General features: G+C 35.3%; 7 protein-coding genes, 1 long non-coding RNA gene and 1 pseudogene across 14 annotated transcripts in view; 8 read left to right on the top strand and 1 right to left on the bottom strand.

Annotated features, from left to right (window-relative positions):
- The window catches only part of dis3l2 (DIS3 like 3'-5' exoribonuclease 2), a 55,010-nt gene extending 54,504 nt beyond the window's left edge, over positions 1 to 506 (top strand). For both annotated transcript variants that reach the window (XM_056472549.1, XM_056472555.1), the window contains exon 21: positions 1 to 506. This exon is cut by the window's left edge and continues 2,389 nt beyond it. The gene's annotated coding sequence lies outside the window, so the exon portion shown is untranslated.
- A 10,832-nt stretch (positions 507 to 11,338) lies between these two features.
- On the top strand, positions 11,339 to 21,138 carry prdx1 (peroxiredoxin 1). 2 transcript variants are annotated; one of them, XM_056472538.1, is made up of 6 exons: positions 11,339 to 11,428; positions 16,534 to 16,642; positions 16,896 to 17,049; positions 19,059 to 19,181; positions 20,449 to 20,579; positions 20,764 to 21,138. In XM_056472538.1, exons 2-6 carry the CDS (start codon positions 16,537 to 16,539, stop codon positions 20,847 to 20,849), a joined length of 600 nt encoding a protein of 199 aa, XP_056328513.1. In that variant the 5' UTR covers positions 11,339 to 11,428; positions 16,534 to 16,536; the 3' UTR covers positions 20,850 to 21,138. The 2 variants fall into 2 exon arrangements, with proteins under 2 accessions (XP_056328513.1, XP_056328506.1); XM_056472531.1 differs by lacking the exon at positions 11,339 to 11,428 and adding an exon at positions 11,469 to 11,490.
- A 3,610-nt stretch (positions 21,139 to 24,748) lies between these two features.
- On the top strand, positions 24,749 to 36,747 carry zte38 (zebrafish testis-expressed 38). The gene is made up of 12 exons (XM_056472509.1): positions 24,749 to 24,953; positions 26,833 to 26,956; positions 27,233 to 27,296; positions 27,400 to 27,436; positions 27,525 to 27,545; positions 27,655 to 27,681; positions 28,994 to 29,061; positions 29,405 to 29,553; positions 32,258 to 32,484; positions 36,182 to 36,221; positions 36,304 to 36,347; positions 36,455 to 36,747. The coding sequence occupies exons 1-12, from the start codon at positions 24,903 to 24,905 to the stop codon at positions 36,506 to 36,508; spliced, it is 906 nt and encodes a 301-aa protein (XP_056328484.1). The 5' UTR covers positions 24,749 to 24,902; the 3' UTR covers positions 36,509 to 36,747.
- A 40-nt stretch (positions 36,748 to 36,787) lies between these two features.
- aldh9a1b (aldehyde dehydrogenase 9 family, member A1b) lies at positions 36,788 to 60,351 on the bottom strand. Of its 3 annotated transcripts, none has more exons than XM_056472469.1 (12): positions 60,253 to 60,351; positions 57,327 to 57,538; positions 54,733 to 54,878; positions 52,062 to 52,191; positions 51,823 to 51,957; positions 51,521 to 51,717; positions 47,294 to 47,434; positions 45,367 to 45,555; positions 42,411 to 42,498; positions 39,536 to 39,677; positions 39,136 to 39,248; positions 36,788 to 37,239 (listed from the first exon to the last, which is right to left on the bottom strand). In XM_056472469.1, the coding sequence occupies exons 1-12, from the start codon at positions 60,318 to 60,320 to the stop codon at positions 37,145 to 37,147; spliced, it is 1,656 nt and encodes a 551-aa protein (XP_056328444.1). In that variant the 5' UTR covers positions 60,321 to 60,351; the 3' UTR covers positions 36,788 to 37,144. The 3 variants fall into 3 exon arrangements, with proteins under 3 accessions (XP_056328444.1, XP_056328459.1, XP_056328453.1); XM_056472484.1 differs by lacking the exon at positions 60,253 to 60,351 and adding an exon at positions 57,849 to 57,896; XM_056472478.1 differs by lacking the exon at positions 60,253 to 60,351 and adding an exon at positions 57,633 to 57,836.
- On the top strand, positions 59,219 to 72,118 carry uck2b (uridine-cytidine kinase 2b). Its single transcript, XM_056472498.1, has 7 exons — positions 59,219 to 59,363; positions 65,341 to 65,500; positions 68,792 to 68,888; positions 68,966 to 69,108; positions 70,177 to 70,274; positions 70,387 to 70,435; positions 71,040 to 72,118. The coding sequence occupies exons 1-7, from the start codon at positions 59,259 to 59,261 to the stop codon at positions 71,171 to 71,173; spliced, it is 786 nt and encodes a 261-aa protein (XP_056328473.1). The 5' UTR covers positions 59,219 to 59,258; the 3' UTR covers positions 71,174 to 72,118.
- Positions 61,283 to 63,314, top strand: LOC130240856 (uncharacterized). Of its 3 annotated transcripts, none has more exons than XR_008838802.1 (7): positions 61,283 to 61,394; positions 61,562 to 61,691; positions 62,090 to 62,148; positions 62,242 to 62,301; positions 62,529 to 62,617; positions 62,695 to 62,759; positions 63,196 to 63,314. It is a non-coding gene; the product is annotated as an uncharacterized LOC130240856 (long non-coding RNA). The 3 variants fall into 3 exon arrangements; XR_008838801.1 differs by having other exon boundaries at positions 61,284 to 61,394; positions 62,507 to 62,617; XR_008838803.1 differs by lacking the exon at positions 62,090 to 62,148 and having other exon boundaries at positions 61,286 to 61,394; positions 62,507 to 62,617.
- Positions 72,119 to 72,198: 80 nt separating the features above from the next.
- Positions 72,199 to 83,078, top strand: czib (CXXC motif containing zinc binding protein). The gene is made up of 8 exons (XM_056466028.1): positions 72,199 to 72,265; positions 72,345 to 72,428; positions 74,294 to 74,350; positions 76,169 to 76,250; positions 79,408 to 79,439; positions 80,744 to 80,821; positions 82,711 to 82,776; positions 82,851 to 83,078. The coding sequence occupies exons 1-8, from the start codon at positions 72,260 to 72,262 to the stop codon at positions 82,926 to 82,928; spliced, it is 483 nt and encodes a 160-aa protein (XP_056322003.1). The 5' UTR covers positions 72,199 to 72,259; the 3' UTR covers positions 82,929 to 83,078.
- Positions 83,079 to 85,967: 2,889 nt separating this feature from the next.
- Positions 85,968 to 120,055, top strand: LOC130240808 (sterol carrier protein 2-like). The gene is given in 16 exon segments (XM_056472459.1): positions 85,968 to 86,148; positions 94,366 to 94,420; positions 94,515 to 94,586; positions 94,718 to 94,849; positions 96,930 to 96,994; positions 97,072 to 97,198; positions 97,286 to 97,349; positions 97,496 to 97,582; positions 101,082 to 101,232; positions 102,992 to 103,139; positions 107,546 to 107,653; positions 113,443 to 113,596; positions 115,421 to 115,517; positions 116,166 to 116,218; positions 116,220 to 116,293; positions 119,907 to 120,055. Coding segments are annotated over 16 exon segments (1,572 nt in total). The 5' UTR covers positions 85,968 to 86,097; the 3' UTR covers positions 120,041 to 120,055.
- A 7,585-nt stretch (positions 120,056 to 127,640) lies between these two features.
- Positions 127,641 to 133,030, top strand: part of LOC130234563 (sterol carrier protein 2-like) — a 26,152-nt pseudogene continuing 20,762 nt past the window's right edge.

Here is a 133,030-nt window from a genome sequence, read left to right as displayed (position 1 = left end):
TACTTCATTTACTCACCCTCAATTAGTTGCAAACATTTAGGAGATTGTTTCTATGGTTAAACACTAAGGAAGATATTTTGAAGAAAGCTGAAAACATGTAACCATTGACTTACATACAAATACTATGGAAGTCAATGGTTACAGGTTTCCAGCTTTCCTTTAAAGTATCTTCTATTGTGTTGAACTGAAAAAAAACTCGAATAGGTCTGAAATGAATAAATGGGTGAGTAAATGATGACAAAATTAACATTTTTGGGTGAACTGTCCCTTTAAGAGAGTTTTGTTGACCAGTTAGGTTAGAACCAACCAATATCACTGTCAGTTTTAAGTCTGTTTCTATCATTAGACGCTAGTGTTATCACTGCTCTGTTAAATTTGACGTCATAAAGCCTAAAATCCATGTATTTTTAAATAATGTGTGTAACTGGGAAAAAGGAACATGGTTAATTGTGACACTCTGTGCAGCAAATTAAAAATACACCTTAACCAAAATAAACTGTTGTGCAATGTGTATTTATATAGTGCATTTATCATGTACATACTTTTATTCATACACCCAAAGTGCTTCATAATCATAAAAGGGGTCTCACCACACCACCACCAGTGTGCAGCATCCATATGGATGATGCGACGGCAGCCACAGGACAACGGCGCCAGTGCACTCACCACACACAAGTTATTGTTGGAGTGGAGAGACAGTTATACAGCCAATTTGGTGGATGGGGATGATTGGGAGGCCATAATGGGTAAGGGGAGACGGAGGGAATTTGGCCAGGACACTGGGGTTACACCCCTACTCTTTACGAGAAGTGGGATTTTTAATGAGAGAGAGAGAGAGAATCTCTCATCTGAAAGACTGCGCCCACTGACAGTATGGTGTCCCCTTCACTATACTGGGGCATCAGGACTCACACAGACCGCAAGTTGAGTGCCCTCTGTTGGCCTCACGAACACCACTTCCAACAGCAACCTAGTTTTCTCATGTGGTCTCCCATCCTGATACTGACCAGGCTCAGCCCTGCTTAGCTTCAGTGAGTAACCCGTATTGGGCTGCAGGGTGATATGGCTGTGGCTGTTCGTCCTCTCATTCTCATTCAATTTGATCAACTGGTTGATTTTTAGATTTATGAATTTGGTTAAATATAAGAAAACACCAAAGTTTTAATGTAAGAATAACAAACTATATTCATGTTCAATTTGTGTGCACCGGTCATTGTGTTGAAGTTCTGCTGGATAATATTCTCTAGTTTATTCTGGTTTACATTGTTGAAATGTTGCTTCTGTAGTAGAGTTTTAGATTGAATTTTCTTATTGAGTTTTAAATTATTATTATTAGGGCTGAACAATATATTGTTTGAGCATTGATATTGCAATGTGTGTATTGATGTGGTTTCTGGCTTTTCTCTTAATGAATCGAGCTCAGACTGGGGTTATGAATATCAGAAGAATATACTTTATTGGAATATTTCCCAAAAAAGCAGACAGCCTGGAGCAGACCCATCTCAGTCTCTCCCCAGGACAAATCCAATGTCCCTCAAATTTGCTATCCCCTTTATCCTTGCTTCCTCCCACCTTTGTGTTTTCACAGCTGTTTACTGGTTCAACAGGCCTCTCCCAGCTCCTACTCCTTTACGACCCCTATTTAAAGACCCCTCTTCTTGTTGGCCCTTATGATGTACATATCTAATATAATCATCACCGTTTTTCCACATATAGTTCACATTTGGTAATCATGACTAGTATCTATGTTTCAAACATCTAAACTGGACTCTTCTCTCCCATACAGTATCTTTTCAAATATACAGGACAGTTTCAACGTATTGTATACATTTCATGCCTTTCTGACACAGATGGTTCTCAATTCATCCCCAAGTCCCCTCTCATGCTCTATTATGACCCCTTTGCCTTAACCTATCACCAGTTTTCAAAGATTTATAATGGCAGATTCGTAGGGCCCTCCGCTCACCCAATTAAATGTGTCTTCATATAGGTTTAGTAAATAAAAATCTTCTTCGGTATTTGCAATAGGCACATTGCAGGATTATATTATTTATTAAAGATTAAAATCTGATCAATTGAATTATTTATACAGTAATGACCATGTTAGTTCCTAGTTAGTTACTGTGTATTTATTAATTTTTGCTTGTAATTTATTATAATTATATAAAAGTCTTCAGATCATTCCAGTCGATCTAAATAAATGAAATCTTTCCAAACAGAGCTCTTGAGGTCATCTGCTGAAATTATATCCCAATGATGCTCTATTGGACTGAAATCTGGTGACTGTGGAGGCCAGTTGAGTACAGTGAACTCATTGTCATGTTCAGGAAACCAGTCTGAGATGATTCGCGCTTTATGACATGGCGAGTTATACTGCTGGAGGTAGCCATCAGAAGATGGACTTAAATCTTCTTTCTTCTCCATTCTGATGCTCGGTTTGAACTGCAGCGAATTGTCTTGATCATGTCTACATGCCTAAATGCATTGAGTTGCTTTCATGTGATTGGCAGATTAGAATTCGCGTTAACAAGCAGTTGGACAGGTGTACCTAATAAAGTGGCCGGTGAGTGTAAATATACGAATATATATTGTAATATTGCAAATCTCTGTGTAGATCATTGACTGCTGTCAGACTGTCCAAAATCTCAATGGATTATTACAATTAGAGGAGCAAAAATAATGTTCAGGAATGTAAACTAATATTTCCTACTGACACAACAGCAAATGATAGAAATACCTGACTTAAAACCATTGGTAACACTTTACAATCAGTTTGAATTAGTTCATGTTAGTTATTGTATTTACCAACACGAACAACAAAGAACAAGTGTGTTAGTTAACATTAGTTCATGGAAATACAGTTGTTCATTGTTAGTTTAACTCAAAGTGCATTATTAACTAATGTTAACACTGATGAATTTGAATGTTAACAACGCAGTAAGTGCCAAACTATGATGAACAGATTCTGCACAAGTATTGTTATGTATTCTGTCAAATGTACAATCAAATGTAACAGAATACATAACAATACTTGCACATGTTCTGTACAAGTATTGTTATAGTTCATTTGCACATCAATAACTGTGTGGTTTAGCTCAGCTACTAAATATGACCTCCAAAGACTACGTCGAATAGTTCGGACTGCTGAGCGAATCACTGGTACAACCTTCCTACTCCCCAAGAGCTGTACTTATCCAGAGCGAGCAGAAGGGCTGCCAAAATCACTCTGGACCCCTCACACCCAGCACACTGCCTCTTTGAACTTTTACCTTCTGGTCGACGCTACAGAGCACTGCGCACCAGAACAGCCCGATACAGAAACAGTTTCTTCCCTCAGGCAATCCATCTCATGAACACTTGATGATAATAATTGCGAAACCAACATCACTTTTATTCACGTATACACTTAACAACACACTTTACATGCCAATTTGCACATAACAGCTGCACATATAACGTTGTATATAGTAATAAACATGTATATACACTTGTCAATCTGTATATTTGCACTCACTACTTCTATTTTTTTTAAAATATATTTATTATCTGTTTTTTTTGTCCTGCCTCTGTAATCCTGTTGCACTGTAGAAGCTCTGTCACGAAAACAAATTCCTCGTATGTGTGAACATACCTGGCAATAAAGCTCTTTCTGATTTCTGATTTTGATGTTAGCCAATACATGAACCTATTGAAACCTTACTTTAAAGTGGGACTTTAAACCATTTTTAGCAGCTGAAATTCTTTTCTAATAATTTGGGCTACACAATAAACATTCACAGTCAAAGTCATAAGCTGTCATGTACTTGATCAGCATGCTGCACTCATTACTCAGCCACCTGTTGCTTTACCCGATTAGCGCCATGTTAGCACATCCACACACTTCTAGGTAAACAAGTCCAGGCATGTCATATAGGTATCATACTGAGTTTAACAGGACATGATGGCATGAGGGAAAAACAGAAGTTGTCCATCACAGCAGGCAATGACAGCATGAGCTCCTCAACACGAATACTAACAAATCTAGAATAATCCCAGATGAACAGCACGTATGCTGGTCCACAGTCAAGAGCTGTTTTGCAGTTCGGAGCTCAGGGGGGAACATATGAACAACAGTTTTGTTGCGTCATTCCAAATATATCCCTGAATTTTAATTTTTCTTGTAATTAGCAAATAAATAAACGTTTATAAATTCAGTAAGCACTTTTGAATTCATTTATATTCACAATTAAAGGCTTTTTAAACTATAATAGAGACATTTTAAATTTACAGGGGCGTAGAAAACGGGGGGGGTCTCTACTTTTAGAGACAGACCTTTTAGAAACGTGAATAATAATTGTATGAACATATGGTCTCATACAGCCCCCAACATTTTTAAATGTCCGCTACGCCCCTGTAAATTTATGACATGAAGCTGTTGATAAGTACAAAGTAGATTTTTGTCTATTTTGAAAACTGTTTCTGACCAGCTCAGCTACATATTAACACAGGTGGCATGGTGGCTCAGTGGTTAGCACTGTCGCTTTACAGGAAAAAAGTCGCTGATTCGAGTCCCGGCTGGGTCAGTTGGCATTTCTGTGTGGAGATTGCATGTTCTCCCCATGTTGGCGTGGGCTTCTCTGGGTGCTCCGGTTTCCCTACAGTCCAAAGACATGCGCTCTTGGTAAATTGGCTGTAGTGTTTGAGTGTGTCTGATTGGGTGTTTCCCAGTACTGGGATGCAGCAGGAAGGGCATCCGCTGAGTAAAATATATGCTGCATAAGTTGGAATAGTTTTTGTTTGATTCAACACCAAATAAATAGGTAGTTTCTCATAATTCTCACTTTTTTTCCTCACAAAATCTCAAAATTATTCACAAAAATGATTTCACATCTTATATTTCTGAGAAAAAAGTTGTGTTGCTCAGAATCACCAATAAAAGGTCACAATTCTGCAATAAATGGAAAAAAAAATAGCAATAGCGTCTCAGTTTCTCTGGATATACAATTTATACCCTCAAAAACAAATGATCAAAAAGTCATAACATATTTTTTATGATAACTGTTTCAACTTGAGTTTACAAGCTGTTTCAATGTTAGTTAAATTGACTCATAAGAGGCCCACACGGAATCTGTGTGCAGATTTTCAGCCCATCGAGTCTATTTATTAACTTGTGTGTAAATGTATTTTTATTCAGTTTTTTGAATAATTTCAGTAATATAATTGACTAATATGAAAACGTTCATATGATTTACTTACAATACAGTTTGTAAAGTAATAATTTCTTTTATTAGCTATATTGTAATTTTATAAGAGATTTGCTGTGTTTACCAAGTGGATCTCGATGGATTTGCATTGTAAACATTAAATAAAAGTTAAAAATGTATTATTTTTTATTTCATATATTAAGTTCGTAGTTACGAAACTCCTAAAATCATTCCGCATAAATCCACAGATTTTTCACAATATTCTATGCAGAAATAGCAAAAATGTCTGCCGATTCTGTCTGGCCCGATAGAAGGTTAATTTTGATTGAACTTTAGAAAATCTAAGGCAACCATGTAATTATTTACAGTGTAGTTATGTTTGAGTTAAACACTTTTATTTGTTTAGTTTTTTCTGCAAAGTACTGGTGACATTTGTTTTACATTTAAAATAAAACCATTTTAGAGCATAAAATTACAATTGGTAAAATAACAAAAAAGTTGTCATGCTTGACTTATTGTCATTTTCCAGGGTGGGTGGAAGACTCTTTATTAAATAATTGTTTATGGAATAATACAAATAATAACACTTTGCTCAAACAAAAACACTCAAAAAAATTGTTTTTGCTTGTTCAAACTCCTTTTTTAATATGAGTTGAATCAACACAATTCTTACCATTTTGGGGGGGACAACTTAATTGTTTTATGTTCAATCCACTTGTAAAAACAAATAAGTTAACTTAAGCAATTTGTGTTGGGACAACATGAATGAGTTGCGTGGAAACCCGCATTTTTTGCTGCTTTCAGTAGAGAAACTGAAAAATGTTAAGTGATAACAAATTAAACAAATATATTTATTTATCCAAGACTGTTTATGGAAAACTGTTTGCTGTGTGACATGACATATGAATTCATGAGTCAATAAATTGACAAAATTTAAATGACGTCAGTTTCACATGAAAGAATGCTCATTTAGATTTACTGTTTTTAACGACAGCAGAGATCAAATAACTATATGATATTATTTATGACTATATCCTGATGTTATATTGCTCTTATCAGCGCTAAACGTCCAACTTTTCAGATTGACTCACTCCGTAGGCCTGTTTAGATATGTAATCCTGCTAGAACATACCTTGTCTGATTTAACACACTGAACTCACTTTCATGTGGGCGAAACCTGCATTACAGACATTAGTTATACATGTTCTAAAAAGCGAGCTTTAGAGGCGCCCATTGCTAATGAAAGATATGCAAATTACGCCCATGTTTTTTGGTTGAAAGAAGCTCCTTTTAAAACGTGTTTGAGGCATTATTTGATCTGAAGCCCGCAGCTGTGTTTTAATATGATCTCTTTGTGTCCGACGGCCTCTTATCAGACCCTTCAGTTTGTGCCCATGGAAACCGGCTTGAGAGATGGGACGCTGAAAGAGAAGGGGAGGGGGGGTAAAAGATGAAGTCTGGAAACGACAGCTACACCCCTCAAAATAAAGAGCATGTCCGTGCTGAGAAACCATCACAGATGTTCGTATGGTTTTCTCTACAAATACCTTCGATAATATTAAAAACCATCACAATATTAAAGGGATATGTTCACCCTGAAAAATCGGTCATCATTTACGTTATTTTCTTCTGTTGAATGCAAAAGAAGATATTTAGAAAAATGCTGAAAACCTTTAACCATTGACTTCCAATGTATTTGTTTTTCATATTATGGAAGTCAGTGGTTATAGGTTGCTAACGTTTTTCAGAATATATTCTTTTGTGTACAAGAAAAGAAAGAAGCCCATAAAGGTTTTGAACCATTTGAGATAGCACAAATAATGAGTAAATTGTCCTTTTTTTGGATGAACTATACCTTTAACCATTAAAGCAAACACATTTGAATGGTTTCTAATGTGCGTGTGACATATTCCATTAGGATTTATTGGTTAAAAGGATAATTCACTTAAAAATTTAAATTCTGTCATCATCAACTGAGTTAATGTGTATTTTGAAGTATCGCATAAGAAAGGAGTAAAAGAAACAACAAATTTCAAATAAAAAAATCCATTAATTTCACAAAAAAATCTTTTATGATAGATGGAAATGCATTTGGCAAATAAACTCTGATGCAGCGAACACTACACCCACATGACTCCATTTTACTTGCCTTGTTTACTGTTGGTGACTAGGTTACCAATACTACAGTCAGCCATTTTAAAGCAGGTCACAGTGGTGAAAAAAGGTTGTGGCTAGATCAGATACCGTTGTGGCCAGAAGTTAACGAAATTGAATTAATTGTTTATTAAATTTCACATTAATTGAATTTTGTTCATGTCTATCGCCACCCCAACCCTAAATCCAACTGTCACAGTAATGTAAAAACAGTAGTTGTACAGTTATGTTCTTTATTAAATTACTCAATAAATTGTATTTTTTAACACGTCTACCCCTACCCTAACTCAAACCCAACCGTCAGTATTAATAAGTGTCACAAAAATGATGCTATATTGATGTGCATATCCGCAGTGCTGCTATCTAGACTTTGCGAACAACCAACGCTGCGTCCGAAACAAGCATACTTCCATACAAAATAGTACGCTAAAATCAGTATGCGAGAAGTACCCGGATGGCCTACCTTCAACGAGATTCTGAAGAGCGCTATCCCATCCCTATCGCCAGAAATAGTAAGTCATCTGGATACTCCTTGCATACTGATTTTCGAATTCTGTGAATTCAGACATACTACTCGGCTCGCATACTGATTTTAGCGTACTGCATAGAATGGAAGTATGCGGTGTTGGATGCAGCCATGGTGAATGGTCTGCAAATAGAAAACAATTTTTACAATTCTAAAAGTCGCGGTGTGGTGTGACATGGCCATCACAACCAACTTAAAGCCTTATTCACACTAGCAGCGACTTTGTAGCTTGTCGCCCTGGGTGGTGATTGAAGTTGCTAGTGATATGCTGCTGAAATAAACATTGTTCAGGGAAAACCAAACACTAATGTTGCATTAATGTTGCTCAGTTCTGAGTGTCAAACACAGCGCTTCCACTGACAACCAGACCTGGTGGAGTGCAATCTGCACCCCTACCCCTCACTGTGACATCACTCGCTCCATTGAGTGCATTGTCTGACATTGCATCGCTGAGGGATGCAATCCCAGCTTGCATCATAAAGGCTGCATCCAGATACTATTGTCATTTTCAGTGCCTATAGACACGTGCCCTAACAACTTGATGGAAACGCACCTAATTTACTTTTGAGCAAACTTTGAAAATATTCACTTTAGGTTCCCTACTGAAAAGACCAGCTTAAACCAGTCTAGGCTGGTTGGCTGGTTTTACCTGGTTGACCAGCCTGGTTTTAGAGGGGTTTTGGCCATTTCCAGGCTGGTTTCCAGCCATTTTCAGCCTGGTCTTAGCTGGTCAGGCTGGGTGATGATGTCAGGCTGGAAACCAGCCTGGAAATGGCCAAAACCCCTCTAAAAGGGGCTAAAACCAGCCAACCAGCCTAGGCTGGTTTAAGCTGGATTTTTCTGTAGGGTTAGGATGGAAAGCCTGATATTTACTTTACGTCCAAATGTTTCAAACCAGTTAGATTTTTTCTTTTGTTGAACACAAAAGAAGGTATTTTGAAGATTGGTTTCTGTTTAATTTATTTATTTTTTCCTATTATGGATGTCAGTGGCTGCTGGCTTTCAACAATCTTTAGAAAATCTAGTTTTGTGTCCAACAGAAAGGAAAAAAAAATCAAGTTTAGATTCACTTCAGTGTGAGTAAATGATGAGGAAATGTTCATTTTTGGATGAACTTTTTCCTAAACTTGCCACTAATAGAAGTAAAAAATGACCAGTAGACACCAAAAAGACCTTTTTTATTTAATTATTTTTTCAATGTTTTCACCTTTAATGTTTAGGACAGCAGAGATTATTAACAGGAAAGCAGAGAGAGAGGGAGGATCGGCATAGGACCACAAGGCGAGAATCGAACTCAGGTCGACGCACTAACCCCTACACCACTGGCGCCGACCAAAAAGACCTTTTTAATTCCCATTAACCCTTCAACATGCGTTTGTAGAAACATAAATTCGTAAATTGTGTTTCTGAGTACATTTTTTTGTTTTAGATTTAATGATAACCTATAGACAAAAGGTCTACAATATAAAGGGTTAAGAAATATATTTCTATTTTAACCACTAAAATCATTACAAATTCTGTGACTTTTACATTTTTTTTACAGGGAAGAAAGCTGAAACATGGAGGAAATATTCAGAAGGCCAAGCCATTGTGTTTAGCGAACAATGATTGATGAGTGTTTGGATAAGAGCAAAGATTTAGTCGCTGGGAACTGAGGCAGATAACAGGGAAGAGGAAATTAATTTGAAATATGAGTAAACACTGGCAGAGGAATGTTCAAGTGTCGGCCTGATCCAAAGCAGCAGGGAAAAATTCCATGAAGCATGTTTCCTCCTTCACATATATGCATCACACCCATGACTTAGCGATTTCATTAAGATTATGAAAATGTATGAAGTGTGAGGGTCTGCTATTACATAATGTCATGAAGCTTAATAGAATAAACCGAGAGACAAAACCAGTGGCTTAAAAGTCACATGCTAGAAGCCCCATGACCTGAAACTAACGGTTGATTATTGTTTGAGGAACTGCTTCAGGCAGAAATAAATACCTCACAAAAATTAAACATCTTTTTACTTGTGTAGAAACCATGGTGTTCTGGCACATTTGTCATTGTATAATCAGTTTTACAGTTGGTTAAACTATGTAGGCCTAAAAGCCTGGCTGCATTTGTCATGGTTTAACAACAATAACTATGTGCTACTCCAGTAAAAAATATATATATATTATTTAATCTGTAGTAATGGAACATTTTAGAACATAATATTTAAAATGTATTAAGTTTAAAATGGATCTCTAAGGGCAGCACACATTAAAATACTATAATTTATATATAAATACCAGTGTTTTTAAACCATTCTATAGCCTACAATATGTTGTGGTGATGCTATGCTAACACAACAACTATAGTAATATAAACAAATGTCAAAATAGACAAATGACTGTAGTTTTCTACAACTATGTATTTTATACTCCAAACCCTGCTGAAAAATCCAGCTTAAACCAGCCTAGACTGATTAGCTGGTTGACCAGCCTGGTTTTAGAGGGGTTTTGGCCATTTCCAGGCTGGTTTTCAGCCATTTCCAGCCTGGTCTTAGCTGGTCAGACTGGAAAATGACCAGCTAAAACCAGCTTGACCAGCTAAGCCAGGCTGGTAGCCCAGCCAAAACCAGCTATGTCCAGCTTAAACCAGACTGGTCATGCTGGTTTTAGCTGGATTTAGCTGGTCATTTTCCAGCCTGACCAGCTAAGACCAGGCTGGAAATGGCTGAAAACCAGCCTAGAAATGGCCAAAACCCCTCTAAAACCAGGCTGGTTGGCTGGTTTTAGCTGGTCGACCAGCCTGGTTTTAGAGGGGTTTTGGCCATTTCCAGGCTGGTTTTCAGCCATTTCCAGCCTGGTCTTTGGCTGGTTTAAGCTGGATTTTTCAGCACTTTACTGTCGTCACAATGAAGTATAATTTTTTATTAGTTTATCAGTTCACTATAAGACAGTATGCTGTTCCATTTAGTAACAAAGTGTTGTAGGTTCGATATATACAGTAAACTTTACTGTAGTATGATTAAAAAAAACCACTAGTATTTACTATAGTATTTCTTCTTGTGGCAGTTATAGAGTATAATACACTTTACTGTAGTATGGTTCAAAAACACTAGTGTTTACTATAGTAATTTTTGTGTGGGAGTTTATATACTACATACTGTAGTATGGTTCAAAAAACACTAGTATTTACTATAGTATTTTTTCCTGTGGGAGTTTATATACAGTATAACATACTTTATTGTAGTGTGGTTCAAAAACACTAACTTGACTGTGATATGACAGAAATAGACCAAAAAGATGCAGTTTATGATACGTGAACTACTTCTACGGCTATTTGGGTCATTTACATAACAATTAGTTTGGAAAACCGCACCTCTCCGCCTGTGTTCGGGGAGGAAAATGTGCAAAGTCATGCTGCCATAAACACTTCTCTGTAATTTGGTCTTTCCACGGAGCATTTACTCCACGGAGCAGCGGATCTCGCGGAGTATCGCGAGACTTGAGTAGGACCTATTTAAACATCGGCCAATGTCCGTGAGTTCACTATCATTCATTCACTCTCGGATTGTGGAGACAGTTCAAGGTAAGGAAGACTTTGTGAAAGCGTTTCTTCTTCTTTACTTGTTTTCTCCTCACCGAAACCAAGTAAATATACACACTTTACTGTTCTTCTTTATCATGGAAATTTCTTTGTGAACTCGCGGCTGCTTTTGGAGGGAGAGTTTCAGTTTTGGTAATGGTTTATTTACATTTAGGATGTTTTCCTACTCATTATATACGTTTGATTAATAGTGCGTTGTAAAATGTTAAGTATGAAAACTTTTTTTTAAAAGATTCATACATTTTGCACTTCAATATATGCTTTATTTGTACATATTTTATGTAAATTATTCTGTTGTGCAACGAACACATCTTAAGATTTAACCCTTTAAAGGGCACTTGTTGAATCTTATGAATAGAAATTAGATTGTAATCGATGTCACCATACAGGATCTTTAAATTACCATTTTATTTCCATAAAGTCCATATATAGATCTTTACTCAAAAGATTAAGTAATTTCTTTCTAATACGTTTATTATTATAATAGATTGTATACCATGCTTCATACTATGGTGCTGTATTGACATGAAAGCCAGCGGCTATTAGCCTATTACTACATGTTTTGCAAACTGAGAAAATTTTATATATTATAAAATAAAAAATATATTATATATATATATATATATATATATATATATATATATATATATATATATATATATATATATATATATATATATATATATATATATATATATATATATAATGTGTATGTATATGTGTGTGTGTGTGTGTATATATATATATATGTATATGTGTGTGTGTGTATGTATGTATGTATGTATGTATGTGTGTGTGTATATATATATATATATATATATATATATATATATATATATATATATATATGTATGTATATATGTGTGTATATATATATATATGTGTATGTATATATATGTGTATGTATATATATGTGTATGTATATATATGTGTATATGTATATATGTGTGTGTCTGTATGTATGTATGTATGTGTGTGTGTGTGTATGAGCAATTATGCAAATTAAAGCAAATTATGTTTTCACCAAAATCAAAATAGAGAAACCGTTTCTACATATTTTGTGTAAGCAAGTACTTTAAAAATACTCATAAATGTATCTGTCAGTGTTTCAAACTATTATATTTAATTTACCAAAATCACACAAGTGGCAATTTCACATCTGTCACATACATTACGACACTTTTTTTTTTCTCATAAATGCAAAAATGTCAAATAAAATAAAATCAACCATTTTTGTTCTATAGTGAGCCGATTCATATCTGTTTGATTAGCATTGTTTCTTTTGGGTTGTGCAGTTTAATTCACAGATTTTCTACAAAGTATGTTGTATACTGTAAACTCACAAACTTTTTTGTCACATCCATAACGCATGTTTATTTTGATTAAGTACAAAACATGTTTACAGTTTGATATTTTTATTATCCCATAACTTTGTGGTCAGTTGTTTTGGAAAATATGTACAGATGTGTCAATATAATGTTACTTTCTATGTGAATTTATATTTTGAGTTTTTACTGCAAATGTCACATCCATAACGCTGGAATTGCTCACATACATACATACATACATACATACATACATACATACATGCATACATACATTTATACTTTTACATAATAGGGTGTTTCTAGCTGTTAAATATGAGAAATTTTATTTTGAAGGCGCATACTTGTTGCTCTTCAGTGCTTTATTTTTCTTTTCAGTGTATTTCTTCTAGTAAAGTTATGAAACGAACACATTTTTTAACCCTTTATAGGGCACTCATCGAAACCCTGAAGTGTTACAGATAGTTATTATAAAAGTTTTGAACTTTAAAAAAAAAATTACAAATTATATTGTAAATCAATATCACTGAAATTACTATACAAGGATCTTCGCTCAATAAAGGATTAAGTAATCTACATTCTAATAAATTTGTTATTGTAATAGATTATATATCCTACTTGTATGCTATGATGCTGTATTAACATAAATGTCTGTGGTTATGTGTTGCAAACTAAGGACATTTTGACATGATGAAAGAAAGCGAATACTGACTGGCGTATTCAACTTTAATTTGCATTTTGTAAATGTAATTTTAATTATGTTAATTTGATTAAGTTTTTTTTATTAATCTAATTATTTTGTTCATTTAAATTTCATATTCATAAGTGTTTTTCAACAAAAAGAAACTGTTTTACTGTGTTTTATAAGGAACGGAAAAAATACTTCTGTACTTTTCAACATAGTACTAATAGAAAGGCCAGTAAAACTGTTCATTTGTGTTCAATTTTCCAAATGTTTGATTAATATAAAGTGCTTAATGATTTGATTGATGTAAACTACTTGTAATGTAATTGTAAGAGTTTTATTTAATTATTTATACACTTATTTATTTATTTATTATTTCCTTTGTATTGTTTTGCTTTCTATTGCCCTGGCATTATTTTCTTTGTTCTAGTCATGTACCTGTTGTTTAAAGTAGGGCTGGGCGATTAATCGAAATTGACATTCAGAACCTATAATCAATCAAATTTTTCCAGAACGATTTTTTCAATTATTTTCCCTATTGCATGTGGAGTCACGTGACCCAGCTATGTAAAAGGCTGAGGCTGATTCATACTTCTGCGGCCACTTTACTGCAACATCTGATCTCTGGTCAAGTAGGATGATGGACCCATTCTTGAGCCTTACTTTACTCTACATTGGTGATGATTGGAAGCTACGCCATAGATGCCATGAGACGGCATATTTTCCATTACAAAACAAATTATTATTTACATTAAAATATTTGTTTACAGAGGATGCAAGAAGTGCTCTGTTTAATATAGTATTTAGTGGATATAAAAGTTATTTTATTTAGAAAACGATACTGCTTATTTTCTACTTTTAATATGAAAAATAATTAATTTTGTTTCCAAAAGTGTAAGTTATTTATTTAATCTTTTTTTTTTATAAAAAGTGACTGTTGGTTTTAGCCAATGTGTGTTCTAGTTTCAGTTGTTCAGCAATGATGTTCAGTAAATAATCATAGATAGTGTGTGTTTTCTTCAATTATTTTGAAATCATGTAATGCACCCTTCAGTCAGAAATCTCTGCTGTGTTTACTGTATAAAACTGTCAGTAAACTCTGGGGGCAAAACAACAATAATAAATAAATTAAATAATCATTCATTAATTGTAATTGAGTTTAAAAATGGTCAATTAATCCAGATTTAGATTTTAGGCCAAATCGGCCAGCCCTAGTTTAAAGCATTATAACTAAATTACTCAAGGGGCGCCTGCAGAATTTTATTCCAAAGTACGCACAAATCCTGCACCGCCCTGCCCCCTTCCAGAAACACTGATGGATCCTGTCAAAGGCTACATTATTTAAGGGCATTTGTTACGATGTAATTCGTTTCCTTTTTAATTTTAATATTTAGTTGAAATCTAATTGTAATAAAAGTACATCAGCACCAAGGAAAATCAGACGCTCGACATAATCATTAAAAATTATCACATATTAAAAAAATTGCAAATATATGACAGAAGATTGTGATGCAATACAATTAGTGAAGCATTAATTAAATCCTTAGTTTCTATTGACCGAAAATCATCCACCCGCACAGTTGAGTAGTCGACGGGCTCAAATAAAAATATAATTCGTATATTTTTCTTGGAAAAAAATATCTTTTTAAAACTAATTTCGTAAATAGTGTGTTTCTTTGTTTAAATATATATTTTTTTGGTCAGTTATCTTGTAAATAAAATAGCCTTGAATGGTAGCTGTTCCATGCGAGGAGGCTGTGCAGCAGCTGATCTGATCTATCTGATGAAAGAGAGAGTTTCCCCGTGCTGATGAGACTGTGGTCTCCACTCCGTGTGGGAGATCAGTATTTGTCTCATTAGTTTTAGGCTTTTGGCAAATGTCTCAATTGCGGTTATCTGTTTTAAAGAGCGTTTACTCATTTTGAACCTTGTTTTAAACAATAGCTATCTGAATTCAAATTTTTAGAGTGCAGAAAAACTAAAGCCAATAGATTTCTTTACCCATCTCCCACCATGCAAGTACATACACGCTTTAAAACACACAAACGCGCACCTTTATTTGTTGTCATTCTCTCTTGATTTGTCAATATATCGTAGTGTATACTATTTAATAATCAATTTAAATAATGTAATAAATAAATAAAAAGGGGCATATTCTGACTGGCATATTCTGTTTTATTCTATGCTTTTCTCTTCATGTCCTATTAGAAAAAAAATAAATAAAGATTGTATCATGTCCTCTGAAATGTAGCATTAATGTCTTGTTTTGATGTATTTTATTTAATTTTTTTGTCTTTAATACACAGTGCTCAGCAAATATGAGTACACCATATTTTAAAAATGAACATTTTTATTAATTTCCCGGTGAATACAGGTAATGTATTTTGGTGCATTTAAACAAAACAGATTTATTAAACAGATATATTTATTAAATAATATTTTAGGTCACCAAACATATTTTGAAATTGAAAGATAATACAATTATATTCAAGCAATAAAAATTGCAAGCTACAAAATTTCAACTAAATTTTTTCCTCTTTTTATTTTTTTTATTTATTTATTTTTTATTTGTGTTTAATATTTTTCTGTAACATATAAATATGGGTGCCTCTGGGTGTTGGTGTTGGTGTGGGTTTCTTCCAGGTGCTCCAGTTTCCCCCACAAGTCCAAAAACAAGTGGTATAGGTGAATTTGGTAGGCTAAATTGTCTGTAGTGTATGAGTGTGAGTGAGTGTGTATGGGTGTTTCCCAGTGTTGGGCTGCAGCTGGAAGGGCATCCGCTGCGTAAAACATATGCTGGATAAGTTGGTGGTTCATTTCACTGTGGCAACCCCTAATTAATAAAGGGACTAAGTGGAAAAGAAAATGAATGAATGAATAAATTTGGGTGTACTAGTTTTTGGACCGTTATCTTCAGTACTGACTAATCTAATGTGTATGCACAAATATAATATTGTATAGCTTCCTATTAAAAATATGAATTTTAAAAAAGAGAAGGGGTGTACTCCTAGCACTGTTTATAATTTAATTAATTAATATTTTGAGACTCACGAGATGCATCATCTTCTCCTGAACAGAAAATGGCAGCTGGAAATGCACACATTGGGAAACCTGCTCCAGATTTCACAGCCAAAGCGGTGATGCCTGATGGACAGTTTGGAGATGTCCGTTTGTCAGACTACAAAGGTATGAAGATGCGGAGAAAAAAGCTTCCAAAATGGATATCCTGTAATATGTACAGTAATACACTGTGATTATATTTAACTGTAAATGTTATGCATCTTTTTAATAGTGTACAAAAAAACAATCTCTGCAATGAAGTATTGCAGGAAATTCAAGGGTGTGGCTTTCTATCACACAAATATTTTATTAAAGACACAGCACCCATTGTGTGAGTGTCACTGTGCAGTTGTGACAAATTCCCTGCTGTTGTTTATAGGGAAGTATGTGGTGCTGTTCTTCTATCCACTGGATTTCACCTTTGTGTGTCCCACCGAGATCATCGCATTCAGTGATGCTGCTGAGGAGTTCAGGAAGATCAACTGCGAGATCATTGGTGCTTCTGTTGATTCTCACTTCTGCCATCTTGCCTGGTGAGCAAAACATTGAGAGGGTTGCTAGATCACACTCTCCATGCCAGATAAAGATAAGATCTAGCCCCCAACGCCAAATCCTGTTAGAAATTGTCTGGAAAATTACTGCTTTGTAGTTTCCAGAGACAATATAGACCTTGAAATGGAGACATTCTCTTATCTCTTATGCTTGAAAGCAAGTGTGCTTGAATCCACACAGTCATAATATCATAACAACATGGAAAAGGAAATAAGAATAAAGCAATAAATATAATAAAATTATAAAAACATAATAAAATGATCAATAATAATCAAATCATTAACTAACGATCAACAAAATATTTACATGAAGAATAATTTAATCTATGCCAAATGAAAATAAAACACAACACAAATTTTATGTCAAGTTATGTTGTATAATATTTGACCCTTCATGGATCACAAAACTAGTCTTCACCAAATATATAGCCAAAACTACAATGAAACAAGTCAAAATGATTTTTTTTGGCCAAAAAAACATTAGAATATCAAGTAACCATAATCTAGTTTAACCATAAATCTAATATGTGTTGCTAAAAATGGAATTAGCATCTAAAGGTAATTTTATTTTATATATTTATTTATTTATTTATATATATATATATATATATATATATATATATATATATATATATATATATATATATATATATATATATATTCTTTTTATTTGTATTTAATTCATTTATATTTATTTGTATTTATTCATTTATCTTTATTCATTTATTTCTATTTGTATTTATTCATTTACTTATACATTTTTATTTATTTATACATTTATTTTTATTAGTTTATTTATTTATTTTTATTTTTATTTGATTTTATTTAATTTATTTTAATTAATTTTTATTTGATTTTATTAATTAATTTTTATTTCTTTTATTTTTATTTAGTTTTATTCATTCATTTTATTTACTTATTTATTCATTTATTTTATTTATTTACTCATTTATTTTTATTTATTCATTTATTTATTTATAAAAAAATAATTTATTAATGAGAATTTTTTTTAATTCATTTTTTATTTATTAATTTATTTTTATATATTTTTATGTGTATTTTTTTATTTATTTATACATTTTGTATTTGTTTTTTATTAATTTATTTTTATTTGTATTTATTTATTTATTTAATAATTTATTTATTAATTTAATTTTATTATTATTATTATTATTATTATTATTATTATTATTATTATTATTATTATTATTATTATTATTATTATTATTATTATTATCATTATTATTATTGAACCCTCATATTCCATAATTTTTGAATGTTTGTATCTTGGCTAAATGTGAAGAGCTTATTTATACCAAAAATTGACACTTATGACTGGTATTGAGATTCGGTGTCAAATATATTCTACACCAAAACTGCTAAGTTACTAACTAACAAAAGGTAAATAAAGACAAGAAGAAAAATAGCATTTAGGTATCTGGTTCCCGGAGGAAGTTTTAAGTTCAACCAATTAAGGATAATGTGTTCCTCATGACTTATTTAATGTTTCAAGAGTTCACACTTAGATATTGTTTGACAACTGTTAGCAAGTTTGGCATGCTGTCCCGGGAGAGAACCCTGAGCTCGGAGATAGGTGAGCCCAGGGTTCCCGCCTGGTCCATAGAGCATATGAGGGGAGTACAAGATCAGGTGGTTCTCGAGAGCTCCCCGTGGTAAAAGAAAAAAGGAGGAGAAGGGGTGGATGGGGGGTTTCTTCGGAAAACGAAGATAAGAGAGTAGTACTAGCTAGGCTACTTATAGTGAGTTGGGGTTAATCTGATTGGCTAACTAGTGAATGTAGATGAGTGCCAGCTGCAGTCAATCATATCACATGCTCTTCTCGAAACTAGTTTGAAAACTTCACTTATGTCCTCTGCTTTTTTTATAGTGACAGTTAATCTGTGTTTTAATACTGAGCTAGTGGAGTTATTCAATATTTATGTACCCACCAATGAATAACAATGTTTTATGTGTGTGCATGATCACAACAGGACAAAAACACCTCGGAAACAAGGTGGCTTAGGACCAATGAATGTCCCTCTGGTGGCAGATACTCTCCGCTCCATTTCTAAAGACTACGGTGTACTTAAAGAAGATGAGGGTATTGCATACAGGTATGGATGGTCTACTCGAAAAAATCAAATACACCACTATTTATACAACTACTAGGAAGAGTCCTGGTGGTTATAAACATCTTCCACTTATGGATGATGGAGGCCACTGTACTCATTGGAACTTTCAGAGTAGCAGAAGTTTTGCCTTGTGCCTTGAGACAATCCTGTCTCTGAGGTCTACAGACAATTCTTTTGTCTTCATGCTTGGTTTGTGCTTTGACATGCACTGTCAACCCTGGGACCTTATATAGACAGGTGTATGCCTTTTCAAATCATGTCTAATGTGTGTAGAATTTTGAGGAAATAAATGAATTTAATCCATTTTGGAAAAAGGCTGTAACATATACAAATGTGGAAAAAGTGAAGCGCCATCAATACTTCCCAGATGCACCCTATTACCCATTTTTTAACACCTAGTTACTTTCCACCCACCCTCTTTACTAGCTTTGGCATAAAAAGAATGTTACAGTTTGTAATACTCTACCGTAAGTTTAAGTTGTACTAATATTTTACAGCATTGTGTTTTGCTGTATAAATGAAGCCTTACACTGTGTCCTAACTACAAGTGACACAACACATGATAAAAGGTATCTTTTCAATGTTAAAATGTGTTTTTTCCTAACATCTGCGTCACTGATGCGCAACATTTCTATTTTAAAAATGGTTTCTATTTCCGTGACAGTATAACAGTATAGACTGCTATGACAATTATCAACTCGGGGACAGAATATGTGCTTTTTCAGTGTTAAATGCTACCAATCTGAGTTTGAATAACATTTTACATGACATTTAATGACATACTACTGAAAGCAGCAGCAGATAGTACACCTCAAATCTTGTAAATAAAATAACTAGCAAGTGGTTTGAAAATACAAGTCAGAAATGTGACTGTGCAAACCAACATCAGTCACTCAGCCTATGTACTTTTTAATAATGTTAAATATTTATTAATTATATTATATTATAACCCTTACCATTTCATTATGAGTGCAGTTGCTGATATTTAACTGAATGGCTGGTATTTTTTTTTTCTCTGTCGTGTGGCGTTTGGTGCAGACAGGCAAATTCCTTGTCGCTGGAATCTTGTTGCTTATAGTTAGTATTGTTCGTGAGCACAAGAGACAACATGTAAAAGTTTTACCTACCCCAAACTTTTGACCAGTCATTCTGCTCCTTGAGAGTTTTGGCACACAACTATTATAATAAATCCACTCATTTAATAAAACAACTGAAATGACTTATGCTTTTTTTTTATTTTTTATCCCAGAGGTCTTTTCATCATTGACGATAAAGGCATTCTGCGGCAGATTACTATCAACGATCTGCCAGTCGGTCGCTCCATTGATGAAACCCTGCGCTTGGTGCAGGCCTTTCAGTTCACCGATAAACATGGAGAAGGTACAACACTTTCTCATCTCTGACCTGATGTTATGTAATATTCTTTTTTTCATACAGTAGTGTCTACAATCAGAGGTAAAGAGGAATGGGATTACATACCAGAGTATTTATAATGAATAATTCAGTTCATAACAGTAATATTACATATAAATTTGTTTTTGTTGTCACTTGCTTTTTTTTCTAGTTTGCCCTGCCGGATGGAAGCCCGGAAAGGACACGATTAAGCCCGATGTCAATCAGAGCAAAGACTTCTTCTCCAAGCAAAACTAAAAAAGGCACTAGACTGTGCAGCGTAGTATAATAAACAGGCGTAATGTGAATTAATGCTACTGTACGTCCATTTACAAGTCATTATTATTATTATTATTATATAGTGTTATATATATTGTGAGAAGTTGTAGGACCAAAGTGCGTCAGACTTGTTGAAGTGTATTGAAACATTTGAGTTGGTTTGTTGAACATGTTACCTTTTGTGAAAAGAGATGTTATATAGTGATGACCTTTTGACTGTATCGTCAACAGTTGCATTTCAAACAATAAACGCATATTTTTAAAAAAACTATTTAGGTTTATTTGTTTAAACACTGTTTTATTGTAAACTTTTATAAATCTTCAGTACTACATAAATATGTAAAACATGTGAATGTCTGTTATCATCGACCAAACAAACAGCCTGAACACCAACATTTAGAACAGGGGTGTCCAAACCTTATGAAGGGCCAAAAACCAGACTTGATTGAGGGGGTTGGGCTGAAGGTTATTATACCAAACTGTTACATTAAAGCTGCTATTGTAATTTCCTAATTAATTAATATTGAAAAATAAATTGAAGTATTTTTTTCATCATATTAATAATTATACTTTATTATTATTATTATTATTATTATTACTTTTTTTTTTTTTACATTTTATAATGAACTTCTTACAATAAAAACAAACACATTCAAGAGTTCACACTTAGCTGATGATTGATTTTAAGCTTGTTTGTCATGCTGTACCAGGAGAGAGCCATGAGCTCATAAGATCCTGGAGCCCTTGGCTATCACCCGTTTGCAGGGCAAGAGGGGAGATTGACCACAGATAGACCCCTGCTTATTTGTGGCTAATGACGAACTGCTTTATGAGGGGAAAATACTGTTGGCTAGGAACTTAACTATGGTGCCATTTACTTATGACGCATGTCTGTGGACGGTGGGAGGAAACCGGAGAACCCAGGGGAAACCCACGCCAGCACGAGGAGAACATGTAAACTCCACACAGAAACGTTGACTGGCCTGGTAAGGATTAGAACCAGTGACGTTCTTGCTGTGAGGCAACAGTGCTAACCACTGGGCCCATGTCCCACCCAATCTAGGAAGAAGATGGGATTCTTCAAGATGAAGATGACTGGTATGAAGACTATGGTTATTTATACAGACTTTGGAATCGTCTGATTGGAGAATTATGTATTAGCTAATGCAGGACCAGCTGTGGTCCAACATAAGCACATGAGCATCACCAAATTAGTTTGGTGTTCAATGATGAATACATGAGTCAAGTTGAACCTGCCTTTGCCTTGATTTGCTTGTTGATGTCTTCTGTATTGTTCTCTATCTTCAACTGACCGTATTTACATGTAAAAAAAAAAATTGTTTAACTTCACGCACATTTAATTGAAACATTTCAGTTTGCTTTTTTGTAGGTCAACAATTAAACAAACAAACAAACAAACAAAAGGTTACGTTAAATCAGAAACGACAATCTCTGTTGAAGGCATTTGCTGTAACCTTCACAATAAATCTCCTCTCAGATAGAATGGCAGGCCATAGTTTGGGCATCTCTGGTTTAGAACTTAAATATTATCATAATATACATTCAAATATTAAATGTATATACTCATCGGCCACTTTATAAGGTACACCTTTTTAACTGCTCGTTAACGCAAATTTCTGATCAGCCAGTCGTATGGCAGCAACTCAATGCATTTAGGCATGTAGACATGGTCAAGACGATCTGCTGCAGTTCAAACAGAGCATAAGAATGGAGAAGAAAGGTGATTTAAGTGACTTTGAAGGTGGTATGGTTGTTGGTGCTTGTTATGAGCTTGTTAAAGTATTTCAGAAACTGGTCCAAAAAAGAGATAATATCCAGTGAGCGGCAGATCTGTGGGCGCAAATGCCTTGTTGATGCCAGAGGAGAACGGCCGAACTGGTTCCAGGTGATGGAAAAGCAACAGTAACTGAAATAACCACTCGTTACAAGTGAGGTTTGCAGAAGAGCATCTCTGAACACACAACACATCCAACCTTGAGGCGGATAGGCTACAGCAGCAGAAGACTACACTTGGTGCCACTCCTGTTAGCTAAGAACAAGAAACGGGCTTACAATTTGCTCACCAAAATTGGACAAAAGAAGATGGGAAAAACGTTGCCTGGTATGATAAGTCTCAATTTCTGTTGCAACATTCGGATGGTAGGGACAGAATTTGGCGTCAACAACATGAACGGATGGATCCATCCTGGCTCGTACCAATGGTTTATGCTGGTGGTGGTGGTGTAATGGTGTGGGGGATATTTTCTTGGCACACTTTGGGCCCATTAGTACCAATTGAGCATCGTGTCAACACCACAGCCTACCTGAGTATTGTTGCTGATCATGTCGATCCCTTTATGATTACAGTGTACCCATCTTCTGATGGCTACTTCCAGCAGGATAAAGCACCATGTCATAAAGCGCGAATCATCTCATACTCAAATGGCCTCAACAGTCACCAGATCCTAATCCAATAGAGCACCTTTAGGATGTGGTGGAATGGGAGACTCGCATCATGGATGTGCAGCCGACAAATCTGCGTGATGCTATAATATGGACCAAAATCTGAGAAATATTTCCAGTACCTTGTTAAATCTATGCCACGATGGATTAAAGCAGTTCTAAAGGCATATGCAGTCAAGTCATGAAGTTATGCTAGTGGTTAGACTAACACGCTAATATTTAAGTGGTTGATATATATACATATGTGACTCTGGACCAACTATACATTGTATGGGTAAAATTATCTTTTTGTAATGCCAAAAAAACATTAGAACAAAGTAAATATTATGTTTCATGAAGATATTGTATTTTGTACTGTAAATATGTAAACTTTTGATTAGTAATGCACTTGTATTTTAAAGGAATTTTTTCTCTATTTTTTTGAACCCTCAGATTGTAGATTTTTTTAAACAGTTGTATGTCTGTCTGAAAAATATTGTTCTAACAAAGTGTACACCAGTGAAAAGCTTATTTATTCAGATTTCAGTTGATGGTTAAATCTAAATTTACAAAAATTTATGATACTTATGACGGAATTATGATGGTTCACATATTCCCTACTGAAAAATCCAGCTTAAACCAGCCTAGGCTGGTTGGCTGGTTTTAGCTGGTTGACCAGCCTGGTTTTAGAGGGGTTTTGGCCATTTCCAGGCTGGTTTCCAGCCATTTCCAGCCTGGTCTTAGCTGGTCAGGCTGGAAAATGACCAGCTAAAACCAGCTTGACCACCTAGCCAGGCTGGGAGCCCAGCTAAAACCAGCTATGTCCATCTTAAACCAGGCTGGTCAAGCTGGTTTTAGCTGGATTTAGCTGGTCATTTTCCAGCCTGACCAGCTAAGACCAGGCTGGAAAAGGCTGGTAACCCGCCTGGAAATAGCCAAAACCCCTCTAAAACCAGGCTGGTCAACCAGCTAAAACCAGCCAACCAGCTGGTTTAAGCTGGATTTTTCAGCAGGGTTATAATTAAAGTGTAGGCTGAGAACCACCTGAAATGTATTCAAGCATTTGAATTAGTATGTTAACTTGTGTCTCATTTATTTTGCGAGAAGGATTTAATATTTAGGAAAATCTGGCTATATTGCCAACAAAATTTCAAACTATACATTTACACTGATCCTCATTGTGTAAATGAACATTAATTTATCGTAAAATATAATATAACTAGTCTATTAAAAAAATTTAGACTAAATAAATTTGCTGTAGTACTACATAATCAAAATATCTTCATCAGAGAATTTTCTATGGATCAATCAATAGTTATCATACGTCTCCCCCTTCAAGACTTTACCGCCAAATGCCCGTGACAGACACCGACAGGGTTACGCGCTTCATTCAATTTGTGACGGGCAGCGGTTTTTTTTATTTGCGCGGTACTTAACAATAAACGATAATATTTGTCAAAAAACACTTTACCCTGTGTAAATATCGATGTATTTATTTAATTAAAAGTTTGTTGGTTTATTTAGTATTGCCATAACAGTCTTGAGGGGTCGTTTTAGTGTGAGGAGGCTAACGGTAAAGTTAGCTTAAGAATGACAACCTTACAGAAGAAACTGACTAAGGACAAACAGGTGCTCGCTGAGGTGAGATACTAACTTAAGTTAATGATATTTACACTGCGAACGTATATAAAACAAAATGTGCCATGCTATTAAATGAGTTTAATTGAACTGTCAGTTATTATATTACCGTATAATTCATTTAAAAAGCTAATGTTGCTGAGAATGAACGTTACCACAGTTTTTCCTTAACGTTTACTTTAAACAACCCTTCAAGCAGTTAACTGGGATTTTAGCGGAGACAAAATGTTTAATATCGTGGTAAATATCAAATGTTAATTTCATGATGTACATTTAAAAACTATTGTAATATTGTCTGAAGATATTGATTTAATTTAATATGACATTGTAGTGTTTTAAGGCTCATTATTGACCGTTTTTTCCACTAGGATCGCTTGTGTTGAAATTGAAATGATTGTAATTCCGTATGTAACGTTAACTTACAGGCCTATAGCCAGCCTGGTGAAAGGGGTGGTTCTTTTTTTATCTCAAAATATGGACCTTTTTGCAGTTATTCGCCTCATTTTCTATTTAAATATTAAATTTAAATACTTCATTTTAGTGACATTTTAAGCACATTTTTTTTGCTGGATTAGCTTGTCGGATGGTCATCATAACCACAGTTTTTAATGTACCAAAATATTTCCTAAAGATTAAGAATATAAATATAAATAAATACTTTTTTTTTTAATACAAAATTAGCCTGTTGTAATTTATTAGGCAAAAAACAATCTGACCAGCACATTCAACTTTCCCCAATCAGAATTTGGCTTTTTGAATATTAAAAAATTTAAACATAATAATAATGATAATAATAATAATAAAAGAGCTTCTTGATTTTTTTCTTGCCTCTCTTGTAAAAAAAGGACATTTGATTGAAAATTCATGGATAACAACAGTAGCCAAGTTAGTATTCAAATTAATTTAATATGGTCCACTTTTAGTGCTTCACAACTTGTATGTTTTCTCTTTTAAAAAACAATACAGTAGCGAAAGATTACTTCACTTACATCTTATTGTATGTTTTCTTGCACAGCTGGATGTTTTACTCATCAAAAATACTAGTTTGCATAGGTCAAAACTGATTCGGCTTGGCCTTAAAGCCTTTTTCAATGGGTTATTTTCACAATTTACGATGGTGTAGCAGTCAAAATAGAACAAATGAGCTCATGTATAGGACAAATTCTGGACCTTCATTGAGGGGTGAGTCTTTCGAACCCGAACCCCCCTTGGCTACGGGCCTGATCTACATAAATAATTAAAGTTTTTTGTCCAAATTATTTCAGTTTTGTTGTAAAACTGAGCCACGTGTGATTGGCAGTAAATTGAAAGGAAAATTAAATCTTTTGTTGTCGTCACAAATACACAGACATTTACAGAATATTCAATTAAAATTGTCTGAAAATAGCTTGAGTAAATTTTTTTGTCATTTTTTTTAGTTAAGACAGATTAAGTATTTCTTTCAGACACATTGTTAATCATTCTCTTGAAAAAAACAACATTTGAAATATTTAACCACTGATCTATAAAGTGTGGTTTTAACATTTTTTTTTAACAAAAAATTGCTTAAAAATAAAAGCATTTCAATTAAAACCTAGTTGAATATTAAACCATAATATTGTGATTATTTTATTTAATATTGACAAAGCTATGCACAAATAATGTTCTTTTCCACCAGTTTATAAGCTAAGGTGTGTAATGTCAGCTCAACGAGGTCTGCAGTCAATCCTAAAAAGTGCAAAAGTTATCCATTATGGGTTTTTGTTATATCCTCTGTGAACAAAGTGACCAAATGCAGCATTATCATGCATCTGATTATGAATAGACTGTATGTCTATTGCTGTTTTTTAAGCTGCTTTGGGAACGTTATTGTGAATTATATCGAATCTGTGTTTGTCATCAGGCTCTGGACACCGAGGCTCAGTCGTTGGTGTTTCTCAAACGCATGGTGGTTATTGCTGTATCCTCCATCACGTACCTGCGTGGGATATTTCCAGAGAACTCCTACAGATCCAGATACCTGGAGGGTACAATTATATTCAATAGTATCTGGATGCAGACTTCGATTTGCAAGCTGAGACTGCATATTTCAGAGATGCAATGTCAGACACAGTGCACTCAATGGAGCTAGTGACGTCACTGTGAGGGGTAGGGTGTGGGCGTTAAAAGCATTGCATGCAGCTCAGCTTGCAAATGCACCAAGTCTGCATCCAGACTCCTTTCTTTATATTACACACACAGGTTTATTAATGGCTGAACATCAGACTATTTTTAATCAGGCTGCACGTTGAATGTTGTTCTAGATTTGTGTATCAAAGTCCTCAAACAAGACTGTTCCTCTCCTGGAGCCCACAAACTCATCAAATGGTAAGTGTGTGTTTTATTATTGTAATAAATCTGACTTTACATTTGTAATAGTGCACAATAAAAACAAAATGATGGTATAAAAAGTCTTTATTTGTCCTTCAAGGCTGATGGGATGTTTTGATGCTTTGGAGAAGAGATATGTGAGTTTAAATAAATATGTACAAATTTTAATATCTATATTCTTGTATTTATTTTTTTATCATTGAATAAATGGTTAAATTTTTTCAGCTTCAGATGCTGGTAATTGGGGTAAGTATGCATAAGTTTGTGTGTTTTTTAAAATATTTATATAAGACTTTTTAAAAACAATGTACATATAAAAACATATTACATAAATTCTTACATATTTTTTCCACAGGTGCACACAAGCCCAGATGACAGTAATGTAAGTTTATTAGTTTAGGGGGTTTAACGCTCTTTGCTTGCAACGCAATTTGATGATAACCTCAGAATACATTAATTTGGCCAATTTATATTTTAAGTATTCAAAACTACTTTTAATGTTTGTTTGTTTTAAAACCATATATTTGTAAAATGGTAAAGTAATAAAAAATGCCTAAAGTATTCTTATCATTATTTTTTCAGTAATATTAATTATTATAATAATTATGATTTAATTATTATTAAATATTAACAATTTAATTATATATATATATATATATATATATATATATATATATATATATATATATATATATATATATATATATATATATATATATATATATATATATATATATAAATAAATACATTATTATAATTATTTAATTATTATTAAATAATAATAATTTAATACATTTTTATTAAGTTAAGTTGTAAGATTACTTGTTTTCATGCTCTGCAATAAGAATAAAATTAGTTGTATAATAAATCAGGGAAAAACTATTTTATATTTCACAATAAATATTTAAAACAAAATGAATGTAAACAGAAATTCAGACAGGTTTCATTTCTGTATATGTTGTTTTGCAAGGAAAGAGAAAATACACTGTATGACACTGCATATGAATAGTATATACTATTATATGCAGATTTATTATTATTTTACTTTAAAACTAGGATTGTCAAAAGAATTAATAATCACAATTAATGTTATTATCATATATTAGGCTGGATGAAACCAAATTTAGCATATGAGTTTATTATATACAGATAATTATATACAGTTGAAGTCAGAATTATTAGCCCCCCTGTTTATTTTTCCCGAATTTGTGTTTTATTTTTTTCAACACATTTCTAATCATAATAGTTTTAATAACTTCTTTCTAATAACTGATTTATTTTATCTTTGTCATGATGACAGTAAATAATATTTTACTAGATATTTTTTAAGACACTTCTATACAGCTAAAAGTGACATGTAAAGGCTTAACTTTAATTTAAAGGTATAACGATGGTTTGTTCTTTAGACTATCAAAAAAAAAAAAAAAAGCTTAAAGGGGCTAATAATTTTGCCCTTAAAATGGTATTTAAAAAATTTAAAACTGCTTTTATTCTATCCGAAATAAAACAAATATGTCTTTCTCCAATAAAAAATATTATCAGACATACTGTGAAAATTTCCTTGCTCTGTTAAACATAATTTGGGAAATATTTAAAAAAGAAGAAAAAAATTTAATATTTTATAAAGAATAAATAAAGAATATGGACAGCAGTAATACTTCTTCAGATCTGTTGTTTTGTTTATGTTGTCTCAGCACGTCATCGAGTCCTATCAGTTTAAGTTCAGATACTCAGAGCATGGACCACAGATGGACATCCTGAGGTGAAGTATCGTTCATCAGTCATGTGTTTGGTAAAGCTAAAGGATATTGTAATGACACTCATTCTGTTCCTAAACATTCCTCATTTTGGGATCAGTAAGATTATAAAAATTTAAACAATTCAATTACGTTTAAAACAAATGCAACTTTTTGAGTGGTAGTGTAAACACAGTAGTTAACATTTGAAGTGGATCATCGCATTTCATCACAGTTGCGTTTTGAAGAGCATTTTTGATTCACTTCAAATGTTGACTTAGTTGTAGTTGTATTGCAAAACACCAGCTGAAACGTCCATTCACTTACACTAATCCAAATACTAATCTTGTCGTCTTTTTTGGATTCCAGTAATGTGAATGGGGACATCAGAGTGACCTTGGAGGACACAAAGAAAGCTTCAACGCTCCTGATCAGGAAGCTGTTTCTCCTCATGCAGAATCTAGAGGCTCTTCCCACTGCCGTTCACCTCACGATGAAACTCTACTACAACGATGATGGTACAATACTCTGCCTTTACATCCTTCTGTTTCATCTAGAAATCCCTTAACTGGCCCCCATTTATGAAAATTACTTGATAAACTTAAATGATTGTCAATCTTCATACGCTTTGTTGCATAGACAGATGTCAGATTGTAGCAAAAGTTATGCGCCTTTATTATTATGAAAATAATAAAACAAATGTGTATTTTATTATATTACATAAAATATGTATTTTACTAAATGTTTTAGCCTAAAATATAAACATATGAATATATCATATTCCAAATTGGAAGCTTATATCTAAAAATAAAAAAAGCTTTCAGTAACATTTTGATTGGATGCAGTACCACAGATGACCACAAGATAACATTCCATTTTCACTGATGGTCATACAAGAGCTTCCCCTATGTTTTGAGAAATATAAACCATATTTTTTCATACTTTTGACAATATTTGTAAAGTAGACACCAAATTCTAAAGTAGTATGGTACGTTTTGTGGTATTTTGTTTAAATTTAGACTCTAAAAACATCAAAAACATTTTTACATGTGGATTGCTGTAGCAAAATATTGTTTTACCACTCTGATGAGTATTGTTGTTGTAAATTATTAAATTATTTAATTAATTTACTGTTAACTATTAAATTAAACATAAATTAACTTTTATTAATTAATAATCAAAATCAGTTTTGGAAACTTAAAAATTTTAAGCTTTCAAATGATATATAGTGTATCATGATTGCTTTAGGTTTAGACTACAATATTATGTTTTTAAAATGTAACTTGTAAAATGTCCCACAGGTTGTTGGGTGCAATAAACGTGTTTTAATCTATTACTCATCTTACATAACAAAAAACAGAAAAAACGTTCTAATGATATATAGATTGTCATGATTCGATTAGGATTTAAATGCAAAAAAGTGATGTAAACATAAGCATCCTAGTTGAGTTGAGTTCAAAGTTAAGCGGTTAAAAAATGACAGTAAAACTAAATGAAACTAACAACAGTTACTGAAAAGCTAACTGAAATAAAATATTAAATAGCCAAACTAAATTATCCAGTGGCTGAAAATCTGACCTGCCACTGTTTAGGGAAACACCCGTTGAAAGCGATTCTTGGGCAGCAAAATATATCCATTAAGCATGTTTATATAGAACCATGCCTTTGTTTCATATGACAAAAAAAATAAACTACACATGTTAAACAAAACATCATCTTTATTATGAGCTTGTCTGAATATTTCAGAAGTTTTACTTTCATAATTTTAAGTTGGATTTGGTTCAAATCTTTGTTTGACCAATTCTTTTATTTTTATTATTAAGACATTTGCACAAGAGTTGAACGTTGTGTTAACTCTACTAACCTCTAATTGCTAAAACTGAAACCAAATCCATAAAAACAACATAGAAATGTGTTCACAAAATAAAAACTGAACTAAAACAATCACACTTTACAATAAGGTTCCATTAGTTAATGTATTTGATCTAAGAATAAACAGCACTTGTACAGCATTTATTAATCATAGTTCAACATTTACTAATGCATTATTAAAATCTAAAGTTAATTCGCTATGAGTCAAAAATAAATAACTTTATTTTCATTAACTAATGTCACCAAAGATAAATAAATGCTGTAATAAATGTATCGTTCATTGTTTGATCATATTAGTAAGTACAATAACTAACAACTAAAGGAACCTTATTGTAAAGTGTTACCATTAAAACTAATACAACCGTTGGTAAAGCTACACTGTAAAAAATCTTGCTGCCTTCATTTTTTTCAGTTGAATTAAATTAACTTTTCTTCAGTCTGAAAAAAAATATTACATTAAACCTGGCTAACTTGTTGTTAAAGTTAGAGTATAAGTTAAGTTATAAGTTAAAGTAGAATAAAAACATTTGTTGACATCACTTTCTTCATATATTGTTTTACAGTGTAACAAAACTAAAATGTCCAGCAAATTTTAAAATAAAATTATGTTTATATGGTTAAAATGAATGCACTTTAGGATCTATAAATGACTGATGAGAGATTTTAAACAAATCAGAACAAAAAAGACTTTCAACATAAAAACAAAAAGACATACAATATAAGTACAAAGGTCAATGGATACAATCTCAATTACATTCATAGCTATTTATGTTTGATCAGATCTTGCCATACAACATTCTGTTAACATTCTGAAAATCTCTACCAGATACCTATAAATAAAAGCACTACAATTAAATTCAAACATTACATTTCTTCTCAATCCCTTTGCCCAATATGAAGACATTTTATAGGAATGTTGTCTTAAGAAAAGGGTCAGTACTTCCACCTCTTTATATCATGCCATTCACCTAATGATCTTCCTTGAGCCATTTCTTTGTAATAGCCTTTTTACTCGTTGTTAGAAGTGTAAGGTGATACGTATCTTTTTTTTTTTTGTATTTTTGAAGAATAAATTCCCAGGTACATAGTTTTAAAGTTACATTCCAGATTCAATCCCATTACTGCATGCATCTCTTTATTCAGGTCTTGCCAATATGTGTGAATAATATTACAATCCCAAAATATGTGAAAATGATTACATTTTATTCCAGCATTTACCATCTTTTTAATTTCTACTTTGAACATATTTTATTTTAGGTGTTATGAAAAACATTATTACTTTTTTACACATAAACTCCCCCTATGAATCTGAGTTAACTGACTGCTGTGCTTTTGTCTTTGTCACTCAAGTCACACCTCCTGAATATGAGCCACCAGGATTTAAAGCAGGGGTGAATGACAGCCTGTGGTTTGAGGGAACAGCGGTGCACTTCAGAGTGGGTGATCTGCAGTCTCACTATCACACCATGAAGCTGCGCGTGACTGCGGCTCAGAGTCGCCTTGGGAAGCTGCAGGACGATGGCCAGTTGAGTGAGATGGAGACGCCCTCGCTGCGCCACATCAGACCTGCAGAAATGGTAAATAGCACATGCATCTGAAAGGGATAGATCACTCAAAAATCTACATTTGCTGTTAAATTACTCACCCTCAGGCCATCCAAGATGAAGGTGGCTTTTTTAATTAGTAAAACACTAAAGATACTTTTTAGCTGAACTCATCATGGGGTCTGTTCTTCACACGTCGATTGCTCATTTAGCTGGATTTGATTATTGAAGATTTGACACAGTCCATAGTTTCGTTCTTCAAAACTTATTCGATAGTTTTTGTCAAAAAAAGTACAAAAACTGTCACATGGTGGTTCTCCACTAGGGGTTCAAAAGAACATTTATTAATATGGACTTTTTTAATACAAATGTGTACTATTTTAACCCAGCTTTAGTACAATTTGTGTGTGATAATAGACATGCACAATATTCTCTTTTTTTTTTAGAGTTCACACTCAGATAATGCTCGACTGTAATAGCAGGTTTAGCATGCCATGGTTTCCGCTACATTCATTCTTCCATGGCGGGGCACCATGCCCAAATTGATCCCGCCACGGTTACATTACAGCTTCTCATTCAACACATTCAGTCGTGTTTTTTTTTAATAGCGGGTGATAATCGCGCATATTAAAAGGTAAGTGAATTATAACTGCGCAAACTTTTCTATAACAGTAGTAGTGCTGTGCATTATTTGTTTACCCTTTAAGGTTACGTGCTGACTGACTGACTGGCTGACAGCCGTTTCACTTTACTTCAGGACACATTAATACCGCTCTGTTGGTCTATTGGAGACATTCATAAATATTCTTTGCAAATCAAATAAATGTTGGAGACGTACTTGTTACATAAACGCACAAAATCGCACTTCAGCAGCGTTTATTTAAGAGCGCACAAGAAGATCTGCACTTGAGCAGCGTATATTTGAAGGGGCATGCAAGAAGTTATGTGCACGAGCAGAGGAAATCAGCGCGCAAGCAAAGAGATTCGCATGCTCGTAGGCTATTACATAAATGCGAATGCGATCTTGTAATACTGCGCTCAAGACATTTGTTATTGAAATAACGCCACAGGTAGTTGGTAGATCTGTGTAAAAAAGGCACTGCATGCTGTCCCCCGAGAGAACCCTGAGCTCGTAGATAGATGAGACCAAAGTTCCCGCCTGGTCAATAAGCATTAGGAGTGATACAAGATCAGGTATTTCTCGAGAGCCCCCTGTTTTATACTTTGGCTAATATGGTGGTGCTGATTGACTCAGTGTGTATGCGTTAAGTGCTTTTGACTGTTATTACAATTCATTTATGTACATGTTTTTAGACTGTTGAAGGAAACCGGAGTACCCAGGGAAAACCCACACGAACACGGGTGAACATGCAAACTCCATGCAGAGAGTGCTAACTGGCTCAATTAGAACTTGAACCTTTGGTCCTCCCGCTGCGAGGTAGCAGCGCCAGTCACTGAGATGCCGTGTCTCCCGATCCTAGAATCAGGAGGAGGGACAAGCGAAGGGTTAGGTGGGGGTGCGGGGGCAGTTTCCAAAAACGAAGATAGAGAATAAAGTTTAGGCAGGATATTTATAGTAGTTTTAGAATGATCTGATCTAGGATAAGCTGTATATCAGCTGTAGTCGATCACATCACGTGCTCCTCTCGAAATTACTCACAGCAAAAGGTCACTGGTTTGAGCCCCAGCTAGGTCAGTTGGCATTTCTGTTTGGAGTTTGCATGTTCTCCCCGTGTTCGCGTGGGTTTCCTCCGGGTGCTCCATAAACATGTACAGGTGAATTGGGTAAGCTAATTTGTCCGTAGTGTATGTGTGTGAATGAGTGTGTATGGATGTTTCCCAGTAATGGATTGCAGCTGAAAGGGCATCTGCTGCGTGAAACTTATGCTGGATAAGTTGGCGATTCATTCCGCTGTGTCGACCCCAGATTAATAAAGGGACTAAGTTGAAAAGAAATTGAATGAATGAATGAATTCATGCAGTCATGCATGTGTTTGACAGCTAATATGCCGATGATTTGATGCTTCGCAAAAGTTGTAGACACCTTAACCAATATCAAAATCCTTTTTTAATGCTAAATTAATTTAAACAGCGAATTTTGCCTTACGCCGCATGATTAAGACACATGACTAGGCCTACTATAATAAAGAAAATCCACTCTAAAAGTAAAACTAAATAAATCGCTAAATACTCTTTTGACACATGAAAGGGTAAAGCCTGCGGCCCACAACAAATGTGGAAAGTTATTGCATATCATATTTAACAAACCGTTTACTACGAATTTTATGTAATTTTGATCACATGCATAATTGAATATTAATCAAAGATGTCCAAATGATGACCCACTACCTGATGTGTTTTTTCAATGACAAATGTCGTGAGTGCAGTATTACAAGTCGAGATCGCATTTATGAAATACAAGCATGCGAATCTCTTTGCTTGCGCGTGATTTCCTCTGTTTCTGTGCACAAAACCTCTTGCTCGCCCACAAATATACGCTGCTCAAGTGCAGATTTTCCTGTGCGCTCACAAATAAACACTGCTGAAGTGTGATTTAGCACGTTTATGTAACGAGTATGTCTCCAACATTTATTAGATTTGCTAGGAATATTTATGAATGTCTTCAATAGACCTACAGAGCGGCATTAATGCATCCTGAAGTGAAACGGCCATAATCTCCAGCAAGATAAAGACATTGTATGCAGAACCACAGAGCTTTATCTATAAATAAAGTATTAATATGGAAACTGTTTTCATCTTAACTGAAAGCTACATCGTGTTTGCTGGCCTCACGAATCACGCACCTGTCAGTCAGTTAGTGAACATGCCACCTTAAAGGGTTAAACAAATAACGCACAGCACTACTACGATTACAGAAAAGTTCAGGCTGTTATAATTCACTTACCTATTAATACGTTTTGGTGCGATTATAATCCACTATTTAAAAAAAACAACTGTATGTTTTGAATGAGAAGCTGTTATGTAGCCGTGGCGGGATGAATTTTGGTGTGGCGCCCTGCCATGGAAGAATGAATGTAGCGGAAACAGTGTCATGATTTTGAGGATCGACAGATCTGTCCTTCACAACACATGCATGGATCTCAGATCAGTTCATCCAGACATTTTAATCTGATTCACAAACTAGTTTGAAGAACCAAATTAGCCATAGATCAGTTATCAAGATTAAAAGATCCAGGATATGCCAAATGATCTTAGATTATTTAAGCGAGGTACAAAGAGCAGACCCCAGGTCTTTAGTTAGTCTTTAGTCATAATCATCAAATGATGTAGCTTATACAATTAGCTGTAGTACGCCTTACAAATGAGACCAACATTGTTCTGCTCATTGATACAGGTCTTCCATTTTGTTTAACAGTCTTAAATTTGACATTGTGAAACCTGCAGAAACCCTACTGAGGTTTGAGGCTATGGATAACATTATAATGCTGCCTGTACTGTTCAATTTCTTGTTCAGGTCAATGTAAAGGGCCTTGGTATGTTGTCTACAGTCGTCGGGATTCATTTTTGTGTTGCCTGTGTTTATGAATCACCAGAGAACACGATATCAGCTACAATGTTCTTCCTAAAAAATATCACCTACCTTTTGATCTGAGAATGAGCTAATTAACAGCAAATGTGCAGTATTTGGTGAACTGTCTGTTAAATGAGACGTTATGTGGGATAAACTGTTGATATGTGTTCAGCATTTGATGAATTATTTCTCTGACAGATGACGAGAGACTGTGAGCAGGACCTGCCGTCTGAAGATGGTGAGTCTATGAAACTGCTTTTAGTTCTGAAAATCTGCTCTGCTCTTGGGAAGTATTTTCCAAACGTTTTTATTATTTGCAGAATCTGTTGCACAGTTTAAACAGCCCAAAAAGTCTATCGCAAAGGTAAGATGTTTTTGGCTACTACAGATATGAAGATGCGCTTTGAAATCAAAACAGATTTTGATTTTTTTTCTTGTTTGTTTGTTTCATTCCTTTATCAATTTTAACAGAGGAAATGTGTAAGAAGCAATCCTGGAAGGAGGAAAAAGAAGAAATGCTTTTAAAAAAAAACTTGCAAGTTCACATCAAGCAAATATGTCTTTGAAAGCGTTTTTGCTAATATATTTAAAACATATTTACGCTTGGCATATAAGCTTTTTACCAGGTAAAAGTTCTAAGTTCTAGAGAATTCCTCCTGCTCATATTTGGAGAACTGAAAAGCACTGAGGTGATTTCTTGTTAGGAGTTAATGAGGAAGATATTTATTTTACTGAATGTACAAAATGAAATACATGACACATCAGCTGCTTGTTATGGATCAAATAAACCACACTTCAGATTACTTTACATGAAATATTCTTTCATTAGACACAAGATCCTTTATTACAACCTTTTCATTGAAAAATATTGGTGTATATATTCACAGCATTAACCAAAATATCATATTATTACTGTTTAATAGAGATTTATGCTCTTATAATCATACCTTTACACATTACAGGCACTTAATGGTGAAATATTCACAAACAGCTGCCACTGCTTGACAGGAAATTATGCTCTTGAGCTAAACATCAGTCATCGTTGGTAAATATTAATATACTTCAGTAACTTAGTGTGTCAGTTTTTATGATATATAGATAAATCCTGCTGGAATATTCAGTCATGAATCTAGACCAAAGCAGACCAAATGTGGGTGTTGTTCAGAAAAGACTGTCGACGTCTCCCATCTCCACCACCACAGTCTTCAGCTGAGAGTAAAACTCAACGGTCACCTGGCCATTTTCCCTTCCAATACCTGAAATCAGACAGAAGGTTGTGTTTAATTAGTGGACAGTTGGAGTTTACTGTTAAAGAGCCAACATATACATTATACAGTTGAAGTCAGAATTTTTAGCCCCCAGTATATTTTATATTTCAGTATATTTTTCCCCCAATTTCTGTTTAACAAAAAGATTTTTTTTCAACACATTCAACACAAGCTTTTATAACTAATTTCTAATAACAGATTTGCCCTGATGACAGTACATAATATTTCACTAGATATTTTTCAAGATACTATTATTCAGCTTAAAGTGAGATTTAAAGGCTTAACTAGGTTAGGTAGGTAAGTTAGGGTAATTAGGAAGTCATTGTATAATGATGGTTTGTTCTGTAGACAATCGAAAATAAATATAGTTTAAGGGGGCTAATCATTTTGACTTTAAAATGGTTTTAAAAAATTTAAAACTGCTTTTATTCTAGCCGAATTAAAACAAATAAGACTTTCTTCAGAAGAAAAAATATTATCAGACATACTGTGAAAATTTCCTTCCTCTGTTAAACATAATTTGGAAAATATTTGAAAAAGAAAAATCACAGGAGGGCAAATAAATATGACTTCAAATGTATGCGACTCTGGACCACAAACCTTTTTTTGCATGGGTATATTTTTGGCAATAGCTACTATAAATGATCAGTTTTTCTTTTATGCTAGAAATAATTAGAATATTAAGTAAAGATCATGTTCCATCAATATATTTAGTAAATGTCCTACTGTAAATATATCAAAACTCAATTTTTGGTTATTAAGAAGCATTGCTAAGAACTTTATTTAGACCGATTTAAAGAGGATTTTCTCGCTTTTGATATTTTTGATTTCAGATATTCATATAGTTGCATCTCTGCATTAAAATACTGGGTCTTGTTCTTTCTTTTTTTACTTTATCTTTATTTCTATAGCGCTTTTACAGTGTAGATTGTGTCAAAGCAGATTAACATAAAAGTTTAAGTAAATTAATTGGTTTAATTTGGACTGCTGAAAGTCCAAACAATGGAGAGAGTTTCTTCACTAAACAAGTTTTTGCATGACATGTGCATATGGATGTTTTCACTAATAAGTAGGCCTGTCACAAAATCCATTCTTGGTTGTACGATATATTGCACCAAAATATATTGCGATAAACAATATTATTGTCATTTTAAGAACCATTTTATGTCACTCATCATATGTAAAAATTACAATATAATATCATGCAAGGGCACTCTTCCAAAGCACACATCATATTTTATTCATTCATTCATTTTCTTTTCGGCTTAGTCCCTTTATTAATCGGGGGTTGCTACAGTGGAATGAACCGCCAACTTATCCAGCATATGTTTTACGCAGCGAATGCCTTTTAATAATAAATGTTAACAAAAAAAGTGCAAGGTAAAAAGTAACAGAGGCTGTTATATCTGCTACTAGATCTATTTTCATTCGTCAGACTCCAACATGAAAATATACTATAATATAAGCATACTGACACTGACACCTCCAATCAGCTAAAATGTTGCTAGAATTGGTTTTTATGTATGGGCGATATATATTGCATCACCAAAAATGATTGAGGTCAAGTCTATGTGTTGTGCGATAAGTCAATATATTGATTATTGTGACAGGCCTACGAATAAGTGATTTATTTTAGTTATTTTTAATAGCAAATATCATTTCTGATAGCAAAGCCTCACGTTTGTTATTGTCAAAAAAGGTAAACAAACATACACAATTACTAGTGAACAAGACCCAATGTCCTATCAGATCAAGGGAAAGCTTATTAGTCTCCGTTTCAAACAATTGACAATTATGATTGGTTTTAGTGGTGCAGGATCACAAATACAAACAGAAAGAGGGAAAAACATTTGTAAACACTTCTCGCTTAGACAGTCACTCCACCTGAAGCCTTGAATCCTCCAAATGGCACCTCTACGGGAGTGATATTGTAGTTATTGATGAAGCAAGATCCAGCGTGCAGGTTTTCTATAACACGATGCGCTCTCTTCACATCTCTAGAAAGTCACGAACAGAGGAAAAGGAAACATTAGCAGACAAGGAAACCCAGTACAGCTTTGTTAACTTACAGAAATGTCATCCAGTCACTTTAATTAAAGGGTTAGTTCACCCAAAAATGAGAATTTAGACAAGCACACACTGAACAAAAAATACTGGGTTCCATCATGTTGTCCTAAAATAAATCCATTAAGTTAACTTCATACTTTTTTACAAATTTAAGCGGATTGAACATAAAATAATTAACCCCAAATAATAGTGTATAAAAAACAATTATCCACTTTACTTAGTAAAGACTCCTGCAGCGAGACCCAGATCACTGTCATTGGCTCTCTGAAGAACCTCATCTTCAGTGTCAAAGGTCAATACTGACATCACAGGCCCGAAGATTTCCTCCTTCACACATGTCATGTTATCAGTACAGCCGTCTGCGAACAAAACACACACTGATTTAAAGTCGCCATACAATCAATAGACAATTATTTTTCTTTAATTAAATATTAAAAAGCAAGACAACGCAGGTGAAGGGGATCAAAAGTAAACTAAAAGTTTTCACAATACCTTCCCAGTTGATTGATTATATTAAGAATTGCAAACTTTTTTTATTACAATACTTTAAAAGTGTAATGTTCATGCAAACGTTGGATTATTTTATTTACTATGTGCTTATTTGCATATACACGACATGACAAAAGTCTTGTCGCCAATCCAAGTTATAGGAACAACAAATAATAACTTGACTTCTAGTTGATCATTTGGTATCAGAAGTGGCTTATATGAAAGGCAAAGGCCTCTAGATTATGCTCATTTTACCAAAATAAAATATGAACATGCCTTGATTTTTAATGATTTAATTAGGTCAGTAAGGTCTGTCTTTGCTTAGACAAAAGTCTTGTCACTGAACAGAAATAATGTCCAGTATAGAATATAAAGTCATGCTGCAGTGGAAAAAGAATTAATATTATGTCTGACTCCCATGAGCTTGGAGGACTGCATCCATAAATCTCTGCAATGACTTAAATCACTTATTAATAAAGTCATCTGGAATGGCAAAGAAAGCATTCTTGCCGGACTCCCAGAATTCATCAAGATTCTTTGGATTCATCTTCAATGCCTCCTCCATCTTACCCCAGACATGCTCAATAATGTTCATGTCTCGTGACTGGGCTGGCCAATCCAGGAGCACCTTGACCTACTTTCCTTTCAGGAACTTTGATGTGGAGGCTGAAGTATGAGAAGGAGGGCTATCCTGCTGAAGAATTTGCCCTCTCCTGTAGTTTGTAATGTAATAAGCAGCACAAATGTCTTGATACCTCAGGCTGTTGATGTTGTCATCCACTCTGCAGATCTCTCGCACACCCCTATACTGAATGTAACCCCAAACCATGATTTTTCCTTCACCAAACTTGACTGATTTCTGTAGGAATATTTTTTGTCCATGTGGGTTCCAACAGGTCTTCTGGAGTATTTGTGATGATTGGGATGCAGCTCAACAGATGATTTACAGGAAAAAAAAATCTACCTTCTGGCTACTTTTCCAAATGATCAACTAGAAGTCAAGTTATTAGTTGTTGCTCTTACAACTGCGATCGACGACAAGACACGCTGAATAAAGTCAACTTTGAAATTTTATGACAAGAAATGTAAATTAGAATTTTAATGTTTTAACTGAGGGGAAATAAATCACGCCATTATTTAGAAATATTGGAAAGTAAACAGACAGAAAAAAAACTTATCAATTCAATTACTCAGTTATTTTTATTATTATTTTTAATAAAATGTACACCAGGAGATCTCAGCAAAATACTTCAGAATGTGGAAAACAAAAAACAAAAAAAATGAAAATATACTGACACAAATTGATAGTGTAACAAAAGAAACACAAAGGTGTATTATGGATGTTTTCTTTACATTAGACAAAAAAAAAAAAAAAAAACACTTTTTTAATTCATGTGCCTTCATAATCTTTAAATTAACAAAAAAATCTGTTTACTGCTGCAAGAATAGGGAAACGACCCGTCAATCAAATGAGATCAGCCAATAGAGATCCTTTCTAAATGGACAAAATCAAGTCCCGCCCTACATTTCACTCAGATCTACATCACAATGAGGAGGAAACTTTTAGCCTTCTTATTAGATGCTGACTTTAAGGAAAATATCAGAACAAAAACAGACCAGCGAATGTTTTCACAACACAAAACATCAACTGACGACGGTTTTTCCAACTCACAGAGCAGTAAGAGTTAACGAATCAGGGCTTTGGGGACTTGAGCCCTTGCCCTTTTTTCTCCAGGAGAGAAAATGCCCTGGGGACAATTTTATTTATTTATTTTTTTTTATAATAATAATATAATATATGTATATGTGAGTGCATGATCTGGGGTGACACGGTGGCTCAGTGGTTAGCATTGTCACCTCACAGCAGGTTCGAGTCCCGGCTGGGCCAATTCATTTTCTTTTCGGCTTAGTCCCTTTATTAATCAGGGATCACCACAGCGGTATGAATCGCCAACTTATCCAGCATATGTTTTACACAGCGGATGCCCTTCCAGCTGCAACCCAGTACTGGGAAACACCCATACATACTCATTAACACACACACTCATACACTACGGCCAATTTAGTCCATCCAATTCACCTATGCTGCATGTCTTTGGACTTGTGGGGGAAACCGGAACACCTGCCTGGAGGAAACTCACGCCAACACAGGGAGAACATGCAAACTCCACACAGAAATGGCAACTGACCCAGCTGGGACTCGAACCAGCAACCTTCTTGCTGTGAGACGATAGTGCTAACCACTGAGCCACCATGCCGCCTTTTGTTTGTTCAACAGAAGAAAAAAAAAGTCAAATAGGTTTGGAACATGTAAATGGAGACAGAATTTTCAGTTTTGGATCAACTGTCCTCTTACGAGTGAGTATATGGTGAATTCAGGGTGAAATATCATTTAATATATTTTATTAATTTAAAAGAAGTGCCCTTTTATCTCCACTTGAGCCAAAGGCACACAGCTGAAACATTTGTTTTTCTTTTCTCCTGTGATTTATTTCATCAATTATTGAGCGCAGACCTTTTTGATACTCTTTTGAAGAAACTTGGTCACAGCACCAATCTTCTCTGGTAGATTGCAGTGATTTACATTTGACTGAGTTACTCACCGAGCACGCATGGAGTCATGTAGAATCCATCTTTTAGTTTCGGATCTGCAGGGATAAAAGGCTCTCCTCCACAAAGCACTCGAGCTCCCTGCCAAGAAACAACAGCAACTTTACAATCAATATCATTCATTAAAGTGACGTGAAATGGCCCTAGGGCAGCATGGTGGTTCAGTGGTTAGCAAGAAGGTTGGTGGTTTGAGTCCCGGCTGGGTCATTTGGCATTTCTGTGTGGAGTTTGCATGTTCTCCCCTGTCTTTGTGTAAGCCTCCCCCACAGTCCAAAGACATGCAGTATAGGTGAATTGGATGAACTAAATTGGCCGTAGTGTATAAGTGTGTGTGTGTGTGTGAGAATGCGAGAGTGTATGGGTGTTTCCCAGTACTGGGTTGTGGCTGGAAGGGCATCCGCTGCGTAAAACGTGCCGGAGAGTTTGACAGTTTGTTCCGCTATAGCGACCCCTGGTAAATAAGTGACTAAGCTGAAGTAAAATTAATGAATGAAAAGGCCTGGATTCGGCAGTGTTTTTCACACCTCCCATATGAAAAAAAAAGCGTTTGGTAAAGGGGCGTTTCCAGCTGTGGAGGGACGGAAGGAATAGCATAAAAATGGGAGTTTCATTATGTGAATAAAAAATATGCAAATACCCACACACACACAGACTTGTTCCTATATCCCAGTGGGGACTCTCACAGGTATAATGATTTTTTCTACTATACAAACCATATATTCTATCCCACTAACCAACCCTCAGAGAAAACAATCTGCATTTACATTTTCAAAATACTTCATTCTGTGTGATTTGTTAGCATGTTTACACTTGATGACCTCAGTTTTGGCCCTTAGTGAGACTAGTCCCCATGAGTCTGTGTGCATTCAGGTCCCCACGGGGATATATAATTGAATGTAGCTCTTAACTATAATTAGGGCCAGACGGAATCTGTGGATGTTTTTTGCTATTTCTGCGGAGAATTTTGGTAAAAATCTGTGAATTTCTGCGGAATTATTTTGGGAGTCTCATAACTAAAACCGTAATATGTGAAATAAAATATAATTTAAACTTTTATTTAATGTTTAAAATGCAAATCCAATTAGATTCACTTTATTTGGTAAACAAAAAGGTCTCTCATATAATATCTCTACTAAAAGACAGAAAAAAAAGAAATTTTTATATTAGTCAATAATATTACTGTAATTAATTTAAAAACTGAATAAATATAGATTTACACACATTTACTCAAGTAAATAAACAGAATCAATGATGGACTAAAAATCTGCGGAATTCTGCGAGCGCACATTGTGGGTCTAACTATAATGCACACCTTTTATATGCACAGACAAATTGAAAAATAACTCATTTTCAATAAAACTAAAGAGACTTATTGTTTTCACCTATATATAGAAACCAACAATATTTTAACATCTCAAAAAAACAAACATCTGCCTTTCGTGACCCTTTAAAATGTTACAGTAATGCTACTATACCCTTATGAAAACCACACATGGTTTTAAAATAATTTAAAAATAAGGGTAACTAACAAAATAGTCCACCCACAAATGAAGATTCTGTCATCATTTACTCATCCTCCACTTATTCTAAACATGATTTAGTTTCTTTCTTCTATTAAACACAAAAGAAGATATTTCGAAGAATGTTGTAAACCTGTAACCATTGACTTCCATTGATATTTTTTTCTTTTACTATAGACTGTCAATAGTTACCGGTTTCCAACATTCTTCAAAATATCTTCTTTTGTGTTCAACAGAAACTAAAATGGATTTGAAAACACTTGAGTGTGAGTAAATGATTAATACAATTTTTAATAGTGGATGAAGTCCCTTTAAACCATATCAACCACAAATCAACCATGATTTTACTACACACCAGTATAACCATGGGATCTGTTGCTAAACTGGCTATTCAAAGTAAAAAAAAGTCTGTTAACGTTTGCACAGTATGAGTTGTTTTACATGTTTTCAAATAAACAGAAAAATTGAAAAATAACCCATTTTCACCAAAATTAATGAGACTGTTTTCACCTATATATATAAACCAACAATATTTAACATCTCAAAAACAAACATCTGCATTTCGTGACCCTTTAAATTGTTACAGTAATGCTACTATACCCTTATGAAAACCACACATGCTTTAAATATTAAAACTAACAAAGCTAAAGGGGTAGTTCACCCACAAATAAAGATTCTGTCATCATTTACTCATCCTCCACTCGTTCTAAACATGATTTCGTTTCTTTTAAACACACAGGAAGATGTTTCGATGAATGTTGTAAACCTGTAACTATTGACTTCCATTGATTTTTTTTTCTCATACTATGGATTGTCAATAGTTACCGGTTTCCAACATACTTCAAAATATCTTCTTTTGTGTTCAAACAGAAACCACATGAAGGTAAGTAAATGGATGAATTCCCTTTAAACCATATTAACCACAAATCAGCCATGCTTTTACTACACACCGGTATAACCGTGGTATCTGCTGTTCAACTGTGGTTATTCAAAGTAAAAAAAATCTGTTAATGTTTGCACAATATGAATTGTTTTACATATATTTGAAAATAAAGAGAAAATTTGAAAAATAACCCATTTTGTTAACCCATAACCAATGTTGTAAACCTGTAACCATTGACTTTCATTGATATTTTTTTTCTCTTACTATAGACTGTCAATAGTTACCGGTTTCCAACATTCTTCAAAATATCTTCTTTTGTGTTCAAACAGAAACCACTTGAGGGTGAGTAAATGATGATTTTTAATTATGGTAACCGCTAATTAACCATGATTTTGCTAGACACCCGTATAACCATGGTATTTATTGTTAAACTGTGGTTATACAAATATTAATAGTAATCACTGCACCAAAAACACAGCTCCTACACTTTCACTACATTAAAACCATGCGCAATTTGAGTAAGAGTATGGGTATTTTCAGATATACCTCGTTCTTGGCCTGCTCCACATATCGCAGCACTTTATCCAGATGTGCTTTGCTGACAAGGGCGCCCATGCGGGTCTCATCCAGCATAGGGTCTCCAATGCGGATAGCTTTAGTTCTCCTGACCACCTCTTTCAGGAACTCAGGAAGAATTGAGCTTTGCACAAACACTCTGGTGCCGTTACTGCACACCTGCACATGGATGGAGAAGACAACAATACTGCCTAAAGGGGCAGTTCACCCAAAACTTTGCTTCCTCTGTTAAACAAAAAATAAGATATTCTGAAAAATGTTGGAAAAATCTGCCATTGACTTCTATAATGGCGACACGGTGGCTCAGTGGTTAGTACTCTCGCCTCACAGCAAGAAGGTCACTTGTTCAAGCTCTAGCTGGGTCAGTTGGCGTTTCTGTGTGGAGTTTGCACGTTCTCCCCGTGTTGGCGTGGGTTTCCTCCGGGTGCTCCGGTTTCCCCCACAGTCCAAGGACATGCAGTACAGGTGAGTTGGGTAGGCTAAATTGGCCATAGTGTATGTGTGTGAATGTGAGAGTGCATGGGTGTTTCCCAGTACTGGGTTGTAGCTGGGAGGGCATCCTCTAAGTAAAACATGCTGGAATAGTTGGTGGTTCATTCCACTGTGGCGACCCCGGATTAATAAAAGGACCTGAGCCGAAGGAAAATGATTGAATGACATCTATAGTATTATAGTATATTCTATATTATTTAAAGTATATAGTATTTTTTGTTCTTATGGATGTCAATGATGATTTTTTCCCAACATTCTTCAGAATATCTTCTTTTGTGTTCAACAGAAGGAAGAAGTTGATAAAAGTTTAGAACCACTTAAGTCTGAGTAAATGATGAGATCATTTTAACTTTGCGGTGAACTGTCCCTTTAAGGAATGGGTAAGTATTGTTCATGTCATGAAGATTGTATTTATAGAGGTTTAATATACAGTGGGGTAAAATGTAAATCAAAATTTTATTAATAGTGTTTGAATAGACTGATGTTATTAAGATTAATTGCAGACATGCTGCTGAATCACTGATTCCGTTTACATGGACATCAGTAATCGAATCATTTGCCTTAATCTGAATAAGAAAATAATATGATTAAGATGTTTATAGCAGTTACCGATTTACTTGTTATAGCACATAGTTTGATTAACGTCATTGTGTCACCGCGCTATCCACATTTCCTCCTGAGTTTCATGTAATTTCGGGTGTTTCATTCTTAATTTTTCAGCTTTAACTGTAGTTTGGCACTTTCACTTTCATTCAGGAACATTTCATTTATGCCCCTGTGACAAACTGAGGTATTGAATGAGAGTATGAATTAAGGACTGCTGGAAGAGTGTTGCTTTAATGCAGTTTGAGCCAACAGGAGGACAAATCTATGCTTGTTTTTATTAAAACAAATATAAATATACATATAATAAATAATACTGCTGCTAATAATAACAACATTATACAAATCCAGATTTTTTTCCCCTCAACACATACCATAATTTCTAAAATATCAACCTCTACCAAATGGTTGATATGTTGACTTATGGTTAAAGTGCCAGAATGAATACATATACTATGAAAAATCTGAAAATATGAAGTGTAAGACCAATTTTTAAAAAACAAAACAAAAATCTAAATAAAACCGGTTTGAACACTAAATCACCATAAACTATTTCAGATTCTCATTTAACATGTTTTCATTTGCTTTTTTTAAAACCAAAATCAAATGCAACAGGATTGTGTTTGTTAGATTTTTTTGTCTGTGTAGGGTCTTTAAATTCTTCATATGACCGTCTTTAAATTGCACTTTAAACTGAATACTAGCATCTTAAAAAATATCTAGTCAAATATTATGTACTGACATCAAAAGCGTTCAATGATTCCAGTGCGAACTCTGTAGAGCAGATGTGTGTTTGCAGTACCTGTCCTTGCGAGAGGAAGTTGGCCATGAGAGCTCCTCTAACAGCGTTTTCCAGATCCGTGTCCTCGAAGATGATGAGTGGAGATTTCCCCCCGAGCTCCAGCGTCACTGCTTTCACCCCCTGAGACGCCATTTCCATGATCTGTTGACCAAAACATCTTTAGATATAGAGTTTCAGGAGTATCCATCACTGCTATTAGTAACCTTCGCAATAGTGTTTCATATGAAACATAGCTTAAATTTGATAGTGTTTCGGGTGACGTCACACCATGGCTGTCAAAACTTTTTAATGTTTATTTACTTAAAATAGGTTAACCATGTTTTAACTTAATCCTGTTAAGTATACGAGATTTCTCGATGTTCTAAGTCAGGTTCATGTAATATAAGCTAATATGACTTGTAAAATTTATTTGATGATTGATGACCTACATTTCTGAAAACAGCTTGTATGACTTACAGGATTAAGTTCAAACATTGTTTGTTATTTTTAGTTATAAGGACAGTTTACCAAAAAAAATGTTTAATATACCTTCATTTGAATTTAAAGAGCCCCTATTATGCATATTTTGGTTTTGGGGGTCTCCAACAACAGGCTGATTTGCATGCAAGGTCAAAAAACACTTTCATTATCTTAGAAAGTGCATTTATTTTTACCTAATTATCCCAACGACTCCAATATGATTTGTTTAGCAATTCATTTGTTCCCAAACCCCTCCTTAGCGCGATGCTAATCTGCGCTGATCGGATAAATGACCCAGTGTGTCGTCATTGGTCGACTGTTCAGCGCGAGACGGAAAGAAACGCCCACCACGGCTATGAAGTAGTCAGAGTGCAGAGTGTATGTGTGAGCCCAATGCAGGAGTGCATTAAAACAATGCAGTTAAACACCAGCTTATTACTCTACTCTTAACCCTAACCCCAAGTAATATCAACGACACACCTTCAGTATTAATCCACACAGTGGCATACGTTGAACTATTTTGGAAATTGAATTGTGAGGAACAGCTAATGAAGAAACTCTTACAGGATCTGGAGGAGGAAGAAATTGGTCCATACAAACTGTGTAACAGTTACTGACAAAGTCCTGTACATTAGTAGTCTTTGCTGCTCCTTCCCTTAATAGCAAATGGCCAATGAATCCCACAATGCTGCGTAGGTTACTGTATCAATCATCAGAAAATGACAGGAACAAACAGCACACGGTTCGCTACACTGTGGTATTTTTGTGAAAATTAACTTTAACCAAACTGTAACCGCGCAGCCACATGTCTGGCCATCTCTCTGTGATAGTAATCTTCACGTCATGATCAATCCCATGATCCCTCACACTCCGCTAGTATCTGAAGGGAAAGGTGCGTTCACGTTTTACCGGATTCGGCAGTTCATATTTGGTGATGTTCCGAATCAATGTCAACACGTGCAGGCAAAAGATTCGAACAAAGGACGAATCATTTATCTGACTCTGAGTCGACTACTTCGCTAGAGGATTAATAGTTTTAAACATGGCGCAGAAAAAAATCTTTCAGATTTAACCCTCAGCAGGATGTTTCCATTCACTTAGAGTTGTTACACACTGCATGGATGGTAATTTTGAAAAACCCAAAAATAGGGGATCTTTAACTTCAAAAAATATAGTGTCTAATGTTTTTATTGTCAACTGTACTCAAAACCTCAAGCTCTAAAGAAGATATTTTGAAGAATGCTAAAAACCTGTAAACACTGACTTCCCCCTACAATGAAAGTCAATGGTTGGAGGCTTCCAGCTTTCACCAAAATATCTTCTAGTATTTGGGTGAGTTGTCCCTTTAAACAAACCTACAGTATATTGAGAATATACAATATTTTACAGTGTACAGTGAAGTCTTTGGTTTGGAAAAAGCATGAGGGCGAGTAAATTAAAGGGCACCTATTTTCCCTCTTTTTACAAGATGTAAGATACGCCTTTGGTGTCTCCAAAATGCGTCTGTAAAGTTTGCTCAAAATACCCATCAGAAAATTTATAACAGCCTCCAAAATCTGCTTATTTTGGTGTCTGAGGACTACGTAGCTGTTTTTGTATCCTGTGGCATTAAGAGCAAATGAGCTGCTTCTCCCTGCCCACCGCTACCACGTGCATGTCTGCTTCTCCTGTGTTACGTCAGATAAACAGCAGTCAGTGATAGAGACAGACACGGATGAAGCTGAAATAAGGTCACTAGTCAAAAATACCAAGTAAGGGGCCGATCACTCCAAGCACGGTTTTCCATTCCTAAAATCGTAAGGCGCACCACACTGCCTTTTTGTTGACAAGAAAAAAAGAAGCTCAGTGTGCCTTTTATGTCGCTAGGCAACGACTGAATCAGCTGCGTATTGTGTGCGAGTGTTGCTGTTGATAATGGTATAATTTTAATATTTAATAATATTGTGAAATTCAAGATTTGTCATACAGCACCGGATAACTCAAAACAGTGACCACTAGTCTCTCCTCCGTCTTTAAAAGTCTCTGTAGTCGTCTTGACATCACAAACACTGGTGGAACCCTAAAGGAAACGCCGCCTCTGCTTTCATTTGATTGTAGAATGAAAATGTCGCGAGTGACGTAACGCGTTTTTTCCACTCAGAGTTGACTTTTTTCAACTGAGAGAGCACAGTGCAACGGCAAAAACATGAGGCGTGTAGGGCGCAAAAGCAGCGTGCAAAACGCTCCTGGCTGTTAGTAAATCATTCAAAAAAGACTGTCAAGTTTAAGTTTATTTGATGTATTTGTGGCAAGGGCGTAGGTTTGCACTTGACATTGGTGAGAACAAGTGAATATATTATTATTATTATTATTATTATTATTATGTTTGAATTTTTCTTTTTCAAATGGCCAAATTCTGACTGAGGAAAGTTGAATGTACTGGCCAGTTTGTTATTTGCCTGTAGGCTCCAGGTTTTAATTAAGGACAAGTTTTAACAGATTTCTAAAAATAAATGTAATGATCATTGATAATAAATTTTGTATTTTAAATACAAGTATCTTTTTCATATTTCTTTATTATAAATTTTCATTATTTATAAAACTGTAACATAAAACTTACTGTTTAAATACACATGGGTCGGATAGTGTAATGTTAAAAGAATGTTTATTAATGAATAAAGAGAGAGTTTAATAAAGACTTCTGTTTATTTTACCCAAAATGCAAATTAAACATTTGCATATATCTCATATATCAGTATTGATAAAGGGTTGAGCACAGGCTGTAGTTTTTTCTGAGAGATTATTTAAATTGGACATGCTACTCTGAGAGATCAGGAGAACTGGCAGGGATCATATACTTTTACATGTAGCTGTTTATTCTGCAGTTAGCTTTAAGAGCATATCATGCACAGACTAGATCCGTCTGCTATAACGATAGAGTGTGCGTTGAAGTAGGAAAGACACAAGCATTATGACGGACTCAATTAGTAGCGAACTAGAGTTAATGTGACTTAGTCTTTTTGCTGAAAAAAGCTCCTTATGTCCACCTTTTTTTGCTGCCGCCATCCTCACTTGCATGTGTCACACCTTCACACACCTTGTACTTATTCTTGTACGGGGAATTCACCTGCACAATTTTGGCGCTCACTGTTTGCATCTTAAACAGCTACAGCCTCTCATGTGACAGCAGGGAAAGGCACAGCCAATCACAATGATCATATTTGTTTGGGGGCAGTGCGACCTGAGGAGAGAACGTGATTTAACCCTTTCTTCGTGTCTAGTTTTATATTAACAGTGCAATTTTTTTTTAAGTTAATTAAATTATTGGTGGGGACATTTTAATAGCTGGTGGATATTGGTGGGGACACATCCCCTCCGTCAACTCTACGCCCCTGAATTGTGGTCTTTTATTTGAGCCTATTCAAGCCTTTCTGAAATGATGAGTCACACACACAAATGCCATTTGCTCTACACACACACATATGTGTGTTTACTGACACCATGTGGCCTTGGTGATTATAGCGAGTAAAATGTTGTTATAGAAACATGGCGCCTGTCAATCAATTCGGTGAACGGAGAAAAACGCCCTCCTACATCATGTTGCGGTGGCTCAAAATCACTGGGATTTGGGTCCTACTTTAACATCAGGAAAATAAAAAAAGAGACCTGTAGGGTTTATATCATTCCAATATGACTGTGGACAAACTTTAGCTACACACAGTTCTGTCCAAACAGCTTACAAAAGTTGATTTTCATCATAGGTGCCTTAATTCTGACACTTATTTTTACCTTCTTTCCTGTGGGCACACTTCCAGTGAAGGAGACTTTATCCACCGATGGGTGAAGACAGAGCAGAGAGCCGGTCTCCTGTCCGCCCTGAACCACATTGAACAGGCCCTCAGGAGCCCCGGCCTGCCTGTAAATCTCCGCCAGCAGCACTGCGGTCACAGGGGTCAGCGGAGACGGCTTGAACACCATTGAGTTCCCTATCAATAAACCATTATAGAAAACACTAAGCAGAGAGAATCATCTCAAGCGCAGGGGTCATAACAACTGGTGTGATTAGAGGGAAAAGCTTTCGTAACACACACCACAAGCGATGGCAGGGGCAGATTTCCAGGCTGCGATCTGGAAGGGGTAGTTCCAGGCTCCTATTCCCACACACACACCTAACGGCTCACGACGCGTGTACGCAAACGAACCTCCTGGTAGCTGAACATGCTGACCTGAGAAAGTTGAAATCATGTTGGTTAACTATACTTTTATGTAGAGTACACTACCAGTCTACTGTTAGGAAGAAGAACTGGAACTGACCATTCAGCCGACTAACCTGAAAGCGTGGTGGCTTGTCCTGCGAAATACTCAATGCACAGTCTGGCCGAGTCCACGTCCAAACGAGCTTCTGTGATGGACTTTCCATTGTTGATCACCTCCATCTCAGCGATCTCCTCTCTTCTCTTCTGTTCTCGACAACAGGAAGAACTGAAGAGATCAGACCCAGCAACTTCTCAAATCAATGCAACACTTTCATGTACTGTTAAAGGAATACACATTTGAGTTTCACCATTTTTTAATCCATTTAGCTGATCTCTGGATCTGAGCACTTTTAGTTTTGCTTAGCATAGATCAGGGGTCACCAATCTCGGTCCTGGAGGGCCGGTGTCCCTGCAGGGTTTAGCTCCAACTTGCCTCAACACACCTGGCTGGGTGTTTCAAGTATACCTAGTAAGACCTTGATTAGTTCATTCTGGTGTGTTTGATTAGGGTTGGAGCTAAAATCTGCAGGACACCGGCCCTCCAGGAACAAGTTTGGTGACCCCTGGCATAGATAATTGAATCGGATTAGACCATTAGCATCTCACCCCAAAATGACCAAAGAGTTTAGATAATTTTCCTATTTACAACTCCACTAGAGTTAAACCGCTGAGTTTTACCATTTTTGGATCCATTTAGCTGAACTTTGGATCTGTCAGGAGCACTTTTAGCTTAGCATAGGTTACTGAATCAGACAAGACCATCAGCATCTCACTCAAAAATAACCAAAGAGTTTAAATAATTTTCCTATTTACTGGAGTTAAACAGTTGAGTTTGACCATTTTTGAATCCATTCAGCCAATCTCTGGATCTGAAGGGAGCATTTTTAGTTTACCTTACCATAATTCATTAAATCAGATTAGACAATTAGCATCTCACTCCAAAATGACCTAAGAGTTTAGATAATATTCCTATTTACAACTCCACTGGAATTAAACCGTTGAGTTTTACCACTTTTTGAACCCACTCAGCCAAACTCTGGATCTGAAGGGATTGCTTTTAGCTTAGCTTAGCATAGATCATTGAATCAGATTAGACCGTTAGCATCTCCCTCCAAAATGACCAAAGAGTTTAGATAATTTTCCTTTTTGCAACTCATCTGGAGTTAAAGCGTTGAGTTTTACCATTCTTGAACCCACTCAGCCAAACTCTGGATCTGAACGGATCGCTTTTAGCTTAGCTTAGATCATTGAATCAGATTAGACCGTTAGCATCTCCCTCCAAAATGACCAAAAAGTTTAGATAATATTCCTATTTACAATTCCACTGGAGTCAAACCATTGAGTTTTACCACTTTTTGAACCCACTCAGCCAAACTCTGGATCTGAAGGGGGCATTTTTAGCTTAGCTTAGCATAGATCATTAAATCGGATTAGACCGTTAGCATCTCACTCCAAAATGACCAAAGAGTTTAGATAATATTCCTATTTACAACTCCACTGGAGTCAAACCATTGAGTTTTACCACTTTTTGAACCCACTCAGCCAAACTCTGGATCTGAAGGGATCGCTTTTAGCTTAGCTTAGCATAGATCATTGAATCAGATTAGACCGTAAGCATCTCCCTCCAAAATGACTAAAGAGTTTAGATAATTTTCCTTTTTACAACTCCACTGGAGTTAAACAGTTGAGTTTTACCATTTTTTAATCCATTGAGACAATCTCTGGATCTGAAGAGAGCACTTTTAGCTTAGCTTACCATAATTCATTAAATCAAATTAGACCCTTAGCATCTCACTCCAAACTGACTAAAAAGTTTAGATAATTTTCCTATTTACAACTCGACTGGAGTTAAACCGTTGAGTTTTACCATTCTTGAACCCACTCATCCAAACTCTGGATCAGAAGGGGGCATTTTTAGCTTAGCTTAGCATAGGCCATTGAATCGGATTAGACCGTTAGCATCTCACTCCAAAATGACCAAAAAGTTTTACAGCTCGACTGGAGTAAAACAGTTAAGTTTTGCCATTTTTTAATCCATTCAGCCAATCTCTGGATCTGAAGGGAGCACTTTTAGCTTAGCTTAGCATAATTCATTGAATCAAATTAGACCATTAGCATCTCACTCCAAAATGACCAAAAAGTTTAGACAATATTCCTATTTAGAACTTCAGTGGAGTTAAACCATTGAGTTTTACAATTTTTTAATCCATTCAGCCAATCTCTGGATCTGAAGGGGGCATTTTTAGCTTAGTTTACCATAGATCATTGAATCAGATAAGACCATATATTAAGACCGATGGAAAATTAAACGTTTATATTTTCTAGACCGCTATGACTAGGAACTATACTGTCGTTCTGATGTAATAATCAAGGAACTTTGCCATTAAGCAGCATTTGCAAACAGTCGCAGGCTAGACAACAAGGTAACAGCACTGTGTAATATCACTGCACCTGCTGCAGCCATGGTACAGCAGCAAAGTTTCTTGATTTTTACGCCAGAATGAGATAAATAGGGAACATCTAAATGCTTTTTTTGAATTTGTTGACCAAGATGCTAATGGTCAAATCTAATTCAATGATATATGCTAAGCTAAGATAAGCTAAAAGTGCTCCTAAATGTGCTATATGGATTCAAAAATGCTAAAACGCAGCTGTTTAACTCTAGGGGAATTGTAAAATGAGCCTATTTCCAAAAAAGAAATGAAATGTTCCTTTAAGATATGTGATCAGTGCATTCAGGTCTACCTCAATGAGTCGAGCGGCCTCTAGCATCACTCTGGCTCTTTCCATGCCTGACAGTTTCCTCCAGACTGTAAAAGCAGCACTGGCGTTTCTAACCGCTGCATCAACCTCTGCTGTCCCACACGTCTGCAACTGGCAGAGGACACGACCTGTGATAATACAGTCCATGATAATATTTAAACACCAGACTTTACTCTTTTTTTTGCCTTTATTAACAAGAACCAGCATGTACGGATTCATTATACAACAGACTCACTTCAAATTAATTAACAAAAAGGATCATTCATTCATTTTCCTTTGGCTTAGTCTCTGATTTATCAGGGGTCGCCACAGCAGAATGAACCGCCGACTATTCCAGCATATGTTTTACACAGCGGATGCCCTTCTAGCTGCAAAACATAGCAGTAGTAAAAACATATGCTGGATAAGTTGTTGGTTCATTCCGCTGTGGCGACCTCAGAATATTAAAGGGACGAAGCCGAAAATTAATAAATGAATGAACGAATGATGGTTTTCTGGAGAGACTAACAGTATTCAGGTACAGAAATTGAATAATTGCAAAGGACAAAATCCCTTTCTTACTTTGCTTTGTCTCGTTTCTAGTCCAAATATCTAAAGACTCTTAGATCAAGTAGAAGTATTGTTAAGTTTTTCCTTAAAACAAGTAAAATAACTGCCAGTGTGGTAAGTAAAATAATCTTGCTTTTGCTTTGAAATGTAGATAGATTTGCCGGTAGATTTGCCGTAGTGTATGGGTGTGAATGCAAGAGTGTATGTGTGTTTCACAGTGTTGGGGTGTGGCTGGAAGGGCATCCACTGTGTAAATGTATATGCTGATAAGTTGTCGGTTCATTCCGCTGTGGCGACTCCTGATTAATAAAGGGACTAGGCCGAAAAGAAAATGAAATGTAGATATTTGGATAAATACAGTTATTCAATAATTCTGTAGCTCCTGGTCAACTATAATTCAGACTCAGAATTGAATATCTTACGGTGTGACTATTGCAGATGTGTACATTGTGATATCAATGCTGAAACGATATATTGTGCAGCCCTAATGCAAACTCCACACAGAAATGCCAACTGGCCCAGTCGGGAATCAAAATAGACTAAATGAGAAAATAAAAATTTCATAAAATGAAAATAAGAGAGGGTAAATAATAATCCATTTAGATACAAATATATATTTTTCCAAATTTTGATATTAACAAGTTATTAAATGCATTTTAGTACAGAAAATACATGTATACAAACATTTTATCCAAAATTGTTTAGGAAGAAGCATCTATAAATAGATTTAATGGCTTTTCTATTTTGAGACTTATATACATTAAATCTCTTTTTATAGCACCATGAAGAGAGGTTTGCTTTTTGCAAACTTGCATTGTATATGTGAAATTTAATAAAAATAATTCCTTCATTCATTTTCTTTTCAGCTTAGTCCCTTTATTAATCAGGGGTTGCCACAGCGGAATGAACCGCCAACTTATCCAGGATTATTTTTATGCAGCGCATACCCTTTCAGCTGCAACCAATCACTGGGAAACACCCATACACTCTTTCATTCACACACATACACTACGGACAATTTAGCTTACCCAATTTACCTATACCACATCTTTGGACTGTGGGGAAAACCGGAGCACCCAGGAGGAAATCCACGCCAACACGGGGAGAACATGCAAACACAGAAATGCCAACTGACCCAGCCGAGGCTCGAATCAGTGACCTTCTTGCTGTGAGGCGATCGTGCTACCCACTGCACCTTACATAATAATGCCAGACTTAACTCTTACTTTTGATCACCACTTGATACTATATTATCATCATTTTCAAGAGTTCACACTTGGCTGATGATTGATTATAAAGCTTGTTTGGCATGCTGTCCCGGGAGAGAGCCCTGAGCTCATAAGATCCTCGAGCCCAAGGCGAGAGGGGAGTTTGAGCTCAGGTAGATCTCGAGAACTCCCTTGCTATAGTAGCTAATGAACAGATTAACTTAAGTTGCATGTTTTTGGACGGTAGAACCCAGGGGAAACCCACGTGAGCATGATAACCCACACACTGATAATATTGCCCTTAAAATTGTCCAAATTAATTGCTTAGCAATGCACATTAATAATAAAAAATTTAGTTTTGATATATTTAAAGTAAGAAATTTACTAAATATCTTAATGGAAGATTATGTTTACCTAATATTCTAATTGTTTTTAGAATATTAGGTAAAATGTTTATTTTTATTTTTAAAAATAAATAAATTAAAAATCTAGAATTGTGTCTTATTCAATGTATTTTGGATATAAAATAACACTGGTTTTGTGGTAAAGGGTCATATTTGTATTGTGCTTGAAAATTATGTTTGTTCCCCATCATTCTCTAGAAAAGTAAATTTAATTGTGCTTGTACAAAACAACAAAGCTCTTCAACCTGACCTTGAAGTCACAATTTAACAGTTTTTCTTCCTAGAACCACATTCAATAGATATCAATCCTAATAGCCAGATCTGAAAGTGATCATGTGAATTGGTAGACAAAGTCTAGCAATGCCTAGAAAAGGTAAAAAAAAAAACAAGAAAATATATTAATGAAATAAATTACCTGTTGCAGGCTCAAATACTGGCTCAGATTTGGTCTTTACATCTTTAAGGTCGACCCGGGTGCCACACCAGAAGTTCAGTGGATCTTTGATTTGAAGGGTTCCTGAGGACACGCTCCTGGTCACGGGGTGATAAAGGGTCCTGTAGAAACCCGGGGTCAAGAGACACCTCAGAAGGGCCATCTTAGTCAGCCTAAAACTGAACTTTGACCCCCTGGAGAAATGTCAACAAATCAGCTCTTTTCAGATTTTGCACCAAAACAGGAATAAGTAACTTGAATAACGCTATAAACAAACACATGAATTACCAGACAAGTGAAAAACGCCACTGGCATTTAATTTTAAACGTATGCATATACTATTGAATGATTTAATTATCTGTATAATAAGTTTATGATTATCTCTTCGCCGTAACAGTCGAAGGCAGTATTAGTTTTCAGTTTAAAATGGAAATAATTACAGTACGCAAAGGCTGAAAGACTAGTGAGGAATAAAAGGTTTAACGGAAGGAGTCGTGCACCCACCTCTTCTGAAGATTTCAGATCAGTCAAGCCATGTTCGAGCATTTTAGGGCGGGGCTTATGCGTGAGAACGACTCCCGTTGGCTTGCTCTTGATGATGTCATGTGACGGGGGTTCCGCAAACAAAAGTTTTATTTGTTTTCATATTTTTTTGGAATTGCCCTCATAATGCTTTTGGATTGAACTTTCCTTGGTTATTCATCGCAAAATACTATCGGGATTCTTGTTATCTTTTATAGATATCCTATTGGGTTTTTTCACTACTCCTGATGAATCAAGTAACTAATATTTCATTATTAAAGTAAAGTAAGTAAAACTCCATATACAAATCGAGAATTTGTAAAATTGTCAAATCCTCTAAAACTCTATATATATATATATATATATATATTTTTTTTTCCCCTCTCTTGAATGTGCTTATTTGACGCTTTACTTTTCTGTAAAACTCATGTACACTCTTTGTAACAAATTTGTATGATCTTGTTATTGTTACTCTGACATTAATAAAAAATATATATTTATTTGTTCCATTTTTTTCCTTTGTTTTTCCAATTTCCTATTATTTTTCCCCTCTTATATTTTCTTCCGTATTTATTTTCATGTTCATTTTTATTAAAATATTTGATTAAAATTTTTAGCCTTTTCAGACAACTTGTCTATAATTTAATAGTCTAAAACCTATGTCGTTTTCTGATAAAATTTATTTATAATTATTTCTGCTTATATTTTACATTACAAGTGCATTTTCAAATAAAATTCTTTTTATTTTCAAGATATTGATATTAAGATACTGATACATACTTTATCAAAATTCAAGGATAATTTTTAGTTAAGTTTTTTGTCTTTATTTATAAATATTGTATGATATTGCATGAAAATAATAATAATTATAATAATAATATAACTATAATGAACAATCATTTAAAAACATATCGTCTTTAAATATTTAACCATATGTAAATGTTTTTAAAAAAAAACAATATGTTGTAAAAATAGGTTAACAACAATAATAATGATAACTGATCAATATAATTTGACTATTATGCCATACTTTTACACAATTTTAATATGACGTCAAATAAATATGATATCTATAGTCTAATGTACACTGGCTTTGCCCTGGTGATGTTTGACTAAATTAAATTGAACAACAGACAGACAGACAGACAGACAGACAGACAGACAGACAGACAGACAGACAGACAGATAGATAGATAGATAGATAGATAGATAGATAGATAGATAGATAGATAGATAGATAGATAGATAGATAGATAGATAGATAGATAGATAGATGAAATGTGCTTTATTTTCTTTTGGAGACGAACAGAGTGGGGCACAGGAGGAGGAGCGGTGTGTGTGTGTGTATTATTAGAATAGCGACACACACACTAGAGATTCCACACTGCAAGCATGGCTGGCGACAGTGAAACACATCTTAAGGACAGAGCGGAAAACGGCCATGCCGTCCGACAGCCTTTCCTCATCGGTGTGTCCGGAGGCACCGCCAGTGGGAAGGTTTGAGCTTTACGACTGTTTATCGCTAACCGTTATTACCGTATAGGGGTGTCAATGACCCCGGCGAAGCATCCAACGACCGAGTGGCTTTTTTTAGTCAACTTCAAATGAAATAATGAAGAAAACGGTCTAAAATAGTATATTCGGATTTTTTTTAATCTATTCTCACGGCTTTATGTTTTACAGATACAAATCTAAACACATAATCTGACAAGAATTTTATAATTCGACGAGCCTTTGTCATTCATTACTGAAAGCGGTTAGCTTATTTTCTTACCCGCTTAAAGAATTCATGACATACGTTAAACTCAAACTACAACACATTAGTTACTATGTAAATTACAAATATGTCCACATTTTGTGTTTATCGTCGTTAATAAATCTCGATAACGTCATTTTTAGCTCCACGTGGCGCAGCGTTTGAATAGTCGAGCGTCGCGTTATGTTATTCTTTTTCTGAGCGACCTCGAATGTATAAAGTGGACGTTTGTTATGGGTTTTTAGCGCAACATTCTGCTTTATAAACAGTCTATAGTTGATGTTTAATCTAAAAATGTGCCACTTCCTCCATGTAGGCGAGCGAAAGTTGCGGGAACGTGACGTCATAATAGCGGAGGATGTTTACATTGGCACAATGACCCAGTTTTAGCAACAAGCGTTCATTAATCTTCCGCTGACCTTCTTCATCTGACTGAAGTTTAACTCCCACGGTAAAAACCATTACAATGTGAGAATGTGAAATTTTTTAAACGCATTTTGAAGACTAAACCGTTTTATTTAAAATGTGGGTCGTGCAAATGTACCTCAAACTCTGTTGTTCACCCGTTTGAGGGAATTATTTATTACTATTATTATTATTATTATTATTATTATTATCATAATTTTTTACCTGGTTGTCATCCAAACAAATAAGCGAGCCAGATTTGAAGTGCTCGGTTGGCCGGTGGATGAGGCCATGCTGTCCTGCCGAATGTCCTTACATGGCAGATCTGAGCTCCCCATGCTGATCCAACACACCAGCACATGTCTACACACACTAATGAGAAGAGACCTTTACCTATAGTACATTTAAATGGCATTTACAACAAATTGTAAAATACATAATCATTTATTCATATTCATGTTGAAATTTAAAAAAAATGAAATTAAGACAAAGCGCTATAAATAATAAATTCAGAATTCTCCCTCTATTCTCCCTGCATCATGTTTTACATTTACAAATCTAAACACATAAGACTCCTTAATGTGTTTATGATTAGGCAAGTCTTTATAAAAAAAAAACATGTTTTGAGTGGCTATTGGCTACCACCCAGCAAACATTGGTCGGACGACGACGTGCTTTCCCCGGCCAAAAGATGTCGCTCCGCGACGCCATCAATTGTGTACTGATGGTCTGAAAGCGACGTGCTTTCCACAGCCAAAATTCGTCGCGACCGCACGGCACCAATGCACAACATGTCCTAAAATGCATTAATATATGCTTGTATACATTTAAACATGTCTATTTATATTGGGGTTGCGTGTATTTACGATTTTATGTACATGTAGTTTAATATATACCATGTCCTGATTAAGTCCACAAATGACGTCCTTTACACGTGCATTTATAGTCCATCATATACCCTTGCTGAAATTATGAAATATTAAAAAGTATTGCACTTACATCTAGGTATACTATACACTTAATATATGTGTGTCCCAAGTGGGTACTTGGACATATTTCAGGCATCTAAACTCATTCAAAACAGATTTATCTTTATGAAATACAGAAATCACTTTTATTTACATCTTGTCAACTGACCAATTACATTCATAAAGTGTCCTGTGCTGTGAAAGGATAGTAAAGTAACTATTTTTACTATATAACTTTTTTTGCACCTAACGCTAACAAATCTCGCGATATGACTAACATAATCCCGCGGGATTCTAGGGCGCTGTTTTCAAATTTCATTTTCTTCCGGTTTTGTCCAGCACCACGAGAACATGAGGACGCGGCGAAAAGTTGGACAATGATCACAAGACTCCTACCGTGTAAGTACAGTTTGTATTCGTTTAATAACATTATTGAGTTTTACACGAAGGAACTGAAATAAATGATGCACATTGCCAGTAGCGATATTGAGTTGCTTTGATTAGGCTAAAATTAGCCGTTATGCTAAAAGTAAGTCGCGTTTGAGCAATATGTCATGTTATTACAGGAATCTGGCGCAGTTAATCAGGGGTTCCCTACACTGGTCCTCGAAGACAGCTGGTCACTATGTTTTCCAGCATCTCTGCCCATCATCCACCTGCTGTGTGTTCAGTCAGAGCTGAAAATGACAATTTCAGGTGAGTTTGGAGTGGAATGGTGTATAAATAAAACAATTTAATAATGATAATAATGCACGAATTTGTTAGAAAAGCTAACAAAAAGCTATATAGTATCATTCTATTGTAGATATGTCGCCAGCATTTATTACCATACCAGTATTAATGATTTAGTTTAGCCTACATTAATAGGCTGTCATTAACAATAAGAGCAAAACTTATGAGCATGTATATAAAAAAAGTTATTTACTTAATATTTTACACTAACATAAAATGGTAAATGTATGCATGTAGGTGTTATTAGCTCATGTGGAGATTTAACAGGTAAAGTCTAACCACTTTTCTTTTAACTGCTCCTGTAAAATAGTTTTTGTACTGTAATTAATTAAACTGCATTAAGGTTCAAATTTGTCTTGCAGGGTGAATAACAGTCAGTCATCTGTCAGACAGAATTCAATACTCTTTCTCCAGGCCAACTGTAAGAATCATATAAGGCTTTGCATTTATTTATTTGCTGTTCATTAAATAATTTCATTATTACCTTTCTCACTGTTGCTTTGTTTGTCTGTAGAATTGTCTCCAGTGCAAATGATCTTTTGTCATCCCACTCCCTGAGGACACTTCAAAGTAGGTGAGAAACTTGTTGAATGCTTAAAAGTGTATTTAGGTGTATAATGTGTATGAGTTCACATTTGCAAACCTAGAGCTAGTTTTTATACCTGTGGTGAGTATTGTGATCTTATTACTGCGTATCCTGATAAACGCTTTAGTAAATAATTGCAACTAGAAACGTTAACGTCATCATAAGCCTGATGTTAGCTATTGCTCTGTTACAGTAATTGTCATTGTGGACTCCAGCAGGTCTACATGTTCTGTTAAGAGACTGGATTCTGAGAGCGAGATCCTGTGAAGTGTTCATCAAAGCTGAAGAGAAGAACTGCATCTGTGTAAGTTTGAAATGTGAAAGAATGTGTGTCTCTGTCTGTCTGGATCGCTCTGACTGTGATTTTGGTGTCACATTTAGGTTCAGCAACTGTCCGGAGTTGGTGGATGTTCTGTCCGAGCCTGATTTAAAAGATTGATAAACAGGTACATATTTATCTTGCATTGTTTGTGTTTATTTATGCACAATATTTCAGGAAAATATGTTTTACTACCCCAACAATTAACCCCGTATGTTATATTATTTAAACTATAGATTTCATCTGTTATTCATAATTGTACGTCTCCTTATAGACATGCCTAATGTTCAGATGTTTTAAAATGTTTATACAGACTCAAGCTGTCAAGCAGACTAAAAATATTAAATTATAATTTTAGTGTAAGCCATGAATGACAGTCTTTGCTTGCCACAAAACTGTGGATATGGGCAGTTGTAAAATGATGAGTAGTAGGGAATGTGTATGTATTGACATTAGATACTGCTCGGCGCATTGCTGTTCATTCACAAAACATGACAGTAATTCTTGATATATTGTACGTTTTTAGTTGTAGGATAATACAAAATCATATTCTCCTCCCTCAGATGCTGTGTAGTGAGTCCAGATGCTACAGACACAGAAAAAGATGCCGCAATGGAGGAACACAGCAAGCACCTTCCAGGAAGAGCTGAAGAATATTAGAAATAAAGACTCTAAAATAACATTTCACTTGTGTTGTCCATATTTCTGTGTTGTTGCTTTGTTTATTCTTATTAGATGTGCCTGTTTAACAGTGATGTACATCTGTTACTATATGCACAATAAATAATTTGCTTAATCGTAACACTATTGCAGCCTTACATAATGTATTAATTATGATTTACACGTGATTACAATGCTATAAAGACGTTCAGGTATAACTGGTCTGAAATTGAACCTGATTGCATTTCACAGCTTTAAATAATAAGTTACATTGTTTTATATGTATAATTAGGCTATTAAAACACTTATTATAAAGAAATAACTCGTTTTAAAAACAACCAGAAAACGTCCAGAACATGACATATTTCGACGTGCAGGGACCGTGTAGAAAAGACGTGCGATTCACGGCCAGAAGACGTAAAAGACGTCGGTTGGATTTTCATTTTGGCACTACTTTTCAACCAGGACGCAACGTGGCGGAGCGACGTCTTTTCAACGGTAATCGGACGTCCAAATGTTTGCTGGGCATTGTATGAAACGAACAATCAAAAATGGTCATAAAGGTTTGGAATGACAAGATTTGAATTCTTGCTTTAAATGTGCGTCTCTTTGACCATGTAAAGTGTGTGTGTGTGTGTATATGTGTGTGTGTGTATATATATATATATATATATATATATATATATATATATATATATATATATATATATATATATATATATATATATATATATATATACACACACATACACACATACATACATACATACATACATACATACTCACACAGTTGAAGTCAGAATTATTAGCCCCCCTGTTTGTTTCTAATAACTGATTTATTTTATCTTTGTCATGATGACAGTAAATAATATTTGACGATATTTTTCAAGACACTTCTATACAGTTAAAGTGACATTTAAAGGCTTAACTAGGTTAATTAGGTTAACTAGACAGGTTAGGGTAATTATTATTATTATAGGGCAAGTTATTGTATATCGATGGTTTGTTCTGTAGACTATTGTTAAAAAAAAATATAGCTTAAAAGGGCTAATAATTTTGACCTCAAATTGGGTTTTAAAAAATGAAAAACTGCTTTTATTCTAGCCGAAATAAAACAAATAAAACTTTCTCCAGATAAAAAAAATATTATCAGACATACTGTGAAAATTTCCTTGCTCCGTTAAACATAATTTGACAAATATTTTAAAAAGAAGCCAAAGGGGGGCTAATAATGCTGACTTCAACTGTATGTGTGTGTATTGTTAATATTTATGTACTTGAATACTGTTTAGACTCCCCAGAAAACCATAAAGCACTGTTTGTTCATTTATTTTTGATTGTAATTTATTTAAATTTTTGCAGATGCCCTGTATAGAAAAGGACTTGAGCATCCCAGTCGATCTAAATGAATGAAATCTTCCCAAATAGAGCTGTTCAAATCATCTGCTGAAATTATATTCATATTTCAATATATACCGCAGTGAAACGAAATATCGAATCATCAGATTTTTCCAATATCGTGCAGCCCTAAATGGTATAACATATAATGGTATATATTACATGCATGGTATATACATTTTTTTTATTAATAATTATTTAATAATACTTTATTTAATTTTTTTATTAAAATTTCATGACAAACCGTGACCTACTTGGAACCCATTACATGCCTATAACTGTAAATCATTCTTCAGCTCTAAAAATTACTATAGAATATGATATTACTATAAAAATGTTACAATTAATTATTTTTCATGTGATGTACAAATAAATGTTCCTTTTAAACGTTACTTTTTGATAAAAACAAAACAATGTATTTCATTTAAATAAACCAAAATTGTTTGTCTAGCAAGTGTTTGTCTGGAAATACTGCATTCCATATACAGCAAGGTTTTGATCATGTGATTCACTTAGCGGTCTTTGTAACTTGCATGTCAAATGTGATACAGAAGGCTTCATACTGTAATGCTCCAGTTTCCGTTGTTTACATTTGATCTGGGCAGCTTGAAGAGTTCAGCAGCAAGTCATGTTGTGTTTTGTCTTCTCAGTCTTCAGTATGTGAGAAGATCATGGAGCTGCTGGGCCAGAACAAGATTGACCGGCATCAGCGTCAGGTGGTGATTCTCAGTCAGGACAGCTTTTACAGGGAGCTCACGCCTGAACAGAAGGCCAAAGCAGTCAAGGGCCAGTTCAACTTTGATCATCCAGGTACTACATCAATATGTCATCTGCAGAACATGTTATTTCATAAAATTTGGGGCCCTATCATACACCCGCTGCAATAAGACACAAGATGTGTTTGGCACGATTTGTTGCTTTTTTCAGACCAGCGCAACCCTAATTTTCATGTTTTGTGCCACGTTCTTTAAATAGCAAATCCATTTGAGCCAATCTATGGACTCGTGTGTGTGTGTGTGTGTGTGTGTGTGTGTGTGTGTGTGTGTGTGTGTGTGCTGGTCTGAGGAGGAGGTGTGTTAAGGCGCATTGTTAGTTTCTATTTTGAGGAACTAAAATAGACCATTGACCAACTAAAAGCAGGTCTAAAGTCCAGCAGAGTGCGTTAGTTATGAGCCTATGCGAGTCCAAACGCTTAAACATTGCCTAATACACACAGGATGTACAGCATTACACAAATGTGGAGTTTGCATGTTCTCCCTGTGTTCGCGTGGGTTTCCGGTTTTCTGGTTCCAGGTGCTCCGGTTTCCCCCACAGTCCAAAGACATTGTACAGGTGAATTGGGTAAGCCAAAATTGATCGTAGTGTATGTGTGTGAATAACTGTGTGTGGATGTTTCCCAGTGATGGGTTGCAGCTGGAAGGGCATCAGCTGCGTAAAACATATGATGGGTTAGTTGGCAGTTCATTCCGCTGTGGCGACCCCGGATTAATAAAGGGACTAAGCCGAAAAGAAAATGAATGAATGAATAAAATAAAGGATTAAAATGTCACAACAATTATTATTTTATATCAAAATCTCTGCCTCCATGCCTTCATCTCGGTGGGGCCTTTTTCAGTTTATTTATGACTATTTGCATTTGTATAATGTTATTATTATTAGCAGTATTATTTATTATCTGCATATTTATATTTGTTTTAATAAAAACAAGTTTAGATTTGTCCACCTGTTGAGTTTTGTAGACGTCTGCATCACCATAAGAATAAGACGTGTTTGGATTATAACTTGACCACACTTCATTATTGTGGTTCATTTATTAGTTTGCTGGAAATTAGAACTAAATTTTGAAATAGTTTTATAAACACACTTAACAAACAAAATCAAATGTGTAGGCTGATGGATGTCTTCAGTGGAGTGTGTACAAAAACGTTTCCTTCTTGCACGAAAGTTAAGAGTAAAAGGAAAGGAAAGAGAGAGAGGCTGAATGGAGGAGGCTCATTCTTCATCCTTTTGCTGCAGATGGTCTGTTTAACTGTTTTCTTGATGGTGAAGCATTCAGTTTTTCCACTTACAAATTCCACCATGTAAATACGCCATGGCGCTACTCTTAGAGAGAATGGGAGATGAGTAGGGATGGGTATCGTTAAGGTTTTAACAGTATTACTATTTTTATCGATACCACTTATTGATTCGGTACTTTAACAGTTCTTTTATCTGTACTTTTTGTAGTGTGTTTTATGAAAGAAAAAAAAACAAATTAAACACTTAATTTTATTATTACATTTTTAATATAAAATAAAACTAAATCAATAATTGTAAAACAAATAAATATTTTTTCCTGTAAAAGACTGTACAATGGTTTGAAGGAAACTGACTCCGTTTTAAACATTCTTCTGGATAAAAATCAACATGTTTGCCTTTTCTGGCAGAAGTCAGGATCTTTCTTGATTTATTGTGCTCCCTGCAGTTGAAAATATCCTTGCAAAATGCAGTTAAATGAGATAATGTTTATGATTTTTCATTAATGCGCTCACATAAATGAGTTAACGGTGCTTTGGAAGTTAACTGTGTTTTTAATATAGTTTTGGAGCATTTTGCAGTGTAAAAATAAGCAGTTTTTTTTAAATAATTTCTTAATAGTTTATTATTAGGCTATTCAAAGGCTATATTTGTAAATACAGCTGATGTAAAAGCATTCTTTTAATGTTTAAGATTTATTTAGACCACTGCAAAAAAGAAAAAAAGAAAACGAATATGTGTGTTTATTAAACTATTAATATTAGATTAATTTAGGGGATTGACTGCTGACATAACGATGTGGATGATGTAACGTTACCGTTAGAAGCTAGGCAGTCAAAAACCTTTCGTTACTTTTGATTGCAGTTAATGCACTTTTGAAAGATACTTTCACTCAGCCAGATTGCTTGCGTTTCTGCTTATACTTTTTTTATCAAGTGTGATTTAGAAAAAAATTATTTCATTTTTACCATTACCCTTCTAAAATAGATTTTTGCATAATAGGTCCCCTTTAAAAGTAACTTTTTGCGTGAACTACACATCGAAAATGAAACTGGCTTTAGAATTACCAATAAGAGAACCGTTAAAGTACTAAACGGATAAGTGGTATCGATAATAGTAATACAGTTAAAACCTTAACGACACCCATCCCTACTACTCACTACTCTTGAGTTCTTTTAAAAGGGCTTCTTTTTACTCATACTTTGTGAAATATTTACAACAGATACTTTTACTCTACTTGCACGACATTTTTAAGCAAGTAATGGTACTCTTACTTAAGTATGATTTTTATAGTACTCTTTCCACCACTGGTACCTAATGAAGATAATTTCGAAAAGAGGGCTGGGAGCACAATGTCATTTGAATTTAAAGTGACAGTAACCAAAACGGCACAATTTGAATCACAGCCTAAAAGGAGCAGTGTCAAAGCATTATAAAACATTATTTGTGTGGTATTTTGGACATCAGAGATTTATTTTGCATCTTGCAAATAATAGGCATAATAGGTTCATCAATAAAGAGGTGGTTCCATAAAGAACTGTTTGTTTAGATTATTAAAGAGTTGGTCAAACTAAGAAAAAAATTATTATTTTAAGAACTGTTCACAGCAAGCTTTTTAAGCAACCAAAATTTGTCTTCCTATTGCATCACATCAAAAAAAAAAAAAAATTAAATGAGTTTGACAGCTAATGCTGTTTTTTGTCAGGCAGTTTAGGTTTAGTTTTCTGCACACAGACTTATAATATGATTTTAAGCGACTACTACATTATAATCCTTAGTGTCTGCACTCCCAGAGAGTCTCACTCCTCTAAAAGCCACCGTGCGTTCATTCGTTTTCGCCTTCTGAAGTGCAAGTAATTTATTATATAAGAATAGACCCACAGTGGCTTCTCCCTCCACTGCAAGTTCCATTTTTCTTTCTGATATTTAGCTTCAGTTTCTAACAATTTTATTTTCTTGAAAACGGTGCTTTATTCACAAATGTTTTATGTGATATTTCAGTTTTGCGCATCTAAAACTCCTCTTTAGATCTACACACAGCGATTGAATAGAAAATAATCCACCCAATGTTTCCTTAATCCATAGATGCTTTCGACGGTGAGCTGATCATGCAGACTCTGCGTGACATCATTCAGGGGAAAACCGTGCACATCCCAGTGTATGACTTTGTTACCCATTCCAGGTCAGTGCTGCTCTCCCGGTTCTGTTCAGGTGTTTGTTTTGGGCGTTTGGTCCCCTGAATTATTTGTTCTCTTACAGGAAGGATGAGTTTGTGACGTTGTATCCAGCAGATGTGGTTCTGTTTGAGGGGATTCTCATGTTCTACTCGCAGGAGATTCGGGATCTGTTTAAGATGAAGCTGTTTGTGGACACAGACCCGGACACGCGCCTCTCACGGAGAGGTACTTGACATTTTAATTGATTAAATCATGGGAAAATTAGCTTTTTGTCTTTGTTTTAGTAGAGCATATTTAGCTTTTGGCAAAAAAACATTTGATATTGATTCTGAAATGTTCAAAATGTATCGCTGTTCTCTCTTGAATGGATTTTGAGGTTAGTTTTTAACAGCAGATGGCACTGTATACTTTACAAACAGCCATACTCTGCTTGCATCCAATTCCTTACATACATCACTTGATTCTAAAGTGATTAATAAGTTTGAAAATGTTTAAGCAAATTACAAGAGAGTCTAGTGAGCTCTGTCAACACTAATCTGGAGACATAAAAGCAGACCAACATGTTTTTTCAAAAGTTATAAACTAGTCTAGAGAGCCATTATAAACTAACCTAGTGTGCCATCTGCTGTTAAAAACTAGCATAGATTATTATTAAAAACTAGCCTAGAGCACCGTCTGCTGTTATAAACTAGCCTAAAGCGCCCTCTAATGTTAAAAACTAGACCATAGTGCCTTTTGCTGTTAAAAACTAGCCTAGAGCGCTGTCTGTTGTTAAAAACTAGCGGATTGTGCCCTCTGCTGTTATAAACTAGCCAATAGCACCATCTGCTGTTAAAAAGTGTCCCATAGCACTGTCTGCTGTTTAAAAACTAGCCCATAGTGCCCTCTGCTGTTAAAAACTAGCTAAAAACGCCCTCTGCTGTTAAAAAAGTGTCCCATAGCACTGTCTGCTGTTTAAAAACTAGCCCATAGCGCCTTCTGCTGTTTAAAAACTTAGCCCATAGTGCCCTCTGCTGTTAAAAACTAGCTGAAAGCGCCCTCTGCTGTTAAAAAAGTGTCTCATAGCGCTGTCTGCTGTTAAAAACTAGCCCAGAGCGCCCCCTAAAGATAAAAACTAGCTCATAGCACCCTCTTTAAAAATCATTTACAATCAATAATTTGCTGTAAAACATAAATATTATAAATAATTGTACCATTTATCAAACATATTTGGTCTGAAATTCTAGCTATAATTTCTAGGTAAAATGAACATACTAACACTATGGACTAATGATGTGTATTTTCTTCTGTCAGTGTTACGGGACATCAGTGAGAGAGGGCGAGAGTTGGAGCAGGTTCTGAACCAGTACATCACCTTTGTGAAGCCAGCCTTCGAGGAGTTCTGCCTTCCTGTGAGTAAACACCGATATACATATATTTCTAAATTAAACCTGAGTCATTTAAGCCATGAGTATTTTCCAATTATAATAACCCTAAATTTATATTTCACATTTATTATTGCAGACTAAAAAGTATGCAGATGTCATCATCCCACGAGGCGCAGACAATCTTGGTAAATTAATGTTTACCTTTTCATTTGATATACACACTATGAAAACCTTATATATATATATATATATATATATATATATATATATATATATATATATATATATATATATATATATATATATATATATATATATTTATTTATTTATTTATTTTCATTTCATTACAGACGTACAAAGGGCTTTTTAGACTGAATATACTAAACAATTAAATATGAGAATCCAAAAAGTGTAGTACAAAACGAGTAAATATATTATAAATAATAATGTTAATAAAATAAATCAGTTTTATTTGACGATTCCTCTTTAATAACCTGCTTTTCTTTTATTTATAATTAATGCATTGTTTAATGAGGTAAAATCAAAGAGATTTTAAGCAAGGTTTTACTAAGAAAAGTTACATTTATTTAAAACTATCTAATTTATCTTGTTTATTTGTTTCTGTTTTATTTTTAAATGAAAATCGCCTTTGTTACTGACATTGGCAATAAATATGATATGTAAATAACATTAAGGACTGAGAAATATTATGAGAATATGGCATTAAACAACCATTATGAAGACGATTCAACATCAGACGTACGTTTACTTCCTTTCTCTTCCCTCTAGTGGCTATTAATCTGATCGTGCAGCATATTCAGGACATCCTGAACGGAGGTTTCACCAAACGGCAGAACGGTTTCCAGAACGGCCACGGGACGCCCAGACAAAGACGGACATCCGAGTCCAGCAGACCTCACTGATACCACTGCAGCCTTCCCTCCATTGAGGAGAGGGCAGAACTCAATAATACCAGCAGAGCATCCCGTTTATCCTGTGAGAATGAGGGGATGCTGGAGCTGACTTGCCTTTGTTATTGTTAGCATTATTTTGCATTTGAAATGTTGTTGTGGATGATTGTTTGCTTTTACAGTTTTTTCCCGAGGGTTTTGATGGTGCTGTATGTTTATTGGAAGGTTTTGATTGATTGATTCGACCTGCGCTGTCAGCTTTCTCATCTACTCCGAAAATAAATGAATTGTGGAAAGTCTGACTGGATGCAGAGTAAAGGTGATCACAGTGCTGTCAGCACACTTACTTGAAGTCAGAGCTCAGGTCGGGTGGATTATTTCATCCACAAAGTAGATATAAACCCTAGTTACCTCATATTTGAGGCCTGTTTTGAGTGTGTGTGTGAGTGTAAGAGAGAGTGAATCATGTAATTTCAAGATGACAATATGGTACACCACATTTTTATATTGTCACGTATTTTACTTTTTTTTTGGGAGTAGATTTCTAGTGAAATCTCATTTATTTGTTATTACAATTGTAGTGTTTTGTACGTATGACGTGACATCATTTTGTGTACTATATTTACAGGGTTTTTTGACCACACTATCACAATAGTGACGTATAGTTTTAGCCAGATAGTATAAACCACAATTATTCTGAAATCAGGGATTATGGTCAAATATGTTGCTTATTTTAAAACACAAAATACCTCAACAGCATTTATCATTAACTTCAAGTCAAGTACTTGAAATGAACTCCGTTCAGTAACCCAGGGCACTACTCTAAAAAGCCTGTTTACTTTTGCCCCCTGACGACTCTGGCGGGTATTTTTATGTAAAATTCTCCCTCGGATGGTTTTCTTAACGTATGATCCATTGCGTAGTGGTGAAATAAAATAAATTCATAAAAACTATAAACTGCTTATGTGTGTTTGTGTGGGTTACTCTTTCTTCCATCGTTTCACAAGTGTAATACCAGACATTACCGATAGGGGGGAGCCGCTGACTGGCATCCGTCGCACGTTATACACGCATGTGCATGACGTAGCGTAGTTCAACATGGGGGTATGTGTGCTTTAAATGTGCTAGTATGTGAATGTATGTGAATGATTACTCTTCTGATGCTTTCTTTTATTCACTATAGAAGTTTGGGCTGCAGTTTAAAGCCACTTTGGAGAATGTTACGAACGTAAGGCCTGAAGGGGAGGATTTCCGCTGGTATTTAAAGGTAAATGTGTTCATGTCGCTGATGTGTGCAGAAATATGACAGGATGTCTGTTGACTGATAATATTAAAGATACCACCCAAATTAAAAACATGGTAAAAACATAATATATTATACTATTATAGTGTTCACAACTTTGTTAATAAATGCTACAGCATACTGGTAGTATTATAGCAAACTAGTAATTACCAGTGGTGTAAAGAGTACCATTACTTGCCCAAAAATGTAGTGCAGGTAGAGTAAAAGTATCTGTTGTAAATATTACTCAAAGTATGAATAAAAAGCAGCCCTCTTAAAAGTACTTAAGAGTAGTATTACGCTGTGAAAAGTCTTCGCAGTTGTGCAGGGATGTGTAAACGTAACATTCTGTAGTGCATGTAGGGATATTCCTATATTCGTTTGTTCCTTCCAACCTTTCTTCCATTCTTTGTTTGTTCTGTCCTTCATTTATTTATTTGTTCATTCGTTCATTCCTTTCTTAGTTTGTTCAGTTCTTCCTTGAATCCCTACTTCAATTGGCCCTTCGTTTGTTGGTTTGTATATATTTTTGTTCATTTTTTTATTAGGTCCTTAGTTCTGTCCCTCCTTCCTTCATTCATTTGTTCGTTCGTTCCTTCATTCATTTAGTCCTTCCTTCGTTCCTCCCTTCATTTGTTTGCTCATTCTTTCATTCATAATTTTTGTTTCTTCCTTCATTAGGTCCTTTGTTCATTAATTCGTTCCTTCCTTCCTTCCTTGAATCCTTCCATTTGGGCCTTCATTAGTTCAGTCTTTCTTTCCATTTTTCATTCGTTCAGTCATCATACAGTTGACATCATTTTATATTTTATTTTATTTTATTTTAATTTTTTTATTTAGTTTTTACAGTCGACATCTATTTTCTCATCAGTGACATCCAGTCTAATAAAAATCTGTCCGTCGATGTGTGTAAATATTTTGAACCTCTTCTTGGACATTTCTAATGCTTCCAAAAGGTTTGCTGCATTTATAAAGCGCCCATGTGTTGATGTTGTTCAGTATCATGTGATTTACTTTCTATGTGCGATTTGATTGGACAGGAATCACAGGACAGATTTTTCTGATTTAGCCAATCCCCATAGACAAGAAAAAATAAAGTAGTGACTGCAGGTTGAAGGAAAATAGTGGAGTAAACGTACCGATACTGCACTAAAAATGTACTCAAGGGAAAGTAAACGCACACATTTAAAAAAAAACTACTTAGTAAATTACAATTCCTGAGAAAAACTACTCAATTACAGTTATTTGAGTATTTGTAATTACTTACTTTAAACCACTGGTAATTACTGTTGTATACTTTAGTTTTAAAATGGTAAACTGTGGTGTATTGTAGAAATACAACAACTATATCAAAATAAACAAATGACCCAATACTGTCAACTACTGTTTTCTATATATGAGTACACCACAGTTTACTGTTTTAAAATACCATAGAGTTATTGTATATTATTATATATATTAATTCAAATACTTTACTATAGTACTGAGGTAAAGTTGGTTTTATATTTGCACATTCTGCCTTTTCCTTAATAATATCATTTCAGAAAAGTATTTCTAAATGGGAAAATCATATTCGCAGCCAATGACTATCAAAGTACAGCATTGTTCACAGTCAATTAAATAGTACTAATGTTGTTTTGAAGTCGTAGTCTGGTTCCAAAACAATATTTACTGGAGTATTTCGTTTCACGTCGGTACATTATAATGTCAGCTGTAAGTGTTTTTCAGGGTCCATAACTATAATGTATTTTAGATTGGTAGAAGCTTATGTAGAATCAGTTGTTTATGTGAAGAATACTGACAGTGTTATCTGTGTTCATGTGATTTTAATGGGTTCTTGACTATTTCAGCTGAAGTGTGGGAATTGTGGCGAGGTGTCTGATAAATGGCAGTACATCACTTTACTGGTAGGTTGCAAAGTGTATGAAATCAATGATATAACGACATCTAAAGAAATGGTTTTAAATGTGCATTTCATAGTACGTTAACTCAGTGTTTCCCAACACTGTTCCTGAAGGCACACCAACAGTTCACATTTTCAACCTGTCTCTAATCAAACACACCTGAATCAAGTTATCATAACATCAGAAGAGACTCCAACACCTGAAGTTAATGGGTCAGAAAAGGGAGACATCCAAAATATGTACTGTTGGTGTGCCTCCAGGAACAGGGTTGGGAAACACTTCGTTAACCAACTTTGGTTTTGAAAGGGGTTTAACCAATTGACAAACCATTACAGCATGATTTTTTTACAAGGTTAATTACCTTATACATTGCTCAGCATAATTGAGAACAGCCCATTTTGAGAATGAATATTTTTATCAATTTTTCAGTGAATATAGGTCATATTTTGGCGAATTTGAACAAAACAAATGTATTAAAGTGATATATTTATTAAAGTAATATTTTAGTCACCAAACATCTTTAGCAATAGAAAGATAACACATTTAAATTCATGTGACATATTGCAAAAAAGATCAGTGGTTAGCACTGTCGCCTCACAGCAAGAAGGTCGTTGGTTCGAGTCCCGGCTGGGTTTTTTTGGCATTTCTGTGTTGCGTTCTCTCCGTTCTCCCTCCAGGTGCTCCTTTTTCCCCCACAGTCCAAAGGCATGCACAGTAGGTGAATTGAATAAACTAAATTGGCCTTAGTGTATGTGTGTGAATGAGTGTGTATGGGTGTTTCCTAGTACTGGGTTGCAGCTGGAAGGGCATCCGCAGTGTAAAACTTATGCTGGATAAGTTGGTGGTTCATTCTGCTGTGACGACCCCTGATAAATAAAGGGACTAAGCCAAAGAAAATTAATGTTTCAAAACGTTTTTATGATGTTGTGTTGTGTAGTAATTATGTAGCGTTTTGGAGCTATTGTACATTATGCAGTCAACTGAAGATTATGAATTTTATTATTTCTTATAAAATATTGCAGCATTGTGAACAAATGTAACTTTTTTACATTAACTCAGTAAACATGAACTTGCTGAACAGATGGATTTAGCCTAAAAGTGTAAAGTTGTGACCGGGATGTCAAAATAAGAAACACGTTGTGAATAAATTAAAAATAAGAAGTTATGGTCGAAGTTTACTTGCTTTTATTTAAGATAAAGGTTTTTATTTAGAAAAATATTACTGTAAACTTTTATTTAGAACGTTGTTAAAATATACATGAATAAATTTGCAAACCTTCCAAATCTTCATTCATTCATTCCTTTTTCTTCGGCTTAGTCTCTTAATTCATCAGGTGTCGCCACAGTGGAATGAACCACCAACTTATCCAGCATATGTTTTACACAGCGGATGCCCTTCCAGCTGCAACCCAGTAGTGGAAAACATCCATCCACACTCTTTCACACACATACACTACGGCCAATGTAGTTTATTCATTTCACCTATACCACATGTCTTTGGACCATAGGGGAAACCGGAGCACCCAGAGGAAACACCAACACGGGGAGAACATGCAAACTGACCCAGCCGGGACTCGAACCAGCAACCTTCTTGCAGTGAGGTGATAGTGCTAACCACTGAGCCACCATGTCGCCCTCCAAATCTTCCTTTCTTTTTAATTTTGTATTTTTCTTTCATTTGATCGTTCATTCAGATTTTACTTTCACTGATACCAATATATGCACCGTACTTTTCTGCAAAAAGTGGATGTAGAAAATCATTAAAAAGTTTTGAAATCGTAGTATTATGTATAATGACCACCGGCTCTTTCCTCTTTTCAGGACAGTATGCCACTCAAAGGAGGAAGAGGAAGTGCTAGCATGGTGCAGAAGTGCAAACTATGTTCCCGGGAAAACTCAATAGGTAACCAGTAGACAGTAGTCTACATTTGAAATGGATCTTAAGACAAGAATCGGTGTTGTTCAATAGTTTTAGGACAACTCTGGAGAAAGGTTTTGATCCACCTCAAGTGTTGTTTTTCTTTACTTTATTTTATATATATATATAAACACACAGAACAAGAACAAACATTGGCCCATACTGTAGACATACAGAGGACAATATTAAGGAAAAGAAAAGAGACAACAAAAACGCATCATAGTCACAAGACATACAATCAAAACTAGAGAGGGTTATTTAACTTAACCTTAGAGGGGTCACTGAATTGCTCTTGATATGTAGATTTTTTTCAAATTGACCCCCAAGCAGCCGAAGCCTTTCTTATGGAGCTAGTCTTTAAAAATCTGAGTTTCTCCATCTAAATGATAGAAATCTTGTCAGAAATCCAGTTCTAGAATGAACGCGGTAAAGGTGATTTCTAGTTGTTAAGCACTAGTCTTTTAGCTACGAACATGGCTTGCTGTAAAGACTCTTGCATTGTTTGAGGGAGAGAAGATGTATTTTGTTAGAAGCCAAAGATTTGTTCGGCATCTGGTAGAAAAGGTCTTTTATAAGTCTTGGAGAAGTTGGAGTACCAGTCAAATATGTTGGTATTTGAGCAATGGCATGAGCAACCGTGACTTAAGACTTTACAGGACACTTATTAGATCAAAAATGGACTGTGGGAGCATAGTTTACTGATCTGCAAGGATATCATACATAAAGATGCTTGATTCAGTACATCCTACAGGACTGAGACTTGCTCTTGGAGCATACAGGACTTCTCCAACTTAAAGTTTATATAGGGCAGCAGGAGAAATGTCACTTTACAACAGAAGACTGAAACTGGCTCTCAACTATGAAGTCAAGCTGAAAGCTAATAAAGAAAATCCAGCATATTATACAGTTTTCCACCTTCAATATCAGCACCTATATGAAGCCAGACACAGATACATCAGACCTTTTGGAATTCAAATGAAAACTCACTTGGAGAAGTTGGAGATTAATCTGGATATAATAACAACGATGCATGTATGCCCTATACCACCTTGGTATATTAAAAAGCCATCTATTAAAATGCACCTGTCTCAGTATAAAAAAAGGGAAATCCACCCAAAAGTTTACCAGGAAGAATTTATAAATATCAGATGCAATCTACTAACTTATGTACCAGTGTATACAGATGGTTCAAAATCAGATGGATGAGTATCTGCTGCAGCAGTGATTGGTCTAGAGCAGGCATGTCCAAGCTCGGTCCTGGAGGGCCGGTGTCCTGCAAAGTTTAGTTCCAACCCCAATCAGACACACCTGGGCTAGCTAATCAAGCTCTTACTAGGCTTTCTAGAAACATCCGTGCAGGTGTGTTGAGGCAAGTTGGAGCTAAAATCTGCAGGACACCGGCCCTCCAGGACCGAGTTTGGACACCCCTGGTCTAGAGTGTTTCAGAAAGAGTATTCCCGGACAAAGCTTGAAATTCACAGCTGGAGCTTGTGCACTGTTTTTAACTCTGGAACAAATAGAAAAAGAACAGCAACAGCAGTTTTTAAGTTGCATAGATCCGATGTCCTGCTTACAAGCACTTGAATCAATGAAAACTGATCATCCTACGATCTTTAACATAATAGAAAAAGTGGACCTTTTAAAGACTTTAATATTATTTTTTGCTGGATACCTTGTCATATGGGATTCATTGGAAACGAGCGTGCAGATAAAGCAGCTTAGGAAGCCCTACAGTTGGAGATAACAATGTAAAATTCCTGTGTCTAATATTAAACCTGTTTTAAATCTGTATATTAATGAGAAATGGTAAATGGAATGGGATGAATGTAGGAATAACAAATTGTATGGAGTGAATCCATTTGTAAATGAAAGAAATAATTACCATTTCCAAAATAGACATGACCAGGTTGTACATACAATCAGACACTCAAGACTTAAGCATATTTATTGAAAAGGGAAGAAAAACCTATTTGTGACTTGTGTACGAATATTTTGACGATAAAACATATTTTAATAGAATGTGTATTTTGAAATGATATTAGAAAACGTTTTTATTCGGGAAATATTTTAATGAAATGTTTCAAAAGCATGGGCGGCGCAGTAGGTAGTGCTGTCGCCTCACAGCAAGAAGGTCGCTGGTTCGAGCCTCGGCTGGGTCAGTTGGCGTTTCAGTGTGGAGTTTGCATGTTCTCCCTGCGTTCGTGTGGGTTTACTCCAGGTGCTCTGGTTTCCCCCACAGTCCAAAGACATGTGGTACAGGTGAATTGGATAGGCTAAATTTTCCGTAGAGTGTGAGTGAGTGTTTATGAATGATTCCCAGAGATGGGTTGCGGCTGGAAAGGCATCCGTTGCGTAAAAACGTGCTGGATAAGTTGGTGGTTCATTCCGCTGTGGCGTCCCCAGATTAATAAAGAGACTAAGCCGAAAAGAAAATGAATGAATGAATGTTTGAAAAGCTGCCTTCTGGAGCAATTTTAGAATATTTATGTTTAATCAAACTAAAAGATTGTATATGACTCTTTTCAGTGTTGTTGCTTCTTGTATACTTTCTGTTGCTTTTATAATGTGATTTGTTAAGAAACTGATTAGATGATTATATATTGTATATTTATTATTATATGTTTTGCCATGAATATAGCCAATGCTGCTGATATGGCATTAAAATCTAAATAAATAAATAAAATGAAGAGCAACCATGTGCTCTTCCATCTTGCATCTATCACACGTTGGTGAGACAGAAGGAAAGATTTTATGTAGCTTGGCTTTAGTGTAGTGTAGATGATGTACGACCTTGAAATGAATCAGAGTTCGAATCCCAAATCGTTTTCCCAGGCAACTTCAAATCTCATAGAGGATACTGTAAACTTCAAGTGTTGATGATTGGATACTAAGTAGTAAATGTACTTACCAAAACGTTATATATATATATATATATATATAAATATATAGGCGTTTCTCAGTGCTGGGTTTCAGCTGGAAGGGCATCCTCTGTGTAAAACATATGCTGAAATAGTTAGCGGTTCATTCCGCTGTGGTGACCCCTGATAAATTAGGGACTAAGCCGAAGAAAAATGAATGTTTATGCATATTTTGTTGGGTCAATATGTCTTTTTTTGGACTTACTTGATCTTGCTGTTTCCAGATATCCTGAAGGACACAATCACACCTTACAATGTAAGAAATGCCCCATTAATTTTGAGTATTGTTTATTATTTAAAGGGCTGGTCCACTACGATATGATCTTTTAAACTTTAGTTGATGTGTAATGTAGCTGTGTGAACTTAAACAGCATCTCTGAATGTAAGGCGCTCAATATTCAATGCAAAGGGAGGCATTGGCTTTTAAAGAGTTAGCTTAGCAAAGCCTTCAGCGAACAAAATTTGTGTACTACAAAAAAAAATACATCCGGTTTAATGAGATCATAAACCCTTCAGGTTATGCACATACAGCCCATGCAGCAAAGGGTCGTGGTCAGAGGCGCTGTAATGTTATAGCAAAGAAGCTGAAATGCTGCTATTTCCACAGAGCTTCTTCTGTTTCTGTATTTCAGCTTCCAAAGGACACGACACAAATGGAAAAGTGCTTACAGTTTAATTTTATTTATATTCTAGAGAATTATAAAAAAAATATAGCTAGCATTTGACAAAGGACAGCATCCAGAATCTCTCCCAGTTCAGTGCTGGCTTTGGCTAAAACTCCTCAAAAAAAGGAACAGCTCCAACCAGAATAGCGAAGCTGTGGACAACCTGTAATTTTATTTGTTAAAATTGATCAATTACATGCACAGTTTCTAGCGTTAACGTTATGTTGTAGCGAGGACGTAAACAAGGATGGAAACAACAGGAAGTGCTGTTTGGCACAGCTAACAATTTAGCTACAAATTCATATTTATCAGTCAAATCTCTGTAAACAGCCACAATAGTCAGCAGTGCTGCAGTGTCTCTTTATGCGGCCGCTTTCCCTGCGTTCTATATCACAAATAACGAACTCGCAAATGATATGGGAAAGTTTCATATTACTTAAACATGCTTATGACCCGAATAAGCTCTCACTGACACAGCTACACTGACTGACAGTATTTACACAGCAGCGCATGCCCGGGACTGGACGTGATTCTTCCTGGTGACGTGGAGCCGATTCGCGAATCACAGCACATTATGTTAGCTGACCAATCAGAGCCTTTAGAGGGCAGGCTTTTGGAGGAACTAGGAAATATGACAGTCATTTTCATGTTAGCTGAGTAGCTGTATATAATCAAAGTAAGATATAGGAAAAAATAACGTGATTTTCTACAAGTGAAGCATGAGCACACATTGCTTTGCATCTTATAAACACAACCAAGTCTTAAAATTACACTCTGGACCACCCCTTTAAAAAAATGACAATGTACCAAGTGAAGAATGCAATTGTGTATGAATATTTATGGTTGCGTACTCTATTCTCCACTCAGTCACATTGGTATGTATATTTTCCTGTAGGCAGAAGACAGTGAAAGGTTTAAGACAGTCGTGCAGTTTGAGTGTCGAGGCTTGGAACCAGTCGATTTTCAACCTCAGGTGAGATTGATCCATATGAAATGATGTAATCTTTGCAGCTAAAAAATATTTGGGGTCATGAACATGATGAATGATTACAAATAAGATTTCACTAGTAAGCGCTTCACTATTCTCTCACAGACATCACTAGTCTCTCACTGTGCTGTGGTCTTGCTCATTTCTTCTTTAGTCTCTTCCACAGTTCACTGATCAGGGAGCTGTTTCATAAAAGTCATTTAGAGAAGTGGAGATTAAAGTCAAAAAGGTCGAGCATAGATGCATCGATTATGTTGTATGCTATCATGGCAAGTACAATAGAAGAAAGAGCTCAGAAATGAGGCACAGCTATGGTCACAGCGAGTGAGCCGTGTTTGTTTTTAGAGTTCAAAACTATAATAATTTAAACATAATAATCAGAAACGACAGCTTGCGACAAAGCAAGAGAGAAGGCAACATGTATTTGAGAATGCAAAGTTTACACAAACAGCAGTATAATATAGGCTGTCACGAGCATTATTATATTGTATTATATGATATTAATGTAAAATGCATATGTTAATCAGAAATATATCACAGACTGTCAAATTGCTTTATTTATGATAATTAATATTTTAATGAGGGTCATTGTCATGACGTAAGCATTACTATGTAATTATTATTATGTTATTCTAAACATTATAAGATAGCCGTAACTTATTTATATATATACACATTTATACAAATTTTTCCAGAGATTTTCAATCAGGTTTAGTTCAGGACTCTGAGCTGCCATTTCATTATTTTAATGTTTTTAGCTTTACCCTTTTAACTGTTTTACCTCATTGGATTGTTACAGGGCGCACCTTTCAAGTCAGTGTTTTTGGAGTTTGTTGCACTAACATAGTAGATAGCCATTAGCAACCGTTGCTAATTCACATCTTGAAGCCAGGAGATGAGGTTTTATTCATACAGCAACTGTACTAGAGTGCCATTTACACTAGTTTGTTTTTGTTTGAAAGTGCATAAGTATTGTTAAGGTCACACCCGGCATCCACACAACACATTTTGAAAATGTCAAACAACCTTTTTTAGGTGCTGAAATGCTGGTGTTGTGTTTTAGATTAGATTAGATTCAACTTTAATGTCATTACACATGTACAAGTACAATGCAACGAAATGCAGTACTTGTAGTATAGATATATTGAAATGCTAACATTTGAAGACTGAAGCACTGATATCTACAATCGCTCCCTAATTGGTCTTCAAGTCTCTGATTGATTCATCAAGTCCCTCTCATGTGACCATAAAACAACCAATAGCCTGCAAGTGTGAATGCTGGTAAAATAGGTGCATGCCCAGGTAGTGTGAATGGTCATGCATAAGTGTTTTAGGCTGGGTCAGGTAGTGTGTACACAAATCCTATTTCTGATACACAATCTTCTTTCATTTTAGTCTCTATTTCAGAGGTTGCTACAGTGGATTGAACTGCCAACTATTCCAGCATATGTTTTATGTAGCGGATGCCCTTCCAGCCGCAACCCAGTATTGGGAAACACCCATACACACACACACTCATACACTATAGACAATTTAGTTTATTCAATTCTCCTATAGCGCATGTCTTTGGACTGTGACTCAAACCAGTGACCTTCTTGCTGTGAGACGACGGTGCTAACCACTGAGCCACTGTGCTACCTGAAACATATTAAAAATGTCAATCTTTACGAGGTGCTTTATAGAGATGCACTGGTGTAAATGCAGCATTAGGTAAAGCAGTTGAAAAGGTAAAGCTGTAAGCATTAAAATAATCAAATGGCAGCCCAGAGTCCTAACCTAAACCTGATTGAAAATCTCTGCAAAATATATAAAGTTAAATTCAGCATAAGCCCCACCAACTCCCCCCAAACCTAAATGTTTTTGCTGCTCCACAGGCTGGTTTTGCTGCTAGCGGAGCAGAAACGTCCACCCAGTTCCCTGAAATCAACCTGCAAGAGAAAGTGAGCATTCTCTCAGTCATATCATAGCTTAAGTGAGTTCAGCAGGGTGTAACACCCTTGTGTTCATGTTACAGGACTGGACGGACTATGATGAGAAGGCCAGCGAATCTGTGGGTATCTATGAGGTCACACATCAGTTCGTCAAGTGCTAGAAAAGAGTCAGACTAAGGAACAACTGGATGAAGATCTGTTTGAAGTTCACTACACCCCACTTCAGTTTGTACACTTATTTAGTGAGATGGAGATGAATATTTAGGTTTACTCTTGGTTTACCAAATAAATAAAGAATGGGATGATTGCAATAGCGAGAGTATTTTGCATTTGAGAGTATTTGCATTTCTTGATATAAACAGTAGGGATTGAAGCAGGACAAGTGATATTATTATTTAAATTATACAGTAAAGGAATAAGATTTCAGCCTGATATGGTAATACAATTACTAAAACTTATTTCCATAAGTTATCAGTGTAAATGGAATATATTAGTTCTTAGTTCATCCAAACACAACAGTGTTAGATTAATGGGTATTACAGCAAGGGATTCAAGAATGACTGAATTGTAGAGGTGTTATGAGACTAAGAAAAATGAGGGATTGCAACGCTCAAATTGTAAGTATTTTAATAGAGCCAGTGTAATCCTGCCAGTCCCACACCACCCAAACCCGCTCCGAGCTGGGATTGAACTGGCGACACTCTGCATGGGAGTCGGTTGCTCTAACAGGAAGGCTAAAGACCATGACCTCTAGTGTCAGTCACTAGATCACCTTTTCAGGTTCAGAGGTGTGAGCTGGCCTCTGTTACCACTCAACTTCACTCCTATCCGGGTCATGGCACCATGTGTTTTCTTTTTAATGTATGAATAAACCAGATGGATATCAGCAGTCATGACGACTCTTCAATCTCTCTCCTGATAAAACAAAAGCACAGATTTTACAGTGCGTCTTCGCCTTTATAGCTTTCCTCTCCCATGTGCAGTCAGTGCAGAAAGGGAAGATGGGGGATCAAAACGTTGAAATTCTACACACAATACCTCATAATAACAATGCGAAGAAAGATTTTTTGTAATTGTTGCAAATTTATCCTGAATGAAAACCTGCTTCAAAGTGCTTTTGACCTCAGACTCTGGCGACGGTTCACCTCCCAGCAGGACAATGACCCAAAGCACACCTCCAAAATATCAATATAGTGGCTTCACAACAACTCGATGAATGTCCTTGAGTGGCCCAGCCAGAGCCCAGATCTAAATCCTATTGAACATCTCTGGAGAGATCTGAAAATGGCTGTACACCGTCGCTTCCCTTCAAACCTGATAGAGCTTGAGAGCTACTGCAAAGAGGAATGGGAAAACTTCCCAAAGACAGGTGTGCCAAGCTTGTGGCATAGTGATCGTATACTATTGTAATAGTATGAGGAGCATACTGAAAAGTCTACAGTAAATAGGCTATATAGTGTCGTGGTACAGCTAATAAGTAATTGTTTTCAAATATTTATACCCATTAGAACACTAACACATAGAACACAATTGTAATCATGAAGTTTCACTGACACCCTCACATATTGACATGAGGAAAAGTAAATACGGAACTTCGTTTAACAATGAATAAACGTTTGAAAGGGAAGAAAAATAAACTTTCGGTTTAGCATTTTCTTATTTGCCCAACATTCATGTAATTTATTTAATTGTTTACCTGCCCATGCTATTAATTATTTAAATATTCTTATATACATTTATTTATTAATGTTTTATTTATGCAGGAATTTATGGATTTATTTACTCATTTATTCATATATCTGCATATGTATTTGTTTTATGTTTTTATGCAGGAGTTTATGGATTTTTTTTACTCATTTATACATATATATGCATATTTATTTGTTTTGTTTTATTTATGCAGGAGTTTATTGATTTATTTACTCATTTATTCATATATCTGCATATTTATTTGTTTTATGTTTTATTTATGCAGGAGTTTATGGATTTATTTATTCATTTATTCATATATCTGCATATTTATTTGTTTTATGTTTTGTTTATGCAGGAATTTATGGATTTGTTTACTCATTTATTCATATATCTGCATATTTATTTGTTTAATGTTTTATTTAAGCAGGAATTTATGGATTTATTTACTCATTTATTCATATATCTGCATATTTATTTATTAATGTTTTATTTTTGCAGGAATTTATGGATTTATTTACTCATTTATTCATAAATCTGCATATTTATTTATTTAATGTTTTATTTATGCAGGAATTTATGGACTTATTTACTCATTCATTCATAAATCTGCATATTTATTTATATAATGTTTTGTTTATGCAAAAATTTATGGATTTATTTACTCATTTATTCATATATCTGCATATTTATTTGTTTAATGTTTTGTTTATGCAGGAATTTATGGATTTATTTAATCATTTTTTCATATATCTGCATATTTATTTGTTTAATGTTTTATTTATGCAGGAATTTATGGACTTATTTACTCATTCATTCATAAATCTGCATATTTATTTGTTTAATGTTTTATTTATGCAGGAATTTATGGATTTATTTACTTATTTTTTCATCTATATGCATATTTGTTTAATGTTTTGTTTATGCAGGAATTTATGGATTTATTTAATCATTTTTCATATATCTGCATATTTATTTGTTTAATGTTTTATTTAAGCAGGAGTTTATGGATTTATTTACTCATTCATATATCTGCATATTTATTTGTTTAATGTTTTATTTATGCAGGAATTTATGGATTTATTTACTCGTTTATTCATAAATCTGCATATTTATTTATTTATTTATTGTTTATGCAGGTTTCGTTCTCCATAATAGCAAGTTCAGTAATAAACTGGAAAACAGAAGGGGATGAGGCAAAGTTAAAAACCTACATTTATGAATGAAGAACTTTGCAAAGCATAAAAGGTTATTAACCAGGTAACGCTCTGTACATTTGTCTGTACATCACAATTAACTTGTTTATAACCAAAAGGGTTTACATGGATATCAACATCATATACTTGAGCCCAAAATAAGTGGATGCAGTTGAAGAAAATAAGCTCAGTAGTTTCAACATCACGTCCACAAAAGATATCCTTAAAATGCTAAAACAACTTGACTGAAAAAAATTCTCAGTGAATCTCCCTTTTACAGGTCGCAGTTTTGAGGAAAGAGCGCCATCTGTGTGTCACTGGCTGCGCTTCATCGAGTGTTTGGTTGGTGTGTGCTTATTGAGCTGCTGTGTTAACATTCTTTCCTTTACTTTGGTTCCTTTAGTCCAGCTGGTCTGACACAACCGGACACAACGCAAACCTGAAGATGGCTGCTTTAAGAAACAGGGTATTTGTTATCGGAGTGGGAATGACGAAGGTAAACATCGATTGTTTTGTATATGCGATCTGTCATTGTGTACGTTAAGTTAGTTTGCTCTTGTTATATGACATTGCACTGGCAACTGCTTGTAAATCACTAGCAAAACACGCAACAGTTAAAGTTTATAGCTGTTTTATATAAACTAACGTTATATAAAACTGTATGGCAATATTAAATTAGTGGAGTTAGCATTTTTGTTTAGTTATAGGGGCTGTAACTAGCATAATAGCTAAATGCATACATGTAATGTTATGGATGTACAGTGTCCTGTATTTTAGTACGTGTTTTATCTCCGTTATAATGAGTTATGCAATGTTTTAAAGTGTCTTATCAGGGATTCACTGTCCGCCTGATCTGTGTTGAGTTAACTGCAGTGCTAAAGTCCTTCAGACTCCGCAGAAAAGCAAAGATATCACTTTAATCTGCAAATATGACCCTTGATTAAACGTGTCAAAGGTTACTGTACACTATGACAGTGAACTATGGTTGAGAACTGTCTTGAAAGCAAAGCACAGCTGTAACACTGAAAGAGTAAATATGATTGGTATTATTATTGTGACCCCTACTGACGCGGAAGGAACATTGCGCCATGATGGACTTGAATGTTCTCAGTGTAAATTCGACGGTACTTTGTTTGAGCACTGTTTAAAAAAAATGTTTTTTAATATTTGTTCCATGCCTTCGTGAATAATATACTGTATGTTGTTTGCAATCACGTGGTTCCGGTGAAAATGAACGAGAGACATAGAGGAATAAAGAAGAGTGTTCTGGTCACATACATCGGAGTAGATTGATGAATATAGTCTTATTTTACAGAATACCCTCAAAATTTTACGGTGGATATAGGATATTGCATATTTTTGTTCATTGCATTTTAGGGTTTTATTTGTGTTCCGATCTGTTTGGTCTGTTCTGAAGGTTTCACTTTATTCCACTGGATGGCAGTAAAGTATTTTTAAATCTTATTTTGAACAAAATTAAGTTTCTATCTTATAAAAGTGAAATCTGTATTCTCTTTCAGATATTTCCCAAGTGCTGTTTAACAGACCAAGAAGATTTTCAGAGTATTTGCTAATATATTTTTCCTTCTGACTGGGGAAAGTCTTATTTCTTTTAGTTTGGCTGGAATAAAAGCATTTTTTTGACCCCTGGGTCAACATTTATTAGCTACTTAAGATTTTTTTTCCTTTTCCCGATTGGTTACAGAACAAACCACTGTTGTCCAATGAATTGTTTAATTGTAGATAAACCTTTAAACTGCACTTTAAGCTAAATACGAGCATCTTGCAAAACAAATAAAATACACATTATGCTGTCACCAAAGAGAAGAAATGAGCTGGAAAATGGTTATTAAAACTGTTATGTTTAAAACTGTAAATAAAAAGTCTTCTCTACGTTAAGCCACCCTAAATATTTAGCAAGGAATTACAATGTTCCCATGAGAGCTAGGACAAATAAAAACACAACTCGGGTGTTTAGAAAGAGTATATTTAATTTAATTTTACCTGCAAAATCATCTAAAAACAGCGATCTGAAAGATGAACTTATGGAGAAAAAGAAAACAAAAAGCCATTATAATGTGCCGCTCATCATCACGGTCGTCTTGAGCGTGTTGTTCTGGATTGAGGCTGGCTTGACCACAGTTGAAAATGACATCAAACTTCTTATAAGTGCTGAAGGGTTTATAGATTGACATTCGCTCACAGGCCTACTATATATATATATATATATATATATATATATATATATATATATATATATATATATATATATATATATATATATATATATATATATATATATATATATTTTTTTTTTATTTATTTATTTATTTATTTATTTATTTAAATAAATATAAATAGTTTATATAAAATATATATTATAAAATAAAATATTAATATTATGTTATATTAATATTTATTATGCAATAAGACATACTACTGACTAAAGAAATGACTATTACTTTTTGTTTCTAAAATATATGCAAGTCAAAAATGAATAGTTAATCTAATCTATTAAATTGTATGGACAGATTTCAGTAACACTTTAGTTTAAGTAACAATTCTCACTATTACCAATTATTAATATACGGTCTTATTATTTATGCTTATAAAGTACCTAAATACCTAAACCTTACCACTACCTTGATAACTATTGATAAGCAGCAATTTAGGATTTTACTGATGCAAAAGCCATAGTTAAGGGTTTGTTAATATGGAGAGTAACTTAAGTGTGAGCTTCATTTCTAAACTAGATATTAAAGTTTGAGGACAAACTTTATGGTGGCTTGAAAAGCCGAGTCTGAATTAGCATGTTACTAGCATGAATTAGCAAGTAACTAGCATGATTCTAACATAAATTAGCATGTAACTAGCATGATTCTAGCATGAATTAGCATGATTCTAGCATGAATTAGCATGTTACTAGCATGTTTCTAGCATGAGTTAGCATGTTACTAGCATGTTTCTAGCATGAATTAGCATGTTACTAGCATGATTCTAGCATGAATTGGCATGTTTCTAGCATGAATTAGCATGTTACTAGCATGTTTCTAGCATGATTTAGCATGTTATTAGCATGATTCTAGCATGAATTAGCATGTTTCTAGCATGAATTAGCATGTTATTAGCATGATTCTAGCATGAATTAGCATGTTACTAGCATGATTCTAGCATGAATTAGCATGTTACTAGCATGTTTCTAGCATGAATTAGCATGTTACTAGCATGATTCTAGCATGAATTAGCATGTTACTGGCATGATTCTAGCATGAATTAGCATGTTACTAGCATGATTCTAGCATGATTTAGCATGTTTCTAGCATGAATTAGCATGTTATTAGCATGATTCTAGCATGAATTAGCATGTTACTAGCATGATTCTAGCATGAATTAGCATGTTACTAGCATGTTTCTAGCATGAATTAGCATGTTACTAGCATGATTCTAGCATGAATTAGCATGTTACTAGCATGATTCTAGCATGAATTAGCATGTTACTAGCATGTTTCTAGCATGAATTAGCATGTTACTAGCATGATTCTAGCATGAATTAGCATGTTACTAGCATGATTCTAGCATGAATTAGCATGTTACTAGCATGATTCTAGCATGAATTAGCATGTTTCTAGCATGAATTAGCATGTTACTAGCATGATTCTAGCATGAATTAGCATCTTACTAGCATGATTCTAGCATGAATTAGCATGTTACTAGCATGTTTCTAGCATGAATTAGCATGTTACTAGCATGTTTCTAGCATGATTTAGCATGTTATTAGCATGATTCTAGCATGAATTAGCATGTTTCTAGCATGAATTAGCATGTTACTAGCATGATTCTAGCATGAATTAGCAGGTTACTAGCATGTTTCTAGCATGAATTAGCATGTAACTAGCATGATTCTAGCATGAATTAACATGTTACTAGCATGATTCTAGCATGAATTAGCATGTTTCTAGCATTAATTAGCATGTTACTAGCATGTTTCTAGCATGAATTAGCATGTTATTAGCATGATTCTAGCATGAATTAGCATGTTTCTAGCATGAATTAGCATGTTATTAGCATGATTCTAGCATGAATTAGCATGTTACTAGCATGATTCTAGCATGAATTAGCATGTTACTTGCATGTTTCTAGCATGAATTAGCATGTTACTAGCATGATTCTAGCATGAATTAGCATGTTACTAGCATGATTCTAGCATGAATTAGCATGTTATTAGCATGATTCTAGCATGAATTAGCATGTTTCTAGCATGAATTAGCATGTTACTAGCATGATTCTAGCATGGATTAGCATGTTACTAGCATGATTCTAGCATGAATTAGCATGTTACTAGCATGTTTCTAGCATGAATTAGCATGTTTCTAGCATGAATTAGCATGTTACTAGCATGATTCTAGCATGTTACTAGCATGTTTCTAGCATGAATTAGCATGTTACTAGCATGTTTCTAGCATGAATTAGCATGTTGTTAGCATGTTTCTAGCATGAATTAGCATGTAACTAGCATGATTCTAGCATGAATTAGCATGTTACTATTATGATTCTAGCATGAATTAGCATGTTACTAGCATGTTTCTAGCATGAATTAGCATGTTACTAGCATGAATTAGCATGTTACTAGCATGTTTCTAGCATGAATTAGCATGTTACTAGCATGTTTCTCGCATAAATTAGCATGTTTCTAGCATGATTCTAGCATGAATTAGCATGTTTCTAGCATGAATTAGCATGTAACTAGCATGATTCTAACATTAATTAGCATGTAACTAGCATGTTACTAGCATGATACTAGCATGAATCAGCTTGTTTCTAGCATGAATTAGCATGTTGTTAGCATGATTCTAGCATGAATTAGCATGTTACTAGCATGACTAGCATGTCACTATCGTGTTGCTAGCACCTTTCTAGCAAGATTAGCATGTCAGTAGGATGTTAAAACTGTTAGCGTGTGTTAGAATAGCTAGTCACAGTCTCTGGGACAGTTGCTAGGGTGCTGAAATTGGTTGCTAGGGAGTGGCTAGTAAGTTTAAAGGTAATCAGTGATTGGCTGCTGGCTAGACTGAGTTGAATGAGGCCAGACTCTAGTCTGTAGGACAGTCTGATGCGTCTGATGAGTCTGATGAGTTATGAGCTCACAAAGGTTGATCCAATGTTAAGTCAATGGGAGTCTTTTACAATGGAAGTCTATGGGACAGTTGCTAGGGTGCTGTAAGTGGTTGCTAGGGAGTGGCTAGTAAGTTAAAAAGTCATCAGTTATTGGCTGCTGGCTAGACTGAGTTAAATGAGTCCAGTTAGAAGTCTGTAGGACAGTCTGATGCAGAGTTATGAGCTCACAAAGTTTGACCCAATGTTAAGTCAATGGGACTTTTGGAATTTTTCTGGGTCGTTTTTCGGAAAACCCAAGGTCGGATCAGTTAGAAAAGATATAGCAACCCGAGTCAGACCAGTTCGAAGGTTTGACGAAAGTTTGAAGTATGTAGCTTGAAAGGCCTAGGAGGAGATACACTTAGAAATTAGTCTCAGAAGAATAAGAAGAAGAAGAAGAAGAAGAAGAAGAAGAACTAGATATTAAAGTTTGAGGACAAACTTTATGGTGGCTTGAAAAGCCGAGTCTGAATTAGCATGTTACTAGCATGATTCTAACATAAATTAGCATGTAACTAGCATGATTCTAGCATGAATTAGCATGTTACTAGCATGTTTCTAGCATGATTCTAGCATGAATTAGCATGTTACTAGCATGTTTCTAGCATGAGTTAGCATGTTACTAGCATGTTTCTAGCATGAATTAGCATGTTACTAGCATGATTCTAGCATGAATTAGCATGTTACTAGCATGTTTCTAGCATGAATTAGCATGTTACTAGCATGTTTCTAGCATGATTTACCATGTTATTGGCATGATTCTAGCATGAATTAGCATGTTTCTAGCATGAATTAGCATGTTATTAGCATGATTCTAGCATGAATTAACATGTTACTAGCATGATTCTAGCATGAATTAGCATGTTACTAGCATGTTTCTAGCATGAATTAGCATGTTACTAGCATGATTCTAGCATGAATTAGCATGTTACTAGCATGATTCTAGCATGAATTAGCATGTTATTAGCATGATTCTAGCATGAATTAGCATGTTACTAGCATGATTCTAGCATGAATTAGCATGTTACTAGCATGATTCTAGCATGAATTAGCATGTTACTAGCATGATTCTAGCATGGATTAGCATGTAACTAGCATGATTCTAGCATGAATTAGCATGTTACTAGCATGTTTCTAGCATGAATTAGCATGTTATTAGCATGATTCTAGCATGAATTAGCATGTTACTAGCATGATTCTAGCATGAATTAGCATGTTACTAGCATGTTTCTAGCATGAATTAGCATGTTACTAGCATGATTCTAGCATGAATTAGCATGTTACTAGCATGTTTCTAGCATGAATTAGCATGTAACTAGCATGATTCTAGCATGAATTAGCATGTTATTAGCATGTTTCTAGCATGAATTAGCATGTTACTAGCATGATTCTAGCACGAATTAGCATGTTACTAGCATGTTTCTAGCATGTATTAGCATGTTACTAGCATGATTCTAGCATGAATTAGCATGTTACTAGCATGATTCTAGCATGAATTAGCATGTTACTAGCATGTTTCTAGCATGAATTAGCATGTTATTAGCATGATTCTAGCATGAATTAGCATGTTACTAGCATGATTCTAGCATGAATTAGCATGTTACTAGCATGTTTCTAGCATGAATTAGCATGTTACTAGCATGATTCTAGCATGTTTTAGCATGTTACTAACATGTTTCTAGCATTAATTAGCATGTTACTAGCATGTTTCTAGCATGAATTAGCATTTTATTAGCATGATTCTAGCATGAATTAGCATGTTTCTAGCATGAATTAGCATGTTATTAGCATGATTCTAGCATGAATTAGCATGTTACTAGCATGATTCTAGCGTGAATTAGCATGTTACTAGCATGTTTCTAGCATGAATTAGCATGTTACTAGCATGATTCTAGCATGAATTAGCATTTTACTAGCATGATTCTAGCATGAATTAGCATGTTGTTAGCATGATTCTAGCATGAATTAGCATGTTTCTAGCATGAATTAGCATGTAACTAGCATGATTCTAGCATGAATTAGCATGTTACTAGCATGTTTCTAGTATGAATTAGCATGTTACTAGCATGATTCTAGCACGAATTAGCATGTTACTAGCATGTTTCTAGCATGTATTAGAATGTTACTAGCATGATTCTAGCATGAATTAGCATGTTACTAGCATGATTCTAGCATGAATTAGCATGTTGTTAGCATGATTCTAGCATGAATTAGCATGTTTCTAGCATGAATTAGCATGTAACTAGCATGATTCTAGCATTAATTAGCATGTAACTAACATGTTACTAGCATGATTCTAGCATGAGTCAGCTTGTTTCTAGCATGAATTAGCATGTTGTTAGCATGATTCTACTATGAATTAGCATGTTACTAGCATGATTAGCATGTCACTATCGTGTTGCTAGCACCTTTCTAGCAAGATTAGCATGTCAGTAGGATGTTAAAACTGTTAGCGTGTGTTAGAATAGCTAGTCACAGTCACTGGGACAGTTGCTAGGGTGCTGAAATTGGTTGCTAGGGAGTGGCTAGTAAGTTTAAAGGTAATCAGTGATTGGCTGCTGGCTAGACTGAGTTGAATGAGGCCAGACTCTAGTCTGTAGGACAGTCTGATGCAGTGTTATGAGCTCACAAAGGTTGATCCAATGTTAAGTAAATGGGAGTCTTTTACAATGGAAGTCTATGGGACAGTTGCTAGGGTGCTGTAAGTGGTTGCTAGGGAGTGGCTAGTAAGTTAAAAAGTCATCAGTTATTGGCTGCTGGCTAGACTGAGTTAAATGAGTCCAGTTAGAAGTCTGTAGGACAGTCTGATGCAGAGTTATGAGCTCACAAAGTTTGACCCAATGTTAAGTCAATGGGACTTTTGGGAATTTTCTGGGTCGTTTTTCGGAAAACCCAAGGTCGGATCAGTTAGAAAAGATATAGCAACCCGAGTCAGACCAGTTTGAAGGTTTGACGAAAGTTTGAAGTATGTAGCTTGAAAGGCCTAGGAGGAGATACACTTAGAAATTAGTCTCAGAAGAAGAAGAAGAAGAATAATAATAAGTTTAAGATAGATAACAATATGCTGGCTTTTCAAGCCACCATAATAATAATAAGTTTAAGATAGATAACAGTATGCTGGCTTTTCAAGCCACCATAATAATTGTTCTAGTGTTTAATAAATAAATATTACTATCTAATGAGCAAGTACTAATATCTTTTAAAAAAAGAAATACTAACTAAATAACGATCACTAGTAGATAATGAATAAGTATATGCATAGATAATAGATGGATAAGTAGCATAACGATAGGTTATAATACTATAACTGTAGTAGTAATAATAGTAATAACAGTAAAAATAGTTATAGCTAGAAATGTTATGGAAAACATCTGAAAATGTGTAAAAAAAAATAGGTACTAGTAGCATGAAAATAGGTGCTGCTGTATAAAGACAGTGTTAAAACGTGCCATATTCTGAGGTTTAATTTTATATGTAATAGATTTTTTGTCTATTGAAATACAAGGAAACTAAAGAGTCATATTTTCATTATACTTTACCTTTTCTGTCCTTTTTTCAGTTTGAAAAACCTGGTGCAAGAGACATTGATTATCCAGACATGGCCAAAGAAGCAGGTGAAGAAGATGAGCCTCTATTCAAAAATCTAGCATGTAGAAATATTATTTATTGATTTTGTTTGGTTCTTGAATTATTTCTGTTGTGGCACAGGGCAGAGAGCGCTGGCTGATGCTGGAATCAAGTACAGTGCCGTCCAGCAAGCATGTGTGGGCTACGTGTATGGTATGTCTGACTTATCATCAATACTGAATGTGGTATATTTAATTACATGGGCTTTTATGTCTTACACATTGGCATTCTAATTTTGTTTTCTGACTTCAGTGTTGAATTGAGTATTGTCTGTGTTTCTCCAGGTGACTCGACGTGTGGCCAAAGGGCTATTTATCATAGTCTGGGTCTGTCAGGAATTCCCATAATTAACGTCAACAATAACTGCTCTACCGGCTCCACTGCGCTGTTTATGGGCCGTCAGCTCATTCAGGGAGGTGAGATGTTTATTACTACAGCTAAATGCAGTATAATTCCCATGCTACACTACTAGATCAGTAATATTGCTTTTTTTTTTTTGTTAGAGATGAAAAATTGTTGTTAAAACTTGCCTAGAGCAGCGTCTGCTTTTAAAATTTAGCCTACAGTGCTGTCTGCTGTTATAAACTAGCTGAGAATGCCGTCTGCAGTTATAAACTAGCCTAGAGTGTCATCTGCTGATAAAAACTAGCCTAGAGCGCCGTCTATTTTGGTAGTTTTGCCTTTTAATTCTTTTTTTTTATATATATATTTTAATTATGCAATTTTGTAATTAATAATAATAATAAATTTTTATTTATATAGCACCTTTCCAGAGCTCAAGGACACTTTACAAAGAATGCAACAAAAAGAGATAGTACAAGCAGATAAATGTAGACAGCATTAATAGATACACAAACATACAGGAAGTCAAATTTAACAAACTGGAAATACAAAAACAAGACCTAAGAGACAAATGAACAGAGTGCAGGTGGATCAGATAAAGTGGTCAGTTTGTCAGGTCAGAAGTGAAGCATTCAGAAAATAAGTGAGTTTTAAGTAAAGATTTGAATTCTGAGATATTATTAGCAGAACAGTGTGAGCATGGTAGAGAGTTCCAGAGTTTGGGTGCAATAACACTAAATGATCTGCCCCCATTTGAAGAGAGACGGTACCGAGGGACAGCGAGAAGGCCAGAGTCAGCGGAACGTAATGAGCGAGTAGAGGTGTAGGGTGTATGTAAATAAAATATATAATCTGAAAATTAAAGATAAAGAATTAAAATTAAGATTTAATTAATTTAAAATAAGATTAATCAGCCCTGATCTGATTTTTGTTTATTACATAATTTTTGAAGGAACGCAGATTGAAAAAAAAAACCTTGTGTTTTCTTAATACACAAGACAATTTCAGTGGAAATATATGTAAACATTGCATCCGGAAAGTATTCATAGCTCTTCACTTTTCCCACAGTTTTGTATGTTACAGCCTTGTTACAAAATGGATTAAATTCATTTATTTCCTCAACATTCTACACACAATACCCCATAATGACAATGTGAGAAAAGAGTTTTTGAAATTGTTGCAAATTTTTGAAAAATAAAAAACCTGAAAAATCAGATGTACAGAAGTATTCACAGCCTTTGGCGTGAAGCTCTAAATTGAGCTCCGGTACATTCTGTTTCCACTGATCACTCTTCAGATCTTTTAGCAGCTTAATTGGAGTTATTCTGTGGTAAATTCAGTTGATTGGACATGATTTGAAAAGGCATACATCTGTCTATATAGGGTCCCAGGGTTGACAGTGCATGTCAAAGCACAAACCAAGCATGAAGACAAAGGAATTGTCTGTAGACCTCCGAGACAGGATTGTCACGAGGCATAAGGCTGGGGAAGGTAACAGAAAAAATTCTGCTGCTCTGAAAGTTCCAATGAGCACAGTGCCCTCCATCATCCGTAAGTGGAAGATGTTTGGAACCAGGAGGACTGGTCCAGCCATCCAGCCATCTGAGTGATCGGGGGAGAAGGGCCTTAGTCAGGGAGGTGATCAATCAGATGGTCACGCTGTCTGAGCTCCAGCATTCTTTTGTGGGGAGAGGAGAACCTTACAGAAGGACAACCATCTGTGTAGCAATCCACCAATCAGGCCTGTATGGTAGCGTGGCCAGCAGAAGCCACTCCCCACCTGGAATTTGCCAAAAGGCATCTGAAGGACTCTCTAAGAAACTAAATTCTCTGGTCACTAAATTCTCTCTGGAACTAAATTCACTCTGTGGAGTGAATGCCAGGCGTTACATTTGGAGAAAATCAGGCACCGCTCATCACCAGGCTAATACCATCCCTAGAGTGAAGCATGGTGGTGGCAGTAAGAAAATTATGAGGAAATGTTCATATTTAGTGAAATATCCCTAGAAGGAAAATTCAGAAGAACAGCATTTTCCTGAAATAAGAATCTTTTGTAGAATTTTAAATGTATTTACGTTCATTTTTAAGTGTGTCTTTTCTAAAATGTTTAATAAAATCACACTACCCCGTAACTCCATTAAATCTTGCGTTCAGGTTTGGCCGACTGTGTCCTTGCCTTGGGCTTTGAGAAGATGGAAAGAGGTTCATTGTCCTCAAAGGTACACGTTCAGGTTAAAGAACTTAAAACCTTTATTAAAGCCATGTTGAAGCCTCATGTTATCTTATGGGTTTGCAGTACATGGACAGAACCAACCCTATGGACAAGCACATGGAGGTAATGATTAACCGTTATGGGTTGGCGGCAGCACCGGCTGCACCTCAGATGTTTGGCAACGCTGGCAGAGAACACATGGAGAAGTATGGTAAGTGCTGAGTAGTTGATTTGAGTTTAGATTAATCTTCTTGATCTTGATTCTCTTTTAATAACAAAAGCTCTCTGTTGCATCTAGGTACAAAACCAGAGCATTTTGCCAAAGTTGCTTGGAAGAACCACAAACATTCCACCAATAACCCGTAAGTTTTGCTGAGAGTTTGCTGTAAATGAAAAAAATGCATTCAACTGCTCTGTGCAAAAGAAATCCTTTCTATATCACATACTGTATAACAGAAGACATGTTCAGTGTGTGAATCTCTTGCTTCTCGTCCACACTGACACTCAGATACTCTCAGTTCCGGGATGAATATAGTCTGGAGCAGGTCATTGACTCCAGGAAGGTTTTTGAGTTCCTCACACTCTTGCAGTGCTGGTAAGTGGACAATTTAATTAGCTAGATTGTGAATATTAAAGTTCCCAAATTAAAGGGGACCTGTCATGCGCCTTTTTACAAGATGTAAAATAAGTCTCTGATGTCCCTAAAGTGTTTATGTGAAGTTTCAGTTCAAAATATCCCACAAATAAAGTTTTATAACTGTTTGAAACTGCCTCTTTTAGACTTTGATCCGTGTCATTTCGGTGACTGTCGCTTTAAATTCAAATGAGATTGTACTCCCAGCCCTCTTTTCAAAAGAAGGCGGAGCTACGCGGCAGATTTAAAACTAATGGCAAAGCCTGCTTCTCGCTCTGTTTATGCTAATGAGGGTGAGATCATCACTGATGGGTGGGGCTTTCCCCCTCTGATGACACATACAAAGAGAGAACGTCAATCAAAGTGTTTCTGCAGATATTAAGTGTGATTATAAAAACTAAAATTTATTATTTTTTACCATTAAAGACGGAGTATATTCACACACTGTTTCCACACAACTATGTTTAAACCCTCTCTCTATAAAAGCGTTTTTGCATAATAGGACACTTTTAAAGGAATATTACAGATTCAGTACAAGTTCAGTAGGAAAATGAACATTATTTTTTTAAAGGGATAGTTCACTCAAAAATGAAAATTACCTCAATATTTATTTAGTATTCTAAAGTTTATGAGTTTCTTTCCTTCACTTTCACTATGTGACAAAAAGGGGTTTTGTTCTCAGCTACAGTTTATGCATATGCAGTTGAAGTCAGAATTATTAGCCCCTCTGTGTATTTTTTCCCCCAATTTCTGTTTAACGGAGAGAAGATTTTTTTCAACACATTTCTAAACATAATAGTTTTAATAACTCATTTCTAATAACTGATTTATTTTATCTTTGTCATGATGACAGTAAATAATATTTTACTAGATATTTTTCAAGACACTAGTATTCAGCTTAAAGTGACATTTAAAGGTTTAACTAGGTTAATTAGCTTAACTAGGCAGGGTGCGTTTCCCAAAACGATCGTTAGCCAACTAAGGTCGCAAGTTGCATCGTTACAAATATAATGTGTTGATTTGCTGTTTCCCAAATCCATCTTTCCAACGAACATTCGCAAACTGCGTCGCAAACATGTGCACTCGCAACTACACCTCTGGAGCTGTAGTTAGAAACATAGTTCCTGGCTGTGCTCTATTCCCAGTTATCCCCCTATTTATTAAAAATAAAGGTCATCTCTCTTAGGTGTAATTTGCTTTCAAACTATTTTTACAGTTCAGTTTTACAGTTCATGTTTACAATTCTGCTCCCTTCGCAGTGCACTTTGAAAACATTGATGTCATTTTGAACACAGCCTTATGGCGAAAGCTATAGATGACCTATTATTTAAAAGCGGAATTTATGTTAAGTTTCCAAAGTAGCGGATTTTTGACAACAAAAAACATAGCACACTTTCATAGTTTTAATTTATAGTAGGTTATTTCTTAAGTATCTGTACTGTATATGGCATGGGCCTGCTGGTTAGCACATTTCTGCAGTGGTTTGTATGTGTCAAATTGTAAAAGTAGACTTTTCAAAAAATAAATAAACAATATCCTACTTAAAAATAATGATAATCATCATCATTAATATTATTATCAAAGTAGGATTTTTTAAATTTCCTAATAAATAATAAATATTAAATTTCATTTTATAATGAATAGCCTCATTATTTATTTATTTATTTATATGATTTAAATATATATATATATATATTACAATATGTGTTAGCTTTTATAGGGGATTTTATGTTTTTGAATAGAATATGTAATGTTCAACTTCTCAATAATATTAGTAAAGCAAACACAGACCCTATATGTGCCATTTACATATATTTCAATTAATATGGAAAACGAGTGCATGTTTTGATCAAAACTAATATTGGATTTTATTTTAAATGTGTGTTTGTGTAAAACAATATAACTTGCACAAAGAAGTGATGGGGTTCTTCTCTAAAGAAGTTGTTACTCCACCTCGTTTACAGCATCATTATGGGCGTTTTACGCTTTAACTAACATGGTTTAAGCAATGGATGTGCGACAGAGAAACTGGGGGTTTTGGGAAACACTCGTCACTACATCGTTCTTTTCCCAAATGATGCATCGTACTATGATTGTTTAGCCGTGAGTTACGTCGTTGTTTGGGAAACGCACCCCAGGATAGGGTAATTAGGCAAGTTATTGTATAACGATGGTTTGTTCTGTAGACTATTAAAACAAATATAGCTTAAAGGGGCTAATAATATTGACCTTAAAATGTGTTTTAAAAAATTAAAAACTGCTTTTATTCTAGCCGAAATAAAACAAATAAGACTTTCTCCAGAAGAAAAAATATTATCAGACATACTGTGAAAATTTCAGGAAAAAAGGAAAAAAATTCAAACAGGGGTTAATAATTCTGACTTCAACTGTATAGTAATCGAGCACTTTTTCAGTTTTGTGTGAGCTATCCCTGTAAGCAAGCTTATATTATTATTATTATTATTATTATTATTATTATTATTATTATTATTATTATTATTAGGTTTAATAAAATTGATAGTACATTTGTAAGTGTCATTATACTCTCTGTTATTATCCTGGCTCTTAATATTTACATAACAAGTCCCAATCCCAATTCTACCCCTAAGCCTTTCCTTTTACTCTTCGTTTTGCTCGTTCTCGTGAAGGGTTAGGGGTGTCCCAATTCTCTTTAGCTCAAAGGCTTAGGGCTAAGGGGAAGGTTTAGATAATCCTTGAAACTGAGATTTTCCGGGACCACACTCGAAACCAAGGGGTACGAAAATTTCACAGAATACACAGGTACAACAATAATATGGCTGCACACGTGAGTCAGAAGATGCACAAATGAGTAATTTTTGGTTATTGGATTTTTTACAACAAACAATCATATGTTTTAATACATTCATAACGGTTTTCGTGTTTTATGATCATGCTTTTAAAAAAATTAAATAATTGAAAAAAACGCAAAATTTCACTATCTATAATCCATAATAATAACTCCTGTATAGCAGTCCCACAACATACTTTCACATCTGACACTCGAATACCATGTCAGAAAAGAGAATTACCTTTTTGGTATAACATTAATGTTGATTTCTTGTGCATAGATGAATATGGCCACGGAGTAAATGTACAGTACAGTTACGACCTCATTGCCACATTATATCATTATGATAACATGATATCGTTGCCTTCGGTAATTTCCTGAAGATGAATACCAAAAAAATAACACAACTGGAATAACTACAGCGGTCGCCATCGTCAATCTTATATGAAGTAAGAACTCGCAATGACATGCGGGTCCTGTAGTGCTGTCCCATTTTTTAGAATAAATTTGAAGCCCTTGCCCTTCACACTCTGTTTCAAAGGTGAAGGGGTAGGGGTACAAAAATAGAATTGGAATGGGGCCTTGTCAAACTGTAAACCATTTTCCTTTCCAGCAGAAGTTGATGTTTTGTCAAGTTGTTGTTTTCTGTAGCCCAACGTCAGATGGAGCAGGCGCTGCAGTGCTGGCCAGTGAGTCATTTGTAAGGAGGAATGGACTAGAAAAAAAGGCGGTAGAGATCGTAGCTCAAGAAATGGTCACAGACCTCTCCACTACCTTTGAAGAAAACAGCTGTATGAAAATGGTAATCTTACTGAGCAGCACACAACCACCAAAACAAAAGCTTCAGTAACATATTCATATAGTATAAATAAACTTTTTTGTCACACACACTTGTATGATACAATTCTCACTATTACTATTAATTCTCACTAATTCTCACTCAGAGCTGTTGTGTAAGATTGAGGGGCTTTATTCTGCAAAAACAACCATCTTGAATGTAGTGTTGTTAAAAGTATCGAATTCGGTACTTTTCGATACTGAAATTTTAAATACATCCATTTCCCGCTAACATTTGAGCACTGTTGAGCATGTCATTAATCACCTCTGAGATGTCCGCCTTTAGCGAGTGAAGAATCTCAGATTTTAAGTCCTAGAGTCTATTTTCTCTGGACTGCCTGAAAGGAATGAGGTCACTTGCAATCAGGTGAACTTGAAGATGAGGGGGCGTTAGGCCTAGACCTAGGTAGTGCGCCGTATTTGTATTTGCATAGTTTTTCTGTCATTAGCTCGTTTATCTACTCTTTTCTTATTTAAGAAATGCAATCAAAGCAGAGATCATAGTGTTTTATTATATGGGGCGGATTTTATATCATATAGCAGGAGATCAGCGGGAGCTTGAGCCAGACAAGTTTTACTCCTTTGCTATGTTATTAAACACCAATAATTGGTCATTGTGTTCATCGCTCAACAGAAATGACTTTGGCTGTGAAGGTCATCAGTTCACCACTATTTACAGAGTGCAAACATAGATACACGGAGACTAAAGCCTTTCAAAGCCGCGTAGATCAATTGATCTATCAGTGAATCGCTGGTATGTCAGCTTATAGACAGATCAGCTGATCTACGTGACTTTAAAATCCTCAAGAGTCCCGATATCTGTGTTTGCACTTGGTGAACAGCAGTGAATAGTGGTGGACAGATGACCTTCATGGCCATTTCTGTTGAGCACGTGAACACAATGACAAATCAGCAGTGTTTAAGAACGTACTCCACAGTGCTCAAATATTAGCGGGAATGAACGTTTTTACAATTAGAGGATCAATTGGTACTAAACTCGATACCTTTGACAACACTACCTGGATATACTTTATTTTGCTTATAACACGACTGCTTGGCATAAAAAGTAGACACAAAACATTGTTCTGAGCCGTAATACTTTTTTAATTCTTTAATTAAATGCAAAACTGACAGAAATGATAACAACTGAGTGAAGCTGTTGGAGTATACACTAACCTGCTCATTATTCAGTCACAAGATGGCACCAAACAGTCAAAAACACAATGCTGACAGAAATGAAACTGGCTTAATGGAGTATATATATACTAACCTACGTATTATTCGTTCACAAGATGGCGCCAAACAGTCAAAAACTGTGGCGTGACAGACAAGCAGATGCATATTAAATGTGCAAGTAAGCAGGGCTTAATTTGTGCCGGAACAAGCCGGATCTGGCACCTCTGAAATCTGATCTGACACTTCATTTTACCGATCCCCCTCCGCAACAACGCAAGGTGTCTCTTCACTTTTGTCAGTGACACCTCTCCATTCAAGGGGATTCGAAGTTCCCGGATGAGCCTGTGTTATTTATTGGTTGTTATCTGGGAATAATATGCTTTTAAACGTTGTGTCAGACCAATCAGAATCAAGTATTCTAGACAGCCATGTAATAAGTATTGATAAACAGCCAATATCCCAATTATAGGCAGGTAATAATCCACTAGTTATTAGTGAGAATTGCTCCATGTACTTAATTGTTACCCCCTTTTTGTCCACCATTTCAGGTTGGTTATGACATGACCCGTGTCGCAGCTGAGAGATGTTATGACACCGCAGGCGTGAAGCCATCAGATGTGGACGTGATCGAGCTGCATGACTGCTTCTCTGCCAATGAGCTGATCACCTATGAAGCGCTGGGGCTCTGTCCTGAGGGTGAGAGGAACCGCTTACACCTGTTTCACACATAGTCCATCTGCAGTGCGTTTGTTGTCTGTATTTTTTTCCGTGCCCATGTTAACAGGTTACAGTTTTCACACTGCATGTTGTTTTGGTCAGCAGTGCGCTCCAGTTTTTGCTGTGCTGGATACGGAGAATAGCAGGTTGTTCGTGGTAAAATAAACATTGATTGATACTAATTAGTAACAATGTCATAATTTATGTCTAATTAAAGTGTAAGTATGTGTAAATAAAGTGTATAATTGCCATTAGTTAATGAAAAATTAAAAACTAAAAACATTTAGTCCTGAAAAGCCTCAACATGCATCATGAAATATATTAGTTGGAGAAGACATGCATCATAGCAGGCAATCACATGACAGGCTGTTTGACATAAAACTAACTAAGCTATATGGATGAGATCCAGTGGAATGTCAGAATTCCTTACGACCCAAAGATTGTCTATTACAAAAATATGAAGGACATGGGAAACCGTTTCTTTGAGTGGCAGTTAAAGCACTGCAAACTTGGGCTGTGTGAAAGCACAACGGCCATTTCTTGCATCCGTACACGTACTGCTTCTAGACCGTAGTATGTGTGAAACAGGCATTACTGTCTGTCTCCTTCAGCAGGGTGTCCGCAGGGTCTTAAAATGTCTTGAAATGCAAAAACTATATTTTAGGCCTTTAAAAAGTCTTAAATATACTGAAATATAAATAATTTTAAATGGGTCTAATCTTTCCTACGTCAATGTAAAGCTACCCAGTCAGCCCAACACTCATCCAATCACCAGCAATCCTTCACAATAGAACTTAGTAAGGTAGAATTTTTTTTAACTTTATATTTACCAATATGGTTCATTTATCTTCTAATATGGTGTTTTATTAAATATTGTCTTATTTATCTTGTTTAAAAAGTCTCCATGTATTTATAGCTGCCTCATGAGGACATTGGACTGTTGTGCATACATTTAGTTTAATATAGTTTTTTAAAAGACACTAGATTTTGCTGGTTTTGACGTGTTATTTAAAATATGTGACTAAGAAATCAATAAATTAGATTTTTTTCTTTAATGCAAGTAAAAAAAATTTCTGCTGGTCTAACTGGGCCCTCAAAAACATTCTTAGCATTTAGCCCCGGTAAAGTTTGAAATTTCATTCAAAATGGTCTTAAGGTGTTAAAGTCTTAAACTTGATAAAACCTGTTGAAACCCTGTTCAGAACTGCAGTTTTTAATGAGAAATGCATATACAGTTAAAGTCAGAATTATTAGCCCCCCTTAGATTTTTTTTTTCTTCTTTTTTTTAAATATTTCCCAAATGATGTTTAACAGAGCAAGGAAATTTTCACAGTATGTCTGATAATATTTTTTCTTCTGGAGAAAGTCTTTGTTTTATTTTGACTAGAATAAAAGCAGTTTATAATTTTTTAAAATCCATTTTAGGGTCGAAATTATTAGCCCCTTTAAGCTATATTTTTCCGATAGTCTACAGCAGAGTTTCCCAACCCTGTTCCTGAAGGCACACCAACAGTACACATTTTCATTCTCTCCCTAATCAAACACACCTGAAACAACTCATCAGAACATTAAAAGAGACTCCAAAACCTGAAGTTAATGGGTCAGATGAGGGAGACATCTAAAACATGAACTGTTGGTGTGCCTCCAGGAACAGGGTTGGGAAACACTGGTCTACAGAACAAACCATCGTTATACAATAACTTGCATAATTAACCTAACCTGCCTAGTTAACCTAATTAACCTAGTTAAGCCTTTAAATGTCACTTCAAGTGTCTTGACAAATATCTAGTCAAATATTATTTACTGTCATCATGGCAAAGATAAAATAAATCAGTTATTAAAACTTAGTTATTAAAACTATTATGTTTAGAAATGTGCTGAAAAAAAATCTTCTCTCCATTAAACAGAAATTGGGGAAAAAAAATAAACATGGGGCTAATAATTCAGGAAGGCTAATAATTCAACTGTATATACCACAGTGTCCTCAAAATTATTTACATTCTCATTTCACAGCAAATATTTGTGAAATTAATTGGATTAAACAATATGTGTCAAATCCACATACTAATCCACACGTGTCTAATGTGTGTCTAAAAGTGGCACACACTTTTCTAGCAAATTTGTGACTCTGGACCACAAAATGTCAATTTTTGGAAATTTGAGATTTCAACATCGGCTGAATAAATAAGCTTCCCATTGGTGTAATTGTTGTTAGGAGATAACGATTTTTTGCAATACAATTATTTAAGAATCTGGAATCTGAAGGTAAAAAAAAATCTAAATACTGAAGAAAATCCTCTTTATCATTGTCTAAATGAAGTAATAATGCACATTACTAATAAAATAATTTGATATATGTACAGTGGGAAATGTACTAAATATCTTCATGGAACATGATCTTTACTTAAAGGGATACTTCACCTCAAAGATTTACTCAACCTCAAGTGGTTCCAAACTTTTATGACTTTATTTTTGTTAAACGCACAAAAAAGATACTTTGTAGAATGTTGGAAACCTGTAGCCATTGACTTCATAAGAAGAAAAAAACAAATACTAAGGAACTAAGGGGTTACATGCTTCATGTTTCATCTTCAAAACATGTATTTTTGGATAGAGGAAAGTAAATCAAATAAAAGTGAGTAAATGATGACTGAATTTGGGGTTTTGGTTAGACTGTCCCTTTAATATTCAAATGTTTTTTTGACATAATAATTTTTAATAATTTTTAACCCATACAATGTATTTTTGCCACTTTTCTGTGTTATAAATAGAACTTAAAGGGGTGGTCCAGAATGTAATTTTAAGGCTTGGTTGTGTTTATTAGATGCAAAGCAATGCGTGCTCATGCTTCACTTGTAGAAAATCACGTTATTTTTTCATATATCTTATTTGATTATATACAGCTACTCATCTAACATGAGAAAAACTGTCATGTTTCCTAGTTCCTCTAAAAGGCCGTCCTCAAGAGGCTCTGATTGGTCAGTTAACATAAAGTGCTGTGATTCGCGGATCGGCTTCACATCACCAGGAAAAGCGTCATGCCTCCACAAGCATGCGCTTTACCGCTGCTGTGTAAACACTGTCAGTCAGTGTAACTGTTAGCCGTATCAGTTTAATTTAAAGTCTGAATCAGACAGAAAAGGAAGCTGAATCTTTTGTCTGCTCTCTAAAATAAAATCTGCCAAGAGTCTTTCACATATATTGAGAATAAGCATGTGTAAGTAATATGAAATGTTCACATATCTTTTGTGAGTTCATTATTTGAGATGTTGAACACACGGAAAGCGGCCGCAAAGGAGACACTGAAGCGCTGGTGAAGATTGTTAGTGTTTACAGCGGTTTGATGGATAAATATGAATTTGTAGCTAAATTGTTAACGATGCCAATTAGCATCTCCCACTGTTTACATCCTTGCAACAACATACTGTTAACGCTAGAGACTGTGCATGTAATTGATCAATTTTAACACATAAAAATACTTCCAGGTTGTGGCTCACAATTCACAGCTTCTGCTATTATGGTTGGAGCTGCTCCTTCTTTAAGGAGTTTTTAGCCGAATCCAGCACTGAACTGGGAGAGATTCTGGAAGCTATCCTTTGTCAAATGTTAGCGCTATATCTTTTTTGTAGTTCTCTGGAACATAATTAAAATTAATTTGTAAGCACTTCTGCCTCTGGCCACGCCCCTTTTCTGCGCAGGGTGCGTGCACGTGGTGAATGTGCGTAACCTGAAGCATTTGTGATCTCACTTGCCCGGATGTAGTTTTTGTTGTCCCCCAAACTACATTCGCTGTAGGCTTTGCTAAGCTAACTCTGTAAAAGCCAATGTCTCCCTTTGAGCTTCTTACATTCAGAGATGTTGTTTATGTTCACACAGCTACATTACACATCAGCTAATGTTTAAATTATGATATCATAGTGGACCACCCCTTTAAGGCTGATTTCACACCTGTAGTCTGTTTCCTTTGGTCCGGACCAAGGTTAAAAATGATTCATTTTTAGGTGTGTTACACACCAGCCCGACCTCTCTGAACCGAACCAATTGAATTGAATCAAAAAGCAGTCACGTGACAACATCCACATCAGTCGTTGGTGAGACAAATTTCCTCACCTGCAGTTTGATTGGTTGGAATTAACTTGCGATTTGGGCTGTTCATGTTCTCACCACAAACTAACCAATCCAGGGTTCGTTTGAAAGCATACCAAGACCACCTTTTCGGGCAGGTCTCGGTACACTTATTTGATCCTCTTTTGGTGCGCAATTGCTGCTTTCACACCTGCCCTAACAAACGCACCAAAAAGGCAAACAAACTGATTCGTTTTAACTGAAGCCGGTATGAAAACACCCTTAGATTGACTTCATGATTTGTTTGCTGATTTCTGTAGGTAAAGCTGGCGAGCTGATTGATCGGGGTGATAACACATATGGTGGCAAATGGGTGATAAACCCCAGTGGAGGACTCATCTCTAAAGGACACCCACTCGGAGCTACAGGTACAGTTTACTAAATGCACCTGATAGTGAATGCAGATCAAAGTGCATTTAAAGAATTGTTCAGCTAAATCAGGGGTGTCTTGCAAAACAGACAGGGTCTTGGTTGTCACATTTTATGCTTCAAAACTTGAAACTATTTTGTAGCAGTATTTGGCTAATGGAGTGGATTGAGTGCCAGGGGTAAAAAAAACCCCACTACAGTTTCTCAAATAATTCAATTAAATAAAAAAATAAGGTTTCAACACATGCATTATTTAATCAAGTAAACCAAAACCAAATGTTTAATCAAACAAACAAATCAATATATTAATAAAGGAGAAAACAAAAACAAAAAACAACAACAAAAGAAGCTTTAACTTCAACACAAACCAAACAAACTTACATTTCCGGGCCCAGGCACAATACCTATTAATTACCTTTTACAAACCAATTAACGGGTGGTAAATTAAACAACCATGAAAATATAAATCAAGTAATCACCCCAGAATATACAAAATCAATATTATCAAATTTACCCCACAAATTAATAATAATAATAATATAATATAATAATAATAATAATAATAATAATAATAATAATATTTCCAAGGCCAAAATCATCACACATTAACTCAATTTTACACTTATTTACATAGTAGATTTTCCATTTGTGCATGCTGAATCAATCGTGTAATCCATGCACTTTGAAATGTCGCTCAGTGCGTATACGTTAAAGAAGATTTTCCATTGTGCACACTGAAGCAATCGTGAACTCTGTGCACTTTGAAATGTCTATATATATATATATATATATATATATATATATATATATATATATATATATATATATATATATATATATATATATATATATATACACACACACACACACAGGCCACTTTCTTAGGTACACCTGTCCAACTGCTCGTTAACGCTAATTTCTTATGAGCCAATCATATGGCAAAAACTCAATGCGTTTAGGCATGTAGACATGGTCAAGACGATCTGCTGCAGTTCAAACCAAGCATCAGAATGGAGAAGAAAAGTGATTTAAGTGACTTTGAATGTGGCATGGTTGTTGGTGCCAGACGGGCTGGTCTGAGTATTTCAGAAAGTGCTGATCTACTGGTATTTTCACGCACAACCATCTCTAGTGTTTACAGAGAACGGTCCGATAAAGAGAAAATATCCAGCAAGGCAAATGTCTTGTTGATGCCAGAGGTCAGAGGAGAATGACCAGACTGGTTACAGCTTATGGAAAGGCAACAGTAACTCAAATAACCACTCGTTACAAACCGAGGTCTGCAGAAGAGCATCTCTGAACGCACAACACGTCCAACCTTGAGGCGGATGGGCTACAGCAGCAGAAACACCACACCGGTGACAACAATACAAACATTTATAATAATATAGTATACGATTAACATTTTAATGGAACATACTTCAATTCATCACAGAATCCTGAAATTAAAATACATTAGAATAATTTCTGAAGAATCACAGGAGTCTGAATGGCTGCTAAAAATTCACAAATGCATCTTTGAAGTCATAGGTTTACTGTATTTTTGGTCAAATAAACACAACCTCAGCAAACATAGAGATGTTTTTCCAAAAACAATAGAAGAAACGTTTTAATAATCCAGGCGGCACGGTGGGCGCAGTAGGTAGTGCTGTCCCCTCACAGCAAGAAGGTCGCTGGTTTGAGGCCCCGGCTGGATCCGTTGGCATTTCTGTGTGGAGTTTGCATGTTCTCCCCGTGTTGGCGTGGCTTTCCTCCGGGTGCTCCGGTTTCCTCCCCACAGTCCAAAGACATGTGGTGTAGTTGAATTGAATAAACTAAATTGTCCGTAGTGTATGTGTGTGAATGTGAGTGTGTATGGGTGCTTCCCAGTACTGGGTTGTGGCTGGAAGAGCATCCGCTGCATAAAACACATGCTGGATAAGTTGGTGGTTCATTCTGTTGTGGCAACCCTGATTAATAAAGAGTCTAAGCCGAAAAGAAAATGAATGAATCCTTTAAATCCATTCATCATCTTTACAGTGATCTTATGAGTTTTGATACATGAATCAGACGTTACCTGAAGGCATTTGAGATGATTTCTTTTTCCATTTATACGTTTTTCTCCAATTATATGTTTGAGCACCTCTTTTATGAGGAGTTGAGGATCACATGCTTGATTTAGCTGACTCTTGTTCTTATTCTAAGTCTCTTATCTTGTTGGGGTTAATGAGCAAAAGTGCAAGCAGTTAACCCGCAGGATGAAATGCTCAGCCTGAGCGTTAGCACACGAGTCAGCACCGAGGGATTAAGACAGGGTGTCAAGTCACATCCAGAACTACAGACACACAATAGCAATAGATTTCTGTCCTGGGTTGTCAATTTTTTTTTGCAAGGAATGAAAATACTAGGGCTGGGAATCATTAGGGACTTCACAATCTGGTTATTGACTTACATTTTGGCCTATTTCTTTAGCTGTTTGAATACATCTTCCAACTTTATTAAATACATTATAATATCAACCTGTCTACATTCTTTAGTGATTCTAAAGATTCAGAATTATTAACCCTCCTGTATATTTTTTCTCCAATTTCTGTTTAACCTAAAGGCGATTTTCTTCAACACATTTCTAAACATAATAGTTTTAAAAACTCATTTCTAATAACTGATTTATTTTATCTTTGTCATGATGACAGTAAATAATATTTGACTAGATATTTTTCAAGATATAGTATTCAGCCTAAAGTGACATTTAAAAGGCTTAACTAGGTTAATTAGGCAAGTCATTGTATAACGATGTTCTGTAGATAATCGTAAAAAATATTGTTTAAGGGGGCTAATAAAATTGACCTGATAAAATTAAAACTGCTTGGATTGTACATAAGCTTTGGCATGACTAGTTTAGTTTTAATGATACCTGTCTAAAAGAAATACTTCAGCCATTGTGTCATCCTTCATACTTCGGTTTTGAATGGCATATTCCCTCCAGCGTGCAAAAGCAACTCCATTCACTCAGGATTTAGAAAAGTTTTGATTCAGCATTTTTAGCAGAAGCCCTTTCAAAAACAATCTTTCTTTTCATGGATACAAGGCCACGTTGGTCTTTCAGAAAGAAGGTCAGGTTGATGCTGAGTTTGCTGCTGTCACTCTCTCTCTGTCCAGCTGCAGCAGGTCTCGCTGCTTGTGAACATGCAATGACGGATCTGTCTGCGTAAACAGGGTGCGCGATATACATTGAAGAGTAGAATAATAGTAGAGTTCAGATGCAAAAGCCGCTAAATGCCACTTCTGCCAAAAATGAGCTAATGACGTTAAGTCAATGCTTTAGGCACGTAGTACGTTTCACAAATATTTTTGCTTCAATCATCTGAATCTCAGCGTCAGCGTATTCAGAAATAACAGTTTGTTGGCAAAGGCCTCTAAACGGCACTTGCGTTTGACAGCAAAAGCCGCTATGTCCCGAGAAACCAATCCGAAGATGCGAATCTAATCATATGTTTCAATTTAGCAGCGAGCTGATATGCGGCTTTTAAAAGGAGACTGTTTTATTCCGCTTTCGATTTCAATTTTAAAAGACGGAGTTTGATGAACTGGAGTAGTCTGTCCGACTGTCAGTGAATGGCAAATGAAAACGCCTTACCTCAAAACTCTGTGCATTATAAGACAAAGAAAGCACACTGTACAGTTAGATGTGTAACATGCGTTCATAATGTTTTTTGCGCAGCAACGCTACTTTGAATGGTCCAATTTACTATGCATCAAACAGCACACACTGTTTCACGAAAAACACAAGTTAAGATGAGATGCGTTCTTTTATTCCACATGGATGCTGTGAGGATAACAAGAGACGAAATACCTTAAGTATGGCAGAATGAATGATGACAGCTTCTAAAATTGTCTGAGAGACATCCCTTTTGCCCAGTAGGCCTACTTGTGTGTTATTTGCTAATTTAAGCTATTTAAAAAAAATTATATATATATAATGTATAAACTATACATTATTCTATTACTTCAGAAACCTATACATCAGTAAGCTTTTGATATTATAGACAATGCCAGTTGTTGATGTTTTACAATGCTTTTTACACTACATTATTTGAATCTAACAAGCTTAGCTTACAATGTTTACATTGTTCTACTTACTTAAACCTAAATCCCAAATATCAGAAATGACAACAGATTGTTTGAGATTGAATTAATGTCAGTTTCAATGTTATTGATTAATGCACTTGACAGATTTCATTCATTCATTTTCCTTCTGCTTTGTTCCTGTTTATCACGTGCAATGAACTGCCGCTTACTTGACAGATTTATGTGTTTTTAATTTTAGGTGGTTTGTGTATGTCCTTTATGTTGTGGTTAAATAATTTCTAATCGCATCTTTATCATTTTTCTACTGATTACACGGTCTTGTCCAAATAAGTGGATTTAGAGGGTTTTGCATAAAAAGCACAAGTGATTTAGCTTGTTTTGACGCAAAAGAAAATCTACTTTGTTAAAAACCAAAGAATTGTCTAAAGTGACGTTTTTGAAAAAAAAAAAAAAGGTATTTTATTTACTGGCTAATAAACCTTTTCATTATCTATGAAATGAGACTTCTGAACCTAATCAGAGGAGCCTGATGCTCATTTACAAAAAAAGAGGTCTGATGGATTTAGAGGGTTTTGCATCTGAACTCTTCATTGTTAACAGGACCGTTTTGGCTACCTATGTAATGTTTAGCCCGAACTTTTAATTGGGCCAAACATATTTAGTACAGCTGGGGAAATAAGTATTGAACACGTCACCATTTTTCTCAGAAACATATTTTTAAAGGTGCCTTTGACTTGAAATTTTCACCGGATGTTCATAACAACCAAGAAAATCCATATATTCAAAGAAATCAAATCTAATTAGTTTACAAGTTAAGTTATGCATAATAAAAAGATTGATTTATGGAAAAAGTATCAAGCACACGAAGAAAAGGAGGTGTAGAAGGGCAGTGAAAGCCCAGACAGGCAGCTGAAATCTCTTAGTAGTTCTTCAGCAACCCTCTGCCCTCGTCATTGTAAATGAATATTAGCTGCTTCAGCCCAACATCTACATTACCATATGAGGAAGATGAAAACCAGAGTGGACAGTTCAGCAAGATAATGAACCAATACACAGCCAAGGAAACTCTCAAATGTTTTCAGAGAAAGAAAATCAAGCTGTAGAATGGCACAGCCAATCACCTGATCTGAACCCAATATAAAATACCAATTAAAGATCAGATTTGAGAGTTCAGACCCACAGAACCATCAAAATTTTTACACTATGTGAAAACCCACACTGAGTAATGCACGTGACTTCATTCTCCACATGAAAGGTGTCTTTAAGCTGCCATCACCAAAAAAGCCTTTAAATACGTTTCAGCAGTTCAGTGCTTTCTCCTTGTGTCATTACATTGCTTTACACATAATACTTTTATTAGATTTTATTGGTTTTGTTTATTTTTATGTTTATATTGTTTGAGTTTTTACAAAAATCCCATGTCAACAGCTCAGAAATATTATTCCCAGGAAAAACATAACATATTCAATACTTAGTTTCCCAGCTGTACATATAAACACATTTAGATCATTTACTTTAATGAATACTATTGGAATGTGAAGAGACTTTCAACCAGCATGACAAAAAAAGTTTCTGAAAACAATCACCTACTGCACCTTTAAGAGTAAAAAGTTTTTATCAGGCCTGATCGAATGAAGAAACACTCACACAGGCAGGTTGTTGTGACATTGAGAGTGTATGTGTGTGTAGTGAATGAACTTTGGCCTGGTTTGATGTGCAGGTCTGGCTCAGTGTGCGGAGCTGTGTTGGCAGCTGAGGGCCGAGGCGGGGCCCCGACAGGTTCCCGGGGCAAAGCTCGCCCTGCAGCACAACATTGGCCTCGGTGGAGCCGTGGTGGTTACTCTCTACAGGATGGGATTCCCTCAGGAAACAAGGTATGTTTCAAACTAAAACCAGTTTGAGATCACTGGCCCAGACAGCTCACCAATATCCAATGATTTTACATGTTGTATGCTTACTAGTGCTGTATTTTACTTTTATCAAAAATTAATACTTAAAAAAATGTTTTATATATAATATTTTAAATATAATTTAAAAAAACATTTTATAATTAAATGGTATTTATATATTTTCATCATAATTATTAAGCTTGTTGCATAAATCATTTGTTAACAGAAAGATTTTGAGATTATTTTTGGTGACTTTTGGTTTTCTATGTCATATATATATATATATTATATATATATATATATATATATATATTATATATATATATATATATATATACACAATCCAAAAGTGTCAATATTGTAATATTAAATATGTAAATATTTTAATAAATTTATAAAAAAAAAATATAAAAATATAGTAATATTTTATTATAATATTTTATTTCAAGTAAAAAATTAAGTATAGTTTCAATTGTAATGAACATATTTTCTGTTATAATAAGATATACAATGTCATTTATTTGTGTGATCGCAAAACTGAATATGTTCCAGCCCTTACTCCAGAGATATCCTTTAGATATTCGTTTTCAGATATCCTTATTAATTTAAAAGTACCATTTATTGTTATTTTGATGAATCAAAAACTCTGAATATCTTTTTGTAAAATCGTTTCACTGTCAAATGAATGTCTATCAATTTAGTGTCACTGTCAATTGCTTGGTAAGCATTATTTAGCTTTAATCATAGTAGCATCAAACTTTTCAACAGTAGTGTATTTGTATCCATTTGTATATATGCAATACATTACTGTTTGTTAAACTTTTTATGTAGATGTAGCAGTGGGAACTATCTGTAGGAACATTAACAACAGAAATGTTCAAGTTCAGTAAGCTTTTTGAAGTTTCAGGCCTGACCTGTTTGTTTTAAGCTGGGTACAAATTCCAAGGTACAAACGATTGCAATTCTATATGACCTTCATATTGAAGTGCACATAGCCTGGTCTGTACATGAGTAAGTACAGTGCTCAGCATATATGAGCACACCCCTCACAAATCTCTCTTTTACATTCATATTTTTTAATAGGAAGCTATACAATATAATATTTGTGCATATACATTAGATTAGTCAGTACTGAAGCTAAATCTGGAGCTTATTTAACAAAATAACTTCCGATAATGGTCCAAAAACTAGTACAGCACATTTATATGTTATAGATACATATTAAATACAGATTTAAAAAAGAGGAAAATCATGAGAAGCAAAAAAATTGAAAAATTTTGTTGAAATTTTGTAGGTTGTAATTTTTTTGCAATATTTTGCTTGAATTTAATTCTATTATCTTTCAATTTCTAAACATGTTTGGTGACTAAAATATTATTTTAATAAATATATCTGTTTAACAAATATGTTTTGTTTAAATGCACATAAATACATAACATATACATATACAATAAAATATATTAATTTTCAAAATGAGCTTTACTCAATTATGCTGAGCATGTTGTACTGTACATGCAGTTGAGGACAAAATGATTAGTTCTTCTGTGCAATTTGGATTATTTTTCCAATTTTTCCGAAATGATGTTTACTAGATTTATATATATTTTAAACCTTTTAAAATGTAATAGTGTTAACAATTGCTCATTTCTTTTATCTTTGCCATGATGACAGTACATCATATTATACTAGATATTTTGCAAGATACTAGTATTCAGCTTAAAGTGACATTTAAAGGCTTAACTAGGTTAATCAGACAAGTTAGGGTTAATTAAGCAAGTCAAGTGAATGTTCTGTTGTAAACTTTGTCAGCTCTAGGATAGCAGCGGTATCCACCAGCGCCTCCAGTGACCGCTCAGGGTTCAAAGCTCACACCGTCTTCAAGGAGATCGAGAAGAAGCTGCAGGAGGTAATTCACCAATTATAATGTCATAATAACACTCTGCCTCTGTTCATTGTCATTTGGAATTTGTCAATGCTTTTGATGACTCTGTAAACACCCCAAACTAATAGAAAACTAATGGAAACCAATAAAAAACTAACAACATACACATACATAATGTGTACACATACACATACATTCATTCATTTTCTTTCGACTTAGTCCCTTTATTAATTAGAGTCGCTATGGTGAATGAACCGCCAACTTAGCCAGCATATGTTTTACGCAACGGATGCCCTTCCAGCTGCAACCCATCACTGGGAAACACCCAATACTCTCATTCACACTCATAACACTACGGACATTTAACTACAAGTTTCACCCAGACCACATGTCCTTTGGACTGTGGGAAAACCAGAGCACCCAGAGGAACCCATGTGAACACGGGAGAACATGCAAACTCCACACAGAACGCCAACTGACTCAGCTGAGGCTCGAACCAGTGACCTTCTTGCTGTGAGACGACAGTGCTACCCACTATCTATTATCACTGTCTATTATGTTATATTATATTTTATTATATATATTATATATATTATATTATATTATATTATATTATATTATATTATTATATTATATTATATTACTTTTCAATTATGTCATTGTTTTTAACAGGAGGGGGAAGCATATGTAAAGAAAATTGGCGGTGTTTTCGCATTCAAAGTGAAATGGTCCAGGTGGAAGTGATGCATTATGGGTGGTGGATGTGAAGAATGGCAAGGGCTCTGTATCCAGTGACGCAGGTGTGTGTTTTTTTTTGTTACAAAGCATTCATCATTTTCTTCAGCTTAGTGATGTAAGACATATAAATTTACACCATTCAAGTAAGGGATTCAGTGAGGATGTTTTATTTAGTAATGATGCATTAGTATGTGTATCAAATATGATAATTAACATCTTAAAAAAAATAAACACTACTTTTTATTAACAATCATAGAATTAAAAGCTGCTGCAGCATAGTCCTAAAATACATCACATGGCAACAAGCTCTTTTTTTCTTAAATGTTGAATGAAACTTTTAAATACAAGTATCGCATTTCATTCTAGTGTGATTTCTAAAGATACAAATGTTAAAAATATCTTACAATCTTCCAAAAATATCCTATGTCTTACAAAGATTTGAATTATAGGGTAGTTTATACTTAATGTGAAAGTGTGTGAATGACAGAGGCACAATACAATGTTAATACAAGTTTTTTTTCCAGCATTGTCCTTTGGCTGTAAAAAAATTGCTAGTGTATCACTTCAACGTCAACATCAAATGACTTTGGATCTATTTGAAAACGAAACATTTTATTGACTTTGAGTAAACTGTTTCTTTTGAGTGGCAATAACTTCATACACGGTCAACTTTCTAATTCAAAACTTTGCAGGATGTTTTCATTTACTTAGAGCTGTGTTAAGCACTGCATGAAAAGCCATTTTCAAAAATCCATAATATGGTCACTTAATAAGTGCAGTGTTGGTAAACATTAGGTGAGCAGGTTACATTGTAACACTGTGTCCTAACAACACGCTACAGTACATCTTGAAAGTATTCATAGTGTCTTACTTTTTCCACATTTGTTTGTTACAGCCTTATTCCAAAATGGATTAAATTCATTTATTTCCTCAAAATTATACACACAATACCCCATAATGACAATGTGAAAAAATAGTTTTTGCAATTGTTGCAAATTTCTAAAAAATAAAAAACCTGAAAAATGAGATGTACATACAGGTGTTGATGCACCTTTGGCAGCAATTATAGCCTCAAGTCTTTTTGAGTAAGATGCCACAAGCTTGGCACACCTGTCTTTGGGAAGTTTTGCCCATTCCTCTTTACAGTAGCTCTCAAGCTCTATCAGATTGGATGGGAAGCGACGGTGTACAGCCATTTTCAGATCTCTCCAGAGACGTTCAATAGGATTTAGGTCTGGGCTCTGGCTGGGCCACTCAAGGACATTCATCGAGTTGTTGTGAACCCACTATATTGACATTTTGGAGGTGTGCTTTGGGTCATTGTCCTGCTGGAAGATGAACCGTCGCCCCAGTCTGAGGTCAAGAGCACTTTGAAGTTTTCATTCAGGATGTCTCTGTACATTGCTGCATTCATCTTTCCCTCTATCCTGACTACTCTTCCAGTTCCTGCTGCTGAAAAACATCCCCACAGCATAATGCTGCCACCACCATGCTTCACTGTAGGGATGGGGTTTGCCTGGTGATGAGCGGTGACTGGTTTTCTTCAAACGTAATGCCTGGCATTCACTCCAGAGAGTTTAATGTTAGTCTCATCAGACCAGAGAATTTAGTTTCTTACAGTCTTAGAGTCCTTCAGGTGCCTTTTGGCAAATTCCAGGTAAATTTGCTACAGTTTCAAAAAATCTGTATTCACATTGTCAATATGGAGTATTGTGTGTAGAAGTTTGAGGAAATAAATAAATTTAATCCATTTTTGGAATAAGGCTGAAACATAAACAAATGTGGAAAAAGTGAAGCGCTATCAGTACTTTCCAGATGCACTGTATGTGACAAGAGTGATAAGCAATTTGGCTGTTTGTGCAGATGAAACACGACAGAAATTTAAATACAACCATTCAGAAGCACAGAATAGTGCACTTGCTGCACTTCAGCGAAATGGTAAGATTTATAATTTAATTAATACATAGTAAACCTCTTTAACATTATTAAATGGACATGCTGAATCACTGATATGTGTTGGGAATCACAGCTCTAAAGTTCAATTTCAATCCGTTTATTTTATTTTTAAGATCTGAGGTGAACTATCTGCTGCTGCTTTCAGTAGTATAGCAATAAATGCCATGTAAAATGGCATTCAAACTCACATTATTAGCATTTAACAGTGAATAAAGCACATGCGGTGTACCTGAGGTGATCACTTATCCTGTTATTCACTTGTGAGAAATAGTTTTTCAGCATAGTTTTTAAAATAGAAATTTCAGGTGTTAGTAAGGACAAAAACTTGTTTTAGTGTGAAAAATATTGCGTGCAGTTGCTTTTAGTTGGAAAATGGTTTAAATCAGCCTTTAGGCTCGATAGTCAGGCACATTCACGTCAATCTGGCAACCTGTGCTTTCATGGACTCCTCAGAGGAGGAGCCAAGTGAAAATTTGTTTTGATCCAGAAGTGCAATACCTATTTCAACCACTGGGTGTCAAACTTACATACGTGCATGTTACATATGTGCATGTATGGTGTATAAACCGTCATATTGGGGTGATATAAACACACCCAGTCCTTTTTTTTAATTTAGCAACATAAAAAACGGTGGACCAATTGGAGCGGTTTTCAGATCGACCGCAACTTTACGTAGGAGTGCAGTCCCCCCGCCCACCGAATTGATTGACAGCTGCGCGTATTAACATGTCCCGGTAGTCACGTGTATAATCATATCAACAAGACCAGACGTGCACAAAGCAACCGGGAATAAAAGGTGTGTTCAGTTCGTTAGGATCATTACTCATCATCAAATGTGATCAAGAGTGAGTTTCACATGTTTAAAATGTTTTAAAACAGTGCACATGTGTAATGAATTATAGCGATTTAGCTTAGCTTTACTTCATCAGCACAGCCGCGTCTCAGAACAATTATAAAGGAAGACGCTTCAGTCGCGGTTTATGGACGTTAATTCAGGTTTATTTTGTACATTAACATAACAGATATCCATACAGCAATGGATATTAACCTGTATCCTGTCACATTTGCGTGCAAAAAGAGTGCAAAGCTAAACGGGCGCTCTGTCTGTCTGTGTGTGTGTCTGTGTGTGTGTCTACTGCGGTGTGTGTGCGCGCGTAAACTTTGTGTGACCCTGCCATGCAACTGCACATCAAATACTAATTGGTAAAGTTCTTACTGTAGTATTTCTCACAAACGCTACGTGAGATCTGCTTCCTTTAAGTCTGTCTGTTGTCTGACGCTGCCGAGGGAGGAGATTAAGGCACGCAGAAAGGCACGTAGAAACGGTGGGCGGGGAGGACTAGCCTTAAAGGAGCAGTACACCAAAACCGCCACCCAGTGAAAAAATGTATAAATAGGAATTTAATAAAAGGTATAATAAAAAATCTGACGAGTGTTTTGAGCTGAAACTTTACACACACTTTCTGGAGACACAAAAGACTTATATTAAATCTGAAAAAAGGGCTAACCTAGGTGCCCTTTAACTTCTAAATGTGCTCTACAGGCTGCTGGTGATTTATTGGGACAACACGCAAATTGGAAAACAAATGTGTTTTGCATTACACTGTATAAAGTCACATCCTTTTACTAATTAACTCTAAATTCAGTGGCTCCAAGAGTTTATTTGGATAGAATTTGTACTTGAAGTAGTTGAAGTTTTACCGTTTACTTTCTGCGCAGGTAAAAAGGCAGACTGTACCATTGCTATGGCTGACGCAGATCTGCTGGATATGATGACAGGGCAGCTCAATCCACAAACGGTACGTTCTGACAATCTGTTTTTTACTGATCTTTTACTAAACACCGAAACCTGAATACTATATTTACTAGAATGGCCACAGGAATCATTCTGACCAGCCGTTATATATAAGACTGTACCAAATCTACTTTTTTTCACTTAATATTTATATTTAAAGCTTCTATTGAGATATTTGAATGAAGTTTTGAATGTCTGTAGTAGGGCTTTACGATATTGGAAAAATTTGACACTGCCATACTTTTTACCCTGCAATATATATTGTGATAGAAATGCAACTTCCCCACATGACTTAATTAGCTCTATTTGGAAAGTCATTACTTTACATTGATTGGGATGATTTTATATGAGGGTGATATATGAATTTGTTTTATGTAATTTATAACATACATTTAAGAAACATAAAAATATATACTGTTGAAGTCAGAATTATTAGCCCTCCCTGAATTATTAGCCCCTATGTTTATTTTTTTCCCCAATTTCTGTTTAACGGAGAGCAGATTTTTTTCAATACATTTCTAAACATAATAGTTTTATTAACTCATTTCTAATAACTGATTTATTTTATCTTTGCCATGATGACAGTAAATAATATTTGACTAGATATTTTTCAAGACACTTCTATACAGCTTAAAGTGACATTTAAAGGCTTAACTAGGTTAATTAGGTTAACTAGGCAGGTTAGGGTAATCAGGCAAGTTATTGTATAATGATGGTTAGCCTAATGAAAATAAATATAGTTTAAAGTGACTAATAATATTGACCCTAAAATGTTTTTTAGAAGATTTAAACTGCTTTTATTCTAGCCAAAATAAAACAAATAAGACTTTCTCCAGAAGAAAAAATATTATCAGACATACTGTGAAAAGTTATATTGAAAAAAATATTTTAAAAAGAAACAAAAATTCAAAGGAGGGCTAATAATTCTGACTTTAACTGTATAAATAAATACTGTCAAATAAACACAATGGAGTAAATGTTCAAGTGAAATAAACAGTACTTTATGGATTTCTGGAGATAGTCTAACAGCATTCGGGTACAGAAATTAAATAATCAAATGTTAAAAAGCATTGCATAGTCTTCATCGTATAAATACTTCAATAAAATGTATCTTTTTTAATAACTTTATGCTCTTTATGTTCTCTTAATATGCGTTAAACTCTTAAAATGTTCACATGGGCCTTAAAAACACATGGAAAATTTTTACTTTCACTTTCTGGAATTTTGTCTCCACAAATCTAATGTGTTTTGACCTGTCGATTCTGGTCATCTACAATCTCAACTCACCATTACATATCTTGCGGACGCACACATTGCTACATTCACTGGCCATTTTATTAGGTACACCTGTCTAAGTGCTCGTTAAAGCAAATTTCTAATCAGCCAATCACATGACAGCAACTCAATGCGTTTAGGCATGTGGACATGGTCAAGACGATCTGCTGCAGTTCAAACCAAGCATCAGAATTGGGAAGAAAGGTGATTTAAGTGACTTTGAACGTGGCATGGTTGTTGGTGCCAGACAGGCTGGTCTGAGTATTTCAGAAACTGCTGAGCTACTGGGATTTTCATGCACAACCATCTCTAGGGTTTACAGAAATGGTCTGAAAAAAAGAAAATGTTCTGTGGGCGCAAATGCCTTGTTGATGCCAGAGGTAAGAGGAGAATGGCCAGACTGATTCCAGCTGATAGAAAGGCAACAGTAACTCAAATAACCACTCGTTACAACCGAGGTCTGCAGAAGAGCATCTCTGAACGCACAACACGTCCAACCTTGAGGCAGATGAGCTATAGCTGCAGTAGACCACACCGGGTGCCACTCCTATCAGCTAAGAACAGGAAACTGAGGCTACAATTCACACAGGCTCACCAAAATTGGACAATAGAAGATTGGAAAAATGTTGCCTGGTCTGATGAGTCTCGATTTCTGCTGCGACATTCCAATGTTAGGGTCTGAATTTGGGGTCAACAACATGAAAGCATGGATCCATCCTGCCTTGTATCAGTGGTTCAGGCTGCTGGTGGTGGTGTAATGGTGTGGGGAATATTTTCTTGGCACATTTTGGGTCGATTAGTACCAACTGAGTATCGTGTCAACGCCACAGCCTACCCGAGTATTGTTGCTGAACATGTCCATCCCTTTTGATCACAGTATGCCCATCTTCTGAAGGCCACTTCCAGCAGGATAACGCGCCATGTTATAAAACACGAATCATTTCAGCCTGGTTTCTTGAACATGACAATGAGTTCACTGTACTCAAACGGCCTCCACAGTCACGAAGGATTAAGGCAGTTCTGAAGGAAAAGGTGGTCCAACACCGTACTAGTAAGGTGTACCTAACAAAGTGGCCGGTGAGTGTATATCCACGCTCAAACGATATATTGTGCAGCCCTAGTTTATTGTCATATTTCATGAAGTCATTATGATATATAAAATATGATTTCTTTTGGTAATAGAGCCTATAAACATGTACTGGTTACTAAACTCAAAGGTGCGTTGCTCATTTTGTCCAGCAAGCCGGAAAGCTAATTTGTCATTCCAATTTACCTACTTTTATCATGCCCTAAAAGTACTTTTGAGTGTGTAACAAGACTGTAGGTGCATCCCAAATGGCATACTTATGCACGTTTCTATGCTATTTTGTTTTATAAATAGTGTAAGTAGTGCATTCACACTGAAATATTATTTTTGTTCTAATGCCATGTCCTCATGTACACAAGTATTTTTATAAATGGAGTTTTCCCAGATTAATTTAAATGATCATGCATATTTGCGATGTCAAAATGTCCCCCTCGGCCCCTTAAAAAAGCTAAACCCTAACTTTATAACCTGTTCGATGTTCATTTTTAATCAAAAGTTGTATCTTTGCCCTGTAATGCCGCTGGCTGCAGCTGCCGGTAGACGGTCTGATTAGTCTGATGACCTTTAACCTGTAATGTGCAGTCCATAAAAGTTCACTAATCTCCATAGGAAAAAAAGATTAACGTAGAGTCACTATGACATTCCTCTGAGCTGGCTTTCGCTATCATAACATGCAAACAGAATTATGCTGCAGATTTATGGAAAAACAATCGAGTGAATATAGTCGCATGTCCAGTTTTGACTCAATCATACGCATAAAGTCAAGTAAACAGACTGCTCAGGCTGCAGGGTGACATTGGACATCTTTTACATAATTCCAAATTAGGCTAATGGCATCTAATGGTTTCTCCAGTCACATGACAAAATAGATTGTTTCCATAAGCGCTTTGAAAAGTCAGTCCCCTGTGATTTACACCCATCTGTGTTGTATCATCATCTGCGGGACGCTCCCATCAGACATCAGATGGCCGGACAGAAGCTACGTCGGAAAAAAAATTAGCCACTCTTTTTTACAGTAATCCTCCATACAGGGAATCGTTTTCAGTTTAATCCCAAATAGGAAAGCCGAACCATTTAGAGATCAAATCCGGCATGACATGTACGGACGCTCATATGTTAAAAGTCATATGAAATGTTGGGGGGGGGGAGCAGTGATAAATTGTCTTGATTTTTATAGTTGTTTTGTATAAAAAATTTAATTTAAATAAAATGTGCATATAAAGTGGGTCTATATATGTAAATAGATGTGTTGTTTTATATACAGTGGTCAACATGCACTCACCGGCCACTTTATTAGGTACACCTGTCCAACTGCTCCTTAACACAAAATTTCTAATCAGTCAATCACATGGCAACAACTCAATGCACTTAGGCATGTAGACATGGTCAAGACGATCTGCTGCAGTTCAAACCGAGCATCAGAATGAGGAAGAAAGGGGATTTAAGGGACTTTGAACGTGGCATGGTTGTTGGCGCCAGACAGGCTGGTCTGAGTATTTCAGAAACTGCTGATCTACTGGGACTTTCACGCACAACCATCTCTAGGGTTACAATACACAGGCTCACCAAAATTGGACAATAGAAGATTGGAAAAACGTTGCCTGGTCTGATCAGTCTCGATTTCTGCTGCGACATTCAGATGGTGGGGTCAGAATTTGGCAGCAGCAACATGAAAGCATGGATCCATCCTGCCTTGTATCAGTGGTTCAGGCTGGTAGTGGTGGTGTAATGGTGTGGGGGATATTTTCATGGCAAACTTTGGGGTTATTAGTACCAATTGAGCATCATGTCAACACCACACCCTACCTGAGAATTGTTGCTGACCATGTCCATCCCTTTATGACCACAGTGTACCCATCTTCTGATGGCTACTTCCAGCAGGATAACACACCATGTCACCACGTGAATCATCTCAGACTGGTTTCTTGAACATGACAATGAGTAGACTCACTGTACTCAAATGGCCTCCACAGTCACCATATGTCAATCCAATAGAGCACCTTTAGGATGTAGTGGAATTCGCATCATAATTGTGCAGCCGACAAATCTGCAGCAACTGCGGGATACTCTCATGTCAATATGCACTAAAATCATCTGAGGAATATTTACAAAAGTTCCCAATTAAAGGGGACCTGTCATGCGCCTTTTACAAGATGTAAAATAAGTCTCTGATGTCCCTAAAGTGTTTATGTGAAGTTTCAGTTCAAAATATCCCACAAATAAAGTTTTATAACTGTTTGAAACTGCCTCTTTTAGACTTTGATCCGTGTCATTTCGGTGACTGTCGCTTTAAATTCAAATGAGATTGTACTCCCAGCCCTCTTTTCAAAAGAAGGCGGAGCTACGCGCAGATTTAAAACTAATGGCAAAGCCTGCTTCTCGCTCTGTTTATGCTAATGAGGGTGAGATCATCACTGATGGGTGGGGCTTTCCCCCTCTGATGACACACAAGAGAGAACGTCAATCAAAGTGTTTCTGCAGATATTAAGTGTGATTATAAAAACTAAAATTTATTATTTTTTACCATTAAAGACGGTATATTCACACACTGTTTCCACACAACTATGTTTAAACCCTCTCTCTATAAAAGCGTTTTTGCATAATAGGACACTTTTAAAGGAATATTACAGATTCAGTACAAGTTCAGTAGGAAAATGAACATTTTTTTTAAAGGGATAGTTCACTCAAAAATGAAAATTACCTCAATATTTATTTAGTATTCTAAAGTTTATGATTTCTTTCCTTCACTTCACACTATGTGACAAAAAGGGGTTTTGTTCTCAGCTACAGTTTATGCATATGCAGTTGAAGTCAGAATTATTAGCCCCTCTGTGTATTTTTTCCCCCAATTTCTGTTTAACGGAGAGAAGATTTTTTCAACACTTCTAAACTAATAGTTTTAATAACTCATTTCTAATAACTGATTTATTTTATCTTTGTCATGATGACAGTAAATAATATTTTACTAGATATTTTTCAAGACACTAGTATTCAGCTTAAAGTGACATTTAAAGGTTTAACTAGGTTATTAGCTTAACTAGGCAGGGTGCGTTTCCCAAAACGATCGTTAGCCAACTAAGGTCGCAAGTTGCAATCGTACAATATAATGTGTTGATTTGCTGTTTCCCAAATCCATCTTTCCAACGACATTCGCAAACTGCGTCAACATGGTGCACTCGCAACTACACCTCTGGAGCTGTAGTTAGAAACATAGTTCCTGGCTGTGCTCTATTCCCAGTTTCCCCCTATTTATTAAAAATAAAAGGTCACTCTCTTAGGTTTAATTTGCTTTCAAACTATTTTTACAGTTCGTTTTACAGTTCATGTTTACAATTCTGCCTCCCTTCGCAGTGCACTTTGAAAACATTGATGTCATTTTGAACACAGCTTATGGCGAAAGCTATAGATGACCTATTATTTAAAAGCGGAATTTATGTTAAGTTTCCAAAGTAGCGGATTTTTGACACAAAAAACATAGCACACTTCATAGTTTTAATTATAGTAGGTTATTTCTTAAGTATCTGTACTGTATATGGCATGGGCCTGCTGTTAGCACATTTCTGCAGTGGTTTGTATGTGTCAAATTGTAAAAGTAGACTTTCAAAAAATAAATAAACAATATCCTACTTAAAAATAATGATAATCATCATCATAATATTATTATCAAAGTAGGATTTTTTAAATTTCCTAATAAATAATAAATATTATTCTTTATAAGAATAGCCTCATTATTTATTTTATTTATTTATATGATTTAAATATATACTATATATTACAATATGTGTTAGCTTTTATAGGGGATTTTATGTTTTTGAATAGAATATGTAATGTTTCAACTTCTCAATAATATTAGTAAAGCAAACACAGACCATATGTGCCATTTACTATATTTCAATTAATATGGAAAACGAGTGCATGTTTTGATCAAAACTAATATTGGATTTTATTTTAAATGTGTGTTGTGTAAAACTATAACTTGCACAAAGAAGTGATGGGGTTCTTCTCTAAAGAATTGTTACTCCACCTCGTTTACAGCATCATTATGGGCGTTTTACGCTTTAACTAACATGGTTTAAGCAATGGATGTGCGACAGAGAAACTGGGGGTTTTGGGAAACACTCGTCACTACATCGTTCTTTTCCAAATGATGCATCGTACTATGATTGTTTAGCCGTGAGTTACGTCGTTGTTTGGGAAACGCACCCCAGGATAGGGTAATTAGGCAAGTTATTGTATAACGATGGTTTGTTCTGTAGACTATTAAAACAAATATAGCTTAAAGGGCTAATAATTTGACCTAAAATGTGTTTAAAAATTAAAAACTGCTTTATTCTAGCCGAAATAAAACAAATAAGACTTTCTCCAGAAGAAAAATATTATCAGACATACTGTGAAAATTTCAGGAAAAAAGGAAAAAATTCAACAGGGGTTAATATTCTGACTTCAACTGTATAGTAATCGAGCACTTTTTCAGTTTTGTGTGAGCTATCCTGTAAGCAAGCTTATATTATTATTATTATTATTATTATTATTATATTATTATTATTATTATTATTATTAGGTTTAATAAAATTGATAGTACATTTGTAAGTGTCATTAACTCTCTGTTATATCCTGGCTCTTAATATTTACATAACAAGTCCCAATCCCAATTCTACCCCTAAGCCTTTCCTTTTACTCTTCGTTTTGCTCGTTCTCGTGAAGGGTTAGGGGTCCAATTCTCTTTAGCTCAAAGGCTTAGGGCTAAGGGGAAGGTTTAGATAATCCTTGAAACTGAGATTTTCCGGGACCACACTCGAAACCAAGGGTACGAAAATTTCACAGAATACACAGGTACAACAAAATATGGCTGCACACGTGAGTCAGAAGATGCACAAATGAGTAATTTTTGGTTATTGGATTTTTACAACAAACAACTATGTTTTAATACATTCATAACGGTTTTCGTTTTTTATGATCATGCTTTTAAAAAATTAAATAATTGAAAAAAACGCAAAATTTCACTATCTATAATCCATAATAATAACTCCTGTATAGCAGTCCCACAACATACTTTCACATCTGACACTCGAAACCATGTCAGAAAAGAGAATTACCTTTTGGTATAACATTAATGTTGATTTCTTGTGCATAGATGAATATGGCCACGGAGTAATGTACAGTACAGTTACGACCTCATTGCCACATTATATCATTATGATAACATGATATCGTTGCCTTCGGTAATTTCCTGAAGATGAATACCAAAAAATAACACAACTGGAATAACTACAGCGGTCGCCATCGTCAATCTTATATGAAGTAAGAACTCGCAATGACATGCGGGTCCTGTAGTGCTGTCCCATTTTTTAGAATAAATTTGAAGCCCTTGCCCTTCACACTCTGTTTCAAAGGTGAAGGGGTAGGGGTACAAAAATAGAATTGGAATGGGGCCTTGTCAACTGTAAACCATTTTCCTTTCCAGCAGAAGTTGATGTTTTGTCAGTCAGTTGTTTTTTCTGTAGCCCAACGTCAGATGGAGCAGGCGCTGCAGTGCTGGCCAGTGAGTCATTTGTAAGGAGGAATGGACTAGAAAAAAAGGCGGTAGAGATCGTAGCTCAAGAAATGGTCACAGACCTCTCCATACCTTTGAAGAAACAGCTGTAGAAAATGGTAATCTTACTGAGCAGCACACAACCACCAAAACAAAGCTTCATAACATATTCATATAGTATAAATAACTTTTTGTCACACACACTTGTATGTACAATTCTCACTATTACTATTAATTCTCACTAATTCTCACTCAGAGCTGTTGTGTAAGATTGAGGGGCTTTATTCTGCAAAACAACCATCTTGAATGTAGTGTTGTTAAAAGTATCGAATTCGGTACTTTTCGATACTGAAATTTTAATACATCCATTTCCCGCTAACATTTGAGCACTGTTGAGCATGTCATTAATCACCTCTGAGATGTCCGCCTTTAGCGAGTGAAGAATCTCAGATTTAAGTCCAGAGTCTATTTCTCTGGACTGCCTGAAAGGAATGAGGTCACTTGCAATCAGGTGAACTTGAAGATGAGGGGGCGTTAGGCCTAGACCTAGGTAGTGCGCCGTATTTGTATTTGCATAGTTTTTCTGTCATTAGCTCGTTTATCTACTCTTTCTTATTTAAAATGCAATCAAAGCAGAGATCATAGTGTTTTATTATATGGGGCGGATTTTATATCATATAGCAGGAGATCAGCGGGAGCTTGAGCCAGACAAGTTTTACTCCTTTGCTATGTTATTAAACACCAATAATTGGTCATTGTGTTCATCGCTCAACAGAAATGACTTTGGCTGTGAAGGTCATCAGTTCACCACTATTTACAGAGTGCAAACATAGATACACGGAGACTAAAGCCTTTCAAAGCCGCGTAGATCAATTGATCTATCAGTGAATCGCTGGTATGTCAGCTTATAGACAGATCAGCTGATCTACGTGACTTTAAAATCCTCAAGAGTCCCGATATCTGTGTTTGCACTTGGTGAACAGCAGTGAATAGTGGTGGACAGATGACCTTCATGGCCATTTCTGTTGAGCACGTGAACCAATGACAAATCATCAGCAGTGTTTAAGAACGTACTCCACAGTGCTCAAATATTAGCGGGAATGAACGTTTTTACAATTAGAGGATCAATTGGTACTAAACCGATCGATACCTTTGACAACACTACCTGGATATACTTTATTTTGCTTATAACACGACTGCTTGGCATAAAAAGTAGACACAAAACATTGTTCTGAGCCGTAATACTTTTTTAATTCTTTAATTAAATGCAAAACTGACAGAAATGATAACAACTGAGTGAAGCTGTTGAGTATACACTAACCTGCTCATTATTCAGTCACAAGATGGCACCAAACGTCAAAAACACAATGCTGACAGAAATGAAACTGGCTTAATGGAGTATATATACTAACCTACGTATATTCGTTCACAAGATGGCGCCAAACAGTCAAAAACTGTGGCGTGACAGACAAGCAGATGCATATTAAATGTGCAAGTAAGCAGGGCTTAATTTGTGCCGGAACAGCCGGATCTGGCACCTCTGAAATCTGATCTGACACTTCATTTTACCGATCCCCCGTCCGCAACAACGCAAGGTGTCTCTTCACTTTTGTCAGTGACACCTCTCCATTCAAGGGGATTCGAAGTTCCCGGATGAGCCTGTGTTATTTATTGGTTGTTATCTGGGAATAATATGCTTTTAAACGTTGTGTCAGACAATCAGAATCAAGTATTCTAGACAGCCATTAAGTATTGATAAACAGCCAATATCCCAATTATAGGCAGGTAATAATCCACTAGTTATTAGTGAGAATTGCTCCATGTACTTAATTGTTACCCCCTTTTTGTCCACCATTTCAGGTTGGTTATGACATGACCCGTGTCGCAGCTGAGAGATGTTATGACACCGCAGGCGTGAAGCCATCAGATGTGGACGTGATCGAGCTGCATGACTGCTTCTCTGCCAATGAGCTGATCACCTATGAAAGCGCTGGGCTCTGTCCTGAGGGTGAGAGGAACCGCTTACACCTGTTTCACACATAGTCCATCTGCAGTGCGTTTGTTGTCTGTATTTTTTTTCCGTGCCCATGTTAACAGGTTACAGTTTTCACACTGCATGTTGTTTTGGTCAGCAGTGCGCTCCAGTTTTTGCTGTGCTGGATACGGAGAATAGCAGGTTGTTCGTGGTAAAATAAACATTGATTGATACTAATTAGTAACAATGTCATAATTTATGTCTAATTAAAGTGTAAGTATGTGTAAATAAGTGTATAATTGCCATTAGTTAATGAAAAATTAAAAACTAAAAACATTTAGTCCTGAAAAGCCTCAACATGCATCATGAAATATATTAGTTGGAGAAGACATGCATCATAGCAGGCAATCACATGACAGGCTGTTTGACATAAAACTAACTAGCTATATGGATGAGATCCAGTGGAATGTCAGAATTCCTTACGACCCAAAGATTGTCTATTACAAAAATATGAAGGACATGGGAAACCGTTTCTTTGAGTGGCAGTTAAAGCACTGCAAACTTGGGCTGTGTGAAAGCACAACGGCCATTTCTTGCATCCGTACACGTACTGCTTCTAGACCGTAGTATGTGTGAAACAGGCATTACTGTCTGTCTCCTTCAGCAGGGTGTCCGCAGGGTCTTAAAATGTCTTGAAATGCAAAAACTATATTTTAGGCCTTTAAAAAGTCTTAAATATACTGAAATATAAATATTTTAAATGGGTCTAATCTTTCCTACGTCAATGTAAAGCTACCCAGTCAGCCCAACACTCATCCAATCACCAGCAATCCTTCACAATAGAACTTAGTAAGGTAGAATTTTTTTTAACTTTATATTTACCAATATGGTTCATTTATCTTCTAATATGGTGTTTATTAAATATTGTCTTATTTATCTTGTTTAAAAGTCTCCATGTATTTATAGCTGCCTCATGAGGACATTGGACTGTTTGCATACATTTAGTTAATATAGTTTTTTAAAAGACACTAGATTTTGCTGGTTTTGACGTGTTATTTAAAATATGTGACTAAGAAATCAATAAATTAGATGTTTTTCTATATGCCAAGTAAAAAAAATTTCTGCTGGTCTACTGGGCCCTCAAAACATTCTAGCATTTAGCCCCGGTAAAGTTTGAATTTCATTCAAATGGTCTTAAGGTGTTAAAGTCTTAAACTTGATAAAACCTGTTGAAACCCTGTTCAGAACTGCAGTTTTTAATGAGAAATGCATATACAGTTTAAAGTCAGAATTATTAGCCCCCCTTAGATTTTTTTTTTTTCTTCTTTTTTTTTTTTCACAATAATTTCCCAAATGATGTTTAACAGAGCAAGGAAATTTTCACAGTATGTCCTGATAATATTTTTTCTTCTGGAGAAAGTCTATTGTTTTATTTTGTACTAGAATAAAAGCAGTTTATAATTTTTAAAATCCATTTAAGGGTCGAAATTATTAGCCCCCTTTAAGCTATATTTTTCCAGATAGTCTACAGCAGAGTTTTCCCACCCTGTTCCTGAAGGCACACCAACAGTACACAATTTCATTCTCTCCCCTAATCAAACACACCCTGAAACAACTCATCAGAACATTAAAAGAGACTCCAAAACCTGAAGTTAATGGGTCAGATGAGGGAGACATCTAAAACATGAACTGTTGGTGTGCCTCCAGGAACAGGGTTGGGAAACACTGGTCTACAGAACAAACCATCGTTATACAATAACTTGCATAATTAACCTAACCTGCCTAGTTAACCTAATTAACCTAGTTAAGCCTTTAAATGTCACGTCAAGTGTCTTGACAAATATCTAGTCAAATATTATTTACTGTCATCATGGCCAAAGATAAAATAAATCAGTTATTAAAACTTAGTTATTAAAACTATTATGTTTAGAAATGTGGCTGAAAAAAAATCTTCTCTCCATTAAACAGAAATTGGGGAAAAAAAATAAACATGGGGCTATAATTCAGGAAGGCTAATAATTCACTGTATATACCACAGTGTCCTCAAAATGATTTACATTCTCATTTCACAGCAAATATTTGTGAAATTAATTGGAGTAAACAATATGTGTCAAATCCACATACTAATCCACACGTGTCTAATGTGTGTCTAAAAGTGGCACACACTTTTCTAGCAAATTTGTGACTCTGGACCACAAAATGGTCAATTTTTGGAAATTTGAGATTTCACACATCGGCTGAATAAATAAGCTTCCCATTGGTGGTAAATTGTTGTTAGGAGATAACGATTTTTGGCAATACAATTATTTAAGAATCTGGAATCTGAAGGTAAAAAAAAAATCTAAATACTGAAGAAAATCCTCTTTATCATTGTCTAAATGAAGTAATAATGCACATTACTAATAAAATAATTTGATATATGTACAGTGGGAAATGTACTAAATATCTTCATGGAACATGATCTTTACTTAAAGGGATACTTCACCTCAAAGATTTACTCAACCTCAAGTGGTTCCAAACTTTTATGACTTTATTTTTGTTAAACGCACAAAAAAGATACTTTGTAGAATGTTGGAAACCTGTAGCCATTGACTTCAATAAGAAGAAAAAAACAAATACTAAGGAACTAAGGGGTTACATGCTTCATGTTTCATCTTCAAAACATGTATTTTTGATAGAGGAAAGTAAATCAAATAAAAGTGAGTAATGATGACTGAATTTGGGGTTTTGGTTAGACTGTCCCTTTAATAGTCAAATGTTTTTTTTGACATATAATTTTTAATAATTTTTAACCCATAAATGTATTTTTGCCACTTTTCTGTGTTATAAATAGAAACTTAAAGGGTGTCCAGAATAGTAATTTTAAGGCTTGGTTGTGTTTATTAGATGCAAAGCAATGCGTGCTCATGCTTCACTTGTAGAGAAAATCACGTTATTTTTTCATATATCTATTTGATTATATACAGCTACTCATCTAACATGAGAAAAACTGTCATGTTTCCTAGTTCCGCTAAAAGGCCGTCCTCAAGAGGCTCTGATTGGGTCAGTTACATAAAGTGCTGTGATTCAGCGGATCGGCTTCACATCACCAGGAAAGCGTCATGCCTCCACAAGCATGCGCTTTACCGCTGCTGTGTAAACACTGTCAGTCAGTGTAACTGTTAGCCGTATCAGTTTA

The sequence above is a fragment of the Danio aesculapii genome, chromosome 2 (genome assembly GCF_903798145.1).
Source record: "Danio aesculapii chromosome 2, fDanAes4.1, whole genome shotgun sequence".
NCBI lineage: Eukaryota > Metazoa > Chordata > Actinopteri > Cypriniformes > Danionidae > Danio > Danio aesculapii.
The sequence above is the reverse complement of the archived record's forward strand: the minus strand, read 5'-3'. Positions and strand labels throughout refer to the sequence as shown.

Bases quoted from the DNA above. Each gene is read 5' to 3' on its own strand.
- prdx1 (XM_056472538.1), top strand. From the start codon at position 16,537: ATGGCAGCTGGAAATGCACACATTGGGAAACCTGCTCCAGATTTCACA. The intron at 16,643-16,895 runs GTATGAAGATGC...TGTTGTTTATAG, and splicing joins CCGTTTGTCAGACTACAAAG to GGAAGTATGTGGTGCTGTTC. The intron at 17,050-19,058 runs GTGAGCAAAACA...TGATCACAACAG, and splicing joins CACTTCTGCCATCTTGCCTG to GACAAAAACACCTCGGAAAC.
- zte38 (XM_056472509.1), top strand. From the start codon at position 24,903: ATGACAACCTTACAGAAGAAACTGACTAAGGACAAACAGGTGCTCGCT. The intron at 29,554-32,257 runs GTACAATACTCT...TTGTCACTCAAG, and splicing joins ACTCTACTACAACGATGATG to TCACACCTCCTGAATATGAG. The intron at 36,222-36,303 runs GTGAGTCTATGA...TATTATTTGCAG, and splicing joins GGACCTGCCGTCTGAAGATG to AATCTGTTGCACAGTTTAAA.
- uck2b (XM_056472498.1), top strand. From the start codon at position 59,259: ATGGCTGGCGACAGTGAAACACATCTTAAGGACAGAGCGGAAAACGGC. The intron at 59,364-65,340 runs GTTTGAGCTTTA...TTGTCTTCTCAG, and splicing joins GAGGCACCGCCAGTGGGAAG to TCTTCAGTATGTGAGAAGAT. The intron at 65,501-68,791 runs GTACTACATCAA...CTTAATCCATAG, and splicing joins GTTCAACTTTGATCATCCAG to ATGCTTTCGACGGTGAGCTG.
- aldh9a1b (XM_056472469.1), bottom strand. From the start codon at position 60,320: ATGGCCTCATCCACCGGCCAACCGAGCACTTCAAATCTGGCTCGCTTA. The intron at 42,499-45,366 runs GTATATCTGAAA...GTTTCTTGGCAG, and splicing joins TGGAGCAGGCCAAGAACGAG to GGAGCTCGAGTGCTTTGTGG. The intron at 39,249-39,535 runs GTAAAGTGGATA...GTGACTTTCTAG, and splicing joins GCTGCAGGAGTCTTTACTAA to AGATGTGAAGAGAGCGCATC.
- czib (XM_056466028.1), top strand. The intron at 74,351-76,168 runs GTAGGTTGCAAA...TCCTCTTTTCAG, and splicing joins GGCAGTACATCACTTTACTG to GACAGTATGCCACTCAAAGG. The intron at 76,251-79,407 runs GTAACCAGTAGA...TGCTGTTTCCAG, and splicing joins TTCCCGGGAAAACTCAATAG to ATATCCTGAAGGACACAATC.